Source organism: Suncus etruscus, chromosome 11 (genome assembly GCF_024139225.1).
Source record: "Suncus etruscus isolate mSunEtr1 chromosome 11, mSunEtr1.pri.cur, whole genome shotgun sequence".
Taxonomy (NCBI): Eukaryota; Metazoa; Chordata; class Mammalia; order Eulipotyphla; family Soricidae; genus Suncus; species Suncus etruscus.
The window spans coordinates 14,334,678-14,478,856 of record NC_064858.1 but is presented as its reverse complement, the minus strand read 5'-3'; the positions used below and the strand labels follow the sequence as shown (position 1 = coordinate 14,478,856).

Sequence of the window (144,179 nt, the reverse complement as noted above, 5' to 3'; positions counted from 1 at the left end):
TTCTGTGTTTAAATGTAGACATTTCTTTGATTATGAATAAATTAAAATAGTTGACCCCAAAATATTTAGAAGCTGGTATTAATATAATAAACCAAGATGTTAAATATTTACAGGTATTTGGTCTCTAAAGTTTTGGCAATTTAGATATTTAATTATTCTAGGTAGCCTGGTTTAAAATTCCTTCCAGATAAACTAGTCAATTATTTTAGTGAAAGATCAAAGAAGGCCAAATGCTACTTGAAGGACTTCTTATCTTATGTTAATGAATGTTTCCTCACAAGGTTGGAAGTAAAAGAAAAACAGGGGGTAGAGAAAAAGAAAAGATCATTTTGATATGCACACTGCAAGAAAACCTCCACTTTACTTTTTTCATCCAAAAAAAATTGGGTATAATTTGAAAAAAATATTAGCAAATAGCTTTTAAATTTATTGGGAAATCAAGTTATACTAAATTGAATAAGGGGTTAAATTTATGAAATTTGATTATATAAAGGCTACAGAAGTGAATTGAAAGTTAAACAGATAATTGAAATAAGATGCTTGAAAAATTGTCTTAAAATTGTTGTAGATTGGGTAGCGATTCTGTTGTCACTGCCTTTGGATTTGGTGTTTAAGCCCAATCATTTTTTACTACTACTTAGTGATCATACAACTCTTTGGTCTTGGTACCCTCCATTATTTAACCCTCAGTTTGTGAGGCGGAACAAGATGGTTCAAGTCATGTGGTTCTGTTTGAAGAAAAGAAAAAAATGAAATGGGCAAAAATCAAATAAGCAAAACACAGAGGGGACCACTTATACTAGCAGCCCCGGGGTAAGGGAGAGGAATGGGATGCATGCTGGGTATGGGGGTGAAGGGAGGACAACATTGGTGGTGGGAATTCCCCTGATTCAATGTCAATATGTACCTAAAATATTACTGTGAAAGATATGTAATCCACTTTGGTCAAAATAAAAATTATTATTATTATTATTATAAAAAATTAAAGGATTGATTTTGAAAAAGTTACAGTACAAAATGAATGTAAAAGAATGTGTAGATGATTTGAGGGTTATGTTTCAATTAAAGAAACCACAAACTGAATTCTTATAGAAGATCTTTAAATTGTATTTTATCTGCAGAATTGTTTTAGTACTCACTTTTCGAAATATTTGTAAAAAGGGGTCTTAGATATTCTAGATATCCTAAAATATAGACGAGTTATGGAACTAAGAACAAAACTGTAGCACTCTAAGAAAAATTGGTCAGTAAAATAACCACAAAAAATCAATTTTCCCTATATTATAAAAGAATCAAGCAATCATGAAATAGTTTAAAATGCTTGATGACCTTCATAGGTGTTAAAAATGCTTTATTTAATCATTAGTTAAATCATTAAAGGCCAACAAGTCAGATGCCTAAAGAGAGCCTGTTCAAGTTACAGCCCCATTTGTCAAACTTTTGTTGGCCTGACCTTACCTCTAAAAAGAGAAGACACCAGCTCACTCAGATCCATTTGCAGCCTCAAGCTGATCAACCTCAAGCTGTTATCCCAATGTTAAAAGAACAATAGACTCAGACAGGATTTAGCATAGCTCAAAATAAAATTCATAAGGACTATTCAATTCAAAACCTTGACTATTTAATGAATAGAAATGTAATTGTGCTGTTAAAAGTACAGCTCAGGATTGATTAATTAACTGTTTTCCAGAGACAAAAATTTGGCTGGCCTACTTTGGGCATTCCCATATAAGGATTAAATAAATTATTAAATATTTTTAAAAGTGATCTCAGTTTGAATCGCCTTTCTTCATCTGATCATGGCTGCTAAATTAGAATTAGAATGAGTACAAGTTAGAATTCATGGGGCCCAATTAGAAGGTGTGTCTCCTGATGGGGAAGTAAGTCTGTTGGTATTTCCATCTAAGAATTCTCCCACGGGAGTTTCATATCAACAGGAAAGAATAGTAAAATGGCTATTTTTGCGTCATATGCAACTAAAGAGAATGGAGGCTTATTTAACTAAAATAGAAAAAAACATCTTATATTTAGGACTGCGCCATCACCAATTAATTGGTCAAGACCCAAATAAAGTAGTTGTCTGTTGGGACCTGGGTTCTGAACAAGGAGAGAAGCATTTTGCAAAGGGCACATGGCAGGTTTCTGCTCAGGTTCTGAGTAGAGAGAGAAGCCATTCTGCAAGAACTACATGGTGTAAAACGCATGTAGGTTTTCACAAGCCTATTTCCACCACCCCAAACTACCTGGTTACTATACCAGGTTACCTATCAGGGAAGGACAGGGAGCAGTAGGAAGGTACCACCAGACAATAGCCAGTCATTATAAAGATCATCAGAAAGCTTCCTCATGACCTTGAGCAGGGTTCATTTCCTTCAGGAAGTGACCCTGGATGGTCAGTTTGGGGTCTTTTTGACAGATTAAAGTATTAAACTTTATTCTAGTTTTGTGGTCTCACAAACTCTAGCAGCCCCACTTATTAATCAACAGGTGAATAAAGCACTTCAAATGAATTTGGAATGGCAACTGGAACTTTCTGACTTCATAGAGAAAAATGATAGTCATTAACTTCCTTTAAAATTATTTCAAACTTTAAAAATAACAAAATGTATAATACCTTAAGTTGTATCATCCCAACCTTTAACCCATGAGGCCACCTATTGTACTGATGGGAGTAGTAATGGATAAGAAGGGCCCACTGTGAAAGTGTGGCAAACACTATCCCTCTGCCCAGAGTGAAGTAGGAGCAGTGACTCAGCTACTGAAGGATGTAAAGAGCAAGTAAAATATTGTTTCTGATAGCCACTATGTTATCAGAGTAGCGCAAGATACAAAAACTATTCATTTTCAAGAGGCAATGGAGGAATAGATAAACTATACAGCTACAAAGCATTTGAGAAATCATCAAGCTAAAGTATTTGCCCTTTGCCCAATTTGTCTTCCATTGTCCCCTGGGGTTAACCCCTATGGTGAAATTGTTAATTATCTCTGGTGGATAGATGTCACTCTTCTCTATCTTTTGGCCAGCAAGATCTTTAAAATTTTTATGGGACCAACCTTTATCTACGGAACAAGCAAAACATCAAAATATATCATTGACTTTCTATAGTTCTGTTTTGCAATTATGTCCCTAAGAGTATAAAGACAGACATTGGCCCACCATATGTGTCTGAAAACTTAAAACATTTTTTCAACAATAGCCTATTAAACACTCTTTTCACATCCTATTTAAAAAAAAAAAAAAAAAAGCTATGTAGAAAGAGCCAAAGCTTCACTAAAAGCTCGATTACAAAATCAAAAGGGAGAGAACAAGAGTCCCCCAGGCAACAAATAAATACATAGAACCTTATCAACAATAAATTTTTTGTTCTTTGAGGACAAGAAAAAAAATCTCAGCAGTGGAAAAACAAAGGTTAGAAATAAAATAAGGTCTGACAAAGGTTAGAAATAAAATCCAGATTAATCGACCTATTTGGTTTAGGGATGAAGAAAAAGAGGAATGGGAAAAAAGGGGATGGAATAAAGTGGGGGGGGAAAGGGTATGCTTATATTTTTACAAGACTAGATGTACAACCTGACCCTTAAGGTGCAAGAAAGTGATAGAAAAGACCCTTCAGGCATCAGTGCTCACCAGGGGATGTATAATAAAGTTTGCCCAGAAATCAGGAAAAGTATTGATCCAAACTAATATCTGTGAAACATGAACCACTATATTTCTAGCTGTGATTGTCATTTTGAATGTGTTGATAAATTATGCAGACAAGCTTATGCAGGCAGTGGATCATACTACTTTTCTGGCATTATTTAATTAAAATGTTTGAATGCCCATTATATAGGGCCCTACAGGCTCAGAAAAATCATCTAGAAATTGAATGTATCTCAAATTATTTACACTTTTAGATTTACCATCAGTAAAGTCAAAAAAACATTATTTCATGTTTGCAGTCAGATTTGCCTTCAAGCCTCATTAACACTCAAAGGAAAATTTAGCATTAGTTGTTATCCAAACTCTCCTGTAAATAGCCTGGATTGATTCACAAATACCTTCAGGCCAGATTTGATGACTTGTAAAATTAAACCTGCTGAAGAAATTGAAAGTGGCTTGTTTCACTAAAAGAATGAAACACATTTCAGATAAACTTGTATAAAAATACCTTCTGTTAACTTGAAAGGAAAGGTGATTAAACAAGGAACTTTGGTCTGTATCTCTTGCTGATTATTCACTTGGTTGAATTCGAACATATCATTTAAAGCTATAAATTCCCTTTACTCACTTAAAACAGGAGGAACAACATGAATTAAAGCTAATTCAACTGGGGCTGGTGTGGTGGCGCTAGAGGTAAGGTGTCTGTTTTGCCAGCACTAGCCTAGGACGGACCACGGTTCTATCCCCGGGCGGTGTCCCATATGGTCCCCCAAGCCAGGAGTAACCCTGAGCATCACCAGGTATGGCCCAAAAACAAAAAACAAAAACAAAAACAAAAAAGCTAATTAAACTAATTAATAAAACTAATTAAATCCCAGGGTAATGCAGGATTCTCCATGATGTATATCTTGGAAAGATTGTGAGATACGATACTAAAAAAAAAAAAAAAAAAAGAAACCTAAAAATTTTATACAAATGCCATCTTTGGGGGGAATCAACCAAACTAACAGCATTAACTGCTGCTGCTGAGACTGCCCTCCACCGGGGTGTCCAAATCGTCTATTTTGAATAGAATTGGAACAAAAATGCAAGTATGTTATGGCAACTTCAAAAATAAATTGATGGTATCATAATTCAGATAGCAGATTTATAGCATGCTGTGGTTTTTCTAGGGATGAGATAAAAAAAAACAAACTTACCATCCAAAACTCATCTAAAATGTGATTGAATGTGAAAAACTTTAATCAGTTTTGTGTAACTCCCAAAGTATATAAAGAAACACAACATTCTTGGGAGCTAGTTAATAACATTTTTTTAATCAAGGAAATATTTCTCATGATATACAGCTTTTGCAACAAGAAATATTTGATACTTTCATAAATTAAAAGTTCTCCCTGGCAGTGATCTACTTGGAAGAATGACTGATGGTGTCTCAGGTCTTAATACAATAAAAATATTCTCATTCATGATAATTATAGTAATTTTTGTTTTATCTTAATCGTTTTATGATTACTGTTATGAGCAGACTGGAGGAGCCATCTTACTACTGTCCACCCCTTGTTGCTTGTATGAATTGTGCTAAAGGAATTTGGAGATGTCTTCCTGGAAGACATGGAAATAATCAGCTTCAACAAAAATCTTACTGCACAAAATTTAATAGCACATTAAAAGTTTACTGTGTTATAAATAAATGGAACTTAATCCATCTCTAAAAGCTCAGTTGTTGTACATATTGAGATCATTTTTATAATGTTCTGCTTGAACAAAAGGGAAGATGAAAATCATAGTAGGGAAATACAGAGTTTAGAAATGACTCAATATCTACTTAAGATAAAATATTTTAAAAGTTCTCATTGTGAGGGGAATTGTGGAACATGTAATGAAGACCATATATGTTAAGGAACAAGGCAAGGATATCACAATAGAATGTTCCACCTTATTCAATATATATTATAATGCAGAGAAATTAGCAAATTAGCAGAAAACAGGTTGTGTGGAGTAAAGATATTCAAACTGGAAACAAAGTCAAACTCTATTTGCATTTGATATTATTATATACATAGAAAATATTAATATTTATAAAAACCTTTGCAAGCACTGAGCAATAGAAAAAAGTAATAGAATAATGATTATTCTCCCAATCAATAAACAAAAATCTGCTGCATTTTATTGCTGGTGCATTTGGGGCTAGAAAGAGAAGAAAACAGAAACAGGTCACAAAACCAAAAAAAGATAAAAATAGAAATAAAAATATATATGCTCACATATATATATAAAAAGAACAAAGATCTTAAAAAATGAAATAACAAAATAATTAAAGAAACAAAGTGATGCAAGAGACTACCTTACATTTGGGGAAAAGCAGGTAAAGAGGTAGTGTAATACAGGTCATACTTATGATGGTAGTATAGGTTTCCTCATTGTCTTTTGAGATTTTTTTGGGGGGGTCACACCCGGCAGTGCTCAGGGGTTATTCCTAGTTTGAGGCTCATAAATTGCTCCTGGCAGGCACGGGGGACCATATGGGGCGTCGGGATTCGAACCGATGACCTCCTGCATGAAAGGCAAACGCCTTACCTCCATGCTATCTCACGGGCCCCTTTTTCTTGTAGTGTGTGGGTTCCCAGGCGCCTTTTCATCACACACCCTGACCTTCTTGAGATTGGCAAAAAGATTTGTGGCAGGGAGGTCTTGGGAAGAGTTCTTGCATTGGGGATACTTTTAGAGCTAAGTCTGGTTTCAAGTAACAGTCCACATTAGGAAGAGTTGGTAAGGAGGACGCGCAGCATGAGTCCGCAGGGGAGTTGGCTGCCTTTTCTTGCCGGGGACGAGGTGTGGGTTTGACTGGGTGTCCCTTCACTTGTGTGCTGGGTACTGGTTCGTTGGGGTAGGAGGTCAGTCTTGATGCCTAATGAATTAAGAACTGAGGGTGAAGAGTTTTAATAAAGTGGGAAATCTGGATGGGATTGAGGGGTGAAGGGATAGTCAGATTTCCAAAGGGGGGAAAGGGGAAAGTATATGGAAGGAGCAGGAAAGAAGAAAAGAGAAAATACATTAAAAAGAAAAGGAGAAGAAAAAAAAAAGAAAAAGTAGTGAGAAGTGAGGAGAAAAGATCAAGGGAATGCTAGTTTGCTTGTATGTGTTCAATGAGTAGGGCCTGTAGTATAAGTCTGTAGACACACTAAAAAAGGGGGAAATCTGTGCTCGCTTCGGCAGCACATATACTAAAATTGGAACGATACAGAGAAGATTAGCATGGCCCCTGCGCAAGGATGACACGCAAATTCGTGAAGCGTTCCATATTTAAAAAAAAAAGGGGGGGGGGAATCTAACGTATAAAAATGAGCTTCTATCTACCAGGGATAAGAACTCATACTTGTTTACAATACAGGGACATCTCCTACCTTTAAAATATGTCACGTGGACCCAACTTAGACAGCAAGTGATTAGACACCATTCGTCCAACCTTGAACCCTGGATCCCAGACATAGAAATGTCACAATTCTTCACAACAGCTGCAGGAAACAAATCCCATCCGGGACAGCCTTAATACTGCGGGGTCACCGACAAGTGCCAGCTCTAATATGATATCCTGATAACGAGGAAAATGGAAACAACTTGACCTAAGAGCAGGTTATCCTACCTTACCAGCTAACGACAAGACAAAATCAGAAGACTTGTCACCCTTTGGTCTGTCAAAAAGCCAAGATCGCGATTTACAGATGACTGGCTGATAGAACCATGACCGGACTGTATGTATCCTGGGACCAATAAAAAAGCCCTTGTCTAGGGTTTGAGCTACGACCTGCTAAGACCTCCAGTTCCAAAGGTGTGTCTGAGACAATTACAATGGAATGGGTCTTCTGGAAACATAACGAAAGACGCTATCCTAGGATCAGCGCAAAGACCAAGATCACAGAAGAGGGATTAAAATGACACTGAAGAAACAGAATGTCTAGATCCACAAAGAAAGACTTCATTATAAGTTCCACTCCTTGACCTGTGCAGACACCGAGATCTCTAGATACAGAGGTCTGATTTTATCACCCAGGAAGGAGCAGAAGTCTCCCAAACACCACGAAAGCACCAAGGAGAGAGTAAATGAATCTGAACAAAGTCTATAGTTAATCCCATGACAATATACTCGAAGGATGGAGAAAACCTGTATCTCTTAGGCCAAGGGAATTCCTTTTTGAATGACCCCAATATTTACTGTGCCAGTGCAGGAGGGAAGAAAAAAAGGCAAAAAGTATAAAACAATTTTTTTTATTTATCTATCTAGTTTTTGTCGATTTCTTTGTTTTGGTGAGGTTATTGAAGTTGTTATCTCCATTTATATTTATTTATTTTTTCTTTGCATTCTTTATGTGCTCTGCCATGATTTTTATCTCAAGACCATGGCTTTTATGTGGTGCTTATCTTTATTGTTGGAGTGCTCACTGGATAGTATATTTGACACTTCCTTTTGTACTGTCGGGGTGTTTCACCTTCTTTTTCCCCTTCATCTCTCAAACCGATGATGAAAGCCTCTAGAAGGACCCCGCCCATTTTTGGTGTATTTGATTTTTATCCCAGTTTATTACTTTTCTCTTCTTCAAACCAAACCACATAACTTGAACTATCTAGTCCCGCCTCCCAGTTAGAGGGGGAAATAAGGGCGGTACCAAGACCAAACAGGTGTAAGACCACTAAGTAGTAAGCAAGGCACAGAGGGGACCACGTATTCTTGCAGCCCCAGGGGTGATGGAGGAGGATATGGGAGGAAGGACGGGAACAGAGGTGTAGGGAGGACAATTCGGTGATGGGAATCCCCCTGATTTAATGTTAATATTTACCTAAAATATTATTGTCAACAATATGTAAGCCACTATGATCAAAATAAAAATTATACTAAAAATCTGCTGCATTTAAATGTCTCAAACAATTTGCTAGAAAAAAAATAAAATTTAAAATCCTGGGTTCAATTTCCAACAACCCATAAAGACACAAAAGTCTGCCAGGAGTCACCAAATGAACACATAGGAATAATCCTGAGCACAGAAGAGTGTGGCCCCCAAATAAATAGGAAAACATAAAAGAGACAGTGTGATGACTAGAAAACTTTGGGAAAAAATTATATCTTTTGTAAGTTATCCCAGAAAATTACTAATATTCCCATAATTCAATGATTTAGTGAATGTAAAGCTTGTGTAACCTGCTCATTGATTAAAAATAAAAACTATCAGTAAGAAAATTACCAGTGGTCTTCCCAACATTATAATTGCAATATTCCCCTCAGGCTACTTCTGACACTTTTTCAATATACTATATATCACAACAACAAAGAGAAATATGCATATATTTAAGTGATGTGATTTGATTACCTATATTTCCCCAGAATCATAATTAAAATGTAATGCCAAGAAGATATTTTGTTAAATATTTTTGTTCCATTTTAATTTCCTAAAGCAGTGGGCTTGTGTTAATTTTCATGGGCAATATACCATCTTAGAATGGAATTAAGGATATATTCAAAGGAAATGTTGAAAATCTCCCATGTCAGGGGATTATGTCTTTATTGCGTTTGTGCTATTAAACTGCTTTGGGAACTCAAAAAAGTCCCCTTAGACTCTCTCAGCTTCATTTGTACCTAACTTGTAAAATAAAGTGTAATACTTAATCATTGTCTCTTAGGGTTAGACTGGAAAAGGAATGAGATCACATAGATAGGAAAATGCTTTAAGATCTTTCATTAAAAGATCCACTACATTAAATCTTAATTAATTTTTATGAATTCAAGGTACACTCAAATTCTATGAATATATACATAACAAAAATAGAATTGTGAATTTATACACCATATAAGTGAGACATAAAGCACTAAAAATAAAGTTATTCTCATGTTTTAGATTATCAGCCACAATCACTAAACAATACTAAATTCATCTTCATGTGATACTCAAATACCTTAGTGATTATCTCATATATATTTTGTTTTGGGGAGTCACACCAGGTTATGATTAAAGTTTGCTCCTGGCTCTGAGTTTAGGAATCATTCCTGGTGCTGTTAGGGGGAGCACCTGAGCAGTTGGGGATCAAATCCATGTAAACTGAGTTTAAGGCAAGTACCATATCTGCAGTACTGTTGGTTTAAAACCTCATAATATTTTGGGAGGGTTTGGGGCCACACCTTTTATGGCTTTTCATAATTTCATAAATTATTCCCTGACAGGCTCAGAGACTATATCAGGTGCTAGGGACCAAACCTGAGTTGACAACATGCAATGCAAATTCCTTACCTGCTATACTATCTTTCTGAGATTTATAATAAGTATTTTAAAGGAAAAAGTCCTTTTAGTAATAAAATGATTTTAGTTTATTTCTGAAACTGAGAGAAAATACCTTGAATTAACTTAACCCTTAATACCTACTTTTATCCACTGTATCCTCATTTTGTATGGGTTTAAAGCAAGTAGTAAACAAACAGATAAAAGAAGGATAAAGTCAGCTGAGATAATTATCATCCATTACTTTAATATTCCACTCTAAAAAGTCTTTAAAGTTTTTAAATGATTTTCTCATAATTAATATTTTCTAAGGCAGATCAACTAACCTTAACAAATTTACTTAATGGAAATGCAATCATATGCTACAACACAGTCAAAAGAAAAGAACATAATGTGTACTTTTTAATTCCCAGGCTCCTAATTACAGATAATTATTTCATATTGCTGTCTAGGTATGAAAACTCAGGTAGAAATCAAAATGATAATTCTATTTTCTATAGTAATAACAATAGCTATTGTTATTTGGGTAGGCTCTACAAAGCTAGAATTTCCTTAAAAGAGCGTGGACATTCTAGAAGGCTTAAGAAATGACAAGAGCAAATAGTTCAAAATTTAATATTTTCACAATTATAAAAGAGCAACAATGTAAATGGAATCTGTAAATAAGAGTTGGAAACCTAATAATCAAATGTTCAAATATTTTTCATAACTAGGCTTTGAAAATACAGAGAAAGCAACCAAGGGTACAATCCAATGTAGTATACAGTGTACAATACAATGTACAATAGAATATAGGACAGTGTTACAGTTAGAGAAGATGTAGCAAAAGTCCAGTTTTTACATCTCTAAAACTAAAACTAAATTTCAAGTAAACAAGGAATACAAAATTGTAAAACATTTGTTTGGCCTACTTCACATATCACTAGAGTCTAAAGCAAGAATAGTGACTAGAAAGTATTGAATAATACAAACATATGTCCGATAATAATACATTTAAATAACCTATCTCAGAAATAGGAGGATATTCTTGGCATAAATAAGGTTGTGCACATTTGTAAGTCTCATTTGTAGAACAATGTATTAAAACCAAAAATACAGTTTTATATAACACATTGGGAAGGTGCAGTATATACCTCACACTGGCTTGACTGCCATTTTTTCCCCTGACCTCAATAAAAGGCACTTTTGAAAAGTTCTGGTGATGGTGCACCGTATGCCTGAAACTCTTAAAATAAAAATATTATAAATCCTAGGCTTAATTACAAATAAATAAATAAAAAATAGTTAAAAATAAAAGACGATACTGTTGCTCACTTAAAAGATTTCTTAATTCATTTTTAAATCTCAGCCCGTGGACTGAATCTGCCCTCCTAGAATGAAATTGAGAGCTCCTCCTGGCAAATATGGGAGTCCAGCCTCACATGTTACAATCTACAAAATGGGTTCTAAAGATATATTTTCTTTTCCTAACCTAGAAACTCATAGTGGAAAACAAAGATTGATTATCATTTAAAAATTGTATAATGAATATATTTAAGTGTTGATTACATGTAACACATAAAAATTACTTTTGAAAAATATAAATGATCAGTCAATGCTACTAAATACCCATTTGTGTCCAAAAATTTCCATTGATAGTCATTTTTTAACTATCTACATAATTCCTCCTAGATTTTCTAATGCATAATAATCTGTATTAATTCTCTCAAGTATAAATGCTTTCATTCAAATTCTGCAGAATGTAACAAAAATTTTTTTCAAAATAAATTACCTCCAAATTAATGCAATCTTATTTTACATCAATATATTTTCAATAATTAAAATATGAAAATGTTTGTTATATGATTTCATCTTTATAGCTCATCTTTTATGAGAAGCAAGGTTAAACCAATGTTAACACAATCATGTATATCTAGACCCCATTTTTTCATATGGCACACTGCTAAATTGATGGTTTTCTACGACTAATTCCAGGTATTAAAAAGTGTTGGAAAATTACTCCAGTACATCTCCAACATTGTTCCTTGGAGTATACACTAAGGGCCAGAACACACAATACAAAAAAGCCCTCTGTTCTTCAATAATAATTGCAGCATTATTTAGAGTAGCCAAAATTCTGAAAACAGCTAAGTTCCTGAGAACAAATGAGAGTTTAAAGAAACATCTATGCAATTAAAACTACACATCTGTTGAATAAATGAAGTCATAAAATTTATTTATAGATGGATGGATATGGAAAGTATCATGCTGAGTAAAGTGAGACAGAGGGAAAGAGATAGACATAGAATGACTCATTTATTTGTGAGCTATTAAAAAATGAAATAGTACAGTAATATACCCAATGACAGTAGAGATGAGGGCCAGAAGAACCACGTAAGTCTATGGTAGTAAGCTTGCCACAAAATAGAAGGGGAGTGCAGTTAGTGCAGAGAAGGGTCCACTGTGACTATGATCAATGATAGTTGAAAATAATTACTTTGTACAAGAACTGGGTGCTAAAAGGATATCAAGATATATGCATGATACCCACTCAGTAAAAATATTGCAAACCACAATAAAAGAATGGAAGATAAAAAAAGATAGATCAAGTTGTTCCCAGCGTATTTGACTTTTGACTTTTTTTCCCCTCTTATTTTGTACCCCATTCTATTGCTTTTCTTGCCTTCAAACAAAACCACAGACCTCGATTTTTCTAGCGCTGACTCTTGACTAGAGGGGGAAACAAGGGAAGGTTCCAGGACCAAACAGATATGTGATCACTAATAGTAAGCCAGATAAAGAGGGGTCCACCTACTCTAGCAGCCCCGGGGGGTGATGGTGGGGTATATGGGTTGTAGAAAGGGAACTGGAATGGGGGGAGGACATAGTTGGTGATGGGTATTCCCCTGATTCAATGTTAATATGTACCTAAAATACTACTGTGAAAGATATGTAAGCCATTATAGAAAAAAATGTGTTTTTAAACAGAAACTTTCTTTGGCTTGCATGTATTATTATATCAATTATATTATATGTTATGTTATATCACTATGTTATATTAGTGATATGTTATATCACTAAAATAGAGATAGAAATGAAAAGAGAGAGAAGAAGAAGACATATGTCTATGACAGAGGCAGGCAGACTGGAGGTCAAGGGAAAGGGTCAATAAAATATTTTATTATACCTAGTTGAAATAACCCATCATGCTCACAAGGTGTTTCACATACAAAATATAGAGAGAATAAGAAACTCATATTAGAACTCTGAGTGATGCTATTATTAAAGAAAACTAAAAAGCAGCACATTGAAGAGAGAGGAAAGAAAAAAGGGAAGATGAGGTATGAATACAGAAATCATGGAGATGAGTTTCAGAAAAGGAATGGTATAAATTCGATACTGCAGGAGGAAGAAGTTAAATAAAATAAAAACTCAGATATATGTATTTAATAACTATTGTTGATCATGTGGATTTAAGGACACAACCAGATAAGTGGCAAGACTTATAGCAAATAGAAATCATGTATTAAAACTTCATAGTAAGTAGTAAGTAAGAGCAAACAGATCTTAAGTTACTACATGACAAATGGAAGAAATAGAAAGTGAAAGTCAGAATCCTACAAGTGTAGAGTGTGATTTTAAAAGAGATGTTAATAAATACTAAATGATACTAAATACTAAAGGTATCTATTATAAATAATAATTTTCTTCATTTCTTAAAATAAAGATAACTTTTTACATAAAAATTTTACATAAATTAAAAGATAATCTTATTGCTATGTAAAGCGTTCTTTGAAAAGAAAAAGCTAAAAGGATTTTACCATGTAATTTCCCTTTATAAGTATCACTCCCTGAAATAAAAACCAAATTCATTTCCTATTAAAGGATGTACATAAAAATCTGTATGTCAAGAAAAGCTCATGAGAACATGTTATGTGATTTTAGTAAAAATCATTTTCCCATGTGAAAGCTGCAGTAAAAATTGCCAAATCTGGAAATAGTTTTACCTAAAGGTTCTTTCTTATGATCAATTGAAAAAATATTACAGCATTATTCTAAAGCTAAAATGTATATAGAATCGATACTCTGATGATCCTAAGACCTTGTATATATTAGGGAAAAATAAATAGAAAAACACTGCCAAGAAGTTTAGCTAACTCTATATTCAAAAATGTATGAGAAATTTGGGGCCAAAGCGATAGTGCAGTGGTAGGGCGTTTGCCTTGCAAGAGGCTGACCCAGAACAGACGGACCTCGGTTCGATCCCTGGCATACTAATGGTCCTCCAAACCAGGAGCGATTTCTGAGCACACAGCCAGGAGTAACCCCAAACTATCTCCGAGTGTGCCCCCCCCAAAAAAAAACCCAAAATGTATAGGAAATCATCTTGACTTAGTCTTCATTTGGTGGGTTTTTTCAAGGTGAATATTTTTCATTTTTATAAAATTTTAAAATATGTTTTCAGAGGGGGATGTAACCTGCCAGTGTTCTTCCTCTTTCCAGTCATTTTAAGATACTTTTTAAAACATTCTTAAACACACATCCTTTTACCTGCAGAAGAAATCTGACAAATGCCATGGTATCATTAAAAGTGTTTACAATTTAAAATGATTTGTTGTCTATAAACTTATTTGATTGTTTAGTGGAACATTTTCAAAGTTTAATGGCATATGGCCTTCTAGGTTCTGCTGGAGGAAATGACTCTTGGAAAAAAAGCATAACAAAAACTCTTAACCACCATACACAGGAATTTTAGGTGCTATTGTGAATGTTTTTGTGTAAGCTATTTTATTCTGAACATTTCCAAAATACAGAATTCACTATTTTAAATGTTGTGTGCCATCTATAGATGGAGAACAAATATTCCCAAAACATAGCAGTTTAATTTTTTATTTTTGTTGTTATTGCTTTTGGGCCACTTCTGGCTGTAAATGCAGGCATCATTCTTAGCAGGCTCAGGGAATCTTAAGAGATGGCAGAGACTTGGGATGACAGCTGCACTATCACTCTGGCATTTAGAAGTCTATGGGTTGTTGTTTTGCACACCTGGAAGTGTGCAAAGCTATTCTAGGCTCTTTGCAAAGGGTTTATGCCTAGCAGAGCTCAGGGGTCCATAATGGGTGCTAGGAATTGAGCCCAGTTTGCCATCATGCAAGGAAGATCCCTAATTGCTATACTATTTAACTGAACCCCAACATGTTGATGTTTGGACCAGCAAATATTTGTTATCTAAGTTTCAATGGGTCATGGTTAGGTGTCTGAGCAGTTTTAATTGGGTACTCTGGTTGAGAAACTCTCCCCTGATAAAAAAAGAATCCTAACAGTCTTGTCAAGGCTTGACTGAGACAATCTGCATGGCAACACACTCATGTGACTGTTGGCAGGCCTCAGGCGCCTGGTAATATCTTGCCACAAGAGGCCTTTCTAAAAGACTGGCCATAAAGTAAGAAAAAAAAAGGGGGGGAGGAAGAGATCAAGAAATTCAAAAGACGGACCGCGGTTCGATCCCCCGGTGTCCCATATGGTCCCCCAAGCCAGGAGCAACTTCTGAGCACACAGCCAGGAGTAACCCCTGAGCGTTACCGGGTGTGGCCCAAAAACCAAAAAAAAAAAAAAAAAAAAGAAATTCAAAAGAGTAGAAAAAGAGAAGAAAGTTTAAGAGGAAAAAATAGAGTAGAACAGAAGATAGAATACAGATGTTTAATCTCGAAAATAATAGACTATATTTTACCATATTTCATTCATTAGAAGTGAGCTACTTCCAAGTTCCCCCTATTGCTTTACACTCACCACCATAAAAATCAAGCAGCTTTTACCCATACTTGCCGTCTTCAGGTAGCAAAACCCCCCAGCTCCCTTACTAGGCTCCAAAAGAAAATGATGACCACATACTCTACACAAGTATTCTGGTCTGGGTTGAAAACTAGAAATGGAGTAGGCTAAGTACCTCCCAGTTCCCTTGCCAGTGAATAATTCAGTAATCCCCATCCACATTCACTATCTTCCCAACAGGAAAACAAACTAGATCCTGTACTAAGATCCATAAGTAAATGATGGCTTGAAGCCAGGGGGTTGCACAGCAGTAGGGTGTTTGCCTTGCATGCAGCTGACAGGGGAGGGAACCTGTTCCCATCCCATGTGATCCCTCAGCCTGCCAGAAGCGATTTCTGAGTGCAAAGCCATTAGTGACCCCTGAGGGCCACTGGGTGTGTCCTCAAAGCAATCAATCAATCAATCGATAGATCAAATAAATAAATAAAGTTGAAAAAAAAAAAGAAAATGATGGCCTTCAATTCTTCCCAGGTTGTCTGGTTCAGGCTGCAACTCTGAAACCCTCTTGGAATGGGGGAAGAAAGATTCTTTCTGCCTAAAGGCACATCCAAAATTTAACTTTATTAAACTGCCAAGCCACAAGTTTATTCCAGACTTATCAATAGATTCTGGAACTTGTGGCCAATTGCAGCTATGCAATACCTTGAAATTTCATAGTAATATCAACCTAGTAGGATCATAGAAAATCTGGAAGGAAAGTGGCATAGAATAGGTCTACCACTCAACTAACACCAACAGCTGAGTAAATCCTTAAACATAACGTTAATAACATCATTGAAAGCTATAACAATCATTACAAACTGACCCTTAATAGTCAAAGTTTTGATTTCTCCATTTGTGTTTTGTTGTACCAAACAATTAAATTTGTGCCTAAAAGGGGGCAGGGTAGGAAAGTGGGTAGGAAAATAGGGACACTTAGTGAGGGATATTTACAATGGTGGTGAGATTGGTATTTGAATATTTAATGCCTGAAACAACTATTATTAACAACTTGGTAAACCATATTGTTATAATACAAAATATTTTAAAGAAATAAACTAAGATTTGACTCTCAAAAGATGAGAATTATTATTGCTATTGCAAATACTCAATATCTCAATACACTGAACACATTTTTCTTACATGAAAGAGTTTCTTTATTCCAATTGAAATTTCAGACAAGAAAAATGGTAAAACTTTAAAAACACCAAACATGTTATATATCACTGTTTCTGTGTATTGAGCAAAATAGATTGACTTTAATTAACTTTGAAGAAAATGGAATGAAATTAGTAGCCCCTTTCTCTTGAACATTCTTTGGTCAATCTCTAAGGCTCTTGTGGAGTTTCACTATGAATATGGATTTCTGTAACTTTATTGTTGCTAGTAACTTCTAAGTACATTTTCAACAGAAATATACTCTATTCCTGGAAAAATTCAATAAGAACTTTCATCTTAAAATAACCTCATGATCTTCACTAAACTCTTGGCTATAAATTAGTTACAACTATGTAGAGTTATTCTGTTTGCATCAAGGTCAATATTTTATTATAGAATGCTCCCCCAAATGATCTTCTCTTCTTCCTGGATTTTGTATTGTATGACTTTTTTATTTTGTTACTATTACTATTTTTGTTTTTGTTTTTTGGGGCCACCCAGTGATGCTCAGGGGTTATTCCTGCTATGCACTCAGAAATTGCGCTGGCTTGGGGGACCATATGGGATGCTGGGGATCGAACCACAGTCCGTCTATGTTAGTGCTTGCAAGGCAAACACCCTACCACCTGCGCCACCCTACTGCCTGCGCCACTGCTCTGGTCCCTCCTTTGTTAATATTAATAGCATTTAGTTTCATCTTTAGTGAGTGTCTTTTTTTAATGATAAATTACAATAGTTTAGGTAATGTTTTGTCTTGTTACTGATATTCTAGTTGTTTCTAAATTAGAATGGATAGAGTTATCACCTCAAAATCCCTTCTGTTACTAATGGAGAGGGTTCAGAGAAGGAAAAATGAGAACTGAAAGATTAGAGAGCTCATTGCTAGTCTTTCTGTTTTTCAGGCATTGGGACACATTCAACATACAGAGTAGAGAATTTGAAAAGATGTATTTGTCAAGGATAATATACATTAAGGACAACATTTTAAAAAAAGTAAACTAAATCCACAAAACATATAGCCAGCTTGCTTTGACCTCAAGTAGAATAATAACTTTCTTGCTAACCATATCAGGCAATCAGTGTACATGACTAATTTAGCCTGTTTTATGAAGATCACAGTTTCCCAAATCAAGTAACTTTTCTGTTTATGATAGAAAAGATATGACAACTGCATGATCTATCTGCCTAACTTCAACCTAAGTCAGAAAAAGAGTCTGCAGAACTTTCAAGTTCCAATTAATTGTTTATTTTTTTTACTTGAAATTCTTCCCCTCTTGTGACCATGAACTTAGCTTCTCGTAAAGCAAACCTTTTCCTTTACTTTTTTAGAAGTTAGCACAAATTTAAATACAACTGTGGGAGGTAGGAGGAAGTGCACTTTCAGTCGCTGTGATTTACAATACTATTATTGTATAGGGCTTCATGCATGTAATATGACAACACACCCTCCACCAGAGTGTTCACTTCCTTCCCTTAATGACTCTCTCAGGATCTTATGCCTACCACCATCTTCCATCCTTAGCAAGCTCAGTTCTCTAGGCTGGTTTACAGGTTCTGTTATTTTGGTCACTTGTTATTTTCTTTTTTTATATATATAATTATCTTTATTTAAACACCGTGATTACAAACATGATTATAGTTGTATGATTACAGTCATGTAAAGAACACCCCCCTTCACCAGTGCAACATTCCCACCACCAATTTCCCAGATCTCCCTCCTCCCCCACCCCTACACCTGTACTCGAGACAGGCTTTCTACTTCCCTCATTCATTCACATCGTTATGATAGTTTTCAGTGTATTCATCTTTCCAACTGCACTCATCACTCTATGTGATGAGCTTAATGTCATGAGCTGCACCTACCAGCCCTCATCTCTCTTGTCTCTGAGATACTGTTAAAAATGTCTTTCATTTTTCTTAAAGCCCATAGATGAGTGAAACCATTCTGCATCTTTCTCTCTCCCTCTGACTTACTTCACTCAGCATAATAGATTACACATACATCTATGTATAGGAAAATTTCATGACTTCATCTCTCCTGATGGCTGCATAGTATTCCATTGTGTATATGTACCACAGTTTCTTTAGCCACTCATCTGTTATTTTCTTAGTATACTTCTTTATATACAATGAGTAAGATGAGAGAGATCATTTGATTCCTCTCCTCCTGAATGCCTTAATTCAGCATGACACACTCTACTCCACAACTGTAGAGTGGAATGATGCATGATTTCAATTTTTTATATAGCTGAGTAGTAGCCCATTATATGTATATACCACAGTTTCTTTATCCTGTTATCTGTTCTTGGACTCTCAGGTTTCCAGATTTTGACTAGTGCTGCAATGTGAAGAGTATTTGTGAATAGTGCTGAAATAAACATAGAACTGGAACTGTCTTTTTAAAATAGTGGTTATTAGATCTTTGAACCAAGTACATTGAACAAAGATCAGCATATGGGTCTATATCAAATTTAGAAGCTTCTGCATTGCAAAGGAAACAATAATCAGAATTAAAAGATACAAAAAGAAAAGAATCAGAGGAAAACATTTGCCCACCACTCCACTGAAAAATAGTTAATATCTGATATACATAAAACACACATGTTATATGAATATAATTTATCTGTACCTCTTAAAAATGAAATAACAAAAAAATGAAATAACAACAAAAACCCACCAAAACATGTGGAAAAGACATGAAAAGACATATCAAAGAAGACATACATATGACAACAAGTATATGGAAAAAAGCTTAATATAAAAGAAATGCAAATCAAATCGAAAATATAATCTCACACTAGTTAGAATGGCACATACCAAATAGGACAAAACATGCAGTATGACATGGATATGAGAAATGGAACCCTCATTTACTTTTCATGAGAAAGTCAACTGGTTCAACTGTTTTTGGAAAATAATATAGACATTGAGTTTTTATATGACCCAGCAATTCCACTTCTTCAACACTTATTTCTCCAGTTCCAATTACTACTTAATTCACACTTTAATATTAATAGTATGTAAATGGAGCCCTATTGCCAAGACAATTAAGAATAATACATAAATTTGATCTCAGTTGAACTCCCTATTCTATTAAATTTCAACTGCAATTTTTTTTGAGGGGGGCACACTCCTTGGTGCTCAGGAGTTACTCCTGGCTCTGAGCTCAGAAATCATTTCAGGCAGGCTCAGGGTACCATATGGGATGCTGGGAATTGAACCAGGGTCGTTCAAGGTCAGCCGTGTGCAAGGCAAATGTCCTACCTCTGTGCTATCTCTCTAGCCCCATCCAACTATATTTTTAATTCATCTAAATTCTGTAGATATAATAATCTTTTATTATTGTACAATTTGTCTCTACACATTTCCATTGACCTGGGTTTCTCTTGAGTTAATTAATTAATTAAATTGTTTGTTTATTAATTTACTAATTATTTTCATTTATTTATTTAAATTAATTATTTCTGCTTTAATAACTACTGATGATATTCCAAAGTGTTTAGCCATGGCATAAGACAACCACTGTGAAAGGATGAATTCCTCACATTAAAAAGTTTACTCATTAAGTCATTAAGGGGCTGGAGCGATAGCACAGTGGTATTGCATTTTCCTTGCATGAAGTTGATCCAAGACTGACCCTGGTTTGATCCCCAGAGTCCCATATAATCCTCTGAGCCAGGAGTGATTTCTGAGTGCATTACCAGGAGTGACCCTTGAGTGTCACAGGGCGTGGCCCAAAAAGTCAAAAAAAAAAGTTTACTCATTGAAACAGAAATCAGAACATACTTCATGCCAATCTGTTGCAAGTCAGTCCCTGAAGAGGTCAACTGATGGAGGGATGGAGGATAAGGTCTTTCCCCTCCAGCTCAAAGCACGCATCTGCCACCCTGTTCAGCCGGTGTCCTGAAGTGAAACTGCTGGTAAAGGACTAGCAGACAGTCAGGCTTGTGAAAATTCAGCTTTATTCAGAGGACAAGACTGAAGCCCAAAGCCTCAGCATCAGTTCCAGCCAAAAGCCCTTCGCCTTCCACAGACTTTTGTTTTTATCCCCCAGAATTAGGTACCACCCAATGGTGGAAGCAGAATCAGGTACCACCCTAGGGTGGGGGCAGAATGTCAGGTCACACCCTAGGGTAGGGCACAATCACTGATCAGGGTAGGGTCAGTAACAAAATAATCCCATAAAATATTTACATACACAACACCAATCCACCCAAAGTCTATCAAATTTGATACTTTTCCATGCTGCTATAACATACTTTTCATTTCTCATCATTTAGGGCATACTTATCATCTTGATAACAATTTGTTATTATCCTATACACAAATAAGAATCCAGAATCAAATAATTTGATACCTTTCCCTGTTGCTATAAAATAATTTTCACCTCTGATCATTTAAGTCATACTTACCATCTTGATAACAATTTGTTATTATCACTATATACACAAGTAAGAATTTGATTTAAAAATAATTAGATTTTGCTGCTAAATTTATACTAGCTTTTCAAGTCAAATGCTACTCAAAATGTTTTTTTATAGTTATTCTACTTGTCCTTATAATGGGTTTTGTCACTGGTAAGAACTGAAACCAAAATTTGGGTAAGTATCATAAATTAAGAATGCAATAAGTGAAAACCTACATAGCTGACTCATCACAAGCAAGCCTAGTCTCCAGGCTAAGATCTCCATCTCCAAAGTCTCCTGGAGATGGGGGCAAGCCAAGTACCCAACCTGCCAGAAGACCCAGCACTTCAGTCATTCTGACTTTCTCTGGCATAGAAACAGCCCAGTTCCATGACTAACCTCAAAAAGATCCAAGTTAATGAATCTATAATTCCTAGATTATGTAGTCACACATGGTCATATGACAAATCCAAATTTCACATGACTGACAGCCCAATATAAGCACAGCATGTTAGATGGGAACTTACAGAGAAGCCTACAAAGCTCAACAAGAAAACAATAACTCAAAAAACTCAATTAGCTCTTAATTATATTAGGAAATACTCAATGACCTTACTAACATGCATGCAAGATACATGCAATAAGCAATATAAAGTATTATAAATCATTTTATGTGCTATGGGGCAAACTTGGTGGGGGAGGGGGGTTACTGGGAACATTAGTGAAGTGAAGGTCACATTGGTTATGGAATTGGTGTTGGAACATTGACTACCTGAAACAACTGTATTATGAACAATCCTGTAAATCACAGTGTTCAAACAAAGTCAAATATAAAAAATATTACCATGCTAGAGAGATAGTACAGCTAAATTATGTGCTTGTCTTGTAAGCAGTGAGCGTAGATTCAATCACCACAATCCCATAAGGTCCCCCAAGTACCACTAAGAGTAATTCCTGAATGCAAAATCAGGAGTAAATCCAGAGCACTGCCAGATGAAACCTCTAAAACAAACAAAAATGACTGGAGCACCTGTGTGCAAATTATACAAATAAGTATGAGAGTACCATAATGAAGCGTGCTTGCAGGAGCCAAGGAGATAGTATAATGGGATGGGTATCTGACTTGCACAGGCTGACCAAGGCTTGATCCCTGACACCTAAATTAGGCTATGAGACCATCAGGAGTTACTCCTGTGCTCAGAGTCAGGAGTCAGCCCCAAGGTGTGATTTTAAAACAAAACAAAACAAAAGAAAGCAAAACAAAACAAAAGAAAACACAACAAAAATGTGAATATATGACAAATGTGTGAGACAATCTGTCATAGTACCAACTGATAAAAAATAGGAAGTAGGAATAATACAATTAAATGTAAAATATTACTTGAATCTATGAAATTTTACTTATACTTCAGTTATAGATATATGAGTAAATATATGCACATATATGCTCTATAAATTCTTGTCTCTGTAAAGAAGTTTATAACTGTATCAGTGATTAAAAGTACTATGATTACAAACATAATATATTTGGATACTCAGCCAGCTTTGTTTACATATTAAATTTCCTAATAACAGTATGGGTTACTTAATAGATTTTGATTACCTAACAATGGTAAATTTATAGAAATTATTTATATGTAAATACACAATAGTATATCAAACAATATATAACATCATTTGTAATAATGTACTTATATCACTGAAATAACAGAGCATGCATATGTAGATATAGTATAAAAATAATACTCAAGAAAATGTTCCCTATTTTGGTAAAAAAAAATGTAAACATTTAAAATCTACTATATAAACGTGTGTTTGGAGAGATAAATAGAGACAAGCAGATATGGATGATGTTTTATTCATGACTCTTATCTTTGTCATGAATAAAACATCATCCTTATCTGGTATAAAAAGATTGAACACAAACAAATCAGAAATTTCTGAATAGAGTGTAGTATACAAGTGTACTATAATTGATACTACCTCAACAGAGAAATATTTGAGTGGTAAATATTTTATAGAACTCTGCTTATTGCATTGTATTAATTGGTAACACATCTCTATGGAGGTAATAAATTGAAAATAGGAAAGTCATAGAAATGCTAGTTTGTATGGCCAGACAGATAGTTCAATGGGTTGAGTGCATTGATTGAACTAAGAAGAAACTTGCTTGTTCCCTGCTACCACACAGATCGCCTGAGTACCAATGGAAATGTTCCTGAAAATAGAACAAGGAGTAGACCCTGGGCACCACCAAGTGTGGCTCCAAAATCATAAAGAAATTAATAACAAATAAGTAATAAGATGGAACTTTCTCAGCCAATTCAGCATCATCTCTTATTAGCCTAATAAACTTTATAACTTTTGGGAAATATTGAGATTTTATATATCACATGATATTCTATGGATGCAAATAATTGCTTCTTGTATATTTAACAATGTAAAAAGTAACTGAAATAAAATTATGTTTATTACTATATATTAAATAATAAAATATTAAAACTTCTATATTGTTAATTCTATATAATACCAAATTACATCACATTAGTTTTCTCTTTTAAAAAGGTTAAAATTGGCAATTTAGTACCTAACATATATTTGATTTCTATCTCGGAACTGAAGTGAAATGTTGGATTTCGATATTAACTTTTCATTCATGAAAGATAAGACACAGTTGGTATACATATCTAAAGTTCTATACAAAGCAGAATTTGCATCTCTTATATACTACAGTAATTGTATTCTGAAAGTCAAGCATATTTAAGATTACATATTTCTGTGAGATAGAAAATTCATATTTATTGAATATCTGCTGCACTCATTTGGATATTTTGTAAAAAATAACTAATATTATAATTGCATAATAATAGGAATATGAATATATCAATTAAATAACAAACAAATTGCAACTAAACAATATATTGAGAAATATTAAGAACTAAAATAATTTAAAGCTAATATATTTTACTATTATTTATAAGAGCAAATAACAATTATCCATGCTCATTATATGGTGGATTTTATACAAATTACTTGCATACTCTGTCCTCTTATTTTCAGGACAATTCTAAAGTAGATTCTAATTTCCCATTTTACAACAAAGAAATGACACTCAGCTTATTTCATTTTCTAGGATCACAGAGCAAAGGTTTCTTAAGACAAAATGTATTATTTCCACTCTAGTATATTCCTTCCATCTAAAAATAAAATTAAAAGCAAGCAACATTTTCAGCAATTTTTTTAGTGTTTTCACTTTGAAGAACGCATTTCCTCCAGGTTAATGATGACAATGAAGATGAAGAAGAACATATTAGCAAGTCTATACCAACCATTCATTTTCCAAAAATAAAAAAAAAAAAACTAACCAACAAGTTAAATAGGAAACTAACATTTCTAGGTTAATTTTGCCAAAAAAATAGCTAAGATGAGCTAAAATTCTGATATTCTGATTCCTGTATCAGAATTTTTCTTCAATAAAAGCTTGAAAGACTATTTACCAGCCAGTTAAAGAAAGCAAGTATAAGTAAGTATCACAAAAGACCTGTAAGTGTATCAAATCAACATCAATTCTGAATAGATAATAATATACTCCACGGTTTAACAAAGACAACATGGATTTTTTTCATTATAATGTAACATCATCGGCTGTGACATTAATGTAAGCTTGTAAAAATTTGGATTTTCTGTACTATTTTAACTTTAACTCCCAAGCAAGGAATGAAAAAACAGTAATATTAGAAGCAGCAAACTATAGTTATTACAGAATTGACTAGTAAATAAGAACCGCTTATCACCTAACCCCATCCCCAAATGCCTCTCTCCCCTTTTCCCTGCCTTTCTTTTTTTTTGTGTTTTTTTTTCTTTTTCTTTTCTTTTTTTTTTTCCCTGCCTTTCTTAGTTTCTATCAATATCTCTCTTTTCTCGGGTTCCCCACTGAATAATGGAGTTCAGACTTAACCACTGCTTTCCAGCATTTATTTGACCAACCAATTCTCAGCAACCAGTTATTCCCTTCATCCCTGACTTTTGTAATTAATTAGACTATTCTAATGAATTAATCATATAAACAATGTTTAGCTTAATTAAGAGTGAAACCCACAAATTATTTAAAGCGCCACTCCAGCAAAATTTACATTCAGCCTGTATTAGCAGTCAATAAAGCATTTCAGCTATTGACTGAGCCCTTCCAGGCTTCATGAATATTTACAAAAGCTATTTTTCCCCACTACAGAGCATAAATCTGACCCAAGGCATTCTTTATATCACCAATTAATAAATTCAGTGTTTTATTATATAGGATTTAGAATAATATTGACTCCATTTTATATTGATATGATTTAAATGGATTTTTTTTAACTTCAGCAAATTTGTCTAAATCATAGAAAAACAGTATAGTTGGGCCATAAAGTATAAGGATTACCGTACTTTCCTTACATGTAGTCAACCCCAACTTAGTCCCCAGCACCAAATAACTACAAAGACATTTCTTAAAGTGAGCCCAAGCACCGAGCTGAAAACAGACCCTGAGTACCACAGAATGCGGCCCAAATCAACCCTCCATCCAAACAAAATGCATACTCGAAGATTATTTTCAATTATTTAAATTTTTCCTGGCATTTTTTCAAAATAAATGAACAACTTTACTAAAAATTACACAAATATCCCCCAGAACAAAGTTACTAAGTGTAAACAGTGGTGATAGGTCAAACCCGTGAGCATTGGAAAAAGTGACAATCATGGCTATCGCAGTATTTCAATTTCTATATCGATGCAGATGAGGAAAAAGAAAAGAAAAATAAAGTCTCCATAGAAGTTAAAGCGTGAGTGCATATTTTGAAAACAAGTGAATTCAGTAAAGAAGAAAGTACTGTTTGTTCTCTTAATTTTTTTTTCATTAAGAAGTAATTAACGTTGGGGGCAAAAATACTCTAAACTTGCACCTCTGGAATAGAAATTAAAGCTGTGAAATAGTCTTTTCCAGGGCCTCAAGTATTGCACAGTAATAGAGAACATTCTGTGCACACAAGCATGAAATTCCAGTTGAACCCAGCAACCACATGTAGACACACGCATCTCTGTCGTTTGGGACCCCTGGTACTATAAAAAAGTGTCTCTCACAGAGAGCACCAAGAAACACTTAGTAGGCCAGCAGTACCTGACAACATGACTGCTACACAACCAAATTGCGTGTGTGTGACTGTCAACAATCACAATAACAGCAATGAAGGAAGGTGGAGATGAAAACCAGCATTTTTTTAATACAATGTGGACACATTGATAAACAAGACTATCCATCATTTTTTTTTTGAATCATACCCAACAGCACTCAGGGGTTTACACACAGAATCGCTCCTAGCAGGCTCAGTGAACATTTGGAATGCCGGGATTTGAACCATCATCCTTCTGCATGCAAGACGAATGCCCTACCTCTATGCTATCTCTCCGGCCACCTAGTCATCATTTTTTAAATGGATAGAATTAAAAGAAACTAAAGCCTAGCTAATTGTATACATGGAATCTTTATATGTGCTTATCCCTAAGAATCCCCCTAGTACAGAGTCAGGAGTAACCAGTATGGTGCAACCCCGCCCAAAATACAAATAAATATATCTAATCAGTAGATGTTAAACAGTTTTACCCAGCTTTGCACAAGTTTCTGTTGTCTTATTTTTCCTCCACATCCTTGCTTGGCTTCTCTGTCCACTCTCTACATTGGGACATACCAAAAAAAGCTATGTGTTTTGATTTTAAGAGAGGTACTACTTCAAATACCCCTAATCCAATCACCTTATAAACTCCTATTCACTGAGGATACTGCACACAAGCTGAACATTAAATCTATATTATTTTTAAAGCAGAGATCAGTATTATAGGTCCTGAACTTTTCATACTTGGGCCTAACAGTATTCAGAGGCCATTAGATCCACCTCAATTCCTATAGAAGAGGACTATAGGGATGTCATGAAAGAAAACTCAGCCTCACACATGCTGTAGTTGTGTTCTACCATGTTAGTATATCCCTGACCCTTCTATAAGATACATAATGAATGCTTCATAAAAATTCTTGCCTAAAACTTACAAAGAAAACAAGTACATGTTTGTTATATATTCATTTATACCAACCACTTAAATTATCTTCCATTTTTGGCCTTGATGTGAATAATAATACTTACTTTTAGAAGTTTCTGAATAATTTTCTTATTTCTTATTATTCTATCTCTTAATATTTAATGCATACTAATAAATATCTATTAATTTTCCTAGACATGGTCTTCTTTCAGAAAAAAGTAGAGATGACAAAGAAAGCAAGATAAATAATTGGGACCAAATTAAACTAAGAACCCTTCTCTACTTAAAAGAAAATGGTGATTAGGATACAAAGAATGTTCACAAAAATGGGAGAATCCACTCATCCAATACCCATCTGGTAAAAGGTTAATATCTAAGATATATAAGGCATTGGTATAAAACTTAACAAGGGAAAACTAACCACAATCCAACAATGGGGAGAAGAGGATGATCAAGAAGATCCTCAAAAAAGAAATACAGATAGCCAAAATTTTACATGAAATATTGCTCCCCATTGTGGCTGGAACAATAGCACAGTTGAGTCTGACATTTGCCTTCTATGCTGCTAACCTGAGTTTTGATCCCCAGGATCCCATATGGTCACTGGAGCCTGCCAGGAGAACCAGAAGCACCAGAGGGTATGTCCTAACAAAGAAGAAGAAGAAGAAGAAGAAGAAGAAGAAGAAGAAGAAGAAGAAGAAGAAGAAGAAGAAGAAGAAGAAGAAGAAGAAGAAGAAGAAGAAGAAGAAGAAGAAGGAAGAAGAAGAGGAAGAAGAAGAAGAAGAAGAAGAAGAAGAAGAAGAAGAAGAAGAGGAGGAAGAAGAAGAAGAAGAAGAAGGAGAGGAGGAAGAAGAAGAAGAAGAAGAAGAAGAAGGAAGAAGAGGAAGAAGAAGAAGAGGAGAGAGGAGAGGAGGAAGAAGAAGAAGAAGGAGAGGAGGAGAAGAAGAGGAAGAAGAAGAAAGAAGAAGAAGAAGAAGAGAAGAAGAAGAAGAAGAAGAAAGAAAGAAGAAGAAGAGAAGAAGAAGAAGAAGAAGCAGAAGAAGAAGAAGAAGAGAAGAAGAAGAAGAAGAAGAAAAGAAATTCTCCACATCATTACTCAACTGTTCTTAACCACTTGGTTTTTCTAATTCTGGTTACTATGAATAGTGTGCCTACAATGAACATAGGAGTGCAGAAAGTTTTTCTGCATTGTGTTTTTGGGCTCCTAGGCTAATATTCACAGGAGTGTTATTGCTTATTTTAAATTTTGTTTATTTCACATGGAAGCTCAATTTCTAGGTTTTTGTGGAATGCTCATATGTTTTCCAAAAAGACAGATATTTTCCTAGCAGTGAATGAGAGTCCCTTTCTCCCCGTATTTATACTGACACTAGTTATCTTGTTCTTTGGGATGTGTGCTAGTCTCTGTAGTGTGAAATGATATATTGTTGTTGTTTTGATTTCAAATCCTGATAAGTAATGATGTGGAGAATTTTTTTCTTTCTTTTTCCTTTTTTTTTTTTTTCAGACAGCGATCATTTCGAGTATCAAAACATCACAAACAATGAAATATCTACAAAATAGCTGTTAGAAAAAATGAAATAAAATTTGCTTATACATCGGGTGGATAGGAAGAGTATATGTTAAAGGGAGAGGAATAACCTAGACTGATGCGGTCATTTATGGGTATATAAAAATAAAAAGATAGCACTGTAATAATACCCTAAAGATAACAAAGGCAAGGTCCAGGAGGACCAGCCCATGGAAGGAAGGTTGCACCAAATATCAGGGGAGTGCAGTTCGGGTAGAGAAGGGACCACTTTGACAATGCTACTACTTGGAAACGATCACTCTGAACAGGAACTAAGTATGACAAGGAAATTAGGTGATATGCATGATACCCCTTCAATAACGAAATTTCAAAACTATAATAAAAGATTAGAAAAGATGAAGAGAGAGAGAAGTAAGTATCTACCACAGAGGCCAGCAGAAGCCGAGGAGGACAGTGAAGATTTCAGGAGAGAAAAAGGAACAATGGAGGCAGAAAATGATGAAGGGTGTTGTATATTGTACAACTGACACCTAATTGAAACAACTTTGCAGCTTGTTATCTCACAGAGATTCAAACAAGTAATTTATTTTATATTAAAAATGATAAAATGAAACTTTTAAAAATTAAACTACATTAACTTTTGTTTATAAAAGACCTTCTTCATAGTCTGCCTCTAAAAGTATACAATTTTTGTTTTGCAATTTTTTTGTTTTGGTTTGGTTTTTGGGTCACACCCCGGCAGCGCTCAAGGGTTACTTCCTGGCTCTATGCTCAGAAATCACTCCTGGGCAGGCTAGAGGGACCATCTGGGATGCCAGGATTCGAACCACAGTCCTTCTGCATGCAAGGCAAATGCCCTACCTCCATGCTATCTCCCTGGCCCCAAAAGTGTAAAATTTTTGAAAGTTTATTTCAATTCAAAATGGAACTTTATCAGAGTTAAGTGTCCAATTTCCTCATACTAATAGTTCATTTGTATTTTAATACTGGGACAAGTCTATAGCACATAGGTACATCTATCTGCATATACATGCTAATGATATTATTCTCATTCATTATCATTAGTCACATAAATAAAATTTTAATAAAGCTATGTTGAGTATTATTAATGATTAATATATATTGATAATATACTCATCACTATTGTTATTGTTAATGTTGTAATATTAATAATTATATGATTAATTAATAAGCTTCTTCTCAAATAAAACTGAAGTTATACACAGCACAAAATAACTATCTATTCTACAACTTGCTGTGTGGATTTCTTTTAAAATGAGTTGACAAAGAAAGTTAGTATTTCAATGCCATATATCAGAAACTAAGAAGTGGAAGGAATCATCTGCCTGAAAATAAGCACTGAAAACATGTCGTTTGCTGCCATCAGTGGTATTTTGAGAATCTTCTTATATATAAAACTGATGAACTTTCAACCCTATTCTTTAGAAAATTTAGTAACAACCACGGAGTATATATAACAATGATTTCAAATAGAACCCACTAATTTAAATTTTGACCATTTCATTTCCCTTTGTGTTTGTAACACCAATATAAAATAATTTATGCCTTGCAAGGAAAGAAAGTGGTGGGGGTGGGAAATTGGGGGTACTGGTGAAGGGAAGATCACACTGGTGGTAGGATTGGTGTTTGAAAAATGTAATGCCTGAAATAACTGTATTTTGAACAACTTGGTAAATAAACAGTATTAAAATTAAAATAAACTTTGAACTGGAGTACTTGCTTTGCTCCCAACAACTTATCCTTTGATGAATTATAGATTTCTACGATATATACAAATATATGTGTGTACAGAAATATATAAAGCAAGAGTAGAATCTTTGTGCAGTGATTTATTTAACTTTTAAAAATACAGAATATATATATATATATATATATTATTAAACTTAACTGATGTGAGGATGCCCAGGCAAGAGCATGATAGGGAGAAAGAAAGGACTTTTGACCTGTGGAATAAAGTGCCATTTTGAAACTGAGTGTGAGTGCACCTAGACAAGAGTGCTGCCATTTCACTTAACTCTGCAGCCATGCATTTATTCTATCAAGGAGATCCATCACAATACATAAAAAACAACAACGCACTGAAAAGGTTACAATGATAAAGCATAGAAGAACCCCACCACACTTAAGGAAGATGGTAATTCTGAAGAATCAACTAACAACAGCCACCTCTTTAGCCTCTCTGATCGGACTTTAGAGAGGAAATGTTCAGGGTGGAACAGACATGGAACAGACAGTCAACAAGTTACAAGAGGATCTGAGATAGAGAAATGAGAAAAAAACTTCAAACAGAAATATCAAGACTGAAAAAATTTGGTAGACAAAATTAAAATGTCACTGGAAAGTCTCAATAGCATAGTAATAACTGTTATGAAAAAAAATCAGCAAAGCTGGAAGTTGAGCTACATAACACTTCCATAAAAAATCAAGAGGATAGAAATGGTATTGACTATCTTATCAGATATGATGAATGGAAGACACAAGTAAATTCAGACAGACATGGAAAAATAATTTAACACCTGGAAGTTAAAGAGCTCACTAAAATCAACAACCAGTGGGTCAGAGAGAAAAATCAAAGAGGAAATCCAAAGATGCTTGGAAACAAATGATAGTGAACACACGAATCATTAACATTTGTGGGACACAGCAAAAGTGGTATTATGAGGAAATTTTATATCTTTAAAGCATTTATTGCATTCAATTCAGATATTTGGGGCCGGAACGGTGGTGAAAGTTGGTACGGCATTTGCCTTGCACATGCTAATCTAGGATGAATCAACGGTTTGATCCTCCAGCAATCCCATATGGTCTTCAAGCCAGGAGCTATCTCTGAGTGCATAGCCTGGAGTTAACCCCCAAGTGTCACCGGATGTGGCCCAAAAAAGCAAATAAAATAAAATTAAATAAATTCCCATATTCATTAGTAAGGAGGGAAAACCTTAGCAGAGTCCATGACACAACTTAAGAAATTGGAAAATAATAAAATGAACCCAAGACAGGCAGGAGGAATTAAATAATGAAACAAAAATTAATAAACTGGAAAACTCGAAAAACAATTCAAAATATCGATTTAATAGCTGGTTCTATGACAAAATAACAAGATCAATCCTGACCAGTCAACAGTGCCCAAGAAGCACATTCGCCCTGTGGTGACAGAACCTCAAATAACCCCAATAAGTCGGAATACATGAAACACATGTCAAGGAGGCGAGTTTCCCTGTCCCCGAAGAGTGAAACCTGCTACCCACCAGCCATCAAAGTGGTGCCATCCCAACCTGCCAGAGGCACCTGAACACATTGCCCCTTGTCACTGGGACCCACATTGCCCAGAAGAACAAAAGTCTAGGTAATGCATATAAACAGAGGTGAGTTGACCCAACAATTGAAGGTGAAGCCTGATCCCCGCAACCCATACACACATCAACACAGGTGCAATACCCACCAACTGAAGATGCCCAGATGCAAATCATCCTATGGCACCGTAATCCACATTACTCTAAGATGGAGAATGTGGAAACACACATCATGGAGGTGAGTTTTTTCATGGCCCTGAGAGTGGTGCCTGATCTTCACCAGCTGTGCATGTGTCAACCCTGGTGTCATCCCAACCCACTGGTGGTGTCCAGATGCACATTGTCCCCATGGTGCTGAGGTCTATGGAACACTCTTCGATAGTAGTGAGCTGACCCTGCACCAAAGGGCAGAACCAAAGGAGCATAGCCAACAGCTTTGTGCTGCAGTTTACACACTTCTCCATTGTCAAACGAACCCCAGCACAACATGTAGAAAAACACCACACAAGAAGTATAAAAAATGGTGAAAAAATGCAGGACTTCCACCATGCAGAGAGAATGGATAGCAGATCTGATGACCCTGAAAAGTGCTAACCAACTATTTAGCCTATCCTCTCAGAAAAGGACTTCAGAGAAGAAATAGGTGGATCTTCAGAGAACTCAAAGAACGAATGGTACAAACTGAATGAAACACAAAGAAGAAATCAAGAACATATAAAAGTAAAAATTGAGAAAACTCCAACTGAAATAAAAGGACTGAAAAATTTAGTAGGTGAAATGAAAACCTCACTACTCTGTAACAGAAGTACCAATGGCTGAGGACAGAATCAGTGAGTTGGAAAATGAGGTATATAAATCCCTCCCATGAAACAGAAGGGATTGAAAAGAGCCTTAAAACAAATGAATAGACAATGGAAAATTTCAAAAAAATGTAAACAAGTGCAAATGTAAAAATGGAGGTCTTTGATAAACTCAAACAGAAACAACCTAAGTATCAGTGAGTTCAGGAAGAGAATTTTCGCCATGAAGAATTAAGTCAAGGGTATCATTGTAGAGAAATTCCCAACGTTCAAACAACCAACCCTGCATACCCAAAGAGTACCAGCTAAAAGAGATCCAAAGAAAAGCACCCCAAGAATATTCTAGTCACAATGACAAATCAACAAATAGGAATAGAATACTGAAAGCAGAAAGATCAAAAAAGGAAATTATATTCAAAAGAACATCCTTAAGGCTTTACAGCTGATCTGTCACAAGAAACCCTGTCTAGGCCAAAGACAGTGGTGGGAGATATAGTGACAAAATTCAATGAAATAATACTTTGCCAAAAAATATGTCAGCCCAGCCAGACTCACATTCAGGTTTGAAGGAAGGATACAAAGCTACATGGGTAAACAACAGCTCAGAAATTTATAGACTCAAAACCAGCCTTTAAAGACAAATTGAAAGTTTACTTTAAGACAAGACAGACCAACAGATGCAACTAACTCCTACAAAAAGATGACCTAAATCCATAATAAATTTATCTTTCTCAACATTTATAGGCAAAATGCACTAGATAAGAGACACGGAAATGGCAAAATGGATCAAAAAGCTGAATCCAAACAATATGCTGACCTATAAGAAAACCATCTGAATAGTCAGAACAAACATAGACTAAAATCAAGATTAGAGGACAATCATCCAACCTAAAACATCTACTTTAAATAGGTTCAAATGGCTATATTAAATATCAGATGACACAGACTGTAGATTGAGTTATAAGGGACAGAGATGGATAATTCTTAATAATCAAGGGATATTTACAACAGGAATAAAATCACACCCCCCAAACATATATGCACTCAAAAAGGGACTAGAAAAATATTTAAAACCAATTGTTGACAAAATCTGAAAGAAGACATTAATAGCAAAACGATTAATAACGGAGGACCTTAGCACTCCCCTGTCTCCCCTTGTTAGGTCAACAAGCTGAAACCTAACCAGGAATATACTAACTCTGAACAGAGAAATGGGAAAACAGTGACAGTATACATAGAAAATAGGGCTTTCCATCCCCAGAATACTGAGTACACATTCTTCTCCAATTCTCATGGGTCATTCTTTAGGATTAGACCACATGTTGGCCCATAACACATACCTCCATAAAATCAAGAAGATACAAACTACCTTCTCGATCATAATGCACTGAAATTAGAAGTGAATTACAAACAGTAACAGAGGAAAAACTTTAATACCTGGAAATTAAACAGCTTAACAATTGGTGATAAAAATGAAATCAAAATCAAAGAGGAAATCAAAAGATTTGTGGAAACAAAAGAGAAACAAAGATGCAAATTATCCAGTATTAGTGGGACAACACTCATTCATATGGTCTCCTGAGTACACCAGGAATATCCCTAAGTGCAGAGCCAGGAATAAGCTAAGCACGACTGAGTTTGTTTCTCTCCCCTCAAAAAAAAAAAAAAAGAGAAAGAAAGAAATAGCTGAGACTTCGATGTTACTGCTTTGGCTTATTGATTATCATATACAACTTTCACATCAAATTAGCTATGCTCCTATTAAGATAATTAGTACTCGTGAAATTTTGATGTGCTGTGTGCCATATATGCAATTGCATAATCTAGGACTTGTGGAGCTGATTGTTTATATGTTGGAGAACATCTGATGTGGTGGAGACTGGTCCATCTGGGAAGGTTCAACATCTCGAAGACTTTTTCGTAGAAGGGCTTCAGACTATCTGAACTGCAACTTTATTAAAAAATTAAAAAGGGGAATATCCTCATAAAATATCTAAATGTAAAATTCTTTCAAGGATCAGAAACGTTTCTGCATCAGACCTTTCACCTATAATTACAAGTATATATATTTAGTTTCACATTGGAGACTTGAAACAAAATAGAAGTGGCATTTGGTGATGTGAAATATGGAAGAGGGAAGAGAATCAAAGATGAATAGGAATGTTTTCTTAAGGTCTGAAAAAATAGGACTTGTCTGAGTCATTGGCCCTTTTTACCTCCCCATCAACTAATAAACTCTCCCTATGTATCTCTTTCTCTCTTGATGTACAGCTCTCAGCTCACAAAAGATAAAGCCATAAAATCACTGCACACTTTAAGGAAATCCACTAGAATAAGAAAAACAGAAGTAGGCAACATAACAGAAACAATTGATCAACCTTTAAATCTTAAAATAAGTTTCTAATCAGTTGAAGCTTGGGATGTATTCTCTGTGAATTGACCCCCAATCCTAAAATTGAAAAAAACAAATTATTCTTGAAAAAAAAAAAAACCTCTAAAATTCCTAAAAGCAAACAACCTTAGTCGTTATTAGAACCTTAATTCTAAAACACTTGAGAACACAGATCCACTCATTAAAGAAAATTCTTGAAACTTCTTTTAGAAATGGTTCTAGAGCAGGAGGGTCCTCAAACTTTTTAAACAGGGGGCCAGGCTCACTGTCCTTAAGACTGTTGGAGGGCCAGATTATAGTAAAAATATGTATTCTATGCACACTGCATATATCTTATTTAGAAGTGAAGAAACAAAATGGGAATAAATACAATATGTGGCCTGCGGGGGGCCATAGTTTGAAGACCCCCTGTTCTAGAGTGACAGTACAGAAAAAAAGAGCATTTGCATTGAATGTGACAAGGTGGCAAGTTCAGGTTAGATACACTGCTAAGAGTGATCCCTGAACACACGTCAGAACTAAAACCCTGTGCACTGTCTGGTGTGGCCCAAAAACAAATGAAAGAAAATAGAAAAAAAGAATGGGTATAGACCAATTTCAAGAGGTCCACATTCAAGACACACTAGATTGCCCAAATCAAATCAAATTCAGATTGTGCAGACAATTCTAAATTTCCCTTGACCATCAGCAATCCTGTGCTGTAAAGCCATTCACACTCCATTTGTGTAAGGATTGTCCTTTGTGCCCCCATTAGCTTCATCTTTTTTCAAGCTAAGAAGTATAAAGTAATGCCTCAAACAAGTTGGTATTAAAAATCGAAGATAAATTTCAAAGGCATACCTATATATGTTATCTCTAAGAATTTATTGTAAAGGGTTCACTCATTTAAATGGAATTTGTTATTTGAATTCATTATCTTTAATAAATAGAAATATGATTTTCTATCTATAAAATTAAGCTCTTTGTTTTTCCAACAAAGATTTTTATATTGGGGAGAAAGAAAGATGAGTGGTTATATAAGACTATTGAGTACTATAATTTAGCATAGAACTACAAGAATCACAGTTAATTTTAGTAAAGAAAGATATCCAAAAATTTCTAGACTAATGTCTCTCATTTTATGCACATACTCCTACATCTTTCAACACTCAAGTTCAGTTTTAAAGATAAAAATTATATAAGTTAATAGGCACATAGTGATGAGCAGCAAAATTAACAATCAATTAAACTCTTAGCCTAAGGTAGAAGGGATTTACAGAATTCACTACATAATAGTTCAACTTCTCTCTCTATTGTTTAAAGCAGATTTATTTCTAATATTTATAATGAAATCTCTGTAGCCCTCAGTTTCTATATCTGTAAGGACAGACATAATAAAAGTATCGCAGAGTAATTGTGACGTTTACTCATGACAATTTGTGCTAATATTCTATAATCCTAGCTCCCCCAAGGTCTGCTTTATTATTCAATATTGAGTGCCTAATAGAATACCAGGGGTATTATTGCTTTTATGTATTGCTTTAAATGTAATTTTTCTCAGGATAAGCACTTCCATTTAAAATAGAACTCACCCAAATTTAAAAAACAACAATAAATATCTCTACTCTTGAACAAAGAATATATTCTATATAATATTAAATGCATACATTTACTCGCAAAAATCTTTAAAAATTGTAATTTTATGGGTCTACTGCTGAGAGTGTTTAACACAAATAACTTTAGTTGTGTTAGTTGATTTCAAATGTTTTATTATGTGTCCATCACTAATAGCACTGCTGAGGTTATTCTACCATATGAAAATAAGTCTGACAATAATGGTACTATTTTTTAGCCCAAGGAATGACAAAGTATTTAATATATTACCTAAATAATGTTCTCAAATGTACCATTTGTAGCTATGGAAAAAGGTAAAATCTTGTGAAATTTCTGCATTTACAATTAAAATATATATAATACAAATATTAAAAAATAAAGCTTTGACCATGCAGTAGGAACACTATTCTCAAACAATTTAAACTTTCTCAACCATACAATAAATCCTGCACTGAAGGAAGGTGGCTATAGGGACCAGAAGCATAATAAGCAACACTAACCTTCCAAATGAGTTGTCCTTTATCCTTTCTTAGGTCAGTAAACATTGGTGACCACATTAAGAACAATTGCAAACCATAGAAGTATTGTTTATATATATTGTTTATATCTAATACTAGCTTTTATCTTCATGATAATAAATATCTAAAATAATTGATTATTAATATGCTAATTTAATTTACAAAATTCTGCTTTACCATAATTATCCTTTATTGGTAGAGGGGGCAGTAAAATTTTAACTGAGCTATCCTTATTAGCATTGAACAGTGATGACTACAAGCTGCACAAAATACCAAAACATTGCACAATTGAATTGGTAGACATCCTTGCCTATCCTTCTTTTACAAGAAAAGGGCAGCACTAGGCTTCCCAGTATATTGAGGGTAGATCAAAGTCTTCCTCTGTAGCTATTTTATTGCACCAAAAGATATCTAATGTGTTTTATTTTGCTACAATTATAATTCTTAACAGGCTGATCTTTGCATAATAAAGTATTCAAACTAATTATAACAAATCAAGAGCTACAGGAAGATTTTAAAGTCCACAATTTACTTGTGCTGAAATATTTACCTATGGTAATTTGATTATCGATTTTATAATATATACCACTATCCCAGATTTAATATTTTAAAAGAACTCAATTTGAATTAAAAAAAGTTTCTCTGTTGACACTGTCAAGAAAAGTTTTTTAAGTATCAAACACTTAAGATAGAACAATAAAATTACAACTCTTTCCCTCAACCTTACTCGAGTAATCTTGCAACAATAAAAAAATAGTAATGCATCCTAACTCATATACAATCACACTTATGATTGTTTCCTCTAATATACCTCCTCAAATTACAAACAGAGCTAAATAAAGAATGCAATAGAGGTATTATAAATATTGTATGGGAGTTAAAGACTACGTGTCTTCAGAGAAATATACATTCTCATTAATATTTAGAGTAGAGTATTTTTGAAATAAGCTACTACATTAGGCTACTACAGACTCATAGTTCTTCATGAATTATTACAAGTTTCAAACAACACTCACCACAATAGAAAGGGGAAAGGTAACCTACCCCATGTCCCCCATCCATTAGAAGAATCATGTTGTATATGTGAGAAAATATGAAGAGAAAAGAATAGTGCTGAAGAACATTGTCATCCATGAACCATGATCTCTCGAAACATTTTTAAACCGGAGCAATTGGCCTGAAATATAAAAACCAGAAATCATTGTATATTCTTAATAAGCAAATACATATTTTATACAATATAAAATACATAGCATTGCTTTATTTTATTTTATCTTATTTCTAAATGCTGAGGGTTAAGTGCCCAAGCTTCTTGCCAAAAAAAAACAACATAGGGAGAATAAAATAATTTTGAGTACTCATAAAGTTCTTGATATATAGTAAAATTAAAAAATAATAACATCATGCAGCTCAAGTGATAATAGGAGTTGGGTGTTTTGCCTTGCATGCAGCTGACCCAGGACCGACCCTGGTTTGAATCCTGGTCCCCCCACGCCTGCAGGACTGATTTCTGAGCACAGAGCCAGGAGGTAAATCCTGAGCATTGCTAGGTGTGGCCCCCAAACAAACAAATAAAAAATAATACTATGTACCCTTTGTTTAGGCCCTAATTTATTTATTTAGAATCCCATATATCTAGAATTTGTCTTCCTCAGTCAGAATTTAACTATCACAGTGTCAAGATTATGCCTCTTCATGTTCTTCGTAGTTTTATGATACTGTTATATACAGAGGAATTTAATGTCACAGATAGTATTACTAAACACCTTCCTAATGGCAGTAAGTCCTTTCTTAATGTCATTTATTTCCTAAAACTTTTGTTGTTGTTTTTATTTTTGGGTCACACCCAGCAGCGCTCAGGGGTTACTCCTGGTTCTAATCTCTCCTGGCAGGCCCGGGGGGACCATATGGAATACCGGGGTTTCAAACCACCATCCTTCTGCGTGCAAGGCAAATACCCTACCTCCATGCTATCTCTCCGGCCCCTTAAAACTTATTTTAAGACGTGTTTCTTAATTGTGGTTCCTTAAAGTCACTTGTTGTTATGAACTAAAGTAAAACTTTGTGAAATTTTTTATTTACTTCTCCTTAATGAGAAAAAAATGTAATTAAGCTATTTCTTTTATCAATGGTCAATGATGATGAAATCTACACAGACTGCCCAAACAATACTCATTTGATCTATTTAACTTTCCAACCTATTCTACTGCACAAAATATTTTCAAAAGTAATTTATTTAGAATATTTTCAAAAGTAATTAATTTTTGTAACTAAGATAATTAAAATAATTAAGAGTTTTTAAATTAGTTGTTGATCCACCTTTAAAGTTGGCATTGGGGCATTTGGTAAGGAGAAATATTGGGGTCCTTGGGAGAGGAAGGTGTGCTCCTAGTGGTTGTGGGTTTGGTATTGCAATTATGTGCATGAGAAACCATTATTAATAGTTCGTCTCATAGTCTCAATCAATATTTTTAAAAAACTGGTCGATTTTATTATACGTGTCATATTATAACTTTATTTTAGTAACACTATTTTGTCACAAGGATTCCAAAATACTTGCCATAGGACCACCTTATAGGTGAATAAAATGCTACCAAATGCCTATTTTGGTTTTCTTATTATTTTATTTTACATAAGAAAATTTTGATGCGGGGCCCGAGATATAGCATGAAGGTTAAGGCATTTGCCTCGCATGCAAAAGGATGGTGGTTCAAATTTCGGCATCCCATATAGTCCCCGAGCCTGCCAGGAGCGATTTCTGAGCATAGAGTCAGGAGTGACCCCTGTGCACTAAACGGGTGTGACCCAAAACTAAAAAAAAAAAAAAAAAAAATTATGATGCATGATGTCCAAGACAACTCCCTACTATCTTGTCTAAAGCAAATAGTACTGATCTGTTTTACATATTTGCTCTCATGTATTATGCTGGAATGAAAACAAGATGGATTTGATAACTATGATTTTTTATATTCTGTTCTACAAAAAATGTTTTTGATTCATGCTGAAGCTGTTTAAGACTAATGGTTTAAATTAAAAAAAAAAAACACATAAATCCCATATAATCACTTTTTGTTTAAGGGAAGGGCAAATCATAGTAAGTTCCAGGGAAAAATAAAACAGGTATCACTTAGAAGAAATTACAACTTATGTCAGTTAATAATTGCTCCCTTATACAATTATTTTTCATAAAGCACATTTCATACTATCTCTGTTGTTTGGCTTGCCTTTCTGGGGGTGTTATTTTGTTTATGGGTATACCTGGGGATAGGGGATTACCTTGGTTCTGCATGTTCTTGATTGAGAGAGAATTTTTAAATTGATTTTGGTGCTATTCCTGTATAATTAAAAAAATAAAACACCTCTGCAATTAATTTTATTTCTTTTCTTTGCCTAACTTGTCCAGTGATAATAATAAATGGAAATAATGACAAAGAAAATAAAATTCATTTCTGGAGTTACCTGAAAACTTTAAAGATAAAAGTAGTCTCTGTCATAAGAGATAGATGACCTATTCTGCAAATATGTATTGAGAAAATAGGTATATCTTCCTCCTTAAGCACTATTAGGAACACCATTACTCAAAAAAAATACTATGGGAATAAGAAAAATCTCCCTGAGTAAAATTCTTTGGCATTTTCTCCTTTTCTAAATAACAAAATGTGCCTCAGGAATGATAAAAAGAAGTGATGCACATAAAGAAATCACAATTAAAATTGACTAAGCTTGAAATTTTACAATAGAATTTCACACTAGAAAAAATATTGCCATTTTCCATTATATGTAAAAGTTCTTATTAGACTGATGATAGATAGATAAGTAGGTAGATATGTAGATCAGATAGATAGATGATAAATAGAAGATGATAGATGATGATGATAGATTAATAGATGATAGATAGATAGATGATGATGATAGATGATAGATAGATAGATAGATAGATAGATAGATAGATAGATAGATAGATAGATAGATAGATGATGGATAGATAGATGATAGATAAATAGATTAGATGATAGATAGACAGACAGACTGACAGACAGACAGACAGATAGACAGACAGATGGACAGACAGACAGATAGACAGACAGATGGACAGACAGACAGACAGACAGACAGACAGACAGACAGACAGACAGACAGACAGATAGATAGATAGATAGATAGATAGATAGATAGATAGATAGATAGATAGATAGATAGATAGATAGATAGATAGATAGATAGGTAGGTAGGTAGGTAGGTAGGTAGGTAGGTAGGTAGGTAGGTAGGTAGGTAGGTAGGTAGGTAGGTAGGTAGGGTCGGTAGGTTGATAGATAATTCTCTAAGGCAGTAGCCCTCAGGTTTATAACTGACATAAATGATATAAAACTGTTAAAAACATTTAACTAATAAACTTTAAAAAATATTGGCATCCTGTGGTGCCAGAGAGTACAACATGTAGGGCATCTTCCTTGCACAAAACCCAGCTTTGATCCCCAGTGTCCCACATGGTTCCCCAAGCCTGGTAGGAATGATTCCTGAGTGCAGTCATATTAGCCCCTAAACATCACTGAATGTGGCCCCCAAACATATGTATGTCATATATCTATATACATATGTTTGTATATGTTACTTATACATAGTTATATATAAATATTTAATATTTTTATTCTGTTTTGTTTGGGGGGTCACACCTGGCTATGCGCTTAGAAATCACTCCTAGCAGGCTTGAAGTGCCTGAGAATATAGGATGTCAGGGATCGAACCCAAGTCCATCCCAGATAAGCAGCATGCAATTGCTCTGGCCCCTATATATATAAATACACATATATATAAATTTTTAAAATAAGTAAGAGGAGAGATTTAGTTGCATTATTTGTTTACCTGGCTAACAAAAAATAGTAAAGCCCAAACCTCAAAGTGGAGGTTATGAATATAGAACTAAAAAAATGATAACTTTCTATTAAAATCTCTAATATCAGCACTATAAATTATAATTTCATCAGCCCTATTAATTAAATCAATATGTAAATCAAGAATTCTGGAAGCCTCTACAGAACACAAAAGGAATATCATAATTACATAATAAGCTTAGAATGCTTGAGAATAAAAAATGTCATAAATATCTTAAAGCAAACAAAAAAGTACAATTCATATATTAGCAAGTATTTTATGGTTGATTTTACATGGCAGCCATGCTTGTAGGTGCTAGAGATACAGCAATGAACAAGGCAGGAAGGTGCTTGAAGTCAAATATCACTGTAGAATTAACAAAAAATATGACCTTATTTTAGATTTATAGACACTCCTTGTTCAAGGTCCCTTTTCGGCTTAACACCTAAATCTTTTTCGCTATTTGTTTAACTCAGCAAATGATATTGAAGAATTGCAGACTAGTAATTAAATGTTGTTGAAAATTTAAATGACTTTCCTTCTTAACATATGCATGTGCCAAAAAATCACTAATGGATGTAGTTTAAAAGTCTAACAATGGTAGCAATGGTGATGATTTAAGAGTGCTTTGTAAGTAAGACATTGTGAATTAACTGTACGTTGTCTAAAATAATGCAAATGTTAAAAAGAAATCTGTGACAGCAACGTTTTTGCTGTCACTACCAAGCTCATTGTCTGGCACTAATTTCAGTCATTAGAATAAAACGTCATGTTAACACTGCTTAAACTACATTAGACAGCATAGTAAAATGCTGCATGTATAGTTAGACAAGACATGATCTGGTGTTTGCCTTAAACGTCGTCAACCCAGGAAGGACCCCAGTTCGATTCCCAGAATTCCATTTGGTACCCTGAGCCTGCCTGGAGTGATTTCTGAGCGCAGAACAAGTAGTAACCCCTGAGTGCTGCCAGGTTGGCTCAAAACCAAACCCTCCTCTCACCCCCAAAAAGAAATTATATGACCATACATTGAGTTAAATAACATTATTTAAATTCACCACAAGTTACTTCTAGTTTAACTTCACAAGTGACCTCCCTAGTGGTGTGTGTGTGTGTGTGTGTGTGTGTGTGTGTGTGTGTGTGTGTGTGTGTGTGTGTGTGTGTGTGTGTGTTGGGGCCAGAGCAAGAGCACAGCTGCAGGGTGTTTGCCTTGCATGCGGCCAGCCTGAGATGGACTGGGATTGGTTCCTAGCATCCCATATGGTCCCTCGAGCCTGCCAGGAGTGATTTCTGAGATCAGAGCCAGGAGTGACCCCTAAGCATGGCCCAAAAACAAACAAGCAAAGAAACAAAATAGAAATATATATACATGGGCTGTGATGAGTTAATTGCAGTACAAAATGACTCTCCTTATAGCTCAGAAGTCTAGAGTGGCTGCTTTGCAGAAATAAATCCATCTGTGGCTGGAGCAATGACACAGCTGTAGGGCCTTTGCCTTGCACACAGCTGACCTAGGACAGACCGCAGTTCTATCCCTGGCATCCCATATAGTCCCCCAAGTCAGGAGTGATTTTTGAGTGCATAGTCAGGAGTACCCCTGAGCATCACCAAGTGTGACCCAAAATAAATATAACAAAAACAAAACAAAACAAAAACCATCAGTTCAATTTCCAGTTCCACCACATGTATTTAACAGAATCCACAGCTCTCTGTTTATGCCTTGAAACTCTGCTGTCTATGATCCCCAATAACACAGGCTATTTCGAACCACACAATAGCCAGATCTGTGTGAGCACCAAACTATAAAGAATGCAAACTTTAATGAGCGCTAAAATAAAAAAGATATGTAAGCACATTGCTTAAGGAAGTATGCCCTCTGCTGAGCATGTTTGTAATCACTGAGGTGACCTTCAGCAAACATTACCAGAATATATGCAAGCATTACAACTACAAGGAGTATGATACTCTAAAAAACTTAACAGTCTTATGTGCACCCTCTGTGAACACAAATAAATGTGTGAATACTATCTATGACATCTGTGACTCAAAGTCATTGCAAAAACAATGAATGGGTGTAAGAAATGAGGGGTAAAATCAGCTGAAGTAGTTATCCCACTGGTTAGGGCCATGGCTGAATGTGTTCTTAGTGGCCCACAGCTCTACCAAACTCAAATAATACTGTATAATTGAATTCTACTATTGTACTATTCTACACAATGGCCCCACAGACCTCCTGAAAACCGCATGGGAGAGCACCACTCCACCTTAAAAGGGATATAAAGAAAATAAACCCACAGAAAGCCATAGAAAAATAGTATTAAAAATAAGAGCAAAATTGGGGCAGGAGCAATAGCGCAGTAGGGCATTTGCCATGCATGTGTCTGACCCAGGACTGACCTCAGTTCTTCCCCATAGCCAGGAACTATTTCTGAGAACATAGCCAGGAGTAATGCTTGAGCGTCACTGGATGTAGCCCAAAAACAAAAGCAAAAACAAAATAAAGAGCAAAATTAACTTAAATTAAAGGCAAAAATAAAGTAGAAAATAGACATAGCCAAAAATATTGTTCTTATGAGTAACCCAAGAGGAAAAAATATAGAACCTAAAGAAATTGTAGAAAGAGTATAATTACAAACTCAACAAAAATTTTTTTAAAAATACAAAATCTATGAATAAATACTTAATTGTCTGGGGACAGAAGATAGTAGCCAAGGGTTATGGTGCATGCTAGACCTGGATTTTATCACCAGTACCACATATTTCCTTGAGCAATGACGGGTAAAAGGTTCCTGAGCACTCTGGGTGTGAATTTGCTAATCTTCAGCCCTGAAGAACTTGAGAAATCCTCAAAATCTTTTTGTTGTTGTTTCTTTTTGGTGTTTTTTTTTTGTTTGTTTGTTTGTTTTTTTTTGATTTTTCGGGCCACACGCGTTTGATGCTCAGGGGTTACTCCTGGCTAAGCACTCAGAAATTGCCCCTGGCTTGGGGGGACCATATGGGACACCAGGGAATCAAACCGAGGTCGTTGGCTAGCGCTTGCAAGGCAGACACCTTACCTCACCGGTCCCAAGAAGGTCGAGTTCCAGCCTTGCTGGCCCCACAACGCTCTCCTAGATTATTAGGAAACGTGGATGCCACATTTAATTTATTTTTTGTGTTTTTTTTTATTTTTGGGGGGCCTACACCTGGTGACACTCAAGGGTTCCTAACTCCTGGCTATGCGCTCAGAAATTGCTCCTGGCTTGGAGGGATACTATGGGAGGCCACGGTGCGTCCTAGGCTAGCGCTTGCTAGGCAAATGCCTTAGCTCTAGCGCCACTGCTCCGACCCCGAAATTCTCAAAATATTATAATGAATCACTGACCCAATTGGCTAAGAATTTTAAGGAGGGGCTGCCTGGCCCACTGAGCATGGCTTGAGAGGTCCTCCAAAAATTAAATAAAACATATATTTAACTTTTAAAAATAAATAAAGCCTAAATTATTCTATAACTCGATAACGAGTATTCAGTAATTTAAATGCATTTTTAAAATACTGTAACCAGAAGTTTAGATTGTGTTCATTCAAATATTCAAATAACAAGTAATCCCAATTTCCACAATATTTTAAATTATGACTTATTTTCAAAGCATTATAAGGAGAAAACATTTATTTAGACAACTAATATTAACTAAAATTAAAAATCAGATGCTATTTACTTTTTTCTTACTTATTGCATAATTCATAAATTCATTTCTCAGAAGACTTTAATGTAGTTTCTAAATTTCTATATGATAGAATATTATGAGAAGCACTCTAGTTGAATTAGCGTTCAAATGCCTCAATATGTGTATGAACCTTATTTATACTATCAAATTAATCTTCCTTCTCTTTTCCCCTCACCATAATTTTTGCAGTTGATTTATTTTTGTTAAGATTTGCATTCATTTGTTTAGGCTATTTATATTCCATATAAGAAATAAATAACCCACAATCGTATCTTATGTTTTATCTATTTTACTTACTATAAATATCACATGTTTCACCCGTTACATTACTACAAAAGGCAATTTATGAATAGCTGAAGAGTATTCTACTGAGTATAAAGACCATGCAACTTCTTTATTTATTCACCAGTGAATGAGCATTTAAGTTATTTACTGGTAGGGTATATGGCTCAACCATAGGGCACTTGCCTTGCATCTGTGAAGGCCTGAATTTGATTCCTAGCACTCAACAAAACAAAATATCCAAAATAAACACTATAGGTTATTTACATGCCTTGGCATGTAATAAATAATCTTACCATAGACATATGTCTTATGATAGATATAGGGTATGCTTATCTTTTAAATTGTCTTTTTATTATTTGTATAAATACTGAAAAGTGGTATTTCTGGGTCATACTGTATTCTGTTTTTAGTTATTTTAAAAAATACACTCTTTTTCTTAGACATTGCACCAAATCACAACCTTACCAAAAGTGTACCAAACTTCTGTTTTTCTCATCCTTGCCAACACTTGTAGCTTCCAGTATTTTTTCTTATTTTTAATTTATTTATTGTATTCCACTATAATATATCGATGTAATAAGTTTACAACTAACAATGACAATACAAGAAAGGCAAATTATATATCTATTTTTTTAAATTAAGCATCAAACCCATCACTATTTGTCTGAGGACAAATTAAACCTTATGATAGCATTGAAGTATCTGTCCACATAAATCATTCTTTATAGAACAAGTGCCTGTTCACATGATTATAAGCAAATAAACCATTTGATGGTATTGATATCTACTTAGGACACATACTTAGAAATTTAGGAAGAACTAATCACTTTCAATCTGTTAAAAAGCAATTATGATTAAGTCAATAAAATAATGTTCAAAGTTAATAAATTAAGAACAGTATTAGAAGGCACCAAGATAGAAGTAAAGTTGCAACCATTGATAAATAAATCTGTACTCAAAGACTAACATAAAGTACAAAAGGTGTAATATAAATTATTTAACAAGTTATGGAAACAAAAGATTACTATAGTAACTAACTACTATTCTTTGTAACAGCATTACTGTATTTGGCAGCATATAAGATGACAGGGCATATATGACGACCCCCTAATTTGTCAGTTAAGACATAGGTTCAGGCCTATATTCGCTGTATCAGACAGAACGTTCCTGTGCTGCAACTGTATGTACCACAGTGAGTCAATTACAACAAGCAAAGGTTCAGAGGTTCTACTGTAATAGACTTCCTCTCTGACTCTGGCCAATCTGAGCAGGCTTTTTACAGTGTAGATTCGGTACAGAGCATTGTCTAATTTGCATGCATAAAAAGCCTGCTTGGATTGGCTGAGTTAGAGAGGTGGTCCGAGCAGCCTTGCAGTGATTGGTGCAGGATCAAGTTGAAAAATTCATTTTGTGACAATATTCAGACAATTTTCGTTTAATGGCATATTGAAATATTTTTTGGGATATACTCGGCATATAAGACAACCCCCAATTTTTGGTTGACTTTTTTGGTTTCAAAAGTAGTCTTATACGCCGGAAAATACGGTATATTTATTTACAGTATGTCTACAAATATCATAGTTTCTCCTATAGAAGTGTGATATTTAGCATGTATATAAAATATTTTTAATTTACATAACATAAATATTTATCACAGGAAACTGGTGTCATTTTGATGGTTAAATATGTTATGAAACATTTCTGCTTTCTCAAATATCAGAATAGAGGAAGTGAAGCTGAAACAATTTAAGAACACAAACTTTTGGAAAGATAACAATTTTGTGCTTCTGTATTATTCCTGGTGGTGTTTAGGGCAACTCCTAATATATTGGTGTTCTGGGGTCTATGCCAATAGTGCTTGGGATTCTATGTGGAACAGGGTATTGTATTTGGGGTTCCTGTATAAAATCTAGAATGTCCTATTTACCATAGCAAGACTCTGGAAACAACCAAGATGCCCTTCAACAGATGAATGGCTAAAGAAACTGTGGTACATATACACGATGGCATATTATGCAGCCGTCAGGAGAGATGAAGTCATGAAATTTTCCTATACACGGATGTACATGGAATCTATTATGCTGAGTGAAATAAGTCAGAGAGAAAGAGAAAGATGGAGAATGGTCTCGCACATCTATGGGTTTTAAGAAAAATGAAAGACATTTCTCAACAATTTTTCGAGACAAAAGAGAGGAGGGCTGGACGTTACAGCCAACCTCATGAATTTCATCAGAAAGAGTGATGAGTTTAGTTAGAGAAATAACCACATTTCGAACTATCCTAACAATGAGAATATATGAGAGAAATGAAAAGCCTGTCTAGAGTACAAGTAGGGGCGGGGAGGGGAGGCGGGATATTTGGGTCATTGGTGATGGGAATGTTGCACTGCTGATGAGGAGGGGTGCCATCTGATATGACTGAAACCCAACCACAATCACGTCTGTAACCAAGGTGTTTAAATAAAAAAAATATTAAAAAAATAATCTAGAATGTCAGCCTTTTACAGAAGGCCATCCAATACTTCCCTCAAAGTTTGTCTAAAAGTACCAAATACCTCCAGTTCTTGTTTGAGTGTTTTTTTATTCACTCCTTAAATTTGAGTGACACCATAGGATTCTAAATTGAAAGTTTTCTTCATTCAATACTTTAAATATAACATTCCATTTCCTTCTTCCATGCAGGGTTTCATGTGAGAAATCTGTAGTGAATTTTACATTGTATCCCTTGTATTTAAAGTTTTATTTTGCTTTTGTTGCTTTAATATATCTCTTTCTTTGGCTATTCCATTTTGATTAGAATATGTCTTGGTGGTGTTTTGTTCAAATTTATTTATTTATATTTTGGTTTTTGGACCACACCTAGTGATGTTCAGGGGTTACTCCTGGCTACTAACTCATAAGTCACTCCTATCTTGGGGGACCATATGGGACGTCGGGGATAGAACCGTGGTCTATCCTAGGCTAGCACAGGCAAGGCAGATGCCTTACGGCTTGCACCATTGCTCCAGCCCCTAAATTTATTTTTATTGGTTTTATTGGATGTTAGGGTCCAGTTGAAGGATTGCCACACAACTGAGATAGGGCAAAGCAAGGCTTTATTGCCTCAACCAACAAGCTACAAATTGGCTGATTAGAGCCACCTACCACAGGAGATTCCCACACCCCCAGTGAGTAGTCACATGCCAGGTTATAGAGGGATAGAAGCAAAAAGTCTTGACCTTTAAGTTGATTGGCTACTATTTAGGATGTGTCTAGGCTGTCTCATCATGTCCTTATATGGCTATATGTCTAGGATTATATATTGGTTTATATGTTGGTATATAAACCAATTCGTATATTGGTTTATAGGGCCTTGGGGTCTGTGTTGTCCGAATAATACATTATTTAATGTTAATCAATGTATATTATATTATTATATATATAATTGTTTAATATTAAAAACAAGTCTCATGGCTCTAGGTGGTTTGCAGACTTTATGAATAGATACATTTCAATTAAGAGCCCAGAGGATAGAAGAAGTTAAATTTTAACATTTCAAAGCGGTTCCTCTCTGGCCAGATCCATAGTGTCAATTCTGGTGCAGATTAAGGGATTTAGCAAGAAGCCAGGTTTTCCTATCAATTTCCTTTTCCTGAGGGAACAAGTTTTTGCTTTAGGGACTATATCAAAGATAATTAACTTTTTAAAGTCTGGATTTTGGAAGGGGCAATAAAAGAGACAAACTTATATGAAAGAGATGCAAATCTATATACCTGGTAAAAGTTTTCTTAATAACCCATTGCTACTTCCAGACCAAACTTTGGATGTTAACTCTGAGGTAAAATATAGTTAGCAAGTTACTCAGAGTCCTTTAGAGATGTCCCAGAGCAAACATTCCTTTCCTCTGACAGAGCAGTCTGTTTAAACCTACAGGGCCTTTTAAAAGACTATGAGGATTAAAGTTGTTTTTAAATTATCTTTTGGTTCTGAGTTTTCAGGTAAAGAGAAACTTAAGGCTAAATTTGCCTGTATTAATCCTTAAGTTTGGTAGTAAGTACTCAAATATATACACACTTAATACAGCAGAAAGCAGATTTATATTTAGGCCAAATAAATGTTTGTAACTAAGCCTGAGAAATATCACCCTCACTATCAGAAGCCTTGATCACCCATCCGCACTGAGTAACGGCCTCTCGGTGGGCATTCTCACAATACTTATTAGATCTTAAGGGTGACACAGTGTCATTATCGTTGGAATAGAAACTAAGCCTTTAAAGGGAAACTTAACTTTGGGTTGACAAAATGAAATCTCTTCTGCTCTAGGCTTCACCTTGGACACCTTGACAAATGCCTCTCTGGAGTGACAAGGAAAATTCATAGACACCATAAACATTTTCTCTTTTGGAGACAGAGGGTGGAGGAGAAAGATCACATTTGATTTTACTCAGGGGTCAATTAGTCTGGCCACTGCATTCAGGATGTACTCCTGAAGGACTCAGAGACCATGTGGGATGTGAAGGATTGAAGCCAGGTCATCAGTGTGCAAGACAAGTGTACTACCCACTGTACTATCACTCTGGCCTCTAGACATTGTATTTTTTTTCTTTTTCTTTTTTCTTTTTTCTTTTTCCTTTTTTTGCTTTTTGGGCCACACCCAGTGACGCTCAAGGGTTACTCCTGGCTATGCACTCAGAAATCGCTCCTGGCTCGAGGACCATATGGGATGTCAGGGGAATCGAACCAAGATCCATCCTAGGCTAGCGCACGCAAGCCTACACCCTGAGCCACCCCTCCAGTCCCTAGACATTATATTTTCTACCAGCAATTCTTCCCCTATCTTTTCCCCCCTTTTCAGGGGATTAATAGATTAGTCCTTTTGTTATTGTCGACTCAATACTTGTATTTTTTTTAATTTTTAAAATTCTTTTCATTTTTGCCTCTGATTTTTCTTGGCATTATGTGTCTTGGCTCTAAGCACATGCTGATTTGTTTTTCAGATTCCTTAAGTTTGCTGCTCTGACTCACTACTGCATATCTTAGCTCTTTAAATTTTAACTGAAAAAATTCTTTAATGTTTTGCATCAAACTTTCTTCCACACAAGTGCCTCTTTCATCCAATGTATTCTTAATTCAAATTACTACTAAAGAAACTATTGCTCCTAGGTTATCCTCAAGCAGTGTCTGGATTTTTGATGAATTTGAGGTCTTAGTTGGGCTTCTGTTCTTATCTGCTAGTCACTAAATTTCTTTGTTTTCTCATTTTCTCATTATTACTAAAATGTTAGGAGTGGAATTTTAAATTTTATGTAGTCTAAGCAGAGATCTGGTATACTGCTTACTAAATCAAGCTATTGCTTATATCCCTATTGATCTCTAGCTGCACTGCTATCTTGAGGAAATTTTGGCAGAGAATGCAGGTGAAAATAGGTCACAAAATCTCTTGGTGGTGTTTTGATAGTTAGATTAGATCTGCCATGAGTCTCTAAAGTCCCACAGTAGGATGTGGTGTATGTGGTAGGTGAAAAAAGTTTGTGATGTCATGGTCTAGTTTTGGGGTCTGCAGAAAATGAAAAAGAAGGGAATGGAGGTTGTAATGACCCTGAAGTAAGAAAAGAAAATTCCCTTTTCATTCTGAAAGTACTATAGGAGTGCAAGGCAAGCTGAGTTCATTACATAAGCTCCCCTCTGCACCTCCAGGAGTAAGTCTTGAGTAAAGAGCCCAGAGTAACCCATAGTATCACTAGGTGTGGCCCCCAAACAAAAACAAATAAACAAACAAAAGTAAACCACAAACACACTATCTCAAAAATAATTAAATGAATGTCATTTAAATTTTCAGTATCATAAGAAAAAGTCAGAATATTGGGTGAGAAAAAGGGAATGCCTCTCTAATAGAGGCAGAGGGTGGGGGAAGAGTGCGGGGGGGGGGGGCATTGGTGGTGGGAAGGTTACACTGGTGAAGGGAGGTGTTCTTTTTGTATAACTGAAATCCAACTATAAACTGTTTGTAATCATGGTGCTTAAATTAAGATAATATACCTACAAAAAAAATTAAAGTCCTGGATTTGAATTTAGATTGAGCAACTAAATAACAATAAAAACTTGTAATAAATGAAAAAAAAAGAATAAAACTTAGTGGTTACAACAAGTAAGGAAATCGGATTTCACATACATGGGTGAGCATCAAATGCAATTGAATACCTTTGGCCAAAATAAACTCATAAAAGAGCCAACTTATCTCAGGTCTTTAAGGACTCCCACACTCAGTGATGACTTGTTTGTGTGACTAAGAAAATAGAGTGGATGGAAGAATGAGTAAATTTTAAGGCCAGCTTCTAAAAGACATTGCACATTTGGAAAATAACAAAATTTATCATAAAATATGATTCTATGAGATGTGTAATAAAACAAAATAGAAATGATTACTTTTATCTTAATAAAATGTTTCATATTATGATGACACAAGGCAAAATAAAAAAGCCTGTGAAAACAGCATTCAGACCTAGAGCATGAAGACCTGAGATCACTGAGAATTTTAAAGGGCAACCTTATGAATTAAATATCACTAATGATATTTCTTTTTCTCTGTTATAATCCAAATAATGTCATAGTTTTATGACATCTCTATTTTAGTCAGATTTTTATGTCAAAGTGAGGTTTTATAAAGTATTACAGTTTATATATAAAGAGTCTTTCATCTTCAAAATGTAGACAAAATTACATCCGAGTTTTAATATATTTATCCCAGATATAGAAAGAATAAACAAGAAACTATAGAATCACATCTTCTAGGGGCTGGAGAGATAGCACAGCGTCATTTGCTTTGCAAGCAGCCGACCCAGGACCTAAGGTGCTTGGTTCGAATCCCAGCATCCCATATGATCCCCTGTGCCTGCCAAGAGCTATTTCTGAGTAGATAGCCAGGAGTAACTCCTGAGCACCACTAGATGTGGCCCAAAACCAAAAAAAAAAAAAAAAAGAATAAACAAGAAATTAAAGAATCACATCTTCTAGGCTGTTTATAGGTGTTTTATGTGGTCATTATCCTAAATTTTGATAGCTACAATCAAAAATTAGCATTTTTAACTTAAAAATGTTCTTGTCTTATGACCGTTAGTCAATATAACTTACTATTAAATATTATTGGCATTTATTTTCCATATTTGAAGTCATTAAAATATTTGTGCTTTCAATTTTTAGTGATTTCAGTTAAAGGAACTATTAATTCTTATATATATATAAATACACATAATTGTATACTATAAAGAATAACTACAGTTAATTAATTTTATATTAATAGTTTGAAATTATAAAACAATTATCCTGTAACCTAAGCAATAAGAGACAATATTTACCCAATACTCATTTGATAAAGGGTGAATAAGATATAAAAGGTACTGGTAGAGCTTGAAAAGAATAAACATTTAACCTCATCCAAAAATGAAAGAAGAAATGAACAGACATTTCCTAGAAGAAGAAATACAGATGGCCAAAAGGCACATGAAAAAAAGTGCTCCATATCACTAAGCAGAGAGATGCAAATCAAAATAACAATGAAATATATCTCATCAGAGAGACTGGCACACATCACAAAGAATAAAAATAACCAGTGCTGGTGCTAATGCATGGAGAAAAGGACTCCCATTCACTGCTGTTGGGAATGTTGACTTGTTCAGCCTTTTTAGAAGACAATATGGATATTCCTCAAAAAACTAAAAGTTAAGCATCCATATGACTCAATAATAGCACTCTTAGGAATATACCCAAGGAGCTCAAAAAGTCCTCTGTTCACTGCAGCACTGTTCCCAATAACCAGAATCTGGAAACAACCTATGTGCCTGAGTACAGATAAGTGGCTAAACAAATTGTGGCAAATTAACACAATAGAATATTATACAACTGTTAGGAAAAATCAAGTCATGAAATTTGCTTATACATGGGTGAATATGGAGATAATTTTGTTGAGTGAATTGATTCAGAGACAGGATAGCTATAGAATGATCACTCATTAATGAGATATAACAATAGAAAGATAGTATGGGAATAATATACAAAGACAACAGAGACAAGGGCCCGAAGGACCAGTTCATAGTAGGAAGCTTGCCACAAATAGCAAGAAAATGCAGTTAGGGCAGAGAAGGAACCGCTATGGCAATGATAGTTGGAAATGATCTCTCTGGGCAAGAATTGTGTACTGAAAGGAGATAAAGTGATAGACAAGATACCCCTCAGTTAATGATATACAAAACATAGTGTCTCTCAAAGGGGGAAATAGAAAGGAGAGAGAGAGACAGAGAGAGAGAAATAGAGAGAGGAGAGAGAGAGACAGAGAGAGAGCTAAAGGGAAACTGGGGACATTAATGGCAGGAAATGTGCACTGGCGAATAGTGTTGTACATTGTATGAATGAAACTGTATCATGAAAAAAACTGTATCTGTGAAAAAGACAACTATATTATGAACAACCTGTAGCTACAATGTTTAAAAAAGTAATTAAAAATTATATGGTAAAATTTTATTTAATAAGTATGCAAACTTCAAAGAAAACCTTTCCAAGAATTTGATTAGTGTATTCTAAAATTTTAGAAATGGGTATGTGTTACTGCTTGAGGAAAAAAATGACTTATGATGCACTAGTGGTGATAAATATTAAATATGTACAGGCTAGATGTTACTGTGTTTTATCATTAAAACATTCTTTAAAATTGATAACTTCTGCAAAATTATACTGGAAATCGGGGTACATGATGAGATGCTTGCCTAATTTACACATAAGATATAAACAGACATTACACTAATTTTCATATCACATGTATCTTAAAATTATGTTAGATGTTTTTGTTTATTTTGTTTAAGTGTATTGAATTCTATCTAGCAGTACTCAGGTTTTATTGAATATACTAAAGGATCTAAAAATATCAGTGATGAGAACATTCAATATCCAATTAAAGACAAAAAGAACCAACTAGTCACTAATGAAAATTTTCATGAATTCTAAATTTACATGCATATAAAATACCTAAATTATTTGATATTATAAGAGAGATAAGACTGAGACAGAGAGTGAAGGGATAGAAAAAGTAATGTTTACCCTCACCAATGATGATTTGCCGAGAAAATAGAAAACCTTTTCATCTGACTCGTCAGCGTTACATTTCTTTAAACATTCTGACCCATTCCACCTACGTCAGCTTTTCAACTACAACCAATGCATCAATCTTCAGTGTTAATCTCTGTGTGTGCGTGAGTATATCTGTTGGCCACCTCTATGTTTGTCTGCAATGTACACAATGTCTGTCAATATTGTAATGGTCCTTCCCCTGTTATATGTAACCCTTTCCCCCACTGATCACTTTACAAATCCTTTTTTATCCCTTCACTTTCTCACCCATGATCTGTTATTGTTCCCTATATAAACTTTTTTATCCCTAGTTCTTAACTCCTCAAGAACCAGAACATTCCTCCCTCCCCAACCAGTTGCCAACCACTTCCCAGCCCACCTTACCTCATCTCGAGAAGAGCTGCTACTACCGCTGCTGCTGATTTGCTCTCAATGACCCTTTTCTCCCACCTCCCTTCCTGCGGACTGTTGTTCACTACTGAATTCAGTTTTTGAGAAACCCACAGCTTGAGGACTTCCTGATGTCTGACTGCTGGGAGTTATTTTTTTAGACTCCACAAAAACGTGTAGCAGGCTAAAGCTATGCTCCGGATTTTATCCCCCTCCCTCCCCAATCTAGTTCAAAATATTTAAAGGGAATATGTATACTCTTGTCACACATTTCTTTAGATATATTTCCTTAATAGATATAATTCTTATTGTGTATTTCCTTATGTAAAGGTTATTTTTCCCATCCCTTTTTGAATATGTTAAGTAGGAAATTCTAGTAGATTAGTTCTTCTTGGGTTCTGAGTTTGTGTTAGAACCAGGTTATAGGGATTGTTTAGCTTGTTATTTTTACACCCTTATGCACAGTAGTATCATGTGGCATTGTTCCTTTTTTCATAGGCACATTAAAATGGGAAAAATTTATGTATATAAAGTGCTTATCAAATATGGAGAGGAAATCATAATTCATAATTTTTAATTGTTGTAGGGCCTTTCTCCCTGAACATATATCATAATGACTTGGCTTAAGCTTCAGCTGATTGGACATTCACCCCTGAACCTTGGATCCCATCTATGGAAACCAGCATAGTTTTCTGACACATTACCACAAGTTGGACTTCTACAAGGGAAGCCCCAATGCTGCCCTGGCACCAACTTTCTCCAGAGTGGGTTCATATGACATCCTGACGATTTGGAAACAGCAACAACTTGCTTTCAGGTCAGGGTTCTCTTCATTGCCACCTAATAGTGAGATGAAACCAGAAGATACTCCTTGACACCCTGACTTCAACATAGGATCTGTGCAAAAACTAATAATGTCTCTCATTACAGAAGTCTATCTCAAACAAACCACAAATAAGGGTTTGGGGTTAGAAAACTTACTATGCCTGGAACCTGTATTTGGTCTTATGGCAGAATGATTTATGGGTAGGTTCTTCCTGCTTTTAGGCCAAAGTGTTTTCCTTTATATTTTCCCCAAATTTTTCTGTGCCTATGCAGAAACTGCACACCAACCTTTTGTTTTGTTTTGCTTTCTCTTCTTCTTTTTTTTAATATCTTTTTTTATCTTTTAAATAGAGGCTCCTGCCTTTTGCATAGAACCTAGGGACTCAAATTACTTTGTTTTGCTTCATATTTCTGCATTTTTTTCTATAAATTTAAGAAAAAGGGGGAAAAGAAAGGATGGGAGCCAGGGGTCAAGTGGTCTCAGGTGCATTGATGGAGATAAAAAAAGGACAGAACTAAATATGTAAGCCAAAGTCAACAACAATAGCAATAAAACTATCAAAAGACTATCAAAAGACCTCAATTTTAACAATATAAATTTAAATGGGCCAGAGAGAAAACATGGAGGTAGAGTGTTTGCCTTGCATGCAGGACAACAGTAGTTTGAATCCCAGCATCCCATATGGTCCCCCGAGCCTGCCAGGAGCGATTTCTGAGCATAGAGCCAGGAGTAACTCCTGAGCACTGCTGGGTGTGACCCCCCCCCCAAAAAAAAAATTAAATGGGCCAGGGAGCAAAGGGTTTGGTATAGGATGCACTCTGGGTTCATTGGTGGAAGGAGGTTGACACTGGTGGTGGGAATATACTGATTAACTGTATATCTGAAATTCATCTATGAAAGACCTTGTAGATCACATGGTTTCAATATAATAAAATTTTAAAATTTTAAAAAATAAATAAACGGGGAAGGAAAATAATTTAATGAAAAGGTTAAAAACGTGGAAACAATTATCTTGAAATAAAATATGAAGTTTCTTACAATTAACTATGTAGTTATATAAAGGATTAGTTTAGTGAAACAACCTCTGTTCAAGCAGTGATTAATTCTCAAGTGAGTTTAGCACTGGAAATCTTTATTGCTAATCTTGGTAAAAAATTTGATAATAGAATGACAGGTTTTAAAGAGATAAAAATTATATCTTACAGAAATTTTCTAAAAATGGAACAAAAATATGATTGGCAATGATATAAAAATAATGATCAATTTTAATTGAATTACACCAGATGGAACTTGATACTAAAAAGGACGCTCACTAATTATGAAAGCTTTTTTAAGAGAAATGTTCATACAAGAACAAAATAATGTTTCTCCTAACAGTTGCAATCACGCTCTTTGAGAAGTGCTATGGCAGCATGTTGGCGACATTTTTGTCAAATGATGACTGTTGTCACAGATAAGCATGTTCTCTTGAATCAGAAATAGTAACTGAAGAATTCCTTTAAACACTAGAGAGTAAGATTATGATATCAATCTAATAAATTGGTACGTTTGACTCAATATCGCAGACCAGCACAGTGGAATAAGGATAAGAACATATTGTAGAAATTAGCAATCTAAAGCAAGCTCAAATCAGCCAATGTCTAACATGACAATCATACTCTATTCAAGTAGATGACAGAATAAGGGCACAACTAAGATCACTCACTCCAGCTCATTCTTTGAGCTTATTTTATGATCTTATAAATCCTCATTTAGAAGTTTTCTTTTAACCCGATAAAAATTGGGAAGATAACTAAAATTGAGATATAAATAAAATAATTGATTTAAAATTTCAGGTATAAATTATGAATTTCCTGTATTTTATTTCCAGAAACTTGAAAATAAATTAGATTAATTTTTTTTCCTATGCATGAAGAATCATGGTGAGAACTCAAGAGACCACCAATACATTAATCCAGGTATTATTGAGATGGCCTAGAGCCAATTAGCTGGTACTCTCTATATATTTTTTAATACCTCAAATTATATTTACTTATTTGATTATAGGATATTTATGTATTCAAGATATTTTACTTCTAGACTAATGTATCTGTTCTCTCTTAAGAGAGTAAATTTTCAGAACAGCATTGAAAAGGGCAATTTTGAGACTTCTCTATTTGTTTGGGAACCTTTGAACCAAATTAAAAAAAAATCTCTAAACTGAAAACAGTATCAGCTACTGGAAGAAGATATAAAGGGATATGTAGGTTCTGTACAGATTGTAACATGAGAGAAGCTAAGATCTACATTAGGGCATCAAAAGCAATCAGATGCTTTCAGATGCCACTCTCTTGTTTATGCCTCTTGAACCCTTGGACACAGTATAAAAGACGAACAAAATTACTTTAGTTTTTTAATACTGGGTATTTAAGGACTAGAATGATCAAGTGTTTCATAGTCCAATAGCAAAAAAAAAAATGCACTTGGTTTTGTATCATACTGACAATGTAGGGCCACACCCGGCGATGCTCAGAGGTTACTCCTGGCTATGCACTCAAAAATTGCTCCTGGTGTAGGGGACCATATAGGACACTGTGGCTCTGCCCTCAGAAATCACCCCTAGCAAGCAGGGAGGGGTGAACTATATGGAATGCCGGAATCGAACCACATTCTGTTCTGGTCAGCTGCCTGAAAAGCAAATGCCCTACCGTTGTGCCCCCCCCCCCTCAATCCACTCCCATCATGGCCATTTTAATGTAACTACGTGCCTTTATGTTTGTGAAGTTTGACTTTTCTTCTTTGGATATCTTTTTTTCCTCTTCTATACTTTGATAGATAGGTTCCAATAGACTCTCCTTGTGCTTGTCTTCTAAGTATATTTGCCTTAAGATGCCCTTATAAGACCTCTGAAGGTCTAAACCTGAATTCCTTCTTAAATTTAAAGCAAGTACGCTGCATATTCATAGCGCAAGACTGTCACTTTAATGAATGTTCAGTTCACCTATTACATTCTCAGTTCAATGACTTTTAATTCTTTCTCTCATGCCCTCTCTCATCTTTTTTCTTTATTCTTTCATTGAAGGTATGTTCTACCATGTCTTTCAGTTCATTGTACAGTCTTACCAGATTAGTTAGTTTAAAGTTGACATCTGAGAGATAGAGAATTGGTTGGGGCTTTGAGCCCACCAATGATTTTTGTGGGCTCCTCTGTTTCTTTGGGTATTGTCAAGACTAGATGTGAGGGTATGATTTTGTGCATGTTTGGGGTAGTAATCTCAGGTTCACATTCAATGGCTCTACAGAATATGTTTATGATACATCTGACTGCTGCTGAGACTTGTATAACAAATCTGTACTCCTTCAGTAACTGGTACCTCACCCTGAGATTGTTTCATCAGTCCTTGAATTTGGCAGCCAGCACACTAGGATAGGCCTTCCTATTTCTCAGGCCAAACTCCTCTCTAAGTTAGGTGAATTCCTGCATTCTTCATTAGTTTTCATTTCTTTGTTTTCAATTGCTTTATTTAAACACTACGGTTACAAAACTGTTCATTGTTTGTTTTAGTCATACAATGTACACCATCCTTCACTAGCATACTCTTTCATTCACTTATGTCTCCCATTTCCCTCCCACCCCTCTCCTCACCCCCATTCCTGCCTTGCTCTAGGGCAGGCAATTTACATTTAAAGTACTGTCTACATCTGCAATCACCAAGGTCTTTGGTCTGAAACTTCAGTCTAAATTATTAGGATCACTTCCCTGTCTGACAGCTGAAAGTTCATTGCATTAAGTGCCAGTCTGGGACTCTGCCAGGTTCTGGATTTGCCTCCCACTTAAGCCTTCAAGAGTGAAAAATTGAAAGTACTGGGGGTGAAATTTTAGATCATTTTTTTCCTATTTCTTGGCCATGATCTGCACAATCCTGGATATACCAATGTGCTTCCTTATTATTGGAGGCTCCAAAGATTAACACTTTTTCAGAACTCTTTGATGATCTCTTTTGTGAACTTTCTTGTGAATCACATATGGAATCTTCTGATCACTTCTGTGTTGTATTGCATTTTATACCTGGTGCAATCCACAGGAACCCTTCTCTGATATTCTCAAGATAAGGTATACCTTATCTTGGCCCTGCCTTCCACTCACCAGATTTTCACTACAAGCAGAGTCCAAAAATGAGCCACATTCAACCATAGACTGAAAGTTTTTTTCTTTACATTTTATTACACAAAATGTTCTACTTGTGGTGCTGAAATATAGTACAGTGGGGAAGGTGTTTGCCTTGCACACAGCCAACACTGGTTCCATCCCTGGGACCCCACATTGTTCCCTGAGCCCACCAGGAGTGATTCCTTAGTGCAGAGACAGAGGTAACTTCTGAACAAAAAAAAAAAAACTGTACCTATGTCCATTTATTCACTTAAAATATTGTATGTTTTGTACTATTAACACATATGACTGTGTAAAGCAAGCTTATGGAATATGAAAACACTCCACATTTCCTAATCTTTTTTCCTGTGTACCATACCCAACTGTCCTCCCTTCTCCTTTCCTGTGTTTTGCTTCTTATAGCCAAACAAACAAGAATGATTAGGTTATCCAAAAATATACATGGAGAGAAGAAAATCAGTTAGTATATGTATGAATCTATATGCTTTATTTTATTTGGGGTTCACTTACTCTCCCTGACACTGCTTACCAAAATGGACACAGCAGTTATTTTTCCATATTAAATGGATTGTTGTTGATATGAGGGTAGGGGAAGAGATAAAAAGATAATGCTTGGGAGGCCAGCCGCGCCAACGGGGAGTAGGGACCCCCGGCGTCCATGGTGAGTGCACTCTTTTAGGGCGCTCACACGTGGACGACCCGCAGCCGCCAGCCACCCTGCGCGCGACCCCCCCCCATAGACTGCAGAGGCCAGCCGCGCCAACGGGGAGTAGGGACCCCCGGCGTCCATGGTGAGTGCACTCTTTTAGGGCGCTCACACGTGGACGACCCGCAGCCGCCAGCCACCCTGCGCGCGACCCCCCCCCATAGACTGCAGAGGCCAGCCGCGCCAACGGGGAGTAGGGACCCCCGGCGTCCATGGTGAGTGCACTCTTTTAGGGCGCTCACAGGTGGACGACCCGCAGCCGCCAGCCACCCTGCGCGCGACCCCCCCCCCCATAGACTGCAGAGGCCAGCCGCGCCAATGGGGAGTAGGGACCCCCGGCGTCCATGGTGAGTGCACTCTTTTAGGGCGCTCACACGTGGACAACCCGCAGCCGCCAGCCACCCTGCGCGCGACCCCCCCCCCATAGACTGCAGAGGCCAGCCGCGCCAACGGGAAGTAGGGACCCCCGGCGTCCATGGTGAGTGCACTCTTTTAGGGCGCTCACACGTGGACGACCCGCAGCCGCCAGCCACCCTGCGCGCGACCCCCCCCCCCATAGACTGCAGAGGCCAGCCGCGCCAATGGGGAGTAGGGACCCCCGGCGTCCATGGTGAGTGCACTCTTTTAAGGCGCTCACACGTGGACGACCCGCAGCTGCCAGCCACCCTGCGCGCGACCCCCCCCCCATAGACTGCAGAGGCCAGCCGCGCCAACGGGGAGTAGGGACCCCCGGCGTCCATGGTGAGTGCACTCTTTTAGGGCGCTCACAGGTGGACGACCCGCAGCCGCCAGCCACCCTGCGCGCGACCCCCCCCCCCATAGACTGCAGAGGCCAGCCGCGCCAACCGGGGAGTAGGGACCCCAGGCGTCCAGGGTGAGTGCACTCTCCTAGGGCGCTCACAGGTGGACGACCCGCAGCCGCCAGCCACCCTGCGCGCGACCCCCCCCCCATAGACTGCAGAGGCCAGCTGGTTGGCACAGAGACCACACCACCCGTTGCCTCAACTTCCAGGCCCCAGAGTTCATCCCACCTGACCCGAGCGTAGACTGGGGAGGACATTCCCTAGTACCTAGTGGGCCGGAGTCACCTGCCCAGCTGGGACAGGTGGGACGAATAGACTAGGTGAGCTTGGGCCTGCCCCCTGGACCTTTAGGTAACCTAGAGCAACCTAGCCCCGAGCCCCAGAGTGGACCGGAGACCCCCCTAGGGCTGAGAGCAGCTACCGGGAGGGCTTGACTGGGGGAATTTCTTCCGCGGTAACTCGGAGGAGCAGAGCTTCATTGACTCCCAGATAAGGGAGGGAACAGAGAGTCAGGCTCAACAGCGCCCGCAACCAGTGTGGCCAGAAGCGGAACTACACCTGCTGACAGAAATTAAGAGGAAGACTGACTTCCAAGTAGTAGAGGAGAGGAGAAAAAGGAGAGGAGAAACAGTGCCCCCCACCACTGTGGTCAGGAAAGGGCCAGTACTAGCTGCCAACAAAAGGGGAAAACAACTAACCAGGCCACATAAAGAGTACAGGAGGATCAAAACCTCAGCGAGTTCACCCAAAAGTCCCTCTAGAACCACCCTCAGGGAGGGAACCAACTCCCACACCACAGGGGATCAAAACAGGTGAAAATTAGAAGCACAGCACTCTAAAACACACCATTAAGTACAAAGAAGTATGCGTAAATCAAGGAGATCACTAATATCTGGAGATATGGTGACAAACTCTTGCAAGCTTCCAAGTCCACCAAAACGCACAGATACACGCGATGAAGACCTAAAAGCAGCCATGAGGAAGGAAATGCAAGAATTAATAAAAGGAATGAGAGAAACCCTAGCTATCGAGTATAAGAAATCTATGGATGAACAAATCAGCCAAATTAAAGAAGAAATGTTAAAGAACATGAGAGATTCCATACAAAAAGAAGTGAAGGAATTAACAGACAAAGTAACAAGCCTTACAAGCAGAAACACAGAATTGGAGAAACACATTGAAGAACTCGAAGGAAAACTGCAAACAAAAAATGATCAAGAAACCAACAAAGAAATAAAAGGCAAAGCACTGGAAGGAAAGGTCCAGTATCTAATGAACAAGGACAAAAGAAACAACCTAAGAATTGTGGGTATACCAGAAGGGGAGGAAGTAGGGAAAGGGGAAGAACAAGTAGTCAGAGAGATAATAGCAGAGAACTTCCCCACCCTCTGGAAGGATACTGCAATGCCAATACAGGAAATAAAAAGAGTTCCCAATAAGATAGACCCCAATAAACAAACACCAAGACACATGGTAATCCAATTGGCAAAAAACAAAGAGAAAGAAGAACTCCTTAAAGCAATAAGGAAGAAAAGAAACCTCAAGTACCAAGGTAGGGACATAAGAATCAAACCAGATCTCCCATTTGAAATAATTCAAGCAAGAAGACAATGGAATGACATATTTAAACGACTGAATGAAAGAAATTTCCAACCTAGGGTCCAATACCCAGCAAAACTTACATTCATATGGGAGGATAGACTAAAAACATTCTCAAACAAGAACGAATTTGAACTATTTGTGCAAACAAAACCGATCCTAAACGACTTACTCAAAGACGAATTACACAATCCAAACCCCCGATTGTAACAAAAACCACCCTACACAACACAACTACACAACAATCCTCTCTCTCAATAATCTCCCTAAATGTTAACGGACTAAACTCTCCAATTAAAAGACACATAGTAGAGAACTGGATTAGGAAAAATAAACCGGACTTCTGCTGTCTGCAAGAAACACACCTACAGATGCAGGATAAGCACAGGCTTAGAATAAAAGGATGGAAAGTAATTATTCAGGCCAATGGAAAACAAAAAAGAGCAGGGACAGCAATTCTTATATCAGACCAAATTGCATTCAACCTCAAGAAAGTGATCAGAGACAAAGAGGGTCACTACTTACTGATCAGGGGAACATTAGATCAAGAAACACTAACCCTGGTCAATATCTATGCACCTAATGTAGAGCCAGCAAAATATGTGAGGCAACTACTGGCAAACCTGGAGAAACACATGAAGGGAAATGTGATAATAGCAGGGGACCTCAATACTCCACTATCACCACTGGACAGATCCACCAAACAGAAAAATAGCAAAGAAATAAGAGCTCTGAATGAAAAATTAGAAGATTTAGGGCTAATAGACTTATATAGAGCCCTCCACCCCCAGAAAGCAGAATACACATTCTTCTCAAGCCCACATGGAACCTTCTCCAGAATAGACCATATATTAGGATACAAAGCCAACCTATATAAGACCACAAAGGTAAGGATCATTAGAAGTACCCTCTCAGATCACTATGCCACAGAGCTCAAAATTGAGGTCAAGAAGAAGCAATGGAGAAAAACTAATACCTGGAGATTAAACAACATGCTGCTCAACAACAGCTGGATCAAAGAACAACTCAAGGAAGAAATAAAAAGATTCCTTGAGACAAATGACAATGAAGAGACAACATGTCAAAATTTATGGGACACAGCAAAAGCAGTAATTAGGGGGAAACTCCTAGCAATACAGGCCTATGTCAAGAATCAGGAAAATAACAAAACCAACAGTTTAAAAGATCACCTCAAAGAATTGGAACATCAGCAACAGAGAAGTCCAACCACATCCAGAAGGCAAGAAATAATAAAAACCAGAGCAGAAATAAACAACATAGAAACCAAGAAAACAATACAAAAAATCAATGAGACCAGGAGTTGGTTTTTCGAAAAAATAAACAAGATAGACAAACCACTGGCAAAACTCACCAAAAAAAAGAGAGAAAACACCCAAATCAGTAGGATCACAAATGAAAGGGGAGAGATTACAACAGAACCCCAAGAAATACAACATATCATGAGATCATATTATGAACAACTATACTCAACTAGGCTAGAGAACCCAGTAGAAATCGATAGATTCTTGGAAAAACACCCTCTTCCAAGACTGGAAAAGGAAGATCTAGAAATCCTAAACAGACCAATCACCTCAGAGGAAATTGAAGATGTAATTAAAAAACTCCCTAAGAACAAAAGCCCAGGCCCAGATGGATTTACAGGTGAATTCTATCAAACATTTCAAGAAGACTTACTACCACTTTTCCATAGGCTCTTCCAAACCATAGAAAAAACAGGAATCCTCCCCAACTCCTTTTATGAGGCTAATATCACACTCATTCCCAAAGAAGGCAAAGACACTACCAAAAAAGAAAACTACAGACCAATCTCACTAATGAACATAGATGCAAAGATACTCAATAAAATATTAGCAAACCGAATCCAGCACTTCATCAAAAAGATCATACATCACGATCAAGTGGGATTCATCCCAGGAATGCAAGGTTGGTTCAACATACGCAAATCAATCAACATTATACACCACATCAACAACATGAAAGACAAAAACCACATGATCATATCAATCGATGCAGAGAAGGCATTTGACAAAATCCAACATCCTTTCATGTTAAAGACACTCAGCAAAATAGGGTTAGAAGGAACCTTCCTCAAGATAGTTACAGCTATCTATGAAAAGCCTACAGCCAACATTATACTCAATGGTGAGAAACTAGAAGCATTCCCACTAAGATCAGGAACTAGGCAAGGCTGTCCACTCTCTCCACTCTTATTCAATATAACCTTAGAAGTCCTAGCAATAGCAATCCGACAAGAGAAGGAAATCAAAGGAATTCAAATTGGGAAAGAGGAACACAAGCTATCTCTCTTTGCCGACGATATGATGATATACATCGAAAACCCTAAAGAGTCCACAGTAAAACTCCTAGAAACAATTAACCAATACAGCAAAGTGGCTGGTTACAAAGTCAATACACAAAAGACAGTAGCGTTTCTATATACAAACAATGAAGTTGAGGAGAGAGAGATTAAAAATACAATTCCATTTAAGATAGTATCAAAAAATATCAAGTATCTAGGAATCAACCTTACAAGAGAAGTGAAAGACCTATACCAGGGAAACTTCAAAACACTCCAGAAAGAAATTGAAGATGATCTAAAGAAATGGAAGAACATCCCATGCTCATGGATAGGTAGAATTAACATAATCAAAATGACTATCCTACCCAAACTCCTATATAGATTTAATGCAATCCCTATCCAAATCCAGACACAATTCTTTAAAGAATTAGAACAAGCATTCACAAAATTCATCTGGAACCACAAAAGACCCAGGATAGCCAAACAAATACTGAAAAACAAGAAGCTGGGAGGCATCTCCTTACCTAACTTGAAACTATACTATAAAGCCATAGTAATCAAAACAGCATGGTACTGGAACAGAGACAGGACATCAGACCAGTGGGTCAGAACAGAATTCCCAGACATAAACCCCCAGGTATATAGCCAACTAATATTTGATAAAAGAGGCAAGAATCTGAAATGGAACAAAGAAAGCCTATTCAACAAATGGTGTTGGTACAACTGGAAAACCACATGTACGAAAGTGAAAATCAACCCATACCTTACTCCTTATACAAAAATCAACTCAAAGTGGATCAAAGACCTTGAAATCAGACCCGAATCCATAAAGTTTATTGAGAATAAAATAGGCAGAACACTCAAAGACCTATATATCAAAAAGGTCTTTGAGAATGGAACACCAATGGCAAGAACGTTAGCATCAAATATAAACAAATGGGACTACATCAAACTAAAAAGCTTCTGCATGGCAAAAGAAACCCTGCTTAATGCAAGAAGACAGCTAACAGAATGGGAAAAAATCTTTTCACTCGACATATCAGATAAAGGGCTGATATCTAGAACATACAAAGCACTCAGAAAGCTGAGCCCCCCAAAACCAAACACAGCTATAAAAAAATGGGAGACGAAATGAATAGACACTTCTCTGAGGAAGACAGAAGGATGGCCAACAAACACATGAAAACATGCTCACCTTCACTCATCATCAGGGAGATCCAAATCAAGACAACAATGAGATACCACCTTACACCAGTGAGGATGGCCCACATCAAAAATAATGGAAACAACCTTTGTTGGCGGGGATGCGGTATGAAAGGAACTCTCATCCACTGCTGGTGGGAATGTCCCCTAGTCCAACACCTATGGAGGAAAGTCTGGAGAGTGCTCAAAGAACTCAGAATTGAGCTGCCATTTGACCCAGCAATTGCCCTCCTAGGCATATACCCACAAGATGGAAGGACATTCATTCCAAAATACGTATGCACCCCACTATTTATCGCAGCACTCAGTATAATAGCCAAATCTTGGAACCAACCTAGGTGTCCAACAACGGATGAATGGATCATTAAGATGTGGTACATATACACAATGGAATATTACATGGCAGTTAGAAATGATACAATCACAGACTTTGCAGCAACGTGGATGGACCTAGATCATGTTATGTTAAACGAAGTAAGCCAGAAGACAAAAGATAAACACAGAATGGTAGCACTATTCTGAAACACCTAGAACATATATTTTATACACAACTAATACCTAACAATCATATAACAGGGTTTAACAGGGTAGAAACTCCGATCACTGTAATAGTCAACATATACGTGGGAGCAGTGTCCAAAATACATGAAAAAGGAACAATGCAAACTCTTGACTGCACATTATACCACAAGGAAAACAGCAACAACAGAAACAGCAACATGGAGAGAACAGGTATGTAACCAGACTCCTACAACAAAGGCCCACAATAATCCCTTAGAGATCGTAAACAGGAACACAAGTATAGAACACCGCGGGAAATCACGTAATGCAATGGCAACATACCATAACACTACGTTTTAATCCCTTTACCTTACTATATTTTAAAAATAACCTCTCAGCTTTTCTTTCCACAGGCGCCCTTAGATACAAAGGGCGGACAAACTAAGATGGCAATTCGGGATACCACACGAGATACCATACCTTGCTTGCACTATGAGACGGCCACGAGAAAACTCTTTAACATACACTTTATCTCTAGGTTAAACCTTCTTTTAGGAATCGAAGCACGTGACCAGTCAGACCACCAAAGCAGTACCTGCGATGTACAGACCTAAACTACAGGCTCTAGTCATCGAACACATTCAACCAAACCAGCATTCCCTTGCTATTCTCTCCTTTCTTCTCTCTATTTTTTTTCTCTTCTCTTTTCTTTTTCTCTTCTACTCTTCTCTTTACTTTTTTCCCTTTCTCTTCTCCCTTTCTACGGTATTTTCTCTTTTCTCTTCCTTCATACCCCTCCCATATACCTTCCCCTTTCTCCCCCCCGGAAATCCAACTATCCCTTCACCCCTCAATCCCATCCAGATCTCCCACCATATTAAAACTCTCCACCCTCAGTCCTTAATCTTTTAGGCATCAAGATCGACCTCCTACCCAATGAACCAGTACCCAGCACCCAGGCGAGGGGACACCCAACCGAACCCACACATCGTCTCCTGCAAGAAAAGACAGCCAACTCCCCTGTGGACACATGCTGCGAGACCCTCCCTACCAACTCCCCCTAACATGGACTGTTTCTTGAAACCGGACTTAGGTCCAATAGTATCCCCAATGCAAGAACTCTTCCAAGACCTCCCAGCTGCAAATTTTTACCAATCTGAAGGGGGGCAGGGTGTGTGATTGGAAGATGCCTGGGAACCCACACACCACAAGAAAAATCCAAAAGACAATGGGAAAACTGTACTTCCAACATAGGCATAAGACCTGTAATACACCAACTCTTTACCTGTTCTCTCCCAAATGCAAAGTAGTCTTTTGCACCACGTTGGTCCTTTAAAAACTTCACTAACTCATTTTATTTTTTTTATTTTTTTTAATTAACTTATTTATTTAAATGTTTGCCTTACATATACATTTGTGGGCACATACACTTTTATTTCCTTTTTTTTTTTTTTTTTTAATCGTCTTTGGGTATGTGACCTATCTCTGTTACCCACTCTGTCCACCCCAAATACTCCGACATATAATGGAGCACCACTTCCCCCTGCAAAGGCACACTGAATAAAGGGGAAATCTTACATATTTAAAAAAAAAAGAGCTCTTATCTACTAGAGATAGGAACTCATAGTTGTTTACAATACAGGGTTATCTCCTACCTTGAAAATATGTCAAGTGGAATCAACTTAGACCTCAGGTGATTAGATACCATTCAACCAGCCTTGAACCCTGGATCCCAGACATAGAAACGGCACAGCTCCTCACAACAGCTGTAAGAAACAATCTCCATCTGGGACAGCCTTATTACTGCAGGGTCAACAACAAGGGCCAGCTCTAACATGATATCTCGACAATGAGGAAAATGTGAACAACTTGACCTTAGAGCAGTTTAGCCTACCTCACCAGCTAACGACAAGACAAAACCAGAAGACGCGGCACCCTTTGGTAGGTCCAAAAGCCAAGATCGTGATTTACAGATGACTGGATACTAGAACCACGACCAGACTGTATACATCTTGGGACCAATAAAAAAGCCCTAGTCTAGGGTTTGAACTAAGACCTGCACAATAAGCATGATCCCCAGTCCCAAAGGTCCGGCAGAGACAATTGTAACGGAAAGGGGCTTCTGGAAGAACAAAGAAAGACGCTATCCTAGATGCCTTCCTAGGTTCAGCGCAAAGACCAAAATCACCAACCACAGAAGATGGATTAAAATGGCACTGAGGTAACAGAACCTCTAGATTCACAAAGACTGACTTCACCATAAGTCCCACCTCAGGATATGTACAGATACTGGGACTGCTAAACACAGAGCTCTGACGGTATCACACTGGACAGAGCAGAAGCCTTCCACACACCAAAAAAAAAAAAAAAAAAAGAAAAACCACAACCTGGAGAGTAATGATCCTGAGCAAAGACTAGAGCTGATTCCATGACAGTATACTCCAAGGACGGAGAAACCCCATATCTTATAGGGCAAGTGAATTCCTTTTCGAATGACCCCAATATTTACTGTGCCAGGGCAGGAGGGAAAAAAAAATACAAAAAACACAAAACCTTGGTTATGTATATATATATATATACATATATATATATATATATATATATATATATATATATCTTACCTTCATTTATTATTGTTATTATTATTTTTATTTACCTAGCTATTTTGGTCGATTCCTCACCTTCATTTATTATTGTTATTATTATTTTTATTTACCTAGCTATTTTGGTCGATTCCTCAGTTTGGATGTGATTATTGAAATTGTTGGCCCCAATTATTCTTTTTTTTTTTTTTTTTTTCTTTTCTTTCTCTTCCTTTCTTTTCTTTCGTTATGTGCTACGCCATGTTTCTTATTTCAAGACCACGGCGTGTTTTTTGTTTGTTTGTGTTTGTTTTTAGTTTGTTTTGGTTTGTTTTTTATCTGTTTTTTTGTGGTGCTTATCGTTATAGCTGGAGTCCTCACTGGATATTTGACACTTCTTTTGGTACTGGTGGAGTGTTTCAACTTCTTTTTCTCCTTCATTTCCCAAATCGATGATGAGAACCTCTAGAAGGATTCTGCCCATTTTCGGGGTATTAAACTCTTACCCCGGTTTATTTATTTTCTCTTTTTCAGGCAAAACCACGCAACTTGAACTAGCTACCCCTGCCCCTACTTAGAGGGGGAAATAAGGGAGGCATCAAGACCAAACTGATGCAAGACTACTAAGTAGTTGGTTAGAGACAGAGGGGACCACATATTCTAGCCGCCCTGGGGGTGAGGGAAGAGGAAATGGGAGGTAAGACAGAAACGGGGGTGTAGGGAGGACAATTTGGGGATGGGAATCCCCCCTGATTTTATGTAAATATGTACCTAAAATATTATTGTCAACAATATGTAAGCCACTATGATCAAAATAAAAATTATATTAAAAAAAAAAGAAAAAAAAAAGATAATGCTTGTTGTAGTAACCATTAAGTATTATCATCAAAAAGTTATTTTCTCATATTTATCTCCTCCTCCTCTACATGATTTATAGGTATGTATGTATACACACATATATTTAATAAACATTAGGCTTTTCTTCTTTTTTCTTTTCCCTGTGCCTTTTCTCTCCTATTTTATAAGGCATTCTTTCTATTTTTTATAATAGAAGCAGTCCTCTGTCCTTTTAGCCATCACCTGAATTGTCCTTTAAATTAATCATCTAAGTCTAGCGATAAGAAATAGCCATTATCTTGGGACTAATATAATAAAGCCTTTCTGATCAAACAATGATTTCAACTATTCCAAGTTAGCCACTGAATAGGATGGAGATCAATTTTTATAAGGAATATTAAGTTTATACTAAGGGATGTCTTATACTTAGTGACGTAGTAATAGACAAGTCAGGTATAGTGGCAAGGTAAAAATAATAAAGTTCTGGGACAAGAGTGATGGTGCAGTGGTAGGGCATTTGCCTTGCACGTGGCTGACCCGGGACGAACTGCAGTTCGATCCCCAGGCATCCCATATGGTCCCCCAAGCCAGAGGCAATTTTTGAACCAAGAGTAACCTCTGAGCATCAGTTGGTGGGGCCCAAAATAATAAATAATACTAATTAATAATAATAAAGTTCTGAGAAATAAAATTGGCTTAAGAGAAGCTATAGCTATTAAATGAAGCTTAATACAAGATGTCCATGGAACCAGGAAGAGTGTACATTTATCAAGGGTATATGTTTGCATGCATAGGCCACAGGTCAACTTCTGTAGCTTATGGCAGCTAAAATACCACCCCATATAGTTCCAGAAGCTCCTAGCACTACCAGGTGTATTCCTGGTGACTCCTTAGTACTACCAGGCCTGAGCATTATAAAATCCTTGGGCTTTAGCATTGAACCATCTGATCCAGTGCTAGGGATTTATATGAGAGGCCAGATTATGTGAATTCATAAGTGAGATACCTTTGTTTTAAAGGCAAAATTATAAGAAAGTAACAGCTACTTGGTAGCTGTCAAATAGTCAAAAACATCTGTAGCCTCGTTAGTAATGTTAAGAAAAACTGATTTTATAAATGAAACAAAATCTTCAGGCACTGGCTTCAGAACTGAAGTTGCCAAATTGTTAATAAAAAGGAATTGTGGAAAAGATAGAAGGAAATCCAGTGGACTGTGGTAAAGGGATATTGCTGCTTTAGTGGTGAGCTTGGTGTAAAAATAATTGGGGTTGGTAAAGGTACTTTGTTAAAAAAAAAGGTGTGTGAGAATATATCCAAAATGCACAGTCTTATAAATCAGTGTCACTTCAATTTAAAAAACTGATTAAAAACCACCAAATATATAAGAAATATTTCTTTTCTCAAAGCATTGCCTACTGCTCAAAATATGGTTCAAACTTTTCCTTTGAAATGTTTTATAGCCTATGACAGCTTTCATAAATAATCTCAGAGATGAGTTTTATTGGGAACGGATTTTAATTTTTAATTTCCCCAAAGCATGATATGATAGGTCAAAACTTAAAGTATACAGACTTTTTAATCAAAATGAATGGGATTATAGAATGATAAGGCTAATTTTTTGTGAAGGACATAAATATTCTGCACTAATTGTTATAGAAAAGTGTTGGATAGAAAATTATTGTCAAAACATAATGTAAAAATAATTTGCAAATATGAACAGAAGCATTGTCACCCAAGAGAAATAAAGAAACAAACAGTAATTAAAATATGTGCTTGTTAGCTATAAGGAAAAGTTTTAACTATGTTCACTTGCCTATCAAGAAAAAGCAACAGAAAGATTTTTGGTAGTTTAGAAACAGAAAATAAGTTAGTATGAAGGCAATGAAAAGGAAAGTAGTCACTAGATTGTGTTTAATTCTTTATCTATAAAGTATGTTAGAGCAAGGTATAGGCATGTGTGGGGAAAAATGATCATGAACTAGGCCTAAGTAAATTCATAAATTAAGTGAGCAAATTAATCTTTATTCATCTCAATAATAAAACTTTAGTTATTTCAATATGCTGATCTGATGAAAGAACCCAAATATCTTCAATACCAAATTCTTGCTTGAGTATCAAGAAACTTGTCTGTTACCTTTCGACTGAAGGTGTCATGTGAAATTTTTCTTTCAAAATTTAGAGTACAAAGAAATTGGGAATTTTTTTTTTAAGAAGCGGCATAGAGAATGGCCAGAATGGTAGCAGAGTGGTAAGGCATTTGCCTGCACATAGCTGACTCAGGATGAATGCAAGCTCAATCCCTAACATCCCATATGGTCCCCCAGCTAGGAGCAGTTTCTGAGCACAGAGCCAGGAGTAACCCCTGAGCACTGCCAGATGTGATCACAAAAACAACAAAATAAATAAATAAAAATAAAAAAGAAGTGGTATAGAAATATTTGTATAATTGCTTTCCTACTTCAAATAAAGAAAAGCCAGAAAGATGAAAGTCAAGTCACTCGTTGAGATGCAATAAAAGATCAATCTGTACAACAGAGTTGGCTGTGGCAAAAAGGTATTTTGAGGATTCAAACGTTAGAGATAATATAAATATAATTTTAGCATTTTGCCATAGTTGTCTCCTGTATAATCTTCAAGCTTGATATTAAGAGAGGTTTAATAGGGGCTGGAGCAATAGCATAGTAGTAGGCTGTTTGACTTGCACGCTGCTGACCCAAGGTTCGAGGTTCGAGGACCTAGGTTCGATACCTGGCATCCCATATGGTCCCCTGAGCCTGCCAGGAGCAATTTCTGAGCAGAGTCAGAAGTAATCCCAGAGCATTGTAGGTGTGGCCCAAAGCCCCAACCCCCAAGAAGGAGGTTTAATAAACACAGACTAAAACATTTCCCCAGCCGGGGTAAAGAATTTTCTTTATTTATTAAAGACTCAGTGGCAACAAAAGAAATCTATGTCAATAGACTTTGTTCTTCCATTTTGGGTCAGAGAGAAGAATAGGCTATCTGTTCATTCAGGAATTTTTCCCTTTTAATTTCAAAAGTTGTTCCATCACACATAAAATATGTCCTAATCTTTTAAAGTTCTGTTTGCACTATGCAAGGGTTGCACATACTGTAAGGTGTACTGACAATCCTTCCTATTTTAAAAATCGAAGAAAAAAAGTTTAAATACAAAAATCACAAAGGACTTTAAAAACAAACACTATTCTTAAGGTTATCAAATTTCTTTTAGTTAGCTACCTAAGGAGTCTGGTTTATCTTAAGATTTTAAAAGACAAAATTTATCTTTATAATCTATGAAAATGCCAAAAGTGCTAAGCTAAAATGATCTTAGAAAAATGAAAATACTCTCTTTTCTTAAATTATGCTATTCATTGCTAGAACACAATACTTTGCAAATGCTAGATCAGTAAATGTGATAGTAGTGCAAGTTAAAGAGTAGGACTTTGTTTTCTTTGGTGGAACAAAAGATTTCAACATGGGGATGGTGGTATTTGAGTACATAAAGGAGCCATTGAGTAAAATTAAACACTTAACCACACCTAACCACTCTGACAGTAAGAAGGACAGGATTCCAGTTTCAAGTGACTAGATAGCCATTTTTCCAAAGCTGCATGTAAATGGCCCTGGCTGAGCTGAGTTGCCAATGTTAGTTGAGAAAAAAATGTCAGCTGGCAGAAACTTTTTAAAAAATACAGTTGTATCAAATATTTTTTACTTTTTCCCTAAGGTCAGACTTTCTTAAAAATCCACTTTTTGTGCTCTTTATATTTGATATAAAATGAAGTTAGTCAAAATCTATCAATTATATGTTTTAACTATTATAACTATTTAAGATGAAATTTAATGATACAGATCATTAGAATTATAAAAATAGTTCTCATAAAATTTTTGTACTATGTGCCTATTTCAAATTCATAATGACTCATGATAATCTACATTCAATATCTTCCTCATGTACTCAATTGGCCTCATATAATTCAGAATTCAATTTTTCTTTTTTAGTTTTTGGACCACAGCCAGTGATGCTCAGAAGTTACTCCTGGCTATGCATTCAGAAATCACTCCTGGCGTGGGGGACCATATGGGATGCCGAGGGATTGAACCACAGTTTGTCCTAGGTCAGTCAGATGCAAGGCAAAATGCTCTACTGCTGTGCCAACGCTCTCTCCCCAAAATTCAATTTTATAATAAAGTCTTAACATACCAGGAGAAACAGTAAAATTAAGTAGTGACCACTTACTATCTAGCCATACAAAAATTAGATATTCAGTTTCATAATTTTATGATATCCATTTTCCTTGACTTGAAGCCAAAAAACAACTTATTCCTTTTCAGAATTATCATCACTAGTAAATATTTCATTTTTTAAATATTACAAAATTAAGTAAGTTTTAGGAGACAAAACAGGCAAGAATAAATTTACTGATGTCACTGTTAAAAAATCCCAGCAATATATTATAAAATTTTGGAAAAGATAAGCAACAATATTAAACTGTCCAATTCTTTGTAAGAATTTAATGTATTTGTATAATTTTTCTTTCAAAAAGTGTCTTGTTGTGCATTCATTTTCCTTGTTAAGATACTGTTGTTTTGATTATTTTTCCAGTTTTTGAGATATTAAAATTATATCTTAATATGCAAACTACTATTTTTAGTTAGTATCATTTAAGTAGCCATGACTTGTCTAATTAATTAATTTAGTGTTAAATACTATTAAATCTAATACTGGCTCATCTCAGAAATATTTCATTATACTTTTAAAATCTTTGATAGTCTGCTTTTTGTGATACTTTTACTATGGGCTATCTGTAAAAACTTCCCTCTCTGTACTTTCTCCATAATGAAACTACTTAATCTCTCCTGGATGTTCAGTTTTATCTCAGATTTTAAACTAATAGCACCTTCGGCCAAAAGGATTAATCCAGCTCTGAAAACTGCTTCTTTGGCAAAGTTTTCATTGTTCCTGAAACCAAGTCCTAACTGATTATCTAGATATGGTAACTGGGTCCCTAGTTCACTGACTTCTAGGTCTTCTCTCTGTCCTCATAAAACCATTACAGAATGCATTCTCCCCAGGTCCAATGTCTACTTATATATTTTTGTTGCTTTAGGGCCAGACTGAGCAATGCTTAAGAGTTACTGCTGGCGCTGGCTCTGAATTTAGGAATTACTCTCTAGGTGATGCCAAAGGACCACATGGAACCACATGGAATTAAAGGCAAATCTCTAACCAATGTAGTGCCAGTCCCTTTAGTTTTATCTTGATTACACACTCCATTTTAAGCCATTCACTCAAATGTTGCAGATCACTCCTCATAGTCTCAACTGAATTAAAGTGAACAACTAACAGATATAAAACTACTAGCTATAAAGTCAACAACACAATATACATAATAGTCTTTATTTATATACATCTATATAAATTTACATAAATGTAAGTTGAACAATCAATAGCTTTGCTACCACCAAGGCAAGTGCCTAAATCCCTAGACTATCTTTCCCACTCCAAAAAGTTTATTTTTTTTAGAACTCTGAAGGCTGTTAAAATATTTTTAAAATATTTTCAACAGAAATTAGTTTTGTGATTTATATATACAACTAAACAGTGAATATACTTAGTAAGACAAGCTTTAGAACTATTACTTTATGCTTTAAAAAGTAATGCCTTCTGTTGAAGCTAAAGGAAATATTTAAGCTTTCTAGCTAAACATGTTAAGGACCAGACTTAAAGCACTCTAAACCTAAAAAAATAAAATAATTATTGTCTTGAATAATTCATTCAACATTACATGGCTGAATTAGGATCTGTATCGACTTCTCAAGAGTCTAAAATATTCTTATGTAAGGGCAGAGGCTTCATTCTTATGGTGTTTTTGATCTTGTCAAAATGCTTTGCTATTTGCCCATGTTTGACTGACAGTCACAAAATAATTGCCATTTCTTGCCACAGTGCAGATGAGTGCTATCTTCTGTGACTGGAGAAAAAAAAAATCCGAGAGTTCTCAAATTAGTCAAAAGATTACTTTTTCCAACTAAAAACCACTTGTAAAGCCAAACTTACTTTTTGTAATTCTCCCAGACTCTGTTTCTATTGAAAATGCTAAGAAATCAATACAGGAATTGAATTTCAAGAAAAGTGTTATGTAAAAAGCAGTCTGTTCGAATACAATGCCTAGTACTGTACTGGTGTTGTGAAGTGAGTCATTCAACACCTATATCACATGGTGCTCTCACCCACATAAAAATGCTTAAGGACACTATTAGGTCAACAAGATCACTTCACTCCTGAGACTCTGAAGTCATTATTTTTCTGCATCCTAGATATCTAAACTGGGCTAAACATCCGCAGCTAGATAGAGGCCATGCATACAAATTTGAAGTGCATGAAGGTTCTACTAGTATCAGTATTAATTTTAACATAACCTGAAAGTCTGGCTAGACACTGAAAATGCCCAAAAGGGTATTAAAGTAGTCATATCATTAATATGAAATTGTACTATAAAAAGAAAAAATTTTAATTGTCAGAAGTTGGGGCAGATACTACAAGAAAAAAGCACTTGCCTATCAAGAGAGGTCAAAACAATAAAGTAAATATTAGCAAAACTGGGATAAGTTTTGGGACCTGTTCATTAAGGATATCTGCCCTGGAGAGATACTACAGAAAGTAAGGATCAAGTCTTGCATAAAACTGACCAGACACAGCAAACACACATGTGCGCACACACACATATATCTTACATATATAAGTAAGAAATATTACTGCCCTAGAACTAAAGTAACTAAATTATGCACCTAGCTCTGTCACAAACTCTTCTCACTATTTTCCATCTACAATAGAAGGCTGCAAGTTCTCTCCATCTACTACAACTAGTAGTAAAGACTATAATTTTAAAGTGCATTTTGAAAATGGTATTATTAGTCATTGTAGTCCCACAGTACCAAAGAACTTTATCTAGCAAATGTTTAATACATATTTTATAAAGTACAGTTATTTAAATAATAAAAGTTTTCTCCCTATAATTATTTAATCCATTGAATTTAGTTTATTTTGAATAATTTTTATTTGGGGAAGGGGGCACACCTAACTGTGCTCAAGGATGATCTTGGCTCTGAATTCAAGAATCACTCCTGACAAAGTTCAGGTGACCATAAATGGTGTCACTGCCCACTGTATTAACTTTCTAGCCCTGAGATAGTTGAACTGGACTATTTTTTCATTTCAGAATAGATTTGCAGAGACTATTACCAATCAACTATATTCAAGAAATGAGCTTTGAAAAATCTGTAGGAAAACACAGAATAGCCACTAAAGGAAACAGAAAGATGATCCAGCCTCTCATATCACCATGAAAGAATTTATAATCCAGTTTGGAATGGACAAATGCAGATGCATACATATATGCACACAATATTATAAACACTCAAAATAGAAATTTGAGTACTTATCATGGTATGAGAACTATTTCTAAGATGACAATCATTGGTTTATTTCCCTCTTCCCTGGCCTATGATTTTAATAATAACAGAGTATGATAACAAATTTTGGAAATGAACTCTCCTATTTCAGTTTTCTATTTATAAGACAGGTGGACAGGGGCCAGGAAAATAGTATAGTGGTTAGGGCTATTTAGCCTTACACAAGTTCCATCCCCAAGATCTTGTTTGGTCATAGAGCCAGGAGTAAGCCCTGAGAACCACCAGGCTTGGCCCAACAGTAAAACAAAGTCAAAAAGATAGGCGAGTAATATTTCTGAGCCTGTATGATTGCTGGCCATTACAATGGTGAGCAAAATGAAATTTGTTTTGTAAAGCAAAGAATGTAGGTTAGGAAAAATTGGTATTGTAATTGAAATTGTGATTCAATTGAAATTGAAATTGGTATTGTAAAGCAAAGAATTTAGGTTTGTTTTTTTAGGAAGCACAGACACCACAGAAGGCAAATTACTTCCAAAGTAGAAATTGAATTTCAAGACTATATAATATTTTAACCAAGACAAGCCAAAAGGGAACCAAGAGATTGTGCTTGGGGTAGAGGGATAAAGGCATTTCCTTGCACATTGTATCCCCAGTGATGCTTTGCAGACTCTGGTTTGACCCCAGTATGACATAAATTCCTTGAAGCACCTCTAGTAGTGATCTATAAGCACAGAATCAGATACAAGACCTGAGCACAACCTTCAGAAAAAATCTTAGCTAAAAAAGATCAACTTATAAACAGTTTTTATTTTTTATCTTTATTTAAACACTGTCATTACAAATATGATTGTAGTTGTATGATTACAGTCATGTAAAGAAAATCCCCTTTCACCAGTGCAACATTCCCACCACCAATTTCCCAGATCTCCCTCCTTCCCACCCCACCCACACCTGTACTCGAGACAGGCTTTCTATTTCCCTCATTCATTCACATTGTTAAGATAGTTTTCAGTGTAGTTCTTTCTCTAACTGCACTCATCACTTTATGTGATGAGCTTCATGTCATGAGCAGCACCTACATGGGTAAATGGGGGGAAATAATGGTTGCAACTGACGCAGTACAAGATTAGAAATGAGCTTTGTAGGGCAGTATCAAGATCACAATACAAGATGGATATTATGTATATATATAAACTATAGGCATATAATACAATCAATATATATATACATATATATATTGTATGCGTGGGGGCACTAGCCCCCACGTGGTTTTTGAAATGGAGACCAAGGAGAAAAAATTTCCAGTTACTGTCCCAAAATTAACCAGTGCTGCAATGGCCCGCCCTCCTCCCAAAGTGCATTCCCATTAGTGTAGGGAGAGGAAGGGGAAAAGCCTGATGACCCCTATAGATTCCACCTAGACCGGTGCCCAGGGAAGGCATGGATTCCAGGGGAGAATGAGGGGGTTGGCTGGGGCCTGCCAAGACTCCCAGCACTCCCCCAGGCTAGGTAAAAGGCCTCAGGCATGGGGCCTCCCCAAACCCCATACTTGGCAAGAGTTGGCCTCCAGACTCAAAGAGGAAACAGGAAGCCAGATATCTGCCCACCCTCCTCCCCATGTACCTCCCCCCTGGAGTATGAAGGGAGGGGGGAAGCCTGACAACATGGCCTCCCAAAACCCCATACCTGGCAAGAACTGGCCACCAGAATCAGAGGCCTTCTCCCTAACCTGGGGGGTGCTGGGAGGCTTGGCAGGCCCCCAGCCATCCCCCTATTTCTCCCCTGGTCTCCAGGCCTTCCCTGGGGCCAGCCCAGATGGTCAGAAGTGGGTTCAGGTGGACTCTTAGCGGTCCTCAGGCTTCCCCCTCTGTAATCTAGGGAGGGGAGGTGCATGGGGAGGAGAGCGGGCAGATATCTGGCTTCTGGTTTCCTCTCTGATTCTGGAGGCCAGTATGCTAGGTATGGGGTTTGGGGAGGCTCCATGCCGTAGGCCTTCTCCCTAGCCTGGGGAGTGCTGGGAAGCTTGGTAGGTCCCCAACGTCCCCATCTTTTCCCCCTGGACTCCAGGCCCTTTCTGGGTGCCGGCCCACATGGCCAGAAGTGGGTTCAGGTGGACTCTTAGGGGTCCTCAGGCTTCCCCCATCCCTCCATACACCAGGGGGGAGGTGCATGGTGAGGAGGGCGGGCAGATATCTGGCTTTCACTTTCCTCTCTGATTAAAAAGAGTTTTAAGTTTAAAATAAATCATGAAAGCTAAAAATAATCTGGCATATTTAAGTAATGGACAGTTAATTTAATTTAACTATAGAAAATAATAGAAAAAAATTTGAGAAAGTTTTAGTGAGAAGACTGGTTGAAGATCTTAAAATGTGCCATGAAGGTCTAAATTATGGTGTCTTATTGCACTCTAGCCAATTAAGTAATAAATGCTTTTAAACTATATACTGTAGCATCTAATCTCTCCACTCTTACAACCCTAATTCAGATCTCCATGATATAATTAGAATTCATGAATAGAAATAGTCTCCATGTTTCTATTCCTATCTTATGCTCAAAAATTTGATTAACTTAAAAATACAAATGAGATTACATCATTTCCTGCTTATATATGTTACTTTCTTGTTGTTATCTAATATATTCCAAGAATTTTGAGTACACAAAACATACTTTTCACACAAATATTTGTCCATTGAGAAGAATTACATTTAAAAAATATAAATTTTGGAGTATAGATGAAGATTTGAGAGATTTCAAATATACTTATCTCATATTTCTTAGTAAAGGTACTATCTGTTTCTTGAAGGTAATGGGCAATACCATGATCAAATATCTGGAAAAATTGTTAAGAAATCAATGAGAGGGGCCGAAGTGATAGCACAGCCACAGGCAACTGCCTTGCATGCAGTTGATCCAGGACAGACCTTGGTTCTATCCCTAGCATCCCATAAGTTTCCTTAAGCCAGGAATGATTTCTGAGTGCATAGCCAGGAGTAACTCCTGTGTGTCTCTGGGTGTGGCTCAAAAAACAAATAAAAAATAAATAAAAGAAGAAAAAGAAATAGATGAGAATAACAGAAGTAAAGCACTACTTTCCTACTCAGATTCCCATTTTTAGATGAAAAGTATTCTAATAAATGTTTTCCAATACTTTGAATGCATGGAACATGAAAGTTTATTAAAAATTATTCTATGAATAATGTTTTCCAATACTTTGAATGCATGGAACATGAAAGTTTATTAAAAATTATTCTATGAATAATGTTTTCCAATACTTTGAATGCATGGAACATGAAAGTTTATTAAAAATTATTCTATGAATTTTTACCTGAAGAATTAAATGTTTATATTAAACCTATCTAAAATGGCAGTACAGAAAAATATTTTCATTTGAATTAGGAGACAGAAGTTACTTTTATACTAAGTATAAGTAAGATTTGTTGACAGATTTTCAATAGCCATCTTAAGTACAGAACAAAATGTGAAACAAAATTTAGTGTAGAAGTTGCAAAGGGAATTGTTAACACTTGAATAAAAACATGACAGTTTATTTCTTAACTGCTTTGAATACAGAACAGAAAATAAATTCCTATTTTTACATGAAATGTTATTTTCTTTTTTTCTAAATTACATATTATACAAAGTATCAGGGATCCTGAGCTTGTCTTCACAAAGTCCTCTTTCAAGACTGAAAGCTTATTTTTCAAACTGCTGGGGAAAGTTTTCAATTAAGCATTCTGAGCTTTCCGCCACTCCCAAAATATTTTATTTCTGAAGAGAGCCTCCTCACGTATTGTTCTTCCTTCAAAGAGCAGTGATCATCTAATGTGGGTTAAAAATAAAATGTTTGTGGAATTTAAATACTTCTGTCCACATTTTTTTGCAACTTTGCCATTATAGTGTGTCCACAAAAAATTTTTTATTATTAAGTTGTTAGGACTAACTCTTCCAGTTCCAGAACATGGGGAATTTGGGTGTGGAAAAATAACATGGCAAAGTCCTAGAACCACACTATTCACACACAACCAGTGCAAAATTGTTGCATAAATAATACTAAGAAAACCCAACCACAGAGATAGGAGTCTGATAAATGAATAGACCCCAAATTCCTCAAGAACATGTACTTGACAAGAAACACCAGGGTCTTAAGAAAATACAGGTCAACAATGCCAAGTTCATAAGCACATGTGCTAAGGCAATGAATGAACTTGTAAAAGCCCAGTATTCCAAAGAGCAGAAGCCATAAACTCAGATCAGCCAGGGCTTCCCTAATTGCTCACGGTAAGTTTAGAAAATATTATCATGCCCACATTGCCAAGGATTTTATGCTCTACCAGCCAAAGATCAAGGCTCAAGGCAAGACCTGAATCACGGCCTAGAATGTTGTGTAGTATTCAAGCTCCCATGGGTCTCCTATGAAATCTCTATATTAGTTTTCCATGTGAGCCATGGACTGCTGTTTGTGTGGATCTTCTTGTATTATTTGTACAAATAAGCCTGAGAAACAAGATTTTCCAAACAATAACAAAAAATATTGCTGTAATGATAAACTAAGATGATCTATATAAAAATAATACAGTAAGAAATAGACAAATATTAGATCTTTCTCTAAGCTAATTATCAACAACACATGAGTCTACTGTTGCTTACTCATTCTTGTCTTTGGTTGAACTCTGATGCAAATCTCTAATAATAAAAACTAACATGTAGTAATTATACATTGTGCATTAAAATGATATATACATGTCAGTAGGTGTGCAAAGGTATTATTCATTTATATTGAATGAAGTATGATAATAAACTGGTGATGCACATATAAAACTGATGACACTAAATGAAAAGTAAATTGTTCAAAGTTTATGTATAAAAAAGATTGGAAGACCCAATGTAATATCTGGACTCAGTTTTTCTTCATCTAGGCTTTTGCGCTGTAATGTGAATCTTTCTTCTTCTATATGTTTGCATCAAATGAAGAATATGATGACATGCCAATTAAACAAAGACACAGGGACCACAGCTAGCAACCCCCCACAGAAAGGACTTAAAACTGTGGTTTCATCTCCATGACAAAAGACATAAAAAGTCTCACCTTCAGTTTTTACAATATGCTCTTTCATTCCAAATCTCTTCCACACCCACCCTATGAAAACATTTTTCTTGAAACTGAGCAGATAGGTATCTTCCAGAGTATTGACACTCTCCCCAGCCTTCATTATGACCTCAAATGGGCTATTCCAGTACTTCCTGTCCTCCAGTCATGTCAATAGAAACAACCCATTAGAGATGTTGAAGGTAGAGCATGTGGCATGTGTCTTCTACTATTAGATTCAGTTTCTGAATCCACATGTTTGCATGAATCACAAAGCAGATCAATCACTAAAGAAGACCTCTGCAGCATCTTTTTAAAGAGAATACTTATCGGGCCTGGAGAGATAGCATAGCGGTGTTTGCCTTGCAAGCAGCCGATCCAGGACCTAAGGTGGTTGGTTCGAATCCCGGTGTCCCATATGGTCCCCCGTGCCTGCCAGGAGCTATTTCTGAGCAGACAGCCAGGAATAACCCCTGAGCACTGCCAGGTGTGGCCCCCCCCCCAAAAAAAAAAAGAGAATACTTAGCATATTTTCTTACTAAAATTCCTATAATGTACATCAAAGGTTACTTTCTAACTGTTTAATTTTGCATGATACTAGATCAACAACCTGTAATCAATATTTCATTTGTGTGCATTACAGAGAATAGAATTTAAATGGTATGTTCTTTATGATGAACAAGATACCATGCACTTTCTCTCAGGTAATCTTTTCAACTTTGTCTTGCTATCGAATTAGCTAGAGAATGGCAATAGGCACAGTCATTCAAGCCCCACTGGAAATAAATTGGAGCTTTAAATTTCTATCAAGAACAAGGAAACATTAAGGAGGAAAGCTGCATCCTGTCCTCGTTTAAGTGGTCACATGTTGATAGCAAACCTATGCAGGTGGGGGATACCTGCATCTCAGTGTCCTTACAGAGCCTGACTTGTTGGGATCAAAGTACACAAAGGTGAATTGTTCACTCTGAAAGAGGCTAGGTTGTCACCGGCTCTCAAGGGACTGTAAATGCTACTAATCTAGGAGGTGAGTTTTGATTCACTGCCATGTTTTTACAAACAGAACAGAAAAAACACAATTTGCAGGTCGAAGTAGGAATATAGGAGAAAGAGATGGCTATTTGAAAGATAACTCTTGAGTAGCTAATTCCCTCCAAAAGAAATTATTTTCTTCTTGAAATAACTTTGAGTCAAAGCCCTCATTGACTGACTTTCACAATATTGTGAGAAAGGCACAACTTTCTAGAAATACAAATAAGTACTGAATAATATTTATCATGAAAAATAATACTGTATTGACTGGAGTGATAGCACAGCTGCAGGCATGTCTTGCATGCAACGCACCTGAGATGGACCCAGGTTCGAACCCCAGCATCCCATATGGTCCCCCAAGCCTGCCAGGAGCCATTTCTGAGCGCAAAGCCAGGAATAACTCCTGAGTGCTGCCAGCTGTGGCCCGAAAACCAAATAATAATAAATAATAATAATAAATCTGTAAATTAAAATTTGTATGCTTTTGAAAAAACAAACCAAATTGATTTTTAATTCTACAAAGAATGTATACGTATTTTGGTTCCTTTTGCTGTGAGCAGTGCAATTTGTTGCCTTCCTTATGATATATTTGTCTTGGTTGTCTCTTCAAGTTTTTTCAATAATCATAGAATTTTTTCAGGAGGAGGATAACTAAAATGACAAAGCACATGCATACATGTGAGATGTTGTGCTTCATTTCTGGCAGTGCATGCCCCCTAAAAACAGTTCTAACCCCGAGTATCACAAGACCTGGCCAGTAACAGAACTGTCGGTTTTGCATCCCCTGCTAAGCATTGGGGAGGTCTGGAGTCAAGGGTGCATAAAACAAATGAATAAATAAAATTTGCATTGTTTCCATATTTTTAGGTTTTAAGAAAGACTAATATGTATAAAACAATACAGGTTTATAGATGGGTTGCCAGTGTCCTCCATGAAAAGTTCAATCCTCTATAACTGGTTCAATTCTTTATAAATGCTCTTACACTCCCTAATATCATCCTAAAAGGCAGTAAATTGCTTTGGTAGCTATTTTAGCAAGCTTTGAAAATGAAGTATAATAATAAGGCAATAGGCACTAAAAGTTATATATACATAACATGTAACAAGCCAAAATAAATTAAAAACTATCATTATACATCCAGACTATTTGATAGCTTTTCTTTTCTAGGTATTTGTTTCTTCTTGAGTTTTGATTACACCGGACAGTACTGTGAGTTACTCCCAGCTCAGTCTTCAGGGGTTCCTCCTGGTAGTATTCAAAGGAACAGGTGGTGTTGGAATAGAGCCTGGGACTCCTGTAAGCAGTCTATGCTCAAAATCATTATATCTCAAACCCAATTTTCTCTTTTTAAATGTATACTTCCAAATAACTAAAATGAGTCATTATATTATTCCATTTACCTAATTAGTTCAACTTGCATTTAATCCAATTAACTAACTTCAATACCCCTGAGTTTCACAAAATAAAAGAGAAAACTATAGAACTCCGCTTTATTTTATGAAGAAGTACAAAGACTACATATAATTTGGGGGCAAATAAGACTGTTAATTTTATTTCTTTGCTTTTTGGCTGTACCCAATGATGTTCAAGGATAACTCCTGACGCTGCATTGAGGAATTACTTCTGGTAGTATTCAGAAGATCATATGGGATGCCAGGGATAAAAACAAACAAACAAATAAACAAACCAAAAACAGTTTGCTTGTACACAAGGTAAGCGCTCTGCCTGCAGTACTATCTTTCCAGCGCTGAGAGTGTTAATTTTTTTAAGTACTCAAAACCACAGTGTCCCCTTTGTCTTAACTTCAGCATCATGTTACTCCGAAGACAAGTCTCAGAATTGATATGATCTCCAAATGAAAAAGGATGCTCAGAGGAGTAAGCGTCTTTACCATTAGTCTCAAGTGTTTTACTCCAAATATAAGAAAGAAGTTAGCTCACTGCTCCAAGATCTATTAAATGTGTAACTGATAACAATCTATGCTGCTATATACAGTAGTGCCACAAGACGGTGCCCTCACCCTGGAAACATTTCTTTTATGAAAACAAACAAGTTACACAACATGTAAGTTGACACAAGCGACATTAAGCAGACTTGCTTCAATGAATGAAATCTCTACGATGTGAACTCTAGAAACAATTCTAATGAACTTTTTGATAGGAGACAATATAAATGAATTCTTTCTCCAAATTGCAGTCTCTTTAAATAGACTACTACATAAGAGGACTTTTTAAAAGAATATAAATAAATTTTATCTATATAAATACCCATATTTTTCACTCTATAAGATGAACCTGACCATAAGACACACATAGTTTTTAGATGTTTTTCTCCCCTGCACTCAGGCTTCAGATCCAGGCGGTATTCGCTCCATAAGATGCATATTTTGGGTAAAAAAAATGCATCTTATGGTACAAAAAATATGGCCTACACAACATACTCTACATTTTTCTGCTGTGCTCATTCTAGTCTAAATTTTATATTTCCAACACATGGCAAGCTATCATCCTTTCCTATTTCAACTGTTCAATAGTACAAGAGGCTACTATACCAGGCAGTGCATTTTGTAAGATTCAAGTCTGTCTAATTCCTTGTATCATCATAATTTTTTTATTAAATAAGCTATATGTATAAAATAAAAAAGCCTGACTTTTCTGTTGTTTTTTCCCCTAGGGTTTAAACCCAAGCTTCACATACATGACTCCGTTGCTTAATAACTTCTCTTCTACTGGCATTTTCAAATAACATCTGTTACTGACATAGGCAAGCATAAAATGTAAAGAAATAGTTAGCACATCATGTGTACAACAAAAATATACATTTTAAGATGAATTTAAACTAGCATTTTCTTTTATGGGTTTTATAATCACTTAGGCAGCTTTGCTAGCTAGAACTTTCTGAAACACAGAGAATAAAGCACAAATGGTCTACTTGTGATCCCGAGTCTCTTCATTTGTAATATATTGTATTTCTGCATGAAAAATTGCAAATGATGCAAAAACATTTCTAAAGAAATGAAAGAGTTGACTTCTCATTTGATAATAAGGTCCTGAAAGTATACTGTTTTATTTTTCTTGCCAAGTAGAAGCACACGTTTAAAAGAGAATTTAGCTTCTTTTACACAATGTGTTTTTGAGAACAGTGAAATACAATCACTTTGAGAAACTTTGACAGCAAGGTCACAATGATCTGACTGGGTGGACAAAAGCTATGAACTAAAGGAAAGCACTGTCTTGCTGTACAGTCTCTTCAGGAACCCCTGCACCTACATCCAACATACTACTATCTGAAGCTCAGAAAAAATTATACATCCAGGGTGATGGGGGATAGTACAAGTTCTAGATAACTTGTCTTTATATGCAAGACAACATATGCTCCCAACCTCACCTGAGTGCTATCTAGTGTGACCCTGGTGGACTCCAACATATAGGTCAGAGAGTTGCTGAACATAAAACCATGAATGTTGTGGCCAGAGCTGTGGCGCAAGTGGTAGGGCGTTTGCCTTGCACAAACTAACCTAGGACAGACCACTGTTTGACACACACCCCCCAGTGTCCCATATGATCCCCCAGGAGTGATTTCTGAGAATATAGCCAGGAGTAAACCCAGAGCATCATTGGGTGAGGCCCAAGTAAAACAAAACAACAAACAAACAAAAAACAGGAATGTGGTTCAGCAGTAGCAGGACAGATACTTGAATATGTCTGTCGAACTTTGTATGTATTTAAATCCTGGATTCAATCTCTGGTACCATACACAACAAAACAAAAGCACTGCTTAGATTGATCCTTAGGACCCCCACTAACACCACTAGCTGTGGCCTTTTGAAAAATAGAATAAATAAATGCACGTGCAGGAGGAATTAATTTTCATCTGCATTTCACATGGTGTCCAAATATCTTGGGCCACAACTACTTAGTTTAGCAAGATAACTTCAACATGAAGCATAAGTAACAGACTGATTGTTTTAATCTGCACTAAGAAATTAAAGGAATAAAAAGTTATAAAATAAATTTAGGGGGCTGGTGAGGTGGCGCTAGAGGTAAGGTGTCTGCCTTACAAGAGATAACCAAGGAAGGACCACGGTTCAATCCCCCGGCGTCCCATATGGTCCCCCCAAGCCAGGGGCAATTTCTGAGCGCTTAGCCAGGAGTAACCCCTGAGCATCAAACAGGTGTGGCCCAAAAAATAAAAATAAATAAATAAATAAATTTAGGGGCACAGAGCATAGGGCACTTGCCTTGCACGCTGCTGACCCAGGACAAACCTGGGTTCAATTCCCAGCATCCCATATGGTCCCCCAAACCTGCCAGTAGTGGTTTCTGAGTACAGATTTAGGAGTCACACTTGAGCACTGCCGAGTGTGGACCAAAACCCCCCCCAAAAAAAATTTGAGTACTGAGCCAGAAATAATCACTGGACATCACTAGGTGTGGCCGAAAAGAAAAAATATTAAATATGTTTTAAAACCTGTGATATGTTTTAACATATTATTATATGTAGGTATATAAAATTATAAAAGTAGTAAAAGAAAAAACCACCCCTGGCAAGAAAATAAATCTTACAGTGGATTACAAACTGCAATTTGTAACCGCCTTTACATTCTTCAATTTTATCCTCACAAAAGTGAAAATTCTGGGCCTGAGCATTGGCACTAGAGGTGAGGCATCTGCCTTGCAAGGACAGACTGTGGTTCGATCCCCTGGCATCCCATATGATCCCCCCAAGCCAGGAACTATTTCCAAGCACATAACCAGGAGTAACCCCTCAGCGTCAAATGGGGGTGAGGGCCAAAGAAAAAACAAAAGTGAAAATTCATTTTATGATCACAGTGCATATAATCTAAATATAAACATTTGGGTAACTTCAAAAAAATGTTGCATTTCACACTTTATTTCTAATGCCACTATAACCATGAAGTTCATTTCCCAGGCCCTCCCAGGCACTCATGATTTGGTGGCAGGAGTTAGTGAAATATTTACTTGTTATAACATCCAAGTACCGGTAATGAATGTCCCAAAATCACCAAGAAAGTCATTGTATTATTGCACAATACACAAGAACTGGAATTTATTTAAAACTAACAAAAATATAAATGAAATTATATTTGATATTTCCTGACATATTCATTAATACTGTGTGACTAATAAAAGCGTGCCACTTTCCTAGACTAAACAAGTGATCAATATATGCCCAGAATGCATATGAGTAAAAATACAGTAAAAGAAAGTAGTCTTTATTGCCTATAGGTCACTTACAGTCAAAGGTTAAAGTTCATAGACTGAAAGAACCAAGTGCTCATTTATTTCTGCTAGGACTATGATAACAATGGCAACAACTAGTATCATCACAACACCCCATTTTGCAATATTGAGAGACCTTCCAAGCACTGGAACAAGCTTCAACTTATATTCCTTAAATATGATTCATTCTTCTGCCTTGGTGAAAGCATATGTCCTTGTTTTGGGTCTTACTACATTATTTTATAGACAGAATCACTTTCAACCTTTCACAAGTAAAGAGAATCTTTTAGAGACTTCGCAGCAGATTTTGTAACAATATGGCTCTGAGTATCAGAGCCCTTATTATTAAAGATAGCATAGACAGGCGAAGGAGAAATTACCCCAAATGTAACTGAAACAAATTAACAGCTTGTGGACTCAGATAAACTTGAATAAATGTTTGAAACTGCATTCTGATTCATATACAATTATGAAACATAGAGTCAAGTCAGGACTTTCTTTTGAATATATCAGGCTGGTACAGATGACAATTTAGTATCCACTCTATAGACACCATGATTCATGATTAGTCCCAGAAAGGAAGTAACAGGAATTGCATTTTTGTGCCTACTAGCAGCATCCAACAATGAACCTGTGACAGCTAATAGTTTTTACTCTAGGGTCTGTACAAGACAGCATTAAAAGTTTGCTTCAGGGCCCGGAGAGATAGCACAGTGGTGTTTGCCTTGCAAGCAGGCGATCCAGGACCAAAGGTGGTTGGTTCAAATCCCGGTGTCCCATATGGTCCCCCGAGCCTGCCAGGAGTTATTTCTGAGCAGACATCCAGGAGTAACCTGTAAGCACTGCCGGGTGTGGCCCAAAAACCAAAAGAAAAAAGAAAAGAAAAAAAAAAGTTTGCTTCAAAGTGATATTGCATTCCCAAAGGAAAGCAAAAGAGTAGATGTATATACTGAATATATATAGCTACCATAAACTTTTTCTCTTACATTGAATGGAATACTTTATAATCTTATAAAGTATAATATTATATATTATATATATTATAAAATATAATAAAATATGCTTTATACATGCATCTACTGACACCTTTAAAGCATTTAATAAAATTCAAGTATAAATTCTAGGGCTCTTACAGTAGAATAATCTCATTATAGAATTTGGATATTGTTAATATGCACCCAAAATACACCCATATCAAAATAATACCAAGTTGAAAGATTGTTCAATTTCATGCTTTATTAAACCTTAACAAAGTTATTCAAAAGTTATCATGCTTTGTGAGTCAATGCAATGATTTAAAGGGGGATGCTTAATTCTCAGAAAGATGAAAGATTCCCTTTTCTTCATGAATTACAGCAGCCCAATGCTGTACTTTAAGCCCTCAAACAGAAATGACCTAGCTTTATGACTTAACCTTATTAAAATTCTAAGCCAAAATTGTTTCAAAGCTATAAATTTTGGAATAGGTGGTCTCAACATTTTGTAGTAGTGTCAAACAAGTAGTATTACAGAAAACAACTCAGTAAATCCTAAGACACTAAATTTTGTCACACCATGGAGAGATATAACAATCATTTTAAATTGATCTATGATGTTCTAAGTTTTGATCATTCCATTTCCTTTGTGCTGTAACAAAAAATGTGAAGTAAACTTGTTTGTACCTACATAGAAGCAGGCTCTAGTGGTTGGCAGGTGACTGGTGACACCGGTAAAGGGACGGTAACTTTGGTAGTGGGATTGATTTTTGAATATTTAAAGCCCAAAGTGACTAAATTATAAACAACTTGGTAAATCATGGTATTATGATGAAAATTATAAAAATAATTAATGGGGGATGCCAAGATTAACCTTAGCCAGAGTTTAGTGAGAATGAAATAAATTAAGTAGAGAAGGGAGGATGACAAATGAGAAATAATAGAGGGATGAGGTCAAGGGGATTAAGGCACATTGGTCAAGTAAAGAAAGAACAAAAATAAATAACCACAGTATCAAGACTGAAAGCATAAGAGCCAAACTTTTAAAAACCAAACTTCTAGTCCTGCCTCCAGTTAGAGGGGGAAATAAGGGAGGCATCAAGACCAAACAGGTGCAAGACTACTAAGTAGTAGGTTAGATACAGAGGGGACCACATATTCTAGCCGCCCTGGGGGTGAGGGAAGAGGAAATGAGAGGTAGGACAAAAACGGAGGTGTAGGGAGGACAATTTGGTGATGGGAATCCCCCCTGATTTTATGTAAATATGTACCTAAAATATTATTGTCAACAATATGTAAGCCACTATGATCAAAATAAAAATTATATAAAAAAAACAAACTTGAGGGGCCAGAAAGATAGCATGGAGGTAGGGCATTTGCCTTGCATGCTGAAGAATGGTGTTTCAAATCCCGGCATCCCATATGGTCCCCCAAGCATGCCAGGAGCAATTTCTGAACATAGAGCCAGAAGTAATCCCTGAGCACTGCTGGGTGTGTCCCCAAAACAAATAAAATTAATCAAACTTGAAGATGGAAGACTTAGAGAGTTATGAATAGGAACCTGGGAATATTGCTGGAGGGAAGTTGACACTGGTGGTAAAATTGGTGCTGGAACATTATATGTCAAAACTCAATAATGAATAACTTAGTAAATCATGGTGCTTTGTTTTAAAAAGTTAGCATGCTTAATTAGCATTCATGATTAGTATCAATAATCTAACTCGGACTTGTTTGTTGGCTAAGAATATAAAACCCAAACAGACTTATATTTAGGTTTGAAGGAAGAATACACAACTTCATGGGAAAATATCAGTTCAGGAACTTTGTAGACTCTATACCAACATTAAAAGTAAAACTGAAGGGTCCACTTTAAAACAAGGAAATCCCCCAAAAAACACACCAAACTCCTAGAAAAAGATGACATAAAATCCAAGATAACCATCTCTCTCACTGTCAATTGACTACATGCACAATTTAAGAAACAGAGTGACAAAATAAATCAGAAAATTGAATTCAACGTTTTGCTGCCTGAAAGAAACACATCTGAATTGTAAGAGCAAACACAGTCTCAAAGTCAATGGTTGAAGGACAAATCTTGAAGCAAAAATTCCCTTAGAAAGGCTGCGCTGGGGACCAGAGCAGTGGCGTAAGCAGTAAGGCATTTGCCTTGCAAGAGCTGACTTACGATGGACCGAAGTTCGATCCTCTGGGATCCCCTATGGTCCCCCAAGACAGGAGCGATTTCTGAGAGCATAGCCAAAAGTAATCCTTATATGAATATTATAGGAGTTTAATAAGCATTTCTTAAGTAGATTCTAGTGGAAGAATACAATTGTTTAATTTGTAACATGATATAAAAAAGCAACTTCCAGTTTGCAACTTTATCTTCAGTGGTATTATGGTTTTACAACTGGAAATGAAAGTTGACTAGAATGTCTTATTTGTTTTGCAGACAATGACTAGTTGTTAATAAGCCTATATAAATGTTATAGAACACTTCTGAAACATTTGGTAGATTAACTTGATATTAATGTGCCCCCTTCCCCAAAAAAGAAAGGCTGTGATGGACATACTAGTATCAGATGACACAGACAATAGGTTAAAAAAGAGACAGGAAAAAAAAGGCAGGCCCAGATGGATTCATTAGTGAATACCTTCAAACCTTTATAGAGGTCTTACTGCTAATACTTTTCAGGATCTTCCAGAAAGTTGAAGAAACAGAAATACTCTCAAATAATTTTTATAAAGCTAACATCACATTGACACCAAAGTAGACAGACACCACAAAAAAAGAAAATATTTTTCTTTAATCTTTATGAACAGATGTAAAGTTTCTCAACAAAATACTAGGAAATAGATACCAAAAGCTCATCAAGAAGATTATACATCATGACCAAGTAGGATTCATCCCAGAGATGCAAGTATTGTTTAACATATGCCAGTCATTCAATATAATGCACCACATCAATAATCAAAAATCATATGATTATATCAATAGATGGAGAAAATGCATTTGGCAAGGTCCAAAACCTATTCATGATAATGCTGATAGGAGATAAAGTAATATGCCTGACACCTTTTTATTAAAAAGAGTAAATACCACAGAGTCAAAAAGGAATGAGTGAGTGAGACAGAGAGAGATATTCAAGTAAAATGTCTCCCTCAGAGGCAGGTAGGGGGAAGGGAACTGTAGATATTGATGGTGGGAAAAGTGCAGTGGTAACAGGCAGTGTATATTTTATGATGGAAACTCAACCATAAAATATTTTGTAACCATAGTTATTTAAAAAAGTAACTACTAAAAAATAAAGAAGATAAGACATCTGCTTTGTATGTGACTTCATGCAGGAACCCTGATTTAAATTCCAGCAGCAAACATTGTCCTCTAACCACTACCAAGGGTAATTCCTAAGCACAAATCTAGAAATAACCCCTGAGAACCGCAAGGTGTGGCCCTATAATAAATAAAAATTAATATCAAGTTAATCTCCCAAGTGTTTCAGAAGTGTTCTATAACACATTTATATAGGCTTATGAACCACTAGTCATTGTCTGCAAAACAAGTAAGACATTCTAGTCAACTTTCATTTCCAGTTGTAAAACCATAATACCACTGAAGATAAAGTTGCAAACTGGAACTTGCTTTTTTATATCATGTTACAAATTAAACAATTGTATTCTTCCACTAGAATCTACTTAAGAAATGCTTAATTAAGCTCCTATCATATTCATTATAAGGAATTATAAAAAGACAAAGGACTTTGAAATAAATTTTGAGTAACAGATGAAATTCTACATTTACAACACAAGGGAATAGATGGAGCAACATGAAAGGAGATAATTATTCAGCAAACACAGTGAACGTCAAAAAGCCTAATTGGTTCTGCATTATCAGTTTAAACAATTGTATTCTGTTCTAAACACTGGGAGAAAACAAAACTCAGACAATGATAAATTGTTATTTTGCTATCAAGAGTACACATTGGGAAAACTTTCTTACCAATGGGAAGAAAAACAGGCAAAAACATTCCATTCTAATAAGTACATTGAATTTCCTATAAAAAATATTATTGCTAAAATGTTTCTTCATTTCCCATTGCCTGTGATATGATATGTCTGGGAAAAAGTAAGTAAAAATTTGTAAATTTTTAAATTTTAAATTTAAATTTTAATTAAATTAAATTTTAATTTTAAATTTTAAAATTATGCAGCCATCAGGAGAAATGAAGTCATGAAATTTTCCTATACGTGGATGTACATGGAATCTATTATGCTGAGTGAAATAAGTCAGAGGGAGAGAGAGAAACGCAGAATAGTCTCACTCATTTGAAGACAAATAAAAGACATTTTTGCAGTAATTCCCAGAGACAAAAAAGAAGAGGGCTAGAAGATCCAGCTGACTACATGAAGCTCACCACAAAGAGTGATGAGTGCTGTTAGAGAAATAACTACAATGAGAACTATCATACCAATGTGAATGATTGAGGGAAGTAGAAGCCTATCTAGAATACAGGTGTGGGTGTGGTGGGAGGTGGGAGATTTGGGACACTGGTGAGAATGTTGCACTGGTGAAGGGGGGGTGTTCTTTACATGACTGAAATCACAACATTTCAATCATATTTGTAATCGTGGTATTTAAATAAAGAAATGTAAAAAAATTGTAAAATTTCAGGGGCCGGAGCAATAGAACAGCACTAGGATGTTTGCCTTGCACACGGTCGATCCAGGATGGACCTTGGTTCGATCCGGCGTCCCTTGAGCAAGGAGAGATTTCTGAATGCATAGCCAGGAATAACCCCCTGAGGGTCACAGGGTGTGGCCCAAAAAGCAAAAAAAAAAAAAACTTATGAAATTTCAGAACACTGTTGGGCACATACTTTTAGTGGTTTGCAATACTGTGTATCATAATTTTCTCTCCTTTCAACATCTGGTTCTTGGCTAAAGTGATCCTTATTAAAAATTATCATTGTTATAATGGCCTTTTCTGTTTCTAATTGCACTTTCCTCACCCTTTGTTAAAAGCTTCCTACCATGAACAAATCCTCTTGGGCCTTTGTTTTTATTTCTTGGCATGCCCAGTGATACTTAGGGCTTACTCCTGGCTCTGCACTCAAGAATTACACTGGGTATTACTTAGAAGACCAGATGGGTGTCAATGATTGCACCCAGATTGGCCGTGTATACAGTAAGCACCCTACCCACTGTACAATCATATTAGCCACTTTTCTATATTATGCTTAGATATTATTCTTATACTATGTTTATTTATTTATTTATTTATTTATTTTGTGTGTGTGTGTGTCACACCCGGCAGTGCTCAGGGGTTACTCCTGGCTGTCTGCTCAGAAATAGCTCCTGGCAGGCACGGGGGACCATATGGGACACAGGGATTCCAACCAACCACCTTTGTTCCTGGATTGGCTGCTTGCAAGGCAAACGCCGCTGTGCTATCTCTCCGGGCCCTGTTTATTTGTTTTTATGTCACATACTAGTACAATCATTCTATGTCTGTCCCACTTTTTCTAAGTCATTTTACTCAGTGCAATAGTCTCCAGGTCTATCAATGTGTAAGAAAATTTCATTACTTCGGCTTTCCTAATAGCTGCATAATATACCATTATGTAGATGGGTTGGTTCCAGATTATGATTATTATAAATATTGCTGCAATGAACATAGGAGAGCAAATGTCTTTCCTGAATTGTTAATGGAAGAGATTATTTACCCAAACTCATTTGATAAGGGGTGAATATCCAAATATATAACATACTGATAAAACAACAAGAAATAAAACATTCAATTCTATAAAAAATGAGATGAACAGAAACTTCTTCAGAAAAGAAATACATATGTCCAGAAAGAAAATGAAAAAATGCTCCACATCATTAATCAACAGAGAGATGCAAATCAAAACAACAATGAGATATTATCTCATACCACAGAAACCGGCAAAAAGAACTAACATTTGCTGACACAGATGCAAGGAAAAGAGGATTCTAAAACATTACTAGTGGGAATGTCAACTGGTCCTGACATTTTGTAAAACAATACGACCATTATTCAAAAAACTGAAAGTGGAGTTTTCCATTCAAATCAGAAATACTGTTCTCAGAAATATATACACAACCATAAATCAGCAGGCATTTTTAGAGGCATCAAGACAATTTCTTATTTTACCATTGTCTGAGCTCTGCTCATCTCTTCCTTTTCACTTTGAATCAACTTCTTTACTAATCATTAAATACTAATTATGTTATGTCACTACTCATCAAAATACAAGACTGTTTCAAGGCTTTTATATTTTTTCTATACATTTTAAACTACTTGCCTTTTTGTAGCTTTTATAATTTTTTATTTTGGGCATATACCATATATACTTGGTACTGTGGGGGACAAACTCCCTCCCCACACCCTCGGAAAGTTACTTAAGTTGCTCCTTGATCTCTTCCACACCCCTGTTCAAATGTGACCTTATAAAAAAGGAATTCCTTCCCACTCCCTGCCTAGAGATTTCTTGTTCTTGTTGCTACCACATCATTCCCTCCAATATAATATTTATTGACTTGTTTATTTCACATTATTTCCCACTGGAATGAAATGTTAGCCAAAGCAAGAACTTTGGTTCAATTCTGGTCTTAGGTCCTAAAAAAATTCTCAGTAAGTAGTTATTAAATGAACAAAATCAAACAAGATATTAATAGGGCCCTTATATTTGCAAGCGAATCAAAAATAAATCAATAAGCATGCTCCAAAAGAATGAACAATTCTAGTCAATTCTAAGCTTCAAAAAAAATAAGAAGCATTAGTATATTTGCAACTTAATGTATTATATATGCATATATTTATATATAAACATAAATCTTATTTTTCTAAAAGTCTCTTATTTTGCTATAAAAAGCAGGTTATGTACATTAACTTCTTTCAGCAAATTTGGAACAAAGGTAGAATGATCTAATGTTATTTTAAGTTCCCAATCTTATATACTGATATGGTATATGTTGAGTAATAATGGAGAAGCATTTAGGGAACAGAAGTGCTTAAAATGAAGATAGCATTTTTTAAACAGTGTTTGTTCTCAAGTCTTCTTTTATACCCTTTCATCCTTTTCCCTGATACTTATCCTCAGTATAAGTGCACCAAGTAATTGCAGCTTACTTCCCTATCCCAAGAGGGCCAACTCATTCTACCTTCATCTCCTTGCCCTCTCAACCAAAATCAAAACTTAAAATGTTCTTCTTTCATTGTATATACTTTGATTTATTTTCCAATAAACTTATACTACTTTTGGAATTTAAGCTTTAAAAGAAAGTGACAGGAACTAGAGAGATAATTTAAGGGGTAGGTGCTTGACTTGTCAACAGTCCACCCATATATGATTGCCGGCACCAAATAAGGACCTCTGAGCACTACCAGAAGTGATCTATAAGCACTCATAGCATCTAACAGTAAATCTTGAAAATAGTACATACTCAATATATTTGATATAATATTGCTGTAGAAAAAAATAATCAGAAATTATTTGGCAAGGGCATAAATAGGGCCCACACATAATGAAGCAGCAAAAACACTGTTTTTTAGAATCATAAGATATTCATGTATAATTACAGGAGAGAATCATAGGGAAAGAAAATCACTTTTTATTATACTTTCAGGTCCTAGAGAGACAGAGTCACTGCAAGAAATAGGAGTTGGGGAATCTATAGATAAGTGGTTTAGAAACACAAAAGCCAAAAATGCACAGTGTGTTTATTGATGTTTGAAAACCACTAGATGTTAGTGGCAAAGGGCAAGAGAGAAACTTGTAATAGAGGTTAAAACCATATTGGTACACCTAGTCATCAAGTATTTGTGCTGCCGAAACAAGCATAACACCGGGATATTGAGACAGAAGCTTAGAGCCAGCACATAGGTATGTTAGGGCAACAGGACAATATGATGCTTCAATGTTTACAACACAAAAATTAACTTCCCTCAAATGCTGAAGGATATGCTCATTCTCTCACATATGTGTGTATTTGTTCACTCTTTGTCTGATCCACCCATTTTACTAGCATATCCTCAAAGATACATAAATTATCCTAATAAGTGCAGAACAATTTTTAGACATCTTGATGTATAATCAAATTTTTCTTGAATTAAGGGTGATATAAAAGCCTGAGACCATGAAGGTGTGGTTCTACTTCTGCTTGAGACTCAAATAATCAAGAGGCAAAGTAAACATGCCAATAGGTTTGTAATATGGTGAACTCAAGACCTCAAAGTAACCATTTTGTCTGAAAAAGAAAACAAACATACATTTTTTAAAAAGAATGCATTGGCACCAACTAATTCCTTTATGGGCCAATCTCCTGAAGTACAATTCCCTTATAACTATAAACCTAAGCCAAAGGTTTCATAGTAGGGTTCAAAGTGTCCTTAATATAAGTTTTGAATAAGCTAAGGATAATAGCCCTGATTCCTAAGAATTCCTGGCTTCTCTGCACAAAGTGAAATTATTTCTGGCTACAGGGCAGGAGACATAGTGCTAGGAGGTTCTTCTGGGTCAATATTGGTAGTCTTTGTCTTAAAACTTTACAACTTTGACAATATAAATGAGTAACTGTCTTTAGGGTATAAATGAGGAGCTTTCAAAGAGAGCTGGAGGTGGTGCCAGAAAAATAAAAACCCTAAACACAAAATGAAATAAAACTGTAAAAAATGGCCTAGCAAAACCCATTTCTGAGGCTGATAAGCCTCACAGGCTGTCAATTAAAAACCTGAGATGTTTAAAAAGATGCCTGCATGAAAATCAGAAAGCTTTAGCTTATGCTCCTATTTTAGAGCTAGCTACTATTTAATCTCAGAGCAAGGAAAATCAACCTGCATTTTTTGTTTAGTCATCAGCAATAAGTCTGAGTCACAACCACAGTGAAAGTACAAAACCAAGAGCATCTTTGGACATCACCAGAACTAAAAGTCAAATTTGAAAAAATACAGGCAAGTTAGAAGATGGCAGGTTCCTGTCCTTAAAGTAACTATCATGTGTGTATGATCATTAAAAAGCAGTTTTAAGCACATTTTTAGGAATGGTGGACTGCACAGTGGTAAACCACAGGACAATAAATTTTCTTGTAGGGCAATCTGCTGAGGTACACTCTTGATGTAATTTCAAATGAAAAATTCTGATTAATGGGGCCGGAGCAATAGCTCAGTGGTAGGGCATTTGTCTTGCACATGGCTGACCCAGGATGGACCTAGGTTCGATCCCCGGTGTCCCATATGCCTCCTGAGCTAGAAGCAATTTCTGAGTGCATAGCCAGGAGTAAATCCTGAATGTCAAAGGCCCCAAAACCAAAAAAAAATATGATTAAGGTTTCTGCCATGTTATCCTGTAGAGAAAGATAAGGGGAACACTGTCAACATTTTCAACCATCTCTACTCAAACATGTTTTCTGGTTTCTAATATAGAATTCAGTTCTTAATTTCTTTGGTGAGCCTCACTGAAGCTAATAACTCTATTATTTAGATAACAAAAATAGTTATTAAAAGTTTTATTGGAGTAAGTTGGGGCCAGCGAGGTGGTGCTAGAGGTAAGGTGTCTGCCTTGCAAGCGCTAGCCAAGGAAAGGACTGCGGTTCGATCCCCCAGCATCCCATATGGTCCCCCCAAGCCAGGGGCATTTTCTGAGCGCTTAGCCAGGAGTAACCTCTGAGCATCAAACGGGTGTGGCCCCAAAAACCAAAAAAAAAAAGTTTTATTGGAGTAAGTAATACAAAATAAGCTTATATACCTGCCAAAGAGGTAGGCGGGGGAGTGGGAGTTGAACCTGGGGACACAGGTAGAAGGAGGAGGACATTTGGGTGGAACTGTAGTTAGAACACTATTCCTGAAACAACTAAAATGAAAAATCATGAGATGCCATTTCCACACACTCCAACTGAAGCCATTATACATCTTTTTAAAATTATCATCACTTGAAATCACTGATAGCACCTCACAATAGATTATTACCTCCTTATTGCTATGAACTGACTATTTTTACTTTATTTAAACACTGTGGTTTACAAAGTTGTTTATGACACAATTATTTCTAGCATTCAATGTTCCAACACTAATTCCATCAATAGTGTAAAGTCCCTCTACCATTGTCCACAGTTTCTCACCCATCTCCAAGCCTGCCCCCTTGGTAGGCACAAAATAATTTATTTCATATTGCTTAGTAAATCTAAGTGGTAATGGAATTTTCAAAAATTCAATAGAAGAAAATTTGTGAAAATTATTCTATATCACAAAGAGATTACTGTCATTGTCAGAAAATTTATTAAGTTGTCTGTGCTGTTGTTGTTGTGTTTAGGTGGCTTCTATGTTACTTTCCCTTCTAATTTCCTTTCTCTTCATAGATTAGTCCTGAAGCAGTGAAGGAGGGCCATTGGCATGGAGGTAATTATGGTGTGTGAATTCAATTACAGGGGCTTCATCTTGTTTCTTCTTCCAAAGGAGGACAGAGTTTTAAGCTGTATGAGCGGTCTATTAAGGACCCAATACTTTAGAATTATTTGAAATTACTTTTCTAGTAATATAACCAATTTTCTTATTACATATTTAGCTAAAATTTATATAAAAATCAAATCAAGTGTGAATAGTTCAATTATCCAAAAAAACAATAAAGATGATGGCACTTAATATAATGACTGTTAATGAAGATGACAATATATAAATAATATCTATCCTGAGCTGTAGAATCAAATAATTAATGATGGAGCTGGATGGTGAAGGATGGATGGTGAGATCTTTCTCTGCCACCCAGGCCACGTGGCTCCGCAACCCCATTCAGCTGGTGGGTCCCAGGTTTAGGTGAAGGGCGGAATCAGACTCAACCAGAGACAGGCATCAGGAAGCATCAACTTTATTCATGCCCTATTCACCACATGTGTGTGGCCTATCTCATAACCTTTTTTTTTTTTTTTTTTTTTTTGGTTTTTGGGCCACACCCGGTAATGCTCAGGGGTTACTCCTGGCTATGCGCTCAGAAGTCGCTCCTGGCTTGGGGGATCATATGGGACGCCGGGGGAATCGAACCGCGGTCCGTCCGAGGCTAGCGCAGGCAAGGCAGGCACCTTACCTTTAGCGCCACCGCCCGGCCCCTATCTCATAACCTTTTAAGCACAGCCATTCTTCGCTAGCCCTGCATCTTAACTCCTTTCAGCCATCTTCCCTTTGGGCTCCAGGCTGCCCAAAGACCAGAAGCGAGAGAGCCCACCAAGAGCCCTAATCCCCTCTGGTCCATACCTTATCTACCTTTTCTAAGACCCCTCCCAGGAATGGGCAGGGTCTTGCAGGTAAGGTCAAGGTAAGGTCAAGTTACCTAGGGAGAAAGGCTTCACTGAGCATCAAAGGCCACATTTTGAGGAAAAATTCAAACTTCATATATTCTACTTAAGCAGTATTTAGCTTTATATGTAGTATTTTTTTCAAGTGATTTCTCTGAAATAAGGTACTTATCACAATAATAGTGTAAAACTCAAAATAACTGTTGGCACTGAGTAGAAATATGTAAATACATACACATATATTTAAAGGACTATCAACTTGGAATAAAAGAGTCAGCTATTCAGATACTGAATCAGCACAGAGAGATTTTTCTTAAAATTGATTTTCCTTTTTTAATATATGGCTTAATCATTTTCTTCACTCTTTTACATTTCTCTATCAGCATGACTATCTGATTCACACTTCATCCCATGTATAAATTTTTCTTATTTTTGAAATCTTGTGCTTAATTTGAAAAAAATTCAAATGAGATTCAAGGCTAAGATGGAAACATTTAGTTTTATTGAATTGATTAAATAAAAATAGTTGTTGTGGAACAGCATATTATGGAAGACAGCTAAAATTAAAAATAAAGACTGAATGTCCTAGAATTTTCTTCTAAAATTTCTGAAGTTATTGAAAATAGTTTATTCAGAAATTTCTGCTTAAAATTTGAAAACTAATATCAGTTTTTAAAAGTTTCTAACAGTAGGAACCAGAGAAATAATACAGTTGGCAAGGAGCTTCCCTTGCATGCAGCCAACCAGGGTTCAATGCCTGGCATCCCATATGGTCACCTGAGGACCACCAGGAGTTAATTCTTTTTTTTTTTTTTTTTTTTTTTTGGTTTTTGGGCCACACCCGGCGGTGCTCAGGGGTTACTCCTGGCCGACTGCTCAGAAATATCTCCTGGCAGGCACGGGGGACCATATGGGACACCGGGATTCGAACCAACCACCTTTTGGTCCTGGATCAGCTGCTTGCAAGGCAAACACCGCTGTCTATCTCTCCGGGCCCAGGAGTTAATTCTTGAATGCAGATCCAAGAGTAATTCCTCAGCTGTGCTAGGTTTGGCCCAAGACAAACAAACAAAAATGTTTCTAATATTGTTCATGATATGAACACAAGAAAATAGATTTCAACATGTATTTACTTGTAGACATATATTTATCAGCCCATTTTTATTAACACAGACTTCTAACGAAGGAAAATCATAATTTTTACACAGTTGACTATCTTGGAGGAAGCTTAAAGATGTGGATTATGCTATAATTAAATACTGGCCCATTATATGATTTCCATTATTCTAAAATTCAAAGAAATTGAATTTTGTTGTTTTTGTTGTTGTTGTTGAGTCACACCTGGCTGTGCTCAGGGGTTCCTCCTGGCTCTATGTTCAAAAATCACTCCTGGCAGGCTCAGGGGACCATATAGGATGCTGGGATTCAAACCACCATCTTTCTGCATGCCTTATCTCTATGCTATCTCTCTGGCCCCAGGGATATTTTTTTATAATAAATGTCTGGCAATAGCCAAATAAATTCACTTGGCAATAAAACCCAACCTGAGATGATTGGAGACTATTTATAGTCTTTTTGCCACTTAGTATCAATACATATATATTCAAGTAAGATATATTACTGGCTTCAATAATGAAGAATTTCCTCAGTCCCTTTGTACAAAATATAGACACATGGACTAAAATCTGGCCTCAAAGTTTGAATACGAAATGGTGGATTTAGAGCCAGGAAAATAGCTCAATTGTTTAAAATTGAGCTCTGCAAGCAAGAACTCAGGGATGTGTGCATGCTTGATCACCTGAGCATCAGAATTGGATGTGGCCCAAAAGCCCAATACAGACAAAAATTCAAAGCTGTAATGGAGTTCTTTAAAGTCAAATTGTGTTATTCTGAGGTTTATTCAAAGTAAATGGTCCATAACCTTTATTCTAAATACCTGAACCCATCATTACTGAGTTCATTATCCTCTAACTGGATTTTTCAAATGACATTCTCTTTTTGACCACAATAATAACACTCTTAATCACCTGCCTCCATTCTTCCTAGTTACCTTAATCTCCCCATTTCTTATTGCATCCCTTGTGGAAACTTCACAAGTTCAAATATCCTTATCCTACTGCTTGTTATCCCACTCCTATTTCAGAAGAGCCTGAAGGATTTTCTATTTGAATTACTGCAAAGTCTCCAAAAATATTTTTTATTTCTTGTCTACTCGCTAATCTTTCCCTCTCCGAGATCCAATATTTTCTGTCACAAATTAATCTTGTCATTATCACACTTTATTCAATATTTTGCTCAATTAAAATACAAATACCTCTGTGGAAGAGAAAATGCCCAAAGTTATAAAATAGGCATTTCAAAACCAAAGAAAGGTAGTTCCTATGCAACTTAAATTCTTTCCCATTAAAATTTTGCACTCTACTCAAAATGAATATGTCCTTTTCAGTTTTTTGCCACTCTAAAAAAATGCTGATTTTCTATCTTGTTTGCTCACACCATAAGCATCATGACTGACAATATGCCAGGGGTCTTCAAACTATGGCCCGCGGGCCACATATTGTATTATTCCCATTTTGTTTCTTCACTTCTAAATAAGATATATGCAGTGTGCATAGAAATTTGTTAATAATTTTTGTTTTTACTATAATCTGGCCCTCCAACAGTTTGAAGGACAGTGAGCTGGCCCCCTGTTTAAAAAGTTTGAGGACCCCTGCAATATGCAATGAATTTTTTGCCATCATAGCTGACGTTTTTCAGGGGAGGGAAAAGTGGAGACCAGTGCCAGAAATTAAACTCAGCCTTCCACATGAAAGGCAAGAATTCTATTATTGGGTTATATCCGTACTCAAAAGTCTGATTATTTTAATCCCATTCATGCTGTGGAACTCAGCTGGAATCTCATGAAGTAAAGTTTACTTTTGTTTTACTAGCTCAGCAGATCTCCCTGAATTCCCGGAGCTTTCATCATTGGTATTTGATAAATATTTCTTGTTATAAATATGCATATATATGTGTGTGTATTTAACCAAACTTTTTATTCCTTGAGAGCAGAAATCATGTCTCACATTTTATGAATAAAAATAATTATTCATATTTAAAAGAAAAATACAGATATCAGCAACCCCCTGCACATATCAGAAAAAAAAAAAAAAAGAAAGACCAAGAATTTAGCTCAGCAGTAGAGCACTTGTTTTACATATGTAAAGCTTAGATTTGAACACTGGCATTTTCAATAAAAGGAAAGAAAAACGACAAATACCTAATGTAAGAAGAATATTTGTTATAATCTTGATATCCTAAAATCCATTCCTGGATAAAAATTACTCAATTAGAAAATATTGTTTCAGAGCATTCTGCCCTTCCTAAAGTTTCTTTAAGGGTAAGCGAAGCATCATAAGAGCACAAGGCTGACTGGCAATACTTGGCACCCCAGAGGGTTTCTGGACTACCACCAGGACTTGTCTGTGAGAACTGAGCAGGAGTAAACCTTGAGTACAGTCAAATGTGACCCAAACCCCACCCACCCCCAAATATCATAGAGTTATTTGTATATTTAAATGTTATACTTTATTTGCTTTAAGATACAAAAATACTAAACTCATTTGGGTATTTACCACTTAGTCAATGTTCTGATACACAAAGAAAAGAAAAATAATTCTTCATAAGAATTTATTGCAAGAATAGAGTTTAGTGAAAAAAATCCTCTGTGGAAATTGCAATTTTCATTGTATTTTATATCCCAAGTTCTGTAATCTATCAATTCTCCTTTTCTCAGGCTCCAAAACATTCAAAACCAACAAAATAATAAAACCCATAATATCAAAACATTCGATTCTCCCTCTTCTGTGACCCTCATTTTATAGTCCTGTTGCCCTGAGCACACATGCGTTAGGAAACAATTTTCAAAAATTAAAAAAATTTTTTTAAAGAATCTAGCAAAAAATTAGTATTCCAAGATGAATTAAACCTATTCAAGAAATTATTTTTATTTTATAGATTTTTTGACTTCTCAATTCATTGATAGTTCTAAATAGTAAGTCTCCAAAGTCATAAAATATCTTTGGATATGTCCTTAATTTGTTTGCATAAAATTATCCAAGCAAGATCTAGGGAAAAGGAGTAGAAGAGAGTAAATTGATATTTCAATGGAATCTATTTTTTATAAACCCAAATAATTACTTCAATAAGGATTAGTGTTCAACTCAAAGAAATTCTTCTTGAAATGTTTTGGTTCGAATTTAGTTTGTGCACCTAAATTATCTTATATACTTAGAAGTTTTAGAATTTTAGGACCTGTCTTAACTGATAATAGGGCTGATACGTAGAAAAATAAACTCAAGTTATTACACTTATTAAATGAAGGTGAAATGGGATATAAACAAGTAAATTTAATCATTTGTGACTGATAACATATAATCAATTCTCAAGCCTATTATTTATTTTTTAGTTTAATTTTTAAATTTTAATGAGTCATTTGAATTAAAAGTTATTTATTATTGTCTTTCAAGTGAACAGTATTTCAATATAAGGCCCTTGATCAGTGTCCATGTATGCAGTTTCCCTCTTAGCAGCTTTTGAGATTCAGTGGCATGAGCTTTGTTTTCTTTTTTTGGCACCATAGTTTACAATACCGTTTCTGATAAGGCTTTATGCATCACTTTTTACCACCTTTCAGCACCTACTCCTTTACAGAGTCTAATTCTTTAATTTTCCTGTGTTTCTTCCCTTGTTCTACTCTAATACCTCTTCCACAATGGCAATCTTCCTACTAAAGAACAGATTTCTTTGGGGGTGGGGAGGTAACACTCAGGGGTTACTCCTGGCTATGTGCTCAGAAATCACTCCTGGCTTGGGGGACCATATGGGATGCCAGAGGATTAAACCGTGGTCCATCCTAAGCTAGCACTGGCAAGGCAGATGCCTTACTGCTTGCACCACCACTCTGGCCCCTAAAGAACAGATTTCAAATCTTCTTTTTTTCCTTAATTTAAGTACGTGGTTACAAGATTGTTCATAGTTGTTTTCAGTCATAGAATGTGCACCACTAGTCAACAGTGCACCCTTCTGCCACCAATGCCCTCAGTTTCTGTCCAACACCCCTTGCAGTAACTCTCTCTCTCTCTCTCTCTCTCTCTCTCTCTCTCTCTCTCTCTCTCTCTCTCTCTCTCTCTCTCTCTCACTCACTCTCTCTCTCCCCTCTGTCCCCCTCTCCCCCTTTCCTTTTTGACACTATGATTTACATTATTGTTAATGAAGGAGTGTCATGTATGTCATTGTATCCCCTTTCAGCACCCAGTTCACCATTCATTGTGGCAAGCTTCCTACCATGAACTGTTGCTCCTGACCCATATCTTGGATGTCTCTGGATATTATTACCATACTGTAATTTCTTTTATTTAAATACCACAAATGAGTGATATTCCATGTATATCCTTCTCCCTCTGACTCATTTCACTCAGCATAATAATCTCCATATCCATCCATGTATAAGAAAATTTCATGACTTCATTTTCCCTAACAGCTGCATAGTATTCTATTGTGAAGATATGCCAATTTGTTTATCTCTGTTTTTACTTGCTTAGACAGTAGTGTTTCATCCTAGAAGATGCCTTTAGCTTTAATGTCATGGAGTGTGCTACCTACATTTTTCTCTATGTACCTTACAGTTTCAGCTCTGATATCAAAGTCTTTAATTTATTTTTACTTGACCTTTTTATGCCATAAAAAAAGAGGTCTGAGTTCATTTATTTGTATATGGTTGACCAGTTTTCCCAGCACCACTTGTTGCAGAGGCATATCTTATTCCACTTTGTATTTCTTGCTCCTTTATCGAAAATTAATTTTCATACACTTGTAGTTTCAGCTCAGAATATTCAAGTCTATTGCACCAATCTAAGGGTGTCTTTATACCAATACCATGCTGTTTTAATGACTACTGATTTATGTACAGCTGAATGTTGAGGGAAGTGATTCCTCTCATTTTTATTTTCTGCCAAGAATTGTTTTAGCTATTTGTGGATGTTTATTGCTCCATATGAATTTCAGGAGTGTCTGATCCACTTTTTTAAAATAAAAAAGATATCATAAATTTTTAGAGGGATTGCATTAAATCTGTACAATGCTTTAGGAAATATTGACATTATAATGATCTTCATCCTCCAAATCCATGAGCAAGATATGTGTTTGTATTTCCTATATCCTATTTTATTTCTTGAAGTAGTGTTTTATAGTTTTCTCTTCAGTTAAATTGAATCCAAGGTACTTGATTTGCTGAGGCACTCTTGTTAAAGTGATTATTTTAAATATATTTTTCTTCTCTTTCATATTTGTGTTTAGAAAAGCCATAGTTCTATGCACATTAACATTGTACCCTGCCATTTTACAAGTCTATTGTTTCTAGAAGCTTCCTTGTGGAGTCTGTAGTATTTTCTAGTCAAAGTATCATATCATCTGCAAACAGCAAGAGCTTCACTTCTTCCTTTTGCTATGTGGGTGTGCCCTTGATGTTTTTTTCTTGCCTAATTGCTACAACTAATACTTCCAGTACTATATTGAATGAAGTGGCAAGAGGGGGCAAACTTGCCTTGTGCCAGATCTTAGAGAAAAAGGCTTTTAGTTTTTTTCCACTTGGTATAATGCTTGCAATAGTTGTGATAAATATTTGACAATATTGGGGAAATTTTCTTCGATTTCCATCTTGGTAAAACTTTTATCATGAATGGGTGTTGGATCTTGTCAAATGCTTTTTCTGCATTTATTAATAAGATAATATGATTTTTATTTTTCCTTTTGTTAATATGCTATATTACATTGTCTTGTGTATGTTAACCATACTTGCATCTCTTAAATGAATCACACTTGGCCATCTCTGAAATGAATCCTATTTGTTGTATGACCTTCTTGATGATCTGTTGGATCTTATTTGCTGAAAATATTTGCATCTGTATTTATCAAGGATGTTGGTCTATAGTTCTCTTGCTCTTTGTGTGTGTGTGTGGTATCTGTCTGCTTTTGGTATCAGGGTGATGTTTTCTTTATAGAAACTATTTGGGAGTATTTCTGTTTTTTTAATTTCCAAAAAATTATCCATTTCATCTAGGTTCTCTTGTTTTGTGGTGTAAAGATTCTCAAAGTAATCTCTGATTATTCTTTGAAATTCTGTAGTATCTGTAGTGACATTCCCCTCTTTCATTTCTAATGTTTTTAATTAAATTTCTCTTTCTCCCTTTCATTGTGAGTGTTGGTAATGGTTTATCGCTCTTGTTAATTTTTTCAAGGAACCAATTCTTGCTTTCATTGATATTTTGTATTATTTTGTGAGTGCCCAGCTCATTAAGTTTGGTCTGTTTTATTATTTTCTTCTGCCTGCTTACTTTCAGTTTGTTTTGTTGCTCCTTTTCTAATTTTTTTAAGCTGTGCCATTGTTATTTATGTAGGCCTTTCTTCCTTCCTGATGAATGCTTGTAAATGTATAATATTTTTCTACTAATATTTCTTTTGCTGTGTCCTACAAATTCTGATAATTCGTGTCTTCATTCTCATTTATTTCCAAGAACCTTTTGATTCCCTCTTTGATTTTATCTCATCCACTGGTTGTTCAGTAGTGAGCTGTTTAATTTCCAGATGTTAAAGTTTTCTCTCCATGTCCATTTGTAATTCACTTCTTTTTTGCAGTGCATTTTGGTCTGAGAAGATAGTAGAAACTATTTCTATTCTTTTCATTTTAAGGAGAGTTATGTTTTATGTCCCAGTAAGTAATCTATATTGGAGAATGTCCCCTGTGCTTGGAGAATGTCCCCTGTGCAGACATATTTTTGGAGAAGAATTAGTATTCAGCTTTCTGGGGATGAAAACACACACACACACACACACACACACACACATCTATTAAGGTATGAAAGGGCTGTGTTAAAGTCTTCCACTATTATTGTGTTGCTATTGATGTCTTCTCAAGTTTTTTTTTCAAGTTGTTTTTTATTGCCTTCAAACATTTGTTATTTCCTTACTATTTTCTTTACAACCCTCCTATTAGAGTGCTTATTCTGTGTCAGTTCCTTTCTCTCTGACTAATTTCACTTATATGATACTTTCCAGATCTATCCACATAAAAAATTGTATGATTTCATCTTTCCTTACAACTGAGTAGCATTTTATGGTGCATATGTACCACAGTTTCTATATTAATTTATCTGTTCTTGGGTATTTGAGTATCTTTCATATTTTAGCTACTGAGAATAATGCTGCAATAGACATAAAGATTCAAATTTTTTTTCTTTACTATAGTTTTGAGCCTTGGGTATACTTTAAAGAATGGTATTGCTGATTCAAATAGAATCTCAATTCCTAGTTTTTTGAGGAGTGTCAATATATACATATTGTGTTCCATAAATGCTGCACCAGTTGACATTCTTACCAGGAGTGAATAAAGTTTCTTATTTCCTTGACATTCAAGTCAGAACTGTTTAATTTTGTTTTTTTAAGATGTGTTCCAGTCTCTCTGTTGTAAAATGATATAATTTACATTTCCCTGATGATTAGTGATGCAGAACAATTTTTATATGCCCTTTAGGCATTTGTATATATTCTCTGAGGACCTTTTTGTTTACCTCTTCTCCCCATTTCATTATAGAGTGGGTTTTTTCTTGTAAATATTTACCAGTTCTTCATTGATTAGTCTTTTACAGATGTAAATATTACAGATGTAAATATTTATCAGTACTTCATATATTAATCTTTTACATATCCTTTACAAATATTAGTCCTTTACAGATGACTGGTGAGCAAATATTTTTTTCAGTCTATGGGTATCTTTGTATTCTGGTCAATTATTTCCTTCATTATGCAAATGTATATTAACTTAATGTAGTCCCATTAATACTTTAATATTAATTTTATAGCCTGTCACTTTATACATCTATAGTTTCTAGGATTTTTGTAAATTCTTTATGAATTTCTTAGTATCAGATCATTGGCAAATAGAGAAAACTAGACATTTTCTTTCCTGTCTGGACAATTTTTATATTTCTTGCTATATTGCAATAGCAAAAACATTTAATATTATATTAAATAGTAGTGGGGAATGTGGGCATCCTTATTTTATGTCTAATATGAGAGGAAAGGTTTTCAGTTTTTTACCATTGAGTGTAATATTTACTACTGGCTTGTGGAAAATGGTTTTGACTACTGAGAAAGTTCCTTTAGCTATCATTTTATTGAGAATTTCTATCATGAATTGATGTTTAATCTTGGCAAATGCATTCTGCACTTTATTAATATGATCATGTGATTTTTCATATATAATATGTTGTCATTACATTGATTAATATATGTACATTGAAATATCCTAGCATTTGCTGGGATCAATCTCACATGGCATGGTGAATATTTTTGATGTTACTGGATTTGACCTGCCAGTATTTTATTGAGGATTTTTGCATCTATATGCACCAGAAATATAGATCTGTACTTTTCCTTTTTTAGTAATATATCTGTCTGCTTATGATATCAGAATAAAGTTTGCTGCATAGAATTAAGCTGTTTATGAGGGTTTCTCTTTCTTTGATTTCCAGAAAGATTCTGAAAAAGACTGGCAGTGTGTGTTTAAAGGTTTTGAAGAACTCATTCATGAACCCTATGGGTCTGGATTTTTATTTTGAGGAGCCTTTGATTACCATTTATATTTATTTTATAGTAATCTATCTGCTCATGTGTTCTGTATCTTCTTCTTTAACACTGAGAGTTTCTAGGAGCCCAAATATGTATCCATTATTTTCTAGGTTTATTTTGTGACAAAAAGATTTTTAAAAAATCTTCAATTGGGGGCCGGCGAGGTGGAGCTAGACGTAAGGTGTCTGCCTTGCCAAGAAAGGACCGCGGTTAGATCCCCAACGTCCCATATGGTCCCCCAAGCCAGGGGCAATTTCTGAGTGCTTAGCCAGGAGTAACCCCTGAGCATCAAATGGGTGTGGCCAGAAGAACAAAACAAAAAAATCTTAATTGGGGGCTGGAGTGATAGTACAGCAGTAGGGTGTTTGCCTTACCATATTCCATATGGTCCCCCAAGCCAGGAGCGATTTCTAAGGGCATAACCCCTGACCATCACTGGATGTGGCCCCAAAACAAAACAAAACAAAAGGCAGAAAAATCCTCAATTATACTTTGAATTTCTGTGACATATGTTGTGAATATTTCCCCTTTTATTTCTAGTTTAGTTTATTGAGGTTCTATTTCTTTCTTTGTGAGTCTTTCTAGTAATTTGTTATTCTTTATTTTATTTTAAAAAAAGCAGCTTTTAAATTTATTAATCTTTTGGAGTTTTAAAGTTCAGATTCATTTATTTCTGCTCTGTTTTATCATTTTTTATTTCTTCCTGCTTTGGTCACTTTTTTGTTGGTTCTCTTACAGTTTCTTGGGTTGTGTGGTCATGATATTTATGCAAACCCTTTCTTCCATCCTGATGAGCATTTGCATTGCATTGCATTTGCATTGTTATGTATGTTCCTCTTAACATGTGTTTTTATTGTGTCCCACAATTTCTAGTAACTTATAGTTATTTTTTATTTACTTCCAAAAAATTATAATTTCCCACTGGTTCTTTAGTTGTGAACTGTTTAATTTCCAGTTGTTTGATTGGGGTTTCTTTAATCTATATTTGTAATTATATTTAATTTTCAGTACATCATTATCTAAGAAGATAGTTGATATTATTATCCTTTTGATTTCATGGAGGTACATTTTATAGCCTAGAATTTGGGCTATCTTGAAGAATACCCCATATGCATTAGAAAATAGCATATATTCAACATTTGAGGGGTAAAGAAATATAAAATGCTAAGACTTGACCTTTGAGCATAGTGTTAGATAAAAGTGTGTTAGCTTTTTTGCATGTGGCTGACCAATTGTTCCAACATCATTTGTTGGAGACTTTCCTTGTCCCTTTTTTTTTTCCTTTTATCAAAGATTACTTGTTTGTATGTCATATGGGTTATTTTTTGAATTCTCAAGTCTATTCCATTGATCTGAGGATCTGTCCCTAGTCCAATACCATGCTATTTTAATGACTATTTCCTTGTAGTACAACTTAAAGTTGGGGAAGTGATGCCTCCCATCGTTTTCCTAAGAGTTGCTTTAGCTAGTCATGGGTGTTTACTGTTCCAAATAAATTTTAGAAGATTTTAATTCACTTCTTTAAAGAATGTCATAGATATCTTTAGAGGAATTGCATTAAATCTGTACAATGCTTTGAGGAATTTAATGCAATTTTAATTATGTTAATCCTTTCAATCCATGAACAGGTTATATGTCTCTTTTCCTATAACCTTTTTTATATCTTGAAGCAGTGTTTCATAGTTTTCTTTGTATATGTTCTTCACCTCATTAGTTAAGTTGACTTCAAGGTATTTGATATCAGACCTGATAATTTAAGGTATATAGGAGAAAAACATGGCAAAACTCTCCATGACATTGAGATTAAAGGCATCTTCAAGGAGAAAACACCACTGTCAAACAAGTAAAAGCAGAGATAAACAAATGGGATTACATTAAACTAAGAAGTTTCTGCACTTCAAAGGAAACAGTGACTAGGTTACGGAATACAAAGGGCCCCCAGGAAATGGGAGAAACTATTCACCCAAAATTGATCTGATAGGGGCCTAATATCTAAGATATGCAAGGTACTAACAAAACTTAGCAAGAAAAAAAATCTAACCCCATCAAAAATGGGAAGAAGAAATGAACAGACATTTCCTCAGAGAAGAAATACAGATGGCCAAAGGCACATGAAAAAAATGCTCCACATCACTAATCACCAAGGAGATGCAAATCAAAACAACAATGAGATATCATCTAACACCAGGGACTGAACACATCACTAAAAACAAGAACAACCAGTTCTGACGTGGATGCAGAGAGAAAGGAATGCCATCTAGACTAACTTGGAAAACAATAAAGATATTTCTCAAAAAGGTGGAAATTGAGCTCCCATTTGATCCAGCAATAGCACTACTAGAGCTATATGGTAGGAATACAAAAACACAATACAAAACTGCTCACTGTGCTCCTATGTTCATTGCAGAACTATTTACAAAAGCTAGAATACAGAAACAACACAGATTAATCTCACTCATCTGTGGGACTTAAGAAAAATAAAAACAATATGGTAATACTACCCAGAGAAAATAGAGATGAGGGCAAGAAAGACCAGTCCATTATATGAAGCTTACCACAAAGATTGGTGAGTGTAGTTAGAGAAATAACTGTATCAACAACTACCGTGACAATGATAGTTAGAAAGAAAAATAGAATGCCTGTCTCAAAAAAAAAAAAGACAGTGGCTGGGAGAAGAGTGAAATGGGAATATGATGGTGGAAAACTTACACTGGTGAAAGTAGTATACATTCAATGATGGAAATCCAACTGTGAACATTTTTTGACTACAGTGCTTAAATAAAGAAATTACTAAGACTTTCTCTTCCATTTCCTTCTTCAAAGCCAGTATTTCCATGATGATTTTTCCTCAGGTTGATTATCATTTACCTATGTCCAAACAGAATCCCCCACAATTTAATAATTAATTCTTAAAACCCTTCTTCCATACTTAACTTCCAATATAGGAAACTCGAGTAGTCCTCGCCGAGATGATTCATTCTATTTTTTGTTTGTAATCATAGTGCTTAAATAAAGATATTATAAATTTAAAACATATAAAATAAAAATCTTGATGTTGTTTAAAAAAAACCAGATGATTCATTCTAACATTCTATTTTGTTAACTGAATAATAGAGAAATCAGCTCAACAATTAAGTTTGATTGAATAGTATTCAAATTTATAACAATATTACATGTACATACATAAATTCATTTGTTTATTCCTTGATCATAGTGACCTGTTTCTAATCAAAATTTTGAACTGCAAATACCTAGAGTATGTCACTTATGACTTTTTAATTGCTAAATCCATAATTTTATTAGAAGGCCTTTCCAAATTGTTCCAGCAATATTTAAAATTGAACTTATCACCTCTTTGTGTGTTATGTATTTATTTATTTGGCATCTTTTTCACTTTTGCAAGGCATCCATTTTTATAAGGCCTTGAGTTTCTGATTCACTACTTAGAATAGTGCTAAGCATAGGTAATTAGTGATCAGTTTGATAGATAATTATGTCCTACCTCCAGACCAGAAGTTGAAATCACACCCAAACTAGGATCTATTTTACAATCTTCCTGAATTAAGATTTTGAATATATGTAAACTGATCATAAGTAAGAATAAAAGCTGCTATGGTAGATAATTTAGACACGTTTTTCTAGCTAGTGATGTTGGAGAAATAATACAAACATTAAGGTGCTTGCCTTACATTCAGTCCACCCACATTCAAGCTCTAGCACCTCATGTGTTTTTGTGAGCACCCCTAAAAGTGATTCCTGAGCAAAAAGCCAGGGGTAAATCCTGGACATTACTAGTTGCTTTTCAAACATCCCCTCCAAAAAATGAATCTGGACAGAACTTAAGTCCCTTTTCCTATTTATTCCAATGATCAAAACATGACATTTTCCTATGACATTAGTAACTTACATTTCTAACTTGAACTAATTCCTTTTTCAATAGCTTACTTTCAAGGGATTTCATCCTAACATATTTATCTGTGTGAAAACAATAATATTTTAAAAATAATTTTAAATGGTGATTGGAGAGAATGAGTGTAATTAGTGTAGAGTTCCCATACTAAGCCCCCAAGTAAATTAAACGTGTAAACATCTGAACCATAACTAATCTACTTTAAGGAAAGTGTGTGAAAATGTGGTGTGAGATGAAGGCCTTCTCTTTTGATGATTTACTCTTTATGATGCCATCTTTAGATACTATTTATGGCAAAAAAGCTCTTTTAGCATCTTATCTACATAGCATATTTATTTTAGGGTTAAAGCCATTTAAAAAAAAAGTTATACTAATTCATCTCTTATTAACTTTTCTCAAAATGTTTTTAAGAAAAAAACATACCATTCAATAAAAAATAAATACAGACATAATCACATATAAACAAATTAAGATGGGAGAACACATTTAAATGGCATTTATAAATAATAAAGTTCTATTCTAGAATAAAACAATTAAATAATTATTTTTACATAGTTATCAATGCTACATTTTATGGATACTTACCAAACAAACGTTGATGGAACAGAAATTTCCCTGCTATTAGTCCTATGAGAATGGCAAGTAACCATAGAAGCACCTTGAGAATCCTCCAGCCAACTCCTCTAGGGTATTTATTTGTTACAAATGAAAAACAGTTCCCGACAACAATAACATTAGCTTCAGTTTGGCTATGCGAAACTGGGTCTTCTGCAAATATTAAGAAGTTAAAGAAGATCACCAAGTAAGCCACGATCATGCGAGACCAGGGATGCTGGAAATAATAGCGGAAGTCTTTACCCATCCTTCAAAACTTTAATTCCAGAGTTAACCTGTAATAAGAAAAAACACAAAGGTTAAGAGAAAATAAAGATCATCTCGATTTTCGATTTAAATTTGTAATAAGACTCCATAAAGAAGTTTCTGGAAAATATGATATCTGTGACTCCTTAAATATCAGACAAGTCTGAAGTTGTGGAAACTTAATTTCCCCTCTGTGTAATTAATATTTCTCCAATAATCTGGGGTATGGAAAAGAATAAGAATTATAAAGTAAGAAAAAAGTAGTGACATGTGATAAAAAAAAAACCTGAATATAAAGGATATCTCAGGAGAAAAATATAAAATTTTTCTTTTTTAAACACGTCAAAATGTCCCTCTGCCCAAATTCCTTCCTTTAGTTAACACCCCTTAATATTTTCAGATTTTTTATACACTGTGACTAATATATGTATATAAACATTTATTAAAATGTCCACATTATAGAACCAGATAGTGTTGTGGATGAGATACTTGTCTTGCATGTAGTGGATTTAGGTTCAATTCCCAGCACTGGAAAAATAAAAAATAAACACATTTAAATTTTAACTCAGTGTTAAAGAGAGTTAATATTAACACAAAGAGTTAATATTTCTCTATGGTAGATTAGATGCAACTAGAAATAATTAGATAACAGCTTATAGGCAGAGAAGAGAGAATGGAAAAATTCATATACCTAAGTCTGTGGTTTGAAGATTAGTATGATTTTTCTCCAATTTTAGAAGATAAGGAAGCTCAATCTATGTATATACAAAGTCGCAGAGGCAATGCAAATTATACCACAGGGGAATCAGAGTGTTAGAAGCATTTTTAAATATTGATTTCTAGAATCCTCCTCCAAGGATTTGCTCAACTCCTCTTTCTTCTCTCTTCGGAAATAATATGACCAAAAAGAAAGCAAGTCTGCCTGTGTCCATCAGTGCTGTTGACTGGGTGAGAAATTTTAGCTCAGTTTTTGGCAAGCATATTTGATACTCAGAAAAAGCTTAAACTTGGGGCCTGAGCAATAACACAGCCGTAGGGTGTTTGCCTTACACTCAGGTGGCCCAGGATGGACCTGAGTCGATTCCCCGACATCTCATATGGTCCCCAGAACCAGGAGCCATTTCTGAGTGCAAAGCCAGGAGTAATCCCTGAGCATCATCTGATGTGACCCAAAAACCAAAAAAGGAAACACAAACAAGCAAGCGAACAAAAAAGAAAAAGCTTAAGCTTATCTCCTTAAGCTCATAAAATTTGGTGGAAAAATATCATATTTTAGAGTTATTTTCTTTATCAATTTATTCAGAACAGTGAGAAATGAGGGCTCTTGCACTTGATAGCTCCACCATATAGGATTCCAAGCACATATAACATGCATGCCATAGCAACACTTTGAGTATATTCATTATCACCCCCATTCTTCAGTTTATAGGGAAAGGATTGAGTCACACACAGTTTAAGGAACATGCCCCCAAATCACTGAACAGGAGAGTTTGGATCTCTGATCCGAGATCTCAACCACACTGCCTCATAGGCAGTCAGATCAATTCTATGAATTCATTTTTCCTATATTAAGAAGCAGACACAGATGTCATTCCTTCAATGCCTTCTGGGAACATTGTTCCCTAGAAACAATTACATCAACTCTGTGCTATGTATTTCAATAGTTTAGATTAAGTGAATGAATCCTGCATGAAACACAGGAAAAGAAGTATCCATCGAAAAATGATTTTTATTTCACCCCTGGCTAAAATACAAAAATCAAGCCACAAGCCTGAAACCAGTTCAGTTCCACAGATCTGAAAATATACCCCAAGGCTCTTAAACCTAATTCAATATTCAGGGCTGGTGTATGCCAATTAAACCCACAATTTAAATTAATGAAGATTTGCTTTCACTGCTTTAGAAAAAAAACATGTAAAGATGTAATAAGATTAGAAATAAAATTGGAGAAAACAAAGAATCTATGTGCTGGAACTCATAAACCTTCTAGGAAATTTCAAGTCCCTTGTGCTCTTCATTAAGACCGAAATATCTACAGCTTCATATTTAGCTTAGACATGATGACTATCTTATGTTGTTTTTTAATGCAAGGTTTGTAACCCATTCTCGCAGCCAAGACATCTGCGGTCCTCACACAAAAGAGCAAAGAAAGCAATGAGGAACAAAAATGAACATCATGCATTTTCATCAATTTTTGATATGCAAGAATGCCAGAATAAGACCAGGTGTGAATCCAAATTTATATAACATTTTGGAAAATATCCAGAGACCAACCCTACAACAGAATACACAGATATGATCTAAAGGTCAGAGTCTTGAAGCAGAAACAATATATCTAACAGACTAGGATATTATTTAAGCAAGAACACTATCAGTTATAGTAATTCCTTTATCTGTGAGGAATTTTGGTGTCCTTGCCTCACAATATTCTACCAACACCCATCAATAATCAAAGCAGGAAAATTTCGAAGACTGAATGCATATAGCCTTGTTTGATCCTTTTACAAAAGTTGGCATGTTTGCTTTCTTATTGTTCACTTCAGAATCTTGGGCTATTGAGCCATGCAATGATCACATGTCAAAATTAAGATAGAATCATAAAACAATATTTGCAATAGTTTGTCACTCTAGTGTTTATATTTATTTGAGAAACTACATTAAGGGGCCGGGCGGTGGCGCTAAAGGTAAGGTGCCTGCCTTGCCTGCGCTATCCTTGGACGGACCGCGGTTCGATCCCCCGGTGTCCCATATGGTCCCCCAAGCCAGGAGCAACTTCTGAGCGCATAGCCAGGAATAACCCCTGAGCGTTACCGGGTGTGGCCCAAAAACCAAAAAAAAAAAAAAAAAAAAAAAGAGAAACTACATTAATGTGCAACAACAATGTTTTATTTATTATTACAGATCTGAATTCCCAGAGTAATGCTATATAAATGCCACTATCACATCTATGTAATAAGTAAAAGGGACAGTATTGAGAGTAGTTGTTGGGGCCTGGAGAGATAGCACAGCGGCATTTGCCTTGCAAGCAGCCGATCCAGGACCAAAGGTATTTGGTTCAAATCCCGGTGTCTCATAGGGTCCCCCGTGCCTGCCAGGAGCTATTTCTGAGCAGACAGCCAGGAGTAACCACTGAGCACCGCTGAGTGTGGCCCCCCCCCCCCAAAAAAAAAAAAAAGAAGAGAGTAATTGTTATCTGTTTAAGTCAAATATTCAGTAAATGGAAAGCCACCACTTGAGTCCAAATCAATTTATTTCCCTTGATATCTCTGATGTACCATAAAACTGGAAATTTTTCTTTCAATAAAACATTCCCATACCTAGAATTTTTCTCATTTCTACTATTTTTATAGTGGAAATTTCTTATTTTCTACTTATTTTCACTCCGATAGTAGCTGAAGGAGTGGAATCCTGATATTTAAGGTCTTTTAACTTCCTGCTAAATAAAGCACTAAATGTTTGTGCTGATATTTACTCTTGCTTTATATTCCAAAACTGGAACAATATCTTTCAGGGACTCCCAATATCAAAGCTATATAATAAACTGTATAAAATATATGCTTAGTTCTTCTTCCTGACTTCTTACACAGATTTTCCAAAGTCTGCTTAGTCATATTGTCCCTAGTTTCTTAGGTCCATGATGTCCAGGACACCAAAAATTGTTTTAACCTCACTAGGTCATATAAAGTATCTTTATGATAAATATGATTATAAGGAGACTATCATTGATAACCCAGGATTGATCCTGCTTAAACTGATTATGCTACCCAATGAGATAAAGTCTAAAAACTCATTCAATTGTCTCAAATTCAATTATGCAACCATAGATTAGTTTTTATATTAAATAAATGCACTTTTATCTTAGCTTTTACCATATCACAGTCAATTGATCTGTGTATGTGTTTGTCTTCCTTGCTGGGTCCTAAAGCCCTTAAGAAATATGCTCTTCCAAGGCATAGCACAGCCTGGGCTCACAAGGGGTAATTAATAAATATCTAATGAATGAGTTAATTAACTCCAAATGGAGATATCCCTCTCTTTAAGTGTTTCTAAGTCTAACATTTATTGAGCACTTACCAAGCACTGTACAGTGAGTCTTACAAATATTTCACATAAATTACTTAGTGGTCTTATAATCTTATATCATCTATTTCACAAAATGTTAAATAAATCTGAGACCTACAAGTTTAGTGACTTGTACCAAACTATAAAACTAGAATATTTGAGGGCTTACTTCTGGCTCTTTGCTCAAGCATCACTCTTGATAGGTTTAAGGAGACCAGAAGGAATGCTAGGGATCAAATCCTGGTCAGGTGCATACAAGGCAAACACCCAATCTGCTGTATTCTCTCTGGCTTCCTCATATATACTTTTATGCCATTTTTCTATGCCTCTACTAAAATTAACTTTCCTATTTGAGTTTTCTTATCTCTCCCCCACTTTTTCTTTACACTTATCCCTGTTTATAGCTTTTAGAACCGAAAAAAATACTACCTTTCAGTAAACATGTGATATTCCCAATGTTTAATACAAATATTAGTTGCTCTAGATTTGGAAATGATAACAGAAGCCTATAGATTATTAGAAAATACATAAAATTTTAGTTTGTGAGCTTTATTAATAACTTTATACAATTATGTAAAAAAATAAGAGGCTTCCAAAATATTTAAAATAGCAGCTACCTAATAATGCCATTACTTGCAGGAGGGAACTAAACATGTGTTATTTTAGTTCTTGAAAATGTAGTATCCTCCATAAACCATCTGGAAAACTGAAGATTGGAAAATTCTCCATAATGTACCTCAAAAATTGTAGTTAGAAAAGCATAATCAGATAGATTTGGCTACTTCAATAAATGCAATATGAAAAATACTTGAGATACCCTGTAGTCAGTCATATGATTCTATTTATGTTTTAACAAGCTACCAAACCATAGTTATAGTAGACTTTATTCTAGAAAGTTTGTGAATGAATCTTTTACATTATTCATCTGTATTATCCATAATTTTGGAGGGTGTCATGCCCAGTATTGTTTGCAGTGGTGCTCAGGGGACTACACATACTGGAGATGAAAAACTTGGGATTTCTCAAGTAATTTTCTTCTTTGTGTATTTATTGAAATACCTCAATTCATCTAATTGTTCTTTTCTAATTGTTTATTTTATTATTTTCCAGACACATTCTAGAGAATATTATATTTTTAAGAACTAAATTAATACACATTTAATTCCCTCATGCAAGTACTGACATTATTAGCTAGCTATTTTAAATATCTTGGAAGTTTCTTATTTTCATATAATAGCAAAGAAGGAGAGGTTAGTCAAACTTACAGACAGAAGCTTATACATTTTCTAATAATCCCTAGGCTTCTCTTACTGTTTCCAAATTTAAAGCAATTAATATTCCTAAACATTAGAAATACCACATGTTTTACTGAAATCTAGTATTTCATTTAGTTCTAAAGTAGTGATATTTGTAAAGAAAAAAAAAGAAAAGAAAAATGGGAGAGGTAAGGAAAGTCACGAAGGAAAGTTATTTCTAGTAGAGGTACAGAAAACTGGCATAAAAATATATATGACGAGGCCAGAGAGAATATAGCAGATGGCATGTTTGCCTCGCATATGCCTGACCCAGAACCCCTCTTACCTGGCGCCCTGAGCCTAAGGAGTGATACATGCACAACAAATCAGAAGTAAGCCCTAAGCATCAACAAGTTTGGCTCAAAAATATTTTTAAAGGTATTGAGCTGGAGCTATAGCACAGCAGTAGGGCATTTGCTTTGCACACAGCTGAACCAGAACAGACCTTGGTTCAATCCCCTGAGCCAGGGGCTATTTCTGAGCACAGAGCCAGGAGTATACCCTTGAGCATAACAGGGTGTGGCCCAAAAAAGAAAAAGAAAAAAGAAAAGGGTATATATGTTAGGACATGTATAAAGATGAGTCTATTCTGTATGGCTTTAACAGTGCTTAGTGGCATCTTTTGAAAGTTAAGGATAAATTTAATAAATTCGAGGAAAATTACAGGAAAGAAATTTTTTCTATAAGTTATTAAATAGACAATAAGAAATAGGTGGTTTCAGATCAGGAGTAGAATTATGGAAAGATTTATCTGCCATTTTAGAAAGTAATCAATTGTTCTAAGGCATGATGCGAGTGTGGGTATTAATTTAAAGGCAAATCTAACAGTTTTAAAAAATAATTATGTCCTAGACCAAGACAATGTGATACTCCAATAATTATTGGGTAATTTTATTTACCAACATAGCATGACCTCATTAAGTTGTAAGGGTCTTTTTTTTTACAAATAAATGAAAATAAGCAAGTATTTTAATTGTGTATGTTTAAGTTTTCATAGCAAGCATCTGCAACCAGGTGATCATTTTGCAAATTGACAAAGACCATCAAGATTAAATGTACTCCATTCATAGAGTAAAAAATTTTGGAAGTTTATATGAAAGAATTCCTAATAAACTAAAATGCTATACAAAAGACATTACAAGCAGCCAAGAAAACCAGACCCAAAACAGAGTTGTTCTGCTAATCGGCCTTAGAACCTAATAATAACTAGATAACATGAACAGATCCTTTTTATGGTAGAGCATTATTTTAATGATAAAATTAAATAATGTCAAATAAATCATTTTTAGCCTTACTGGTTCTTATTAAAAAATAGCCTAAATCTATAGTCTGACAAAAGCATGGACGTATTATGATTGCTTTGAATCCAATTTTTTTTTCTTCAGGATGGAAGTGCTCAATGGCTATTCTTGGCTATATGCTCAGGAGTGACTGCTCGTGCGTCTCAGGAGCCCACATATAGTGTCAGGAATTTGAACTGGGGTCAGCAGAATACAAGGAAAGCAATTTAACTCATGCACTTTCTTTCCAACCCTGAATCCAATTTCTTGAAAATAATTTTTTAATTTCCTGTACTTTTTGCAGTAGGAAATGTGAAGCGTGCAGCTATATTTTGGGCAACCTTTGGCTACACAATACCAGATATAATTCAAGGCTATTTATTTTCTTCAGTTAGTTGTAGTTTTATAATATATGTACAATTCTCTGCAATTAGTAGCACATCTCAGCAGCTGTACCCAATCCCTAAAACGTAACAATTAAAAGATATATAAATTATTTAATGTTTTTCCTTAAAAGATAAATGATGATAAAAGCCTGTACTTACATCACTCTTAGAGCTTCTAAAGTTCAAAATCATGCCATGAGAGTGTATTCAATGGAGCAAGGAACACGTGTTTCAGAAAGCAGCCTAATGTACTATATGGAATATAATTCAATTCTATTTGTCTCTGCTATTCACTACTTCTGGGCAACCCTACAACAGAATACACAGTCTTGAAGCAGAAACAATATACCCAACAGACTAGGATATTATTTAAGCAAGACCACTATCAGCTATACTAATTTCTTTACCTATGAGTAATTCTGGTGTCCTTGCCTCACAATATTCTACCAACCCCACAGAAAATCAAATCTGGGCAAATCTTGGACTTCTTAGTGATTCCATTTGTTCATCAATAAAATGCAAATGAAAGTATTTTTCTCATAAGTTTTTAATGAAAACTGAAGGAGATTTAACTTATAAAGAGGCTGATCACTTCCACATAATTCCAACTTTGTGGATCACTGTGAAAATACAAATGACAAATGGTGAGGCCCATCAAAATGGGCATTACAGATATTAATTACATACGAGACCAAGTGGTTTTACACACTGTTCTCAGGGTTATAGGATCTCAAAATAAAAGTTCAAGTGAAGGATGATTGCTATGCTTACTTTGCAAATGTTAAAACTGAGTCTCTGAAAGATAATTGTCCAAAGTTTCATATAAAAAGTAAAGTATAAATTTGCTAATTTCACAATATTATATATTATTTATCATTCAATATTTGCTATTTATATATTTGTAGTAAGTATGAGGGATACAAACAAATCCCTTGCTGCCTCGATTATTTCTGTTTGATTGAGAGAAACAGACGTGTTTTTTTTTTTGTTGTTGTTGTTGTTTTTTTTTTTTTGGTTTTTGGGCCACACCCTGTGACGCTCAGGGGTTACTCCTGGCTATGCGCTCAGAAGTTGCTCCTGGCTTCTTGGGGGACCATATGGGACGCTGGGGGATCGAACCGCGGTCCGTCCTAGGCTAGCGCAGGCAAGGCAGGCACCTTACCTCCAGCGCCACCGCCCGGCCCCCGAAACAGACGTTTTTAAAATTGGATCTGAGATGGTATAACAGCTGAAACTAATTTAATCACAGCATTATATCTAGTCCCCTGAGCACCATCAAGAGTGATCCCTGAACACAGAATCAGGAATAAGCCCTGAATATACCAGGTATTGCCACAAAACAAAGAAACCAAAATAAATAAAGTTATAAAAATAATAGTAAGCCAGTATATATACATATCATCTTTACCCAGCCCATTCTGGGCACTTGGGATTTCCAGGTCTTGGTTATTTTGAATGGTGCTACACTAAACAAAGGTTACAAAAGTCTTTTCAAAATATTGTTTTGGAGACCATGGGGGTAGATGTTGAAAAGTGGAATTACAGAGTCTTATAGAAGCTGAATTCGCAGTTTTGGTTTTTAGTTTGGGGGCCAATCCCAGCAGTGTTCATAGCTTTCTCCTGGGTCTGTACTTCAAGATCACACTTGGCTGAGCACCATGCCAGTGATTGAACCTGTGTCAGCTGTGTACTAGGCAAGAACTCTACCCACTCTAGTAGCTTTCTAAATTGTTTAGATATTTTGTTGTTTGTTTGGTTTCCTTTCTTCCTACCTACTTTTGTTGTTGTGTTTTTTTTAAGACTAGGCTGTATTGTTCTCCAAAGACGTTGAGATTTCCTGAGAAGTGAGAGGCAATATGGGAGAGGTTCCTGAGATTCTGGTGAAGAAAAATTGACTGGTGGTTGTATGTATACCTCAAACTATACTGATATTGTAAATCATTGTACAGCTACAAAAATGAGAGAAGGGTTAAAATTAGGCATCGTTTTTTGAAAAGCTTTAAATTGATGAAGAAAATCACATGGGACAATGTAATATATTGAAACTGACAGTCATGCTGGGGTTAAAATATTCCAAAAGGTGCCTTCTGAACAGAGTTGTGAAAGAAAGCACGTAAGTAGACAAGCAAGAAAGCTACAGAAAAGCATGAGCTAAACAAAGAAAACCAGAAGATGCAAAGATCTGTTTTGGGTGCTTGGTTAACCTCACTTAAGAATATCAAGGAAGCAAGTGTAATAGATCGATAGGACCTGGGAGTAGAGTAGAATGAGAAGAGATGAGGTCTGAGAATTAGGATTCAAGTAGACCTTGAAGCCTGAAATGTTCTATGCATACTGGCTTTTAACCTATATGATACTTGATCTTATCTGATATGATAATGATATCACCTGACTTACATAGCAGAACTACTCTATCTGATAGTTAAAAAATGAAGGGTCAGGGAGATATAGTACAACAATCTAAAGCATTTGATTTGCACCCAGGAAGCTCAGATTCAGTTTCCAGTTAAAGTTCACCCAAGCACTGCAGATGTGACACAGACCCTAGATCAGCTGTGGAGGTCTACTAGATGTAGCCCAAACACAAAAAGAAAAAAAAAAAGAATGAAAATATATCATTTTCTAGAGATATCTAAGAGGAAAAAAACCCAAAGATTTACTGAATATAGATTTGACCTGGCAAAATTCAGAATAATAGTGCTATTTTGTGTAATGATAAATGCATTTCTTGAGGTGGATACTACAGGAGCAGATAGTGCCAACATAATAGAGATTTGTTAATGTTTTTTAGTTGTTGGAATCTTTGGAAGCATGTTTAATGAAATAATCAATTAGCACATAGTCCAAAGGATTTTCCAGTCAAGAAATAGACTCAAAATGGTTATAACCTGCCTAAAATCATACAGCTGCCAACTGGCAGAAGCAGACAGAATTACTCTATGTGACCCTGAGTCAATACTCTTTCTCCTGTGTTTTCTACACTGAGAAATGTAAACTACAAAATAAAATTCCAATGGAAAGAAAGTAGGAATACTATTTGACTTGAACTCAAATCTTTGCTGATGGATGAACAAATGAAAGACCGATCAATGGATAGATGATGGATGGATAATCAGAAAAGTCTTGAGTAAGAAAAATACAATGAAGGTTCCCATTCCGATGAAATATATTATAAATAATGGAATAAGAAGAAATAAGCACAAAAGTGGTCTATTTGTCTAAATTAAAGACGGTTCTTAGTGTATTATCTTCAGATGGGAGATGGAAAGGCAAGTAAGAAGTGATAAACAGCATTTTATATAATGCGAGTGCTTAATACATTTAAAAATGCATAAAGCAATAAGAATGAAAGTTGCAACTTTTTATTTTTAGTCCAAGATAATAGACCACACAGCCTTTTAAATAAAAAGAAACCTTTTAAGTCAATCAATGAAACCACTGTAAATGGCTCTGTAGTGATACTTCAGTGGTTTGTGTGATCCCCTAGCCCAGATTAGAGGATCATCTCAACAAATCACTTCCTAGACTTTCTCTTCATATTATCTGAACATTTTAAGTTATTTCTTCTCTTGTTTTGTATTGTGCACTCATTGGAAAACAAACAAAGCTTTAAACCAATTCAAGTTTTTAAAACAGAGAGTTTTAAAATAGGTCTGGGGAAAGATACAATTCAACTTTTCTACTGAAATGGGGAAATGTTTGTGTGTTAGTGTTATAAAATTGAAGAATAGCCAACAATGTATTTCTTTAAGATATTTTGATGTGCTTTTCGGTGATAACTGTGTATGATAATGATTGATCACTACCACTCATATTCTAAACACAATGCCAAATGAAGATAATGAATAAAATAAGTGGATTCATTCTAAAATTATTTTTTATGGGATCAGCAGTTTCAAAAATCAAATTAAAACTAAAAAGTAATGCTACCTTATGACAAGAATCATACGGAGGTGGGATGGAGTGTATAGGGTGGAGAGAAATAACTGAGTCAAAAGTATCCAAATCCTTAATTACCTTTAAACTACAAAGATTGGGAAGAAATCTTAGTGTGACAGCTCTGCCTGACAGACATGCAATACTTAATAACACAAAAAAGCTTTTACAGATATACTTTTCATATTCAATAGATGGATGGGATATTTTTTACAAGTGATTAAATAAAATCTTTCAAGCTTCCTCAAGTCCTACTAATGTCAGATAAGATATTACTAATTGGGATAAAGTGGGGAGGGGTCTTATATTAACTCGTCATCCTTGAACTCAGCCAATATTTTGGTTCGGAAGACACATCCACACATAAATACTAAAATAAGCATGTGCTGTTTACACACACACACACACACACACACACACACACACACACACACACAAATATTGATTCACCACCTGGGTAGACCTTAAAAAAAAAATGACAGCCCTCTATTACCTACCACTTGGGTCACAGACATATGAGGGCCTGTGGCCTTTTAATAGCTAGCCATCTACCAATAGATTTATCCAGTCACTAGCAACTTGATAAACATCCAGCCACTCCAGTTATTTCGTTTTGTGTTTTGGTTCGTCCGTTTTAAAGAAAACCCCCAAGAGCTCCAACCTGTTCATTGAATCAGCAACCCCATAGCTCAATCCTGAGTCGCTGCCAGCCTAGGGGGGGAAGGAAGGAAGGAAATCACTGGAGCGAGGAAAAGTTCAAGGTCTGCTCTAACCAAGGCCCTTGCCCACTTGGAAATGATGACTCCAGCTCTGAGTTTTGGGCGTTTTCACCTAGATCCTTCTACCACCAAGTCTCCTCTATGCCTTCTGCCCAATTTCCCAAAGGGTCCGTGCTCTTGGCCACCCTGCCTGTCACTTTGCCCAGCCTCTGCTGTGCCAGGCTAGGAGAAGGAGGAGGAGGAAGGGCACCCGGGGAATTGGGAGCCTGGGCTCCTCCGCATTCGGGGCTGAGCTGAGCTGAGCTGCGGCGGGGAAGGGGGTGCCAGGGGGGTGCGCCCCTTGGTACTCACCGATGCGGCCCCACGGGGGAGGAGGAGGGCTCCTCCGGGCTTCTGCACCCGGGAGAGTGGGGCGAGCACAGCCCTGGTGGCCTGGCGGGGAAGAGCGAGGAGACGGAGACGAGCTGCCACCCGCCGCGGCTGGCACCAAGCTATAAATACCGGGCTCGGCCCAACCCCAGCCGCCGCCGCCTACGCCGCCCGCCACTCTGCAAAGTCCATGCGGGCTCCGGGTCGGGTCGGAGGCTCGGGAGACCGCGCGAGCTCCAGCTGTGCACGCCCGCGCCTCCCACCGCACCCGCACGCCAGCCGCACGCACCCCGGCCCGGTGCTGGTGCCCGCCTCTGCAGAGCCTTTGCTGCTGCAGGCAGGCACCGGGCGACGTGGGCACCTGGCCTGGAGCGATGGGGGTGCTAGGGATGGAGAGGAACAGCAGGCAGGCCTAATGGGGGGTCGGCTGGCTGGCAGCATCAGTCCCCACACTTTCTGGGGCATAGGTTGATTCCCCTCTAAATGCCACCTTAGGTGGGTAAACTATGATATTTCCAGGTGGCTGAGCCTCTGAGAGCTGCAAACTTTTTTCTTTTTTTTTTAAATGGGGGAAAACAGCTTTCTAAGTTTAATAGCAGGGACCAAGGGTAGATAAGGGTGTTGTTTGTTTGTTTGTTTGTTTTATGCCGGTCACAGGTTTGAAAGGGATGCTCATGATTACAAAACATAGGCTGACAATAAAATAATACCTCTGGCTAGGTTGGTAAGCAGACTGGAATAAAGCTAATATTTAATAAAGGTCTTTTTTGTTTTGTTTGTTTTAATGTTTTTTTTTTATTCTTATGCAGTCTGATGCATCCTTTTTGCTTCAGTCTATTTTGGGGCTTTTTTTTGGTATTTAAATGTTTATTCAATGAATAAACAGAATAAGAATGCAAACTAGTAGCATGTAGAGATAAATAGTTGTTTGGGGCTTTTAAGTTCAGGTGGGGAGAGGCATTTTTCACGGGTGATGAGGTCTTATACTTTGCAGACTGCCTTGTCATACACATACATGGATATCATGCATTCATACGCATGTTTACAAGCATGCATATATACTCTTAGAAATAAATGTGTATTATGTATGTACAAGGAAGCATGTACATAAGCATTTTTAGCCATTTTGCAGCTTGAAATTTTCAGGAGTCTATCATGTAAAGGATTTATTAAGAGCATCATGAAGACCCTGAAATTACATTTGACGAATTCCTGGATGTCTAATGTAACTGCTTTCCCATCCTATTTATCTACAAATTTTGTTCTTTTTGTGCCCAGTAAAAATCGCTCTCTCACTTTACTGATTGTTGATATAGTGCAAGCTACTGTCCAGCATTTGATATTCCAGGGATTACTAGTTTGAAAAGTTTAAATGGAAAAGCGGGGACAATTCATAATATGCCCATGGTAGTAAATTCATGAGAAGAAAACTTGCCCCTGTCTCCAGGACTGTCACAAAAGTCACTCAGGAACGTCTACGGAAATTAATGGGAAATGAACTGCCATACTTTTCACTATTTAAACATCTTTTCAAGCTTCTGTAAATGATTACGTAATATAGCTATAGTCAGTTTGGGATCAACTTCTGGAACTCTTAGTATGATCTCTAGAGTGAATTGTTCACAAGTTTTCTAAAACAGCAAGAAACTAAAGCTGGGAGATTTAGTAATTTTTACTAAGTTTAAAAGGAAACATTTCCATCCAAAACAGGATCATCTCCAAGCAAAGCTATTTTTAATACCCAATTGATCAATTAAGATGACTTAATTCCATACTCTAAATATAACCATAATTTAAGCATCCAAATATAAGCCCAATTCTTTATTGCTTGCCGAAGAGGCAAAAATAAAAATTGTATTGCTCTTCTTATCTTTTTGTTTTTGAAAGGACAATTCTACTGCCATGATTTTCCTCCCCAATACTAACTGAAAATGTCCACTTCCATTGTATCCGAGGTACATGATGTATTTTAGGTTATAATTCCTGGAATTTTCTGTGGAAAGATAACATGACATATTTACTATGTCGTATGCTAACATCTAATCATGTTGTAAATCACATTCTAGAAAGGTAATATTAAAAAATTATTTAGAAGTGTCATACATTTTGCCTGCAGCATTGAAATATTTTTTGCGACTGATTTTGATACTGGTGGTCACCGCTAGGTGACTTATATAAAGCGGTGAAGAGAGAAAACACAGCCAAGATAAGGAAATTTACCACTTTCTATTTCCCACCTCTGCCATCCAGGGATGCTGCTGGGGAAATCTGTGAGCAGGAAGGAAAAGTCAATCCTCCATCTTAACCAGGCTTTTATGGTTAAAAAATATTCTGAAAAATACTAGCAATTAATTAAACAGATTTTTTTTGAAACATCTGAGAAATGGAAGAGTACCCACTAATGAGAGAACATACTTCTACAGAGTGGAGAGTCTAAATACACATCTCATTAATAAAATATGAAAAGGGGATTTGCAAGCAACATGTGTATGCAAGAACCAGTGCACATGCTGGTGACCCATTCGATGTGCCTTATTTGTTCAGTTGACTTTCTCCCAACTTTCTTTGCCAACATTTTTCATTTCTGCCAAAATTCTCTCCTCTTCTCTTGGCTCTGAGACATATCTTTGACTCTCCTTAAGTCCCTCCATTGGCACAAACTCGGACCTTAGCATGTTAACCAATCATGTTAACTGAAATTATGTGAGCCTGAATAAAACAGATAAGGAGATCTTGTGGAGCAAAATCAGAAATTCCAACAAATAGCATTTGTTTTCTGTTCAAGTTTCTCCCAACCAGCCCCACACGGCTTTCTACCTAGGTAAGAGTCATTTGCCAAAAAGGTCATTGCCAAAAGAAAGAGTTGAGAGTAGTTGATGGTTTGATAGTCCTTTTTTGGCCTTTTTTCCTGATGGAGCTTCTCTGTGTCTCTAATATAAATCAGTTAAAAATCTTACTAGGCCTTACTTAGTTCCAGTGTCCACAAGGTGGGTTTTGACAACCTTAGAGCTAGTTGGTTTTCTTACTTTCCAAAATCTAATTGTGATCGGGTGAGAGGTGTTCCCTTCTGCCTGCCTGCCTGCCTGCTTCATTATGTCACATATTATGTTTTCCATAAATGGTGACTCTTAATATTGGTGTTTTTCTTAGTCCTGCATGTTCCACAGAATTTCATTTACCATTGCCTTTACCATAATGTGTAAACAGCTATGCAATGGGATTCCATTGCATAGTTATAAAATGGCTGGAATAAATGTAAATATAGGGGGACTAGTAGTAGAAAAGGTCACTATCACCCCTAACAGGAGTTGTTCTCACAGAATCCACATGAATGATAGTTCTTGAAAGGGCAATTACTCTTATAATGACAAAAAAATAATCAATTGTTTCACTACTGATGCTCCATTTTATTTGTCAGTCTTCTCTTACTTGCTTCCCTACTTATATAAAGATCATGAAAACAGGACAGTAGTACATATACTTATAAGGAGTGGTGCTTGACTGAGTTTGTGGTGACTTCATCCTTTGGAATGCAGGGGCATGCAGATTTATCTTCAAGCAATTTTTGCTTTCTTTTGTTTTGGGGTCACACCGGTGACACTCAGGGATTACTCCTGGCTGTGCACTCAGTAATCGCTCCTGGCTTTTGGGACCATATGGGATGAGAGAAGAATCGAACCTTGGTTCCTTTCTAGGTTAGCCACATGCAAGGCAAAAGCACTACTGCCCCATCTTCAGGCAATTTTAAGATGGCTTTCTCTTTCATCCTTATCAGCTCCTCCCAAAACAAACATCAATTTTTTTTCCAACAGAGCTATTTAAATAAGTTTGATAGACACTGTCTAAGGGAATAGGCTTGATTTAATGGAACACAAAAATAAAATGGTTTTTAAGTGGTTGTGATTTCATATAAAATGTCAAATATACCACCTAATCAATAGGCATGCCTAAAACAAATAGTTTATTAAGCAACCTAAGGTACTCAGCTTTCAAATATATATGCCATATGGTAGAAGTGAAGGCTTATAATTACTAGAAATAGTAATACAAGCTAAGGTCCGAGAGATAGCACAGCGGTAGGGCAATTGCCCTGCACGCAGCTGACCCAGGACAGACTGGGGTTTGATCACTGGCATCCCATGTCATCTACTGTTCCTGCCAGGGGTGATTTCTGACTTCAGAGCTAGGAGTAACCCCTGAGCACTGCCAGGTGTGACCCAAAAATCCAAAAACAAAAAAATTAACAATACAAGCTGACATATAATCAGAAACAAATGTACTTTATGAAACATAAGGAATAGAGATTTAAAACAGAGAAATGAAATCACACTTAGAAATTTCTGTAGGAAGACCAGTTGGAAGAGGTTTGAGGTAACACTGAAAGGTAATGATATTTTTGAGTAAGAAAAGAGAAAAAATAAAGAATAATCTAGAAGAAATGAACAGCAGTAAAACAGAATGCATTATACAAAAAAGGTACTCAATAAATAGAGCTGAATCAGGAGTGAACATCAGGAAGATAGTATGTGAGAAAGGAGAAGATTAAAGGAAAGACATGGGAAGAGCAGAAAGACTGGTAAAATCCGCAGGAGCAGACAGTAAGGAACAGAGGCAAAGAATAAGATGACACAATTAAAATAAAGCAAAGCAAAGCTTTAAAACCAACAGGTTACAAACTGATCAATTAGGACCACCTCCTGCAGGAGGTGACCTCACTCAGGAATTACAGACAGGTTATATTGGGCTAGAAGCAAGAAGTCTTGACTTTCAGTTGACTGTCTGGTGTCTAGGGTGTTTCATCGTGTCCTTTTATGGCTAGATATCTAGTGTGATATATTGTGGTTTATAGGGCCTTGGGGTTGGCCTCATTATTTCTGGAATAGAAACTTAGCCCTTATGTGGAATTTAGATTTATTAGCCTTACATGGAAATTTAACTTTAATTAGACAAAAAATGGAGTCCCTTCTGATCCAGGCTTCAAATTCTCTCTTCTCTTGGACCTGAGACAAATCTTTGACTCTAATTGAGATAATCTCCATCCCTGTCCCTAGCTATTGGCACCTACTGGGACCTTAGCATAATCATCTTAACTGCACTTATATGAGCCTGAATAAAAAGGGTGAGGAGATCTTGTGGAGCATAATCACAAAACAAATAGTGTAAGTCAATGTTTAGGAGCAGGATCCCTGGGGTGACAGTTTGACCCCAAAACCCTCCATTCACAGTTCGGGTAAGAGTCCAAGTATAGTCTACAAGCAAATGAGGGTATTTATTTCAGCCAGTCATCCCATGATCACCACCATCAGCAGGAGCATCAGGACAATCTGCATTCTGCCCTGGTTCTGGAAGCTGAATCAGCTGATTCTGTAGAATATCCTTCTCATCTGGAGGAACAAGGAGGTTCCTGCATCTTCTTCAATTCTGAAACATTAGCAGCTGTTGGAATATAGAGGACAACAACATAGAGCTGTCGAATCCAGTTGCCTGGAGAGACGGGCTGTGAGGGTTGTTGCCCTTCCTGCACTGGGTCTGGCAGAAATGACTCCAACTCCTGGTGCTAATAAACCTTTACACTATCAGGGGAAGCCACAATATTTTCTCCTTTCCTTCCACAACCCAATCTCTTTAGATATTAGTGTCCAGTTCATTCTTTTAACTTGTCCTGACTTCTGAGATACTGACAGGTACAGTGTAATTTCCAATTGCTGTCAATGGCCTTTACTAGTTGAGCTCCCATGGCCCCTCTTATCCTTATTCCCCTGGCAGCCTTTCTGTTGACCTTCCTGCTTTACATTTTCCCTAGAGATTTCACCATCTTAGAAGGGAGTGTGGGTGAAGGTCCATCTTCTGTAACTTCAGGCTGGCAAAGGACTGTAGGCTCTACCTATAAGAAGGGGTGAAATTTCATGCTACCCTAGCTCTTAATGGGGGTCCAGGCAATTTACTGGTTTGGGTTTGCAATAATCAACATCTGAAAAAAATCAGATCAGTTAGACAGAAGAATCAGGGCCTGGAGCAGTAAATGGTCTGCTCAATCCTTGGGAGGACAGAACAGTAGAAGATGCTCTCCCTGGGATGATGAAACAAAATTTAGCAGCAGAAAACAAAGCATTATAGCACTATACTTGTTCCCTGAGCATTTAGGTATCTGTGTGAGGTCATATTGCCAGTGTTCCTCAGAAAAAGCTCTCTAGTATAATACAGATGTTTCCTGAAAGGCCCACAATTCCTACTAGGTTCAGTAACAGTGCATATTTACTTCCCTTTTGTACTATTCAGCCTAAGATTTCCCTTGTAAAGTTCTGGCTCCAAATATCCTAGTCAGACTAGTCAGATAACATGTACAGATTTCAGTCCCTTCACGACCAGTCTATTACAATCAGGAAGTACACTTTCATATGGGCTATCCAAGAGGAGTGGACTTTAAGGTAAGTCATTAGTCCACATTTAATTCAGTCAGTTGCAGAGAAAAATAGTTTTTTTTCTCCACCTTGACCTCGAACCTTGCCAGATGGCTGAATAAACTTGAATTGTTCTTTTGCAGAAATCCAGCAAACCTTAAGAAATCAATATTTTGGGTACCCCATTACTTACAGAAAATTTCTTGTAATTGGTCAAGAACAGAGCAGGGGGCTTATTAATAAAGACATTTATACCTTACCAATCATGTCGTAGTTACCAGGCTTGGCCAATGTAAATATGTAAAGGTCAGATCAGCATGATGAACTGGAGCTAGCCCTGGGCCTCTCATTCTCATTAAGAATGTCCTGGTGGAGAAAGTCTCTTCCATCCATTTTCAGGGTTGGGAGAGACTTTGATCTCCAGAACTTTACTCAATGCTGAGAGCAAGGGCCAGGCTCTGGCTACTCACTGCATATTTAAACATTTCTAGATGATTTCTGATATTCTAGGCCAGTCTGCCTCTCTGGTCTTCTGAAACTAGTAGAGTACTTGTAATAATACCACTATTACTGGATCTGCTCCCGTCATTTAAATTCAACCCCTTTCAACTCTGTTTCCCTGGAAGTTCTCTGGGGTTCTCTAATTGACTTTTTAAGATTTTCTGTCTTCTTGAGGAGTAATCCCCACTACAGAGAGGAAAACTCCCTGCCTATATTTATGCAAACGAACTAGTGCCATGAGGCATAAAAAATACTCAAGGTACCATAAAACAAGAAAAAACAAATGTTTCTTAAATTTACAGAACACACAGTAAAATCATTATGCATATAAATTTTAAATTCTTTTTGGAAAATCTTGATTTCCTGTCATTTCTAAAAGTCCAATTGTCTAGATCACTGTAGCATGTGCGTTTAGAGCTTCTAGTCTCCTTTTCCATAGAATTCTTTATACAAAAATATTAGATTATTTCTAAGTTAGGGACATACTATCATTCAGTTTTATCATGCCTTTTCTTTCCTTAATACACAGCCTAAAATATTTTGCACATTCTTAATATTTATTCTGTAACTTCCCTTCATTCCAACTTATAATCAACTGGTCTCACTTTCACAGCAGATTTTCCTTCATTTTTGTCAACATTCATAACTCCATCCATTATCTTTCTTGGATAAAACACCTACACTTCTTTCTCTAACCTTTTCTTCTCTATCCTCCAGTGGGTAGTCCTGCCACAGGCACTTGTATGCACCCAGCTCTAAGAACCAGACAGCCATTCGTGGCTCTGTGCTCTGGCCTCTTTCTGTGCCTTTTTCTGTATCGTCCTCCTAAAAAAGTGCTCTGGCTCTAGGAAGAAAACTTGAAACTGCCCATTTTCATATTTACCTTCATATTTACCATTTACAAATGGTCACTTGTGATACTTATTAAAGACATTTAAATCAGTTCTTTACAGTTCCTATCTTTTGGATATTGACAATCAAGTATTATTATATTTATGTAGCATTTATAAATTTACCATGACCCATTGGTATTTTCACACTAAGCTATCTTAAAACTAATATTAAGGGTCCAGAGTGGTGGCGTAAGCAGTAAGGCATTTGCCTTGCACACACTGACCTAGGATGGACCGTGGTTTGATCCCCTGGCATCCCATATGGTCTCCAATCCAGGAGTGGTTTCTGAGCACAGAGCCACACCACACTGGGTGTGGCCAAAAAGGAAGGAAGGAAGGAAGGAAGGAAGGAAGGAAGGAAGGAAGGAAGGAAGGAAGGAAGGAAGGAAGGAAGGAAGGAAGGAAGGAAGGAAGGAAGGAAGGAAGGAAGGAAAAGACTAACATTAAGTTTGATACCTGGTGATAAAATTGACATGAAATTGAGTTAACAATATCATGCATTCCCATGGACCAGGAAGACTAATTACCAGTATAGTCTAAAAAAGCTAATCACAGTAATTTGTGAAATATTCCACCCGATTCTTCATTCTCAGAAATTACTAAAATTAAAGACGCTATTCCTCTTCCATTGAAAGTTAAAATATCATGAAAGAGGAAAAACCACTAAAATTAAAGCTGCTCTTTGTAGCCAATTGGCTTGAGTTTAAAAAAAAATGGCCATTTTTTTCTTTTCTAATAATCTGTTATTTACAGATGATTCCTTAACAGAGATTAAATAAATACCCAAAGCTGAGAAATTTCTGAGGGGTGGGTGATAAAAGAGAGAGCTAGACCTTGGTCTTCCTTAACCTCTTATCCAGAGAATATTAACTCCTTCAGGCCTAAGTTTCCAATGTCTCCTAATGACCAATGTCTTTGTTTTAAATTTTATATTGAGACCATTGTGAATTAAAAGCCCTTCGTAGTTGAATTTCAGGCATACAGTGACAGTGAATTAGGCCCATTCCCATCACCAGCGTTGACCTCCCTTCATCAAAGTTCCATGCATTCATCCCATACCTCTGTCCTTTGCCCCCCCCACCCCCCCCCCCCGGCCTGGCAATGTAACAGGTCCATTTTAAGTTTAGATTGTTATAGTTTGGTCTCTTGATCCAATGCCTAATGTCTTAAAGGTTCCTTTTTACCACACAGAGCACCATTTTTGCTGGTTTCATCAGCATCTGATTTCTTTCCTGCTCTTCTCCAGTAACTCCCACAATTGACAGAGCTACACTGGTGCCTCTACCCTTGGTCTTTGTCTGCTCCCAGCCCCATCCAGCCTGTACTTACTGCCTCCACGGAAGCCCTCTGGCTGCCTATGTTCCCAAAGATACATACCTAAAGCATGAATAGAAAGAGGAGGAAATGTGTAGATTCACGCTTTTCCATTGGAGAAGAGTTCTTGCAGAGATAAAGAATTGGGGACCGACCTTCCCAGGACTTCCTCACTTCATTTTGTCTCACCCCTTTCCCCTTTCTACATACACATGCAGAGAAGCTCTATTGATGTTCCTCTCCTCTCACCCAAAAATGGCAGGAAGGCAGTTGAGATTGGTCAAGAAAGGTATTTCCAGGGCCATTGAGCCCTTGTTGGCCAACTGAGATTTTTTTTCAGTGTTGCCTGACCCTTCCACTCCACTCCTTGTCTGATACTGTAACCTCCACTCCCATTCTTCCTGTGTAACCTTACCTGATGGTAAGACCTGCCCATTTCTGGGAGAGATCTTTGGTAGGTAACAAAAAGATTGCCTCGGGGGCAGGAAAGGAATTCCAGGATTCAGAGAGAGATTCAGCAAAAGAGAAGCAGAAGGAGTTCACAGGATGGAGAATTATGACAGACAAGTTTAAGTGCAAGGCTGACTAAGGAGTCAGCTTAAATGGTTTAAGCATAGGAGCCACACATGGTGGCTAGGGTCATGAATAAACTAACAACACAAAGACTCAACTACAAGCACAAAAGTTTAACACACAATTTTGCTGAGCTCAAACCACATTCCACCATTCCCACTGGGGTGGCACTTTCCTGACCAAGATGACACAAAAGATAGACAATGACAACAGAAAAGATACCCAAAACTAGATGAGGGGATATACGAACACCACTACCTGTGTTCCCCCCAAAATCTCAAAGCTCCTGAAACAATCTTTTATCCTTTTCAAAAGAACAGGTCAATGGGAGTCCTTTCTACCTTGCAGCTCCTGCTGCGACCCCTAGGACTCCTCCAAACCTCACAGATCCTGCTGCAAACCCTGTGGCTCCTGCCATGAACCTAAAGAGGAGTGGGGCATCTTTTACTACCTCTGGATCAGAACAATACTGCATACAGTTTTTCCCATCGGGCAGCACCCAGGGGTCCATTTCCCTTAGGCTTTAGCATACCTCAAGGAGGTCTCAGAATATCAATGAGAACTATGTTGGTGATCTGGTCTTTGTCATTTGACCCTGGATGAGCCCCAATATTAGTTTGGGTCCAGAGTTGAAGGATAAGACCACACTATTAACATAAAGCAAAGCAAAGCTTCATTTCATCTATCAACAAGCTACAAACTGATCAATCAGGACCACTTCCTGCAGGAGGCAACCCCGCCAAGGTCACAAGCCAGATTATATTGGGCTAAAAGCAGGAAGTCTTGATGTTTTAAGTTGATTGGCTGTTGTCTAGGCTATTTCATCATGTCTTTTTATGGCTAAATATCTAGGGTAGTATATTGTGATTAATAGGACCTTTGGGTCTGTGTCATTATTGTTGGGGTGGTATGTTGTAGTTTATAGGGCCTTGGGGACTGCGTCATTATTTTGGGATAGAAACTTAACCCTTAAAATGGAGCTTAGCCTTGTTAGCCTTAAATGGAAACTTAACTTTAGGCAGACAAAATAGAGTCCCTCTTCTGCTGCAGGTTTTCACAATGTCTTTTTAAGGGAAAAAGAAAATCAGGTTGTTGAAGCCAGTCGAGTTCCAAGTTAACTTATATGAACTGGGGAGGGGAGAAGTGGCATCCCTGAGAAGGGAATCTGTGGCCACATTCAGGTGTTACTCCTATCTCTGTGTTTAGGGATCACTCTCAGGGGCTTGGGTCCAATTAGTATTGTTGGAGATTGAATCAGGATCAGCCATATGCAAAGCAAGCACCAAGTATTATCTCTTAGCATCAATTTATTAATGAAATTATTAAAGAACCATTAAGGAAATAAACTATAAAAGAAATAAAACTATTAAAAAATAGAAACTAGTTACTTTTATATTTGAAGACAGGGATCATGTTTTCATGATCATTAAATGAAAATTAGAAATCCCATCTTTCAGACATAATCTAGAAAGATTGTTAAACTGCTCTCTGTTCTCCATGCAACACTCTGGAGTTGAGGTGGGCAGAACAATTTTTCTGCACACCTCTTCATAATTTTTATGAATAAAAATGTGGACAGACTGTGGTTCGATCCACCAGCGTCCCATATGGTCCCCCAAGCCAGGAGCAATTTCTGAGCTCATGGCCAGAAGTAACCCCTGAGTGTCACTGGGTGTGGCCAAAAAACGAAAACAAAACAAAACAAAAAATGTAAGTAGTTTAAAATACCTCCTAGTGATGGGCAGGGCGGGGGTTGGGAGGCAAGAAAGGGGAATGGGGCTCTCACAAATGCTCAGCCAGGGGGACTACTCCCCTAAATTGTATGAAGAATTGCATTACAAAGAAAAATCTCGCAGAGAGTATTATGTGCATACAGTATGCATCATTATGTGCTAAATATTATAGTACTTTAAAATATTTTATGGCATAATTCATGAGTAAGCAAGTATTTTTTATCTTCACTGTACTAGTATCCTAGGTTACCATTACAATTTAGTTTTTGTTTTTTGTTTGTTTGTTTGTTTGGGATACACCTGGTGATTTCAGTGGTTTCTTTGGGCTCTACACTCTAAAATTACTCTCTCTGGACTCAGGAGATCATATGGAATGCTGGATCAAACCCGAGTCAGCGGATATAAGGCAAGTTCCCTATCTGTTCTATCCTGTTCCCTGGTGTTCTATCATTCCTGCCTCTACCATTAAACATTACCACAAATGCAGACCACAGAAACTTCAGTTTCTAGAGTTCTGGGGAGTCATACACCTAAAACTAAGATGTTAGAAGAATTACATATCCCCTTTTCGGTTTTTTTTTATTTTCTCACCCAGGAATTCTCAGACCTTACTCCTAGATCTACATACTGCTTACACTGCCATCTTGACATCTTTAATAATATTTAGCTGTAGAGATCCTATTTTAAATAAAATTCCATTCAGATATTATGGAAAGAAATGAGTGTAGCAAGCATTTGATTGTATACATTTACATTAATAAATTATCAAGTATTCTCTGTCTAAATGTCATTTGCAGTAACAAGTTTTCCAATACTAAGTACAAATAAGTGGGAGAAATAATTTACTTGATCAAAAAGATTATTATGTTTTAGTTTTTATGGTTGATTTAGGTTTATGATGGTTTCTCATGTCATAATTCCCACATCACCCCCATCACCAGTATAATTTCTCACATACATGCCTCCATAAAAAATATCCAATTTGTTTTCATTCTGATTCTTTGCAGAAATATACCTGCTATCTGAATGCCGGTGTGTTGCTTATTATTTAAGTTTCCATTCCAACATGTAAAACTGTGACTTTTAGAAAAAACAATTCTTGATATATATTCCCAGTTTCTAGTGTAGGTTTAAAAGAAAAATACCTCAGGCTGGAAAGATGGTACAGTGGATAGGGCATTTGCCTTACATACAGCCAACCTATGTTTTACCCCTGACATCCATATAGTCCCCTGAGTACTGTCAGAAGTAAATCCTGAGTGCAAAACCAGGAGTAACCCATGAGCTGCCAGGTGTAGTCCAACACTGCCCTTACCCAATTAAAAAGAAAAGAGAAGAAAAATATCTAATGTAGGCTACGTTAGGTCATAGTTATAAAATTGAATTAAATTAATTTTTGATGCCACAATTTTTATCTGCTTTTTCTGTCTTTTTTTATAAAAGATATGCTAAACAGTATATTCTACATACTTAAATACAATCTCTCGATAATATCATGGCACCTCCTTTAATCCCACCATTCCACTATCTTTTCTTTTTTTTTTTTTTTTTTTTTTGGTTTTTTGGGCCACACCCATTTGATGCTCAGGGGTTATTCCTGGCTACGCGCTCAGAAATTGCCCCTGGCTTGGGGGGACCATATGGGATGCCGGGGGATCGAACCATGGTCCTTTCTTTGGCTAGCGCTTAGAAGGCAGACACCTTACCTCTAGCGCCACCTCGCCGGCCCCCATCCCACTTTCTTTTCTTGTTGCAGTTGTTACAATGACAGAAGTCATATATATACATATATACATATACTACTGACATATATATATACACACTCCTGACATATATGTATATATATACATGCCTGACTGTGATGCAAGTATATTTTAGCTACAATGCTTCCCTGTACATGCCTATTGTTGTGTATATCTACATGAGGGGTCACAGTGACTTTAATTGTGATGCTTGTACACATTCTGGTTGCAGTATTTGTTAGTTCTTGCTAGCCCATAATCACACTTCTTGACCATGGTGCCAGAGTCACACCCCTTTAGTTGTAGTACTCAAACACATATAACTAAAGTATGTCCGGAACTTTTTTGTACTATCAGGAGTCATAAACAATACAGTGACCAAGCTCAGAAAACAGAGCCAACAGAGCCATGCTAAGTACATATGGCAGGCAACTCCAGAGTTAAAATTCCAGGTCTCAAGCCTTCGAAGATGGTTTCTCTAAGTCATGGAACTTTATCCTTAGCACTCTTTTTGCATGTTTGTTTATACCACTTAGCTTTCATTAAAGACCTACTTAGTACCTAATTCTCTTTATGATAGAATCTGCCTGGAGCAGTGAAATTAGTACCACTAAGGTCCCTCCTCAGGTACTACTTGATACAGTTTGTGTATTGATTATTGTATTTTGTTTTCATAATATTAGTACTAGTATTAGTTTAGGTTTTGTAGGACATTTGGTAAATTTAGGTTATTTGTGTGAACCCTTAGGAACTTTTCCATGTAAATTTATGGTGATTTCTTCATGTTAGCCTAGAAGAAGTTTTAAGGGAGCCATTCTACTTTTAAATAGAAGGAGATACCTAAAATATTAATGATATTCAAAGAGGTATTTAAAGAGGTACTCAATTATATTTGAGGAGGTATTCTGGTCATTCGTTGCATAAGAACCAATCATAGAGATATGAATCAGAGTATATCCACTTAAAATCACTGTTTCAGACACTATTAAAATTTTAAATAAATTCGGGTACAAAACCACACGGACAAAATATTTAATATATGTCTCTGTTGCCTACATCAGAATCTGAAATATTCTGCAATGTCTATTATCTATGTGTCTTTTTTTTTCACAACAAAACTATTTTACTTCAAAAAAATCCTGACTATATAACTCCTCTAGAATGAGACTAGTGATCCAAAAAACTGAAAGTTAATCTCCACCTCTCTTGTTCATCATCCTAGTAAATGGTTCTTACTTTTGTTTCCAAGTCTATAATTATAATAAAATTGAAGTACACATTCTCTGAGAGCCTTTCTGACTGTACCATTATATTATTTTTAAAACATGAAATATCTTGATTTATGGTAGTTAAAGAGACATCTCAAACATGATTTTAATGTCCTTGAAAATCATGAGTAGAAAACAATAATAGGCACCCTAAACTCTGGCTATCTGTAATTATGTAAGTAATATCATTATAGGAAGAAGATTACATTATTTGCTTTAAAGTGGACATCTTACGTGATGATTGAAAATATACACAAAGCAGGTTTAGCCACAGAAAATATAAAGTTACTAACAACTAGACATGGTATTCAATGGCTTAAGAAGATTGAATTAATACATATGGAACATTTAGCAAAGTGCCTGTCACAGAGAAAATGCCAATAAACAAAACTTGTTCCAAACAACAGAATATTATTGGAAAGCAAAATAGAATGACTAAACAGACATATGGTAAGGTTTGGAGAGGAAAGCTGTTACTCAACTCAGAGAACATGCTGGTGCTTGCCACATACCCATGAAGGGATTAAATCCTCTGTCTGTTAGTCCTTTCCTTCCTGCAAATGCACACACATACAAACATACAGAGATATTTACAAAGAAATGCATAAATTTTTGGCTTAACAAACAAATTCTATAATGGTATATTTCAAAGAAATAAAATATATCTATATATAGACACTGGAGAAAAATAATAATTTGAATTTAGACAATTATAACTAAGATTTTCAGGCAAAAATAGTGAATGTTTCCAAGAGGCACTTCTGTATACAGAAATATAACTTAAGCAATAAAGTAGACTGAAATAGCATAAGTGTCAGCCATTAACACCCATCATGAGTCAGTGTTTCTAAAGTG

The 144,179-nt window shown here is 36.1% G+C and overlaps 1 long non-coding RNA gene and 1 other non-coding gene across 2 annotated transcripts; one reads left to right on the top strand and one right to left on the bottom strand.

The window, feature by feature from the left end:
* The first annotated feature begins 6,843 nt into the window (after positions 1-6,843).
* Positions 6,844-6,950, top strand: LOC126023418 (U6 spliceosomal RNA). Its single transcript, XR_007500542.1, has one exon. It is a non-coding gene; the product is annotated as a U6 spliceosomal RNA (small nuclear RNA).
* A 31,571-nt stretch (positions 6,951-38,521) lies between these two features.
* On the bottom strand, positions 38,522-129,110 carry LOC126022866 (uncharacterized). The gene is made up of 3 exons (XR_007500277.1): positions 128,882-129,110; positions 116,577-116,881; positions 38,522-38,654 (listed from the first exon to the last, which is right to left on the bottom strand). It is a non-coding gene; the product is annotated as an uncharacterized LOC126022866 (long non-coding RNA).
* Between the last annotated feature and the right edge of the window lie 15,069 nt (positions 129,111-144,179).